Source organism: Struthio camelus, chromosome 23 (assembly GCF_040807025.1).
Source record: "Struthio camelus isolate bStrCam1 chromosome 23, bStrCam1.hap1, whole genome shotgun sequence".
In the NCBI taxonomy this organism is placed as follows: Eukaryota; Metazoa; Chordata; class Aves; order Struthioniformes; family Struthionidae; genus Struthio; species Struthio camelus.
In genome coordinates, this window is record NC_090964.1 from 8,638,753 (window position 1) to 8,777,480 (window position 138,728).

At 53.2% G+C, this 138,728-nt stretch overlaps 3 protein-coding genes and 1 long non-coding RNA gene across 13 annotated transcripts; 2 read left to right on the forward strand and 2 right to left on the reverse strand.

Annotated features, from left to right (window-relative positions):
- Positions 1-5,822: 5,822 nt before the first annotated feature.
- On the reverse strand, positions 5,823-15,475 carry TMEM39B (transmembrane protein 39B). 5 transcript variants are annotated; one of them, XM_068917327.1, is made up of 10 exons: positions 15,330-15,475; positions 13,852-13,953; positions 12,845-13,053; positions 10,685-10,904; positions 10,301-10,384; positions 9,475-9,629; positions 8,248-8,584; positions 7,160-7,347; positions 6,543-6,663; positions 5,823-6,199 (listed from the first exon to the last, which is right to left on the reverse strand). In XM_068917327.1, exons 3-10 carry the CDS (start codon positions 12,970-12,972, stop codon positions 5,963-5,965), a joined length of 1,470 nt encoding a protein of 489 aa, XP_068773428.1. In that variant the 5' UTR covers positions 12,973-13,053; positions 13,852-13,953; positions 15,330-15,475; the 3' UTR covers positions 5,823-5,962. The 5 variants fall into 5 exon arrangements, with proteins under 5 accessions (XP_068773428.1, XP_068773427.1, XP_068773429.1 ...); XM_068917326.1 differs by having other exon boundaries at positions 13,852-13,939; positions 15,330-15,455; XM_068917328.1 differs by having other exon boundaries at positions 13,859-13,939; positions 15,330-15,419.
- Positions 15,476-16,955: 1,480 nt separating this feature from the next.
- KHDRBS1 (KH RNA binding domain containing, signal transduction associated 1) lies at positions 16,956-39,492 on the reverse strand. Of its 3 annotated transcripts, XR_011135965.1 has the most exons (11): positions 39,264-39,471; positions 32,266-32,393; positions 31,573-31,689; positions 30,367-30,513; positions 28,215-28,351; positions 27,029-27,254; positions 26,028-26,095; positions 25,601-25,659; positions 23,591-23,784; positions 20,966-21,027; positions 16,956-19,547 (listed from the first exon to the last, which is right to left on the reverse strand). XR_011135965.1 is itself a non-coding variant. In XM_068917197.1 (10 exons), exons 3-10 carry the CDS (start codon positions 32,311-32,313, stop codon positions 23,687-23,689), a joined length of 900 nt encoding a protein of 299 aa, XP_068773298.1. In that variant the 5' UTR covers positions 32,314-32,393; positions 35,533-35,630; positions 39,264-39,482; the 3' UTR covers positions 23,489-23,686. The 3 variants fall into 3 exon arrangements, 2 of the variants coding, with proteins under 2 accessions (XP_068773298.1, XP_068773297.1); XM_068917197.1 differs by lacking the exons at positions 16,956-19,547; positions 20,966-21,027 and adding an exon at positions 35,533-35,630 and having other exon boundaries at positions 23,489-23,784; positions 39,264-39,482; XM_068917196.1 differs by lacking the exons at positions 16,956-19,547; positions 20,966-21,027 and having other exon boundaries at positions 23,489-23,784; positions 39,264-39,492.
- Positions 39,493-39,978: 486 nt separating this feature from the next.
- PTP4A2 (protein tyrosine phosphatase 4A2) lies at positions 39,979-66,093 on the forward strand. Of its 4 annotated transcripts, none has more exons than XM_068917200.1 (7): positions 39,979-40,149; positions 41,298-41,375; positions 55,078-55,734; positions 57,241-57,333; positions 62,431-62,561; positions 64,578-64,652; positions 65,663-66,093. In XM_068917200.1, exons 3-7 carry the CDS (start codon positions 55,639-55,641, stop codon positions 65,769-65,771), a joined length of 504 nt encoding a protein of 167 aa, XP_068773301.1. In that variant the 5' UTR covers positions 39,979-40,149; positions 41,298-41,375; positions 55,078-55,638; the 3' UTR covers positions 65,772-66,093. The 4 variants fall into 4 exon arrangements, with proteins under 4 accessions (XP_068773301.1, XP_068773300.1, XP_068773302.1 ...); XM_068917199.1 differs by lacking the exon at positions 39,979-40,149 and adding an exon at positions 40,189-40,288; XM_068917201.1 differs by lacking the exon at positions 39,979-40,149 and adding an exon at positions 40,277-40,407.
- Positions 66,094-78,665: 12,572 nt separating this feature from the next.
- LOC104138797 (uncharacterized) lies at positions 78,666-94,029 on the forward strand. The gene is made up of 3 exons (XR_011135966.1): positions 78,666-78,907; positions 89,635-89,744; positions 91,315-94,029. It is a non-coding gene; the product is annotated as an uncharacterized lncRNA (long non-coding RNA).
- Positions 94,030-138,728: the final 44,699 nt, after the last annotated feature.

The following is a 138,728-nucleotide window of genomic DNA, read 5'->3' on the forward strand; positions in this document are numbered from 1 at the left end:
TGGTCTCATCACTGTGGCTTGGGGGGTCCCTGACCCCCCAGGTCCCCATCCCTGGGGCTCAGAGGTCCCTGACCTCCAGCTCCTGGTCCCCCATCACTACGGCTTGCGGTCCCTGACCCCAACGCTGGTGCTGGGGGTCCCTGACCCCCCCAGGTCCCATCACTGGGGCTCGGAGGTCCCTGCCTGCCATCCCCCATCGCCGCTGGGGGTTCCCCATCACTTTGCAGTGGGCTGGTCCCCAGGGGGCTTTGCCTGGCCAATGGGAGGCCAGCGAGGGCCATTACGTCATCGCCGCCATCCCCCATTGGTGGAGCTGCAGGCGGCGCGGGCACGTTGCCTGGCAACCGCCTCCGGCTTGGCCCCAGGACCAGCGCCCGCCGGGCCGGGGGGGCGATGGGGGCGGCGGGGGTGAGCGGGGGCAGCCGGGGGAGGGGGTTCCCTCCATCTCGCCCCAAACCTCGGCGCGAGATGGCGGTGGGCAAACGAACCCCTATTCAGCCTGGCAGGACGGGGTTCCCGGCGGCGGGGGCGTGCGGCCACCCAGGACGGGCTCTTCCGAGGAAAAGAGCCGCTTCCCGTCGACTCTTCCCTGCTGGGAAGCGGCGTTGGATGGTTCCCGGCGGGCGGCGGGAGGCGGTGGCTGTGCATGTGCCCCGGCCGAGCCTCCCGGGGCCGGAGACACCGGGAAATCAGCTGCTCTGGCCACTGGGACGGGACGGGTCGGGTCGGCCGGTGCAGGGCCTGGCCGGTCCCCGCTCGGCGGCCCGGCTCCTTCGGCACAGGTGCAGCCCGAGCCTTAATTGCTCCACGTTGCTGTCCGTAACCTCCGCCCCGCGGGATAGTCGTTACCTGCGGCAAACCTGCACTTGGCATCCGGCCGCTAATCCCTGGGATTAGCGGGGTGCGGGGCGGGTGGCAGATAGAGCCCGGCCGGGACCCCCGGTGGAGCCCGTGGCCGCACTGGGGCTGGTGGGGGCCGCCGGGGTGGCGACGTCCAGCTGGAGTCGGCGCTGGATGGAGCCGGGAGCGTGGGGATAAGGGGGGGGTGATGAGAGGGCTGAGCCTGAGGCCCCACTGCCCCCCCCCCCGATCAGCTGGGGCTGCTCCAGCTGGGGATTCCCACCCCGGGATCTCCCGGCACAACCCCCCCCAACCCGGCCACGCAGGAGCCCGGCCGGCAGGGAAAGCCCCGGCTGTCTCGCAATCGCAGCGTTGGAGGGAAATGAAAGCTGCCCCCGGCCTCCCCTCGCACAGCCTTTCCCAGCCTTTTCTGGGAATCCAGCGCAGCGCCTGGCCCCAGCCCCGGGCGGCCGCCGGTGCCCGGACGATGCCCGGGCGCGTTGCCCACCTCGCTCGGCTGCGCCCTAGAAAAATCCGTAGTGGGGCCAGGCTGAGCGCAGGGGGGCACAAAGGCGGGGAAGGAGCGCGGGAAATGGCCGAAAGCCTCCGTCGCGCACCCGCTGCAAACCCCCTCGGCCAGGGCCGTGGGAGCGAGGGGCCCCGCTGCCCCGCGCCGGACCCCGGCGTCCTTGGGGCCGGGCGCCCCGCGGCTGTGTGCTAACCTCCGGGTCCCCGCTCAATGGGAGGAAGGAAACCCTCATCCTCGGGAAAGTCTGGACGCGCGCAGGTTTCCTCCCGCCGCCCGCGTGCCGGGCCCCGGCAGCGCCCGCCGCCTCGTCCCCCCCCCACCGGCGACACCGGAGGGACCCTGCCCGGGCGCGAGGGGATGGTCGGCGGTCGTGGCCGGGGCTGCACTCGGCCCTGGCGGGTGGTGACACGAGGGTGGGGGACAGAGCGGGGTGCCGCCAGCCCGCCGCGCTGCGAGGGTCCTCGGGGTGCTTCTTGCAGCTTTTCCGCTGCGTTTGCAAGCAGAAGCCTCTCTCCCTTCGGCCGGACGCGCGGCCTTCGTGCTGCAAAGGCGCCCGCCGCCACCTCGGGTGCCGACCCTCGTCTCTCCCGCTCCTCCTTCCTCTTCCTCGCTGCCGTGCCCTTCGCCTCGCCGCGGAGATAAGACGCAGGCGACTCCTCCGCCAGCGGCCTCGCTCTGGGCGGACTTTGCTCTCACGGGCCGGGCGGCGCTGGGCTCGCAGCGCCCGGGCGCGGGCGCCGTTCCCGGGGGGCAGCCGGCAGCCCGTCTCCCCCCCCCCACCGGGTGCTGGCTCCGTGCCGCCGACGGGGTGAAACCTCAGGGAGGAGTTCGGCGACTGGGGCGCGCGGGGAGCGGCCGGGAGCGAGGGCAGAGCCCCCGTCCCGGCCCAGCTCCGGGGCTTTCCCTTTGCTCCCCGCTGGGATTTTCCCGGCCCCAAGGGAACATGTCGGAGCGGGTCGAACGCGGGCCGGCGTTGGGAGAACTGAGCTGCCGCAGCCCCGAGCCCGCGGCCCCCCACGGGCGCCGCAGCGCCCAGACCTGAACGCGGCGTTGCAGGGACCCTGTCCCCCGCCGGCTTTGCTCACCGCCCCCCCCCGCCGCCCCCCCTTCCCGGAGCATCGCCGGCTCGGCGGAGAGGAGCCGGGGCGGGGAGGGGGCTGCAGGGCTCGCGGCGCTTTTAATTACCCTGGAAATAAATCAGCGCTCGGCTGTTGCTGTGGAAACAGCCAGCGGCTCGGCGCTGAGCAGGCAGCGGCCGCCGGCCGCCCCGCGTCGTTCGCCGCCGGGAAGCCGGGGAGGCGGCCGAGGGGCGCCCGGGGGTGCCGGCCCAGGGACGTCACCCTCCTCTCCCGGGGCGGCCGCAGCCCTGCCTGGCGGTGCGGGGCCAGGGGTGCAGCGAGCGGGCAGGTCTCTGCGCCCAGCCGTGCCCCCCGAGCAGGGCCGGCGGGCTGCGAAAGGGCAGCTCTGCACGCGCCGGCCGTGCCCAGCCGCCTGCCTCCCCGGCACAAGGCTCCTCTGGGGAAAAAATACGTCTATTAAATATTTAATCTCTGGGCTAAGACCTTTCTTATTTCATTTGCAATAATCTTGCTGGGACAGATGGTGCTCCAATGGCCTAGATAGTCAGCGGGAGCTCCCCGAGCTGCAGCGGCCACCCCGGGCGTCCGGCCACCCCGGGCACGGCCGGGTGCTCAGCATGGGCCGGGGCTCTGCTCCGCGGGGGCACCGGGAGGGGAGCCTGGGGTGCAGCACAGCCGTGGCGCCCCCTGTCCCCGCACAGGGGGGCCGCGGGGCCCGGCTGTCCCCGAGAACTGGGGCGTTCGGGCGCAGGGAGGAGGAGGAGGGGGGGAAGGAGGAGGAGGAAGCAGGCCACAAAGCGGCCGCGGGGCTGGCACTGCTGCACGGCGAGGCTGGACAACAAGGGGCGTCTGGCGGGTGTGCGGCGCCGGAGCGCGCCGGAGCTCTCCCGAGGCGCCATCTCGCGGCAGCTGGGACGGAGCTGGAACAAAGGCCGGGATGCGGCCACGGCCACATGGACCCAGCCTGGATCCGGCCACGGCTGCACGGACCCAGCCTGGATCCGTCCTCGGCTGCACGGACCCAGCCAGGATCCGTCCTCGGCTGCACGGACCCAGCCTGGATCCGTCCTCGGCTGCACAGACCCAGCCTAGATCCGTCCTCAGCTGCACGGACCCAGCCAGGATCCGGCCACGGCTGCACGGACCCAGCCAGGATCCGTCCTCGGCTGCACGGACCCAGCCAGGATCCGGCCACGGCTGCATGGACCCAGCCTGGATCCGTCCTCGGCTGCACAGACCCAGCCAGGATCCGTCCTCGGCTGCACGGACCCAGCCAGGATCCGGCCACGGCTGCATGGACCCAGCCTAGATCCGTCCTCGGCTGCACAGACCCAGCCAGGATCCGTCCTCGGCTGCACGGACCCAGCCTAGATCCGTCCTCAGCTGCACGGACCCAGCCAGGATCTGGCCACGGCTGCACAGACCCAGCCTAGATCCGTCCTCAGCTGCACGGACCCAGCCAGGATCTGGCCACGGCTGCACAGACCCAGCCTAGATCCGTCCTCAGCTGCACGGACCCAGCCAGGATCCGGCCACGGCTGCATGGACCCAGCCTAGATCCGTCCTCAGCTGCACGGACCCAGCCAGGATCCGGCCACGGCTGCACGGACCCAGCCTAGATCCGTCCTCGGCTGCACGGACCCAGCCAGGATCCGGCCACGGCTGCATGGACCCAGCCTGGATCCGTCCTCAGCTGCACGGACCCAGCCAGGATCCGGCCACGGCTGCATGGACCCAGCCTGGATCCGTCCTCAGCTGCACGGACCCAGCCAGGATCCGGCCACGGCTGCATGGACCCAGCCTGGATCCGTCCTCGGCTGCACGGACCCAGCCTGGATCCGGCCACGGCTGCACGGACCCAGCCTGGATCCGGCTACGGCCTCCATGGCCTGAGTGCTGCTTCTCCCCCCTGCCCCGAAACGCCCCAAGGGTGGCAGAGCCCAGCCCTAGCCTGGCTCCAGCAGGGAATAAGGCGGTTGCTTTTCTTTGGCCCCAAAGGCTGGTGCGGGGCTCTGTATGGTTTTCCCCGGGTATAGCAATTGGGCTAGTAAGTGCTACTGCCTTGTTCTGTAACTGTTTTTTCTTTTTTTCCTCCAGAAAAGCCGCCCGCCTGGCGCCTCCAGCTGATGGGGGCATGGCAGGGCTGCCTGTACAGGTACTTCATAATCTCCTTCCTTTTCTTTTGGCAAGAGGGCTGGCAGGTCCCTCTGCCAGCGGCTGCTAGGGCGGTCCCGCTGCCTGGGCAGGGCGGTAGCGGCAGGGCAGTGTCCCCTCTCTCAGCCCTGAGTCACGCAGAGCTCCTTCCTCCTCCTCCTCCTCCTCGGTGATGTCACCCCTCATTCATCCTCAAGACCACACGATGCCTCAGCCCTGGCCAGACCTGAAGGGCAGGTTGGGCAGGAGAGGCAGCAAGGTGAAAAAAAACCCAACCCACTTCATAAAAGGCAAAGAAGGAGGGGTGTGAGAGCTGTCCTTCCGCGGCAGGTCACTTCATGCCACAGTAGATGCCGGCTGTGAAACATAACGTAACCTGCACGGGTGGTTCAGCAAAGGATGCTCCAAGGTCTCCTCTAAGGGAGAGATTTGTTTTTAGAGATTCTGAGCAAGAGCAGAGGTGCTCCGCTGAGATTAATGGTTTGAGACATCTTTAACTGCTTCTGGGGTGGGATAATTTCTTCAAGCTGTTGCTGAAAGATTTCTCCTGTTGGTCTCTGTCATCGCTGATAAGCATGTGACACCTAAGAGTAAAGTGCACAATAGAAAGTTGTAGCAATGGGCTTATTAAATATATATATATGTGTGTGTGTGTGTTGGCAAGAGCCACAACAATGGCTATTCTCAGCAACCCAGCTCCTCCAACAGTGGGGAAACAAGACTGCTGCTCCACTGTGACTGGGAAGTGGATGAGCATGTAGTGTCCTGCCCCTTCCCTGTGCAAGTCTGGAGTTTTTACCTAGACTGTATCTTAGGGGTCGAGCTCAAATTATTTAGGGTCACTGCTGCCTCCTTTTTGAGTCAAGAGATACAGACCCCACGTGTCAACACTGCCTGGGGACTAAGCTCATCACAACCCCCAAAGCAAGAGGTTGAAGCAGTGCTGGTGCAAGGAGTTTCTTCAGAGTCCCAGCAAGAAGCAGGATCAGGACTCAAAGGCCACTTATAAATGGACTCAAACGGGAAGTTGTGAGCTTTAACATACCTGAAATTTCTCATCTTCCCACTCATTGCCAGCTGGAGCTCTGACTACAGCAAGAGAAACAGTATTTGTACCTCTCAAAACTAAGCACCATTGTTAATAAATTGCTCCTCTCAAATACAAACAGGAGGAGGCCTTCTCGTGGGAGCTTACTAGACAACAAACACACAAACAACTGTTGGGAGTAAAAAAATATGTTTTTTTCCTTTTAATTACATCAGTTATCAAAGAAAAAAAGCAGTGGTAACAAAAATACAAAGCTCTGAGGGTTTCTTGTTTTGTTTGTTTTGTAATAAGCTGAGCATCAGTGCAATTGTTTTAATTTAACTTCTGCTCTGAGTCTCTGCTGGCAGAATATGAGTAGGCTTTGCCCAGCACCAGCCGGTCACGCAGCAGCTTGAAGAAGGCGTAATAATTGCTGAAGAGGATCAGAGCCAGTGAGATAGTCTGGTGCCACTTCTCTGAAGAAATCAGTGAGTAAAGCTGGTAGAAGATGACGGCTCCTTCCAGCAGAATTAGGATGTTGAGGATTCTCAGTGGTTTGCTGAAAAAGAACTGTACAAGAGAGACCACAGTAAGGCACTGAGTGAAGCCAGGCCCTTCGAGAGGCGTTTTCGATAGGACATGGGAAGCAGAAGCCTGTGAATGGCTCTGGACAGACGCCCAGTCTGCATGGGTCAGAGTCACCCTGTTGGCAGCACTGAAGGGAGATTTGGGACTAACATTAAACACTGCACTGAACCCAGCTTGTTCCGCTGCCCTCCGGTATATCCCCCGGGCAGTTCTCATGCTCAGAGAGCCAGCTCTTGCAGACATGGACTCTAAGGTGTTCAAGAAAAGGACTGTAATCCTGCCAAAGTGCTATAACTAAATAGCCAGAAAGAAAACACGATCTTACATGAAAGCGGAAGTGTGAGACATCTGATGGTACAGCCACATTGTAATGACCCACAGCTTTGTACACGTTCTTGCTGTGTTTCACTAACACTCCCTGTGGCCACATGCACTCCTCTGTCCACCTGCAGCAGAAAACAAACAGAGAGGTCTTAATTCTACCTCCGCAGCTGGAGACAAGGGCTAAAGGGGTCTACTGCATTCCTACCATCAAGGAGGATAATGTATGAGCTGCTTCTGGAGTGTTTTCTGTAGTAGTAAGCAGCGGCCATTTGTGAGGGCAGAGTTTGGTCCGCTGAGACATGTAACTAAGGCAGTGACAAACTGCAGCTATCTATGGCCAGAAGCAGCAGGCATCTTGCCAAAAATTGGATCTGCTGGCCGCACTTTGAAGTGGACAGTACAGATAGTGTCTTTATGCTGTCAGATGTGTCAGCTGGCAACTCTGCTTTTATTTCTCTCTCTTTCTTTCTTTTCTTTTGTAAGCAACAAGAGGAAGAAGAGAGATGGCTGGAAAGCTGATTGCCTGGTCCCCATCCAGCCTCTACTCAAGCCAGCTTGCCAGTGGGCACACCAGCTAAGAGAAACCTCCAACCCTAGGGCCAGGAGAGAGATCCTTACTGATGCTGTAGCACGTTGGAGCAGAGGGCTGGATCAACCTTCTGCCAGCAGCCCAGGTGTGCTGCAGCTTTATGGAGCAGGTCACAGTAGCGAGCAGGTAAGAGGTACTGCATCAAAATCACAGACGTGCTGATGGAAACCAGAAGGAAGAGCTCACACGACCAGCGTTTGTCATAGTACTGAGTGTTCTGTGGGGGGGACAAGAAGAATGTGTGACAACGTGTTTGGACAGCCTCACCTAACAAAACCATCAAAACACAAGGCACTCAGATAGGTAAAACGGGGGCTTTTCACATAGCTATTAATCCTGCTTGAAAAAGGAGCGCCCACATAGGGTGGCTGCTGTACAACTCCTGAACGCACCACAGGGAAACACTGAGGCTATCATCCTCCATCACCAAAACTGGGGAGATAGCTCCTCCTGCCCTCATACTCCTAGCTCAGTTGATAATGGGTGGGAACACCAGACCCTCAGGGGAAGGGGATTAGGGCTCATCCTTGAGGTCTGACGGATTTACTGTAAGACATTTGTCTCATTGCACCATGTACTAGGAAACTAAATAAAACGGCTAAGACTCCTAACAAAACCGGTCCTCTTTTGTGTTGCCTCCCTTATTAAAGTCAATCCCCTTCTTGTCCTGGAGCTCTGGCCTCACAGAACATCAGTATGTGAAGGACTAGTCACACTGGAGTTTAATTCCTTCTTTAGCTCCATGGAGAGGTGGGAGGAAGACACTGTTCCCTAATAGATGCATGCATCTATTCTCATGAACGGTCCGAATACAAGCTTTACCAGGACATTGTCCCGTGTTGTCTGGAGCTTAAGCAAAGTTAAACCTAAACGTTTTTGCTTGTTACTTTTTACAAGGCCTCTAAATTGGCTTGACTAATAAAGCTGCCTGCACACACAGACCAGCCCTCTAACTTCTCACACGTTCGGGCTAAACAAGAAGTGAGAAACAGACATCTTTCATAACCCCATGCCCTCCTCTCACAGGGACTCAGAATCCTCCCTAGCCAGTCCCACTCCGGAAGGAGTGGTGTGAAGCACGTGCAGTGCTGCAAAAGCACCAATGGCCCTCACTCACCTTCACAAACCAGACTGGCACAAAGGCCACGTAGTAGGCACTGAGCATGGAGCTCACCAGCACCTCTTTCATCCGCCAGTTAAAGTCCATTTTCAGGTATTCTACCTCATTGCGGATGAGATCCGGGGAGAGGCAGCAGGCATGAGTGGGCATGGCCTCCATGCCGTACATTTGCCGAGTGTGCTGCTTCCAGGTTTCCTTTAAGACAGTCAGGTAGTCTCTGCCCCTGGAGTTCACCTCCCCCGTCTCTCTGGGTCCGATGTTGGCCACCTGGGAGAAGAGACCTGTCTTCCGAAAGTCACAGTTCAACTGAAGGAAGGGAATGTACATGCCAAACCTGGAGCAGCAAAAGTACAGAAAGGTAGTTACTTCCTTACTAGCGTGTGACGCCTTTGCTGGTAGTAGATGTCACCATCTCATATCCCCTCCTAAACGGCACTTGGTACCTATAGAAGCTTTAGAAAAGAACACCTGGAACGCGCCACAAGTTACGCTTCCAAGCGTCCAATTACAGCCTTAACCACACCCCCTTTGATACTGTACGGGCTCTAGAAGGGCACAAAGATGTGTGCGTGATATTCATGTCAGCAACAGGCCAAGCAGGGCTTCCAGTGTCCAGTTTTTCTCCTTCCTCGGTCTCCTTGATCCTTTGCACCTCATCTGTTCACATAAGATCTCTTCACCTCAGCACCTGTCTATTCACTTGTCTATTCATCTGACCTCAATGCATCTACCCAGGACACCTTTAACAGCAGTGGCACCAAGTCTCAGATCTTTATGAGATGCCTCCTCCTGTATCTTCCAGAGGGAAGGGAGCAATTCCACTACTTGAGTGGAAAAAGAACTGGCTTCCTTGGTTAATACAAAGCAGGGAAGGCGTGTGTTTGATCCACTCCACTTGGCAGAGGTACTGAAGGACTAGGGTAAACTGAAGAAATGGGTTCTTTGTGCACAACGAGCAAAGCAGGCAGTCCTTTTCAGAGGTCATGAGCAATCTAAGAACTACAATTAACACTCATATTGAAGCTGAAATGCAGGTACATGGTCAAGGTATGCCCTGCAACCAAGAGGAAATGTGAGATAGCAAGGAGGGAACAGGTTGTTTTAAGTTTTGCTACTGAAAATTTGAGTGCTCATTTACTTTCAAGCTTCATTTCATCTGAGTAACACCACTACACTGAAGCAACATTAGAAATCACACACACAAATGAAAAGGGAGATACTTACGGGTAACACAGGAACAGGAGATTAAGGAAAGAGTAGGTTCTGAAGAGGTGAATTATTGATCGACACAAACTCCAGCCTGTACCAGTGAGAACAGCAAACCGAGTGATCACCAGGAAAATAGAGCGTGGCAGGGATACTTTGCCACTCTGTGAAGCCTGCCGAGAGAGAAGAAGAAGCAGGGCAGAAGGAAGACTAATTCACTCTTCCTCCAGAAAGCAAAGAGGTGAGCAGCCTCAGTCTGAAAAATCAATCCCATATGCATGAAGGAAGAGCTAGTGAAAGGCTTTGTTTGAGTGCCCCCCTAAAGGAGAGGCCTCCTTCATACAGGATTCTTCAAAGCCCAGGGCCAGGGTTGTGGCCTTTTCCCTCAAGCTGGAATAAGGAGAGCTCTCACGTTAAGCTCTGGTAGTTATCTACGTGACCAGTCCACTCTCCAGGACCTGCTCACCACAGAAAGCTTCTGCGGTCAGCAGAAACCGAACGAGATTTGTTACTCCTTGCAGAAAGCTAGAGAGAACAGAAAGCTCAGAGAACAAAAAGAGCCAAATACTGTTCTTTGCAAGGAAGAAAGCAGAACGACTACAGTCTACCTGAGACAGTACTTCAGAAACAAACAAAAGGACAGAGAGAGTCATGACCAATGATTTGAGATACTCATCTCTGTAGACTGTTCCTCTGATCAGAAACCAAATCTAGGTTTCTGACTCGAACATAGCACAAAGTTCTTTAGAAAAGGACACAAGAGTTTGGAACTGCAAAAGGGGCACACAGTTCTGCATCCACTTGAGAGGAAAGAATAGTTCTGAGATCCGCTCGGGGACTTTACCTCCTTCACAATAGCACCAATCAGCCGGCGTGCCAGGACGATTGTTGTCACTGTCAGCACGTTGAAGTCAATAAGATGAAAGTTCTGTAGTGACAAAAAGAAAATGATTCCATTTTCCATCAGGCACCAGAAACCCACAACAGACAGAGAAGCTCCCCAAATTATGCTTTTCTCCTTGGACTCTCTCTTCAAAGATAGGAGGAGAATACCGAGCAGACAGCTAGTGCCCAGCATTTGCCAGATGAGAATCACACGAGCAATCTTCCAGGACCGTGGAGTTGCATGCAGTTTGCACAAAACAGAGATAAAGAACTCTTCATGTTTGCTGACCCAAGAGAGAGTCTCTGAAAGGGGCCAGGACAGCAGCTGTGCTTTGGTGCTTACCAGTGATGTGTGTGAAGGTGGATGGGAGGGTGGGTACCACCACACAGTTTTGTAGATGTTGATGTAGTGGACGAATAAAGCAATGAGGTGACAGAAGAAGAGCTGAAGTTCAAACAGCACGCTCCTCTCCACAGGCAGTTCTGGGATCTTGCAGTGCCGGAGGGGAACGACTGTCTGAGTTGCCAGCGGTGGGCTGGAAAGGCCCGTGCCTGAACCGCTCCTACCAAGAGGAACCAAAAGCCAGCAGTCACTTCCCTGAGATAAACGTAGCACTGTCCTCTAGCCCACATATTCAGATTGCAGAGGTAGGTGGCTCTAATACTGACTGAAAAACCCAAGCTAACCACCATCGTCCATGACTGCCACAAACCAACAGCGTCGGCACCCTGAGGATGTCTAGAACGACTGTTGCAGGCAGATGTGAGCAGGAATTCGCTCAGGGAAAGCAGTACTTGGAACTATGCCAGTTAGCACCAGGTCAACTGTTCTGAGGCAGGTTCAAAAGCCATGGCTGTGTTGTGCTGTCCGATCGGTAACCAGTGGCCTTTCTAATTAATTGTAAGGGTTTAGGCCTCGAGTTGCTATTTACATTTCTAAGAGTGCTTGAACATGAAATATAGAGTAATTAAACACAAGCCCTTTCCCATTCTTCAACTTCTATCCAACTATGGAGGAAAAACAAGTTTAATCAGAGGTGCATATTCCTGTGTGAGCACGCACACAATCCCAGACACCCACCCTTTTAATCAGAGGGAAAGGAATTAATATGCACTAGATATATCTCCCCTGATTTGCAATCTCCAAATAACAATAGGTAAAGGAATCTGGGTGTGGGTTACAAAGGAACTAAAGAGCATTAGGTGCCAAACTCCTACTGAAAGTCCCAAATTAAAACCACAAAAGTCTTGGAGTGTGACTGCAGGAAAACTTCTAGCCCAGGGATGGACCCAGGTGAGTCTATCCATGCTTTTTAACATAAAATACAAGCCTGACAGCCTCAGATAAGACCGTGCACGATGGCTTAGGAACCTGAACTTTCTCTCTGAAATCCTCAGATTGCAAAGTTCACAGGACTGATTCAGCTTCTTGAGCTGAATAAATCTGCCAATAAGCTCTGTTCTTGTACACTGGTCCTCCAGAAAGGGCTTTAAATACAGACACAAGGCCCTTTCTGCTCACAGAGAGACACACAAGATCTAAGAGAGTTTTTGCAAGAGCAGAATTCACAAATTTCCCCCTCAGCAATATCACATAGGTACGCATCCCCTCCATCACTGAAAGCTTCCTGCACATCAAGGCTCCCATAGGCATAAAGAACACACAGCATTTTCAAGCTCCTCAGCTCGAACTGTCGTTTAAGTGATTGGTATCAGATGGTATGGCTACAGGAACAAATTACTTGGAGGTAAGCTGGGGGTGTGGATTTGTACTACATTAGCTACTTTGTGATAAGTACCTTTGTGTACGCTCTCACAGCAAAGTATGTACAAGGTGGATTGCCCCACTCTCAGTGGCCTTGCACTAACTTGTTTGAGTAACCATATCCACATAAATTTCTTGGCCTAGGGCCATAAGCAGGGAGTATGTTAAGACAGATCCAACACTTTCTATGTAGAGAGTTCATAAGGCACCTCCTGCTTACGCAGCTACGTATGCTTGCTGGTGCACTTCTTCTCTTTCCTCCTTTCCACTTCAGAAGCAGAAATGCAACCAACCCTCTACACTAGAATCTGCCAAAGAAATGCAGCCTACACATCACCTGACCTAGCCAAACTCTACCCAGAAACACCTAACCTCACATACGCTTCAGGGCACAGGAGATACAACAACCAGGACTCTGGAGTCAGGCTTTGGATAAGAACTTGTCTCTATTCTTACTTTCCAGGCAACGGTTGGTTTTTCTGAACACTCCCAGAAGTCTGCCGTGGTCAAATTAGGCGCTTCACAGTTGCGGGTAAATTAGAATTACCTCTCCAAATTACGATACGTAGCATGGGTATTGTCACATATGACAAAAGGGATTTCAGCTAGACACCAGGAGTCAACAAATCCCCGAGACAAAAACAGCAGTGTGTGAGATGGAAAGACATAGTCTGGCCTCACACCTGCTTCAAAGACGAGCTGCTGACCCAGCTTAGGTACAAAGAGATTTGGGCTTACCTGGTGCGTGAGCGCACGCTCGTGACAGAGGAACTTGTGGAATGGCCAGAGCCGCCAGCGGCCCCAGGTTCACAGAGAGGATTTCGGCAGTAGGATGTCCGGTTAGGGCCCCGCCTTCCCCCTGCCATAACAACAAAGGGTACGGAGGGCTGTTCCTCAAGGTGGCTTCTCTGCTCTTCACTGCGTGATTATTTATTCAGTCCTTAAAACTGGAAAGAAAAGATTTATAATTATGGCTTATCTGCTTACCACACACCTGCTGACCAGCGAAGACTGGCCAGTCGCACTGTTAGCTTGCAGCAAAAAGCAGAATAATGCAGCTTTGCTCAACTCTTTCCACTGTGAGCTAAGCTAAGCTAAGCTAAGCTACAACTCCTCCTGTATTTGCCAAGGGCTATAGACATGGCCTCAGATAGTTACTGACGCTCCTAAGACATGCGGTGGCTTGTTAAGGTGCTATGAATTGTTTGAGAGTCTAAAGCCTAACGTACGCAGGCTTCGAACAAGCAGGAAGAAGCTCTTCGTGCTTCTCTCCCAACCCAAGGCAATTTACAAGGAATTTAATCTGCATCCCTGCGGTGTTATGCCTATTTCATAGGCAGAGCAATACACTTACAGAGATGTTAAACAATTTGCCCAAAGGAGTCAATAAACTGGGGATATTTTCTAGGTCCCCTTTTGCCCAATTGTGTGCTGGAATCAAAAATTCACAGCTCTTTTAAAGAGCTGCAAAAAGCAAGCAAGTTGGCTCACACCTCCTTTGCTCCTTTACGGTGGGAAAAAACACTGTAGCATTTTTAGGGCATTTGTTGTTGTTGTGTGTATGGCGCAGAGCTCAATGGCACATTAGCCCAAAGTTAGATTTTCCAAGTCTTGCTTGCCACAGTGTAAACAACAACAATAATCCCAAAGTTTTAAAAACTTCTGTGTTCTTATGTATAAGAAATCTGGGTCCTGTTTACATTAGAAGCTATACAGCTTAGAGAAAGACTAGGATGATAGTATACCATTTACTAGAAGTGAATCAGGCCACATCAACTGCTTGAAATTCCTTCGTTTGTTAATTTCCAGTCTGCATCACTTGGCAATTAGCATCTAGAATAAAGAAACTTTGCTAAAGGTTTAAAACTGCCCTCAAACAACTTTTAAAGCTTTCACTAAGCTCCAGAGCCCCCCCAATAAACCGTCATGCTAGTCCTGGACAAGGAGGGGCAGGATGCACCTGGGGCTAAAACCAAGAGAAAAGAAGATACCTCCAGAGATGGGTGCCATCGCACAAGCCAGTGGGGCACAAAGGTGCCTATAGCATAGGGGGAAGGAAGAAATGCAGGGGTTACAGAGCAAATGAAGGGCAGAAACCCAAGTATGTAGCACGGGACAGCAAAGTCCTTGGGAGCCAGGGACATGGAGCAACCGCAAGTGACACCGGGGAACAGGAGGGGCTGTGCACAGGGAACCCCATGAGACAGGACAGGGGGACTGTGTGAGAGGCACCAGGTGGACAGGACACTGCTGGGGAAGGCGAAGGCAGTGGGTTTGGGGCCCAGAGCACCACAGCATGAGAGCCTGAGCAGGAAAAGTCATGGGGCGACATGGGTGTGGGGAGGAGAGCCGGGGAGCAGAGGGGAGCTGCTGGGGAGCACACTTTGGGCCTACAGAGGCTGTAGGGGCTCTAGGAGCTCAGACAGGGGCTCTGAGGGAGCACTGGGAGCTCTGAGGGCATAGACCAGGGTCTACAGGGAAGTAAACAGGGGCCACAGAAGCTCTGGGGCAGGCAGAGGCTATAGGGGACAAATGGGAATTCTGGGGGCACAGGTGAGGACTATGAGAAAGGTATGGGGGCTCTAAGGGAGCAGCAACAGCTGTAAGAGCTCTAGGGGTATAGACTAGTGCTATAATGGAGCAACGGGGGCTATAGGGGCGATAAGGGCTCTGTAGCTGCAGGCCAAGGCTACCTATAGCGGAGCTGTGGGGCCTCTGGATACTGTAGGGGAGCAATGAGAGCCACAGGAGCGCTACGGGGGCTGCAGGAACACAGACCAGTGCTAGAGGGGAGCAAAGGGGGCTCGGGGGACTCTGTAGGAACTGTAAGAATGCTATAGGGGGCTATCAGGAACTGTGGAGATTATAGGGGTGCTATAGGGGCTGCAGGAACGCAGGCCGGAGCTCGAGGGGGGGGAACTTTATCGGGGCTGTAAGGGCAATAGGGGCTCTAGGAGCGCTATAGAGGCTATAGGAGAGCAGCGGAGGCTGTGGCGGGGCCGCAAGGGAGCTGTGGGGCGCGCACCGGGGGCTCGGGGGGGCCGCGGGGCTCCGGGCCAGGCCGCGGGCCGCCCCCTCACAACCGCCGCCGAGGGGGCGGGGCCGGCTGCGCGCAAGCCAGGCGGCCCGCCCCCTCGGCTCTGCCCCCCGCCCCGTTCCCGTCCGCCCTCCCCGGGCCCGGACCCCGGTGCCCCCCGCCGCCGCCGCCGCCGACCCCCCTCACCCATCTCCGGCCGCCGCTCAGCCTGCGCCGCGCACAATATGGCGGGCGGGGCCGGCGGCGCGATGGCGGCCGCGAGCGGACAATCCTCCTGGAGGGTGCGCGCGCGTCGCCGCCGCCGCCCGCCCCGCCCCTCCCAGCGTGACCACACCCCCTTGGGGGCGAGGCCCCGCCCCTCTCCCCGCCCACCCGCTGGAGCAGGCCTCGGAGCCCCCCATCACAGGCTGCTTGGGGCCGGCCTGCACCCCCAACTCCCGGGGAGGGGGGGAAGGGGAGAACGACACACTCGGTCCCCAAACCCACCCCAGGCCTGGGGACCCCCTTGAGGGCCCCCACCCCACTCAGGGCTCACCCCAGGCCCCCACGGCCACCCCACAGCCCAGCCACAGGCCCCCCAGAGCCTTGGGGGGCTCCAGGAGTGACACCCCCATAGCAGCTCAGCCCCTAAATTCCCCCCCCCCCATCTTAGCTACTCACTCCCATCTTTACGTCCCCCCGCAGGTGCAGGCGCCTCTTTGTTACGGCCGGTTCCCTGCACCTCCTGATTTACGATGCCAACAGCTGGTCGCCGGCAAGCCCCGTGCCGGGTGCAGGAAAAATCCTGCCCCTTGGACAAATGCACAAAGAGGCCCAGCCTGCCCTCTTGCCCTGTGGGGGGGAAGTTGTTCCACATCCCTGCGGACACCTCATTTTAAAGCTGAGCCAACCATCTCGTCCCACGCGGTTGTCGATGGCATATCAGCACCCGAAGCACGGGAAAGGAGCCTGGGCGAGTTCAGCCCTTTGAGGTTTGCCCTTGCTGCTTTGGGAAATAAGCCATATGCTGCCGCCCTCTGACCAAGCAGAGAGGGCTTGACAACTTTAATCTGCTTCCACCTGACCAGCCAAAACCCGACCGTCAATGCAGAAGTCTCTGCTAGAGCTCTGTCAAGCTGCTACTCAAGGAAGGGTCTTGGAGGGTCCGTGGCTCCAACCTGTGCAGCCATGGAGATGAGCGCTTCCCCCCTAAACCTGAGCAAGCCCTGGGCACCACGCTCCACCAGCTTACACCTACATGCCCTCCACCAAGAGATCCCGCAGATGTGATCTGAATGCTTCACTGTCTCTACTGCCTTTTACAAAGCAGAGGTTGTCTCTCTCTCTCTCTCTCTCTCTCTCTCTCCAGGATGCATGAAACTCCCCAAGAAAACTTAAATATTTTAGGCATTTATGCAAAATTTGTAAGCTTAAAAGCAGGACAGACTACCTGGCACGGCCTTTACTTTGAATCTCTGCAAAAATGACAAAGTTCGAGACCCACCATAATTTTGAGAGCTCTCTTACCTAATCCACCTCACATGATCCTTAACCACTTAGATTTTTTTTTTCCAGACCTCCTTTTTTCTTTTATATTCTGTTTGACATTGAGTTGAGAAGCTTGTATCAGACATTTATATACTACCAGCATTTTGATGCATCCTTTGAACGTTTTCAAAGACACTGCAAGTCAGTTCTGGTTTAACAGTGAACATTCTCCTCTTTTCACACCCTCCCTTCCATCACCCTTTGGACAGAGATCCCAAGAATTACAGCTTCAGATAAACAGCGACTCTGCAGCAGGAAGAGAAACAGAAAATCTCAACAAAGAAATTCAATGTTAGGCCTTTATTATTATAAGGAATGACTAACCATTTAAAACATCTGTTGAACACTTATTGCTAAATACCAGCCATGCAATAGCTTGCCAGTTTCCTATACAAGTTATTTTAATACTGTGATTCACCTTGATCAATTTTCACCATCTTTACCAAGGACTTGCAGTATTTTCCATTGAATTCCTCAACTTGTGGGTGTTTGACACTTTAGTACAGATGGAAGATTATGTAATCTCGAGAACCACCCCTGCCTAGGCTAGAGGCAAAGCCATTTCTAAAATTGATGAACTTTCACAAGACCAATCTTTCATTTCTTATTGGTTTTGAAACCTTCCTTGTGTAGAACCATCAAAACCAACAGTATCCAGATGCCTGTAGTTTTAACTCAATTTTCCAACTGCAACTATAAAGATAACAAGTGGAACCTACTGATGTCCCATTAAAAAATGAGGTTTGTCCTGTAACACACACAAGCCTTTGATTGTATTTGGCTCTACAGCCAGCAGTAAAAGTAACAGCTTTACCGGGAAACATACTTTCTATTTCAGTACTCAAGCACACTCTTTGCTCTCCAGCTTTTGAAGCAGATGAGGGAGACTCATGAGTGTACTGGAGAACATGGGAAAGCTGGCTATTTCCTATTTCCCATCCACAATAAAGTGAAAGGCATCTTAACTGTGTTACTTTCTCATATCTGAGATCAACTAATTTGAGACTCATCCCACTTTGCAAAGAGGAGCAAAAAGAGAATGGAAACAAACATTTCAGTTGAAACATATGGTAGTAAGGGAAGGCTCAGCTGAGCAGCAACAGTAAATGTTTCTGCTCACAGGAACTGAGCTTCCTGAGCAGAAAAGAGGAACAACATCTACGTTTGGGATGGAAGTTCCCATGGGGGATGACTGGCCTGCAGAAATTCCTCCCCCTCAAAGCTTACAAGCAGGCCATGTGTCCAGCATCTCACCCAAGATGTTATACGTTTATCAGTTAAAGAATATCCCTAAGCCATGTCTTACTCCTAAAAAGCACTCCTAGGTACTTGTTCCTCCCAGCCTAGAGAACAGTTGCGTTAGCAGCACCTCCTGTTCTTCCCTGCATCTCCCAGCAGACAGGTCACAGCTGGTCCCTTCTCCTCTGAGGCCGTTTGGGGGCTCTACCACAGGCTGCAGGAACTGCCCTCTGTCTGAGGGTTCTTTAGGAGAGCAGCAGCATGGGGTGAGGAAAGGAAGACATGCACGTTTAAATTGTTTTTCTTGGCTCTGCTCATGACAGATGCTCTCATACAAATTTAAAAACTCAGTCTGTACAAAAAGAATCATCCGCTTTTACAGCCAAATAGGGAATCCAGCTGTGCTCTTAAGCTGGACCCAACTTACCAAATAAGGAAGTTTACAGAGGGCCAGATCAAGGTAAAAACACTGCTTTCAGTAGGGCTAAGGAATTAAGTTAGAAATAAAAAGATCATAGGTAAGTTATAAAATAAAGCTTTTAACTATTTGCTTTATTCGATAATCTGAACAGCAACTTGAAACCAAGGGTAAGGAATGGGCACAGTACGACAATCTCCTTCCAGGAAAAGCTACAGGGGACCTCTTTGCAAGACCAGCTGGAGCGTTTTCCCTGCAAGCTCAGTTTCATGCTTCTGTTGCTGTCCAAGATGCTGGCCGGGAACCACTACATGTGGTGAGACCTCACAAAGAAAGCGTGAAGTCCAAGTTTGTACCAGCTCCAGGCTAGGCCAGCCTGAGCGTTTATACCAAAGGGCTGGACTAAGTTCTGAAGAAGCAGCGACCATCCAGAAACAAGGGTTAGAGAAGATGACTGCTGAGGCAGGGAAAGCACTGCAGCAGGAGAGAGACGTAGAACGTTTCTAGAGACAAGTTTCTCTTAAAAAGAGTATCGCTGGGAAACACTTCCGCAGACAAGGAGGAAACATGACTGCCATTATCAGGCTGTACAATACCAAGAATAACAGGGCCTCTATCTTGTTTGCAACCTTTACCAAAATCCTAAAAATAATGATAAGATGAGGATTTGTTCCCTGGGGAATCTGGAGATTAAAAATCACTGTGGCGTTTGTTTGCTAACAGCCAGCAGAACATGACATCCAGTGGCTAGGTGTCAGTATGAAAGGGGAAGCTATTTAGGTGACTCAGACTTCTGTCCTTGAAGGAATCCCTATCCCTCACAAATTTTAGTGAGTCCTGTATCACCCCCGGAACGTCTGGCGAATTAGAGCATCTTTGAGAGACCCATCCGATGTTGATGGCTATTTCAGGATCTCAAATTTGCTTTAGCATACCGTAGCTTGAAATCTGAGTGTAGTAATGCTATGAGAGGGAGGAAAATGTTTGATGCAGGACATGTTTTCAAAATATTTTTAGCATACACAGTTATTTTCAATATATTAAGATTTACATTCCTCCGTAACATTAAAATCTTTCACATAACAAGAAACAAATGCAATGCACAAGAAGGCTGTATTACTCCAAAGGTAGTGTCACAAGATCCACTTCTACTGGTAAAAAAACTGCATCATAATAGATGATCTCTATCAAATCTTTTCCACTTGATATAAAAGTTGTGCCTATTAAGAAAGAAATGGGAGAGATTGGTACCACACCATAAACTGATGTTCTAATTACACCGCAAATGAAGATGCATTGGATAAACAAATCACAGAAATCCAGACACGCTATAATTTTCCCTAACATAAAACTACTGATCCAATTTTCAAGTTAAAGTCAAAGAATTGAGGGTAATCTCACTCTGTTGCAACATTTCCACATATTACCATTTTCTTGTGCCTAATACTCTTAAGACAAGAGGCGCTTGTTTAGTTTAGTAGCTTTACAATTCCATATAAAATAAGACCTTCTAGGTCCTATGCCCAAGGCTTTTCATGCTCGTATTTTGAAGCCATTATACTTCTTCAGCAATGTAAGGGCTTATTTTTTTATTCTTTTTATTTATGGAGCTCAGGCTTTCGGTGGTTTCAAGATTTGAGAGAACCTGATTAACCGTCCCCAAAGGAAACGCTTACGGCTGCTGCCTTTGGGCCCGGAGGGGAGACGTGTCCTTGCTGTGTAAGCAAGTCATTCCATTGATGCCTTCAACTGTCACTCCGTGCAAGGCATGCAGATGATCTCCCAAACCAAGGTACCACTTGGTTTGCAAGCATATGCAGGCATTTATTAAGATATTTACTGGAGAACAAGCAAGCCACAGTGGTCACAACAACCGCCAGAGGGAGCCCTGCCACCACAGGTGCTGGCCACCACGGGCACCCAAAAGTGCTGTATTTCATCACCCCTCCTGAGGGTTCAGGGTGTTCGCTTGCTGACACCAGGTGTCCAGCCTCACAGGGCTGCGAGCTAAACATGTCCCAGCCAGACCTGAAGGATCACTGACTGAGCAGTCTCTGACAACGGTATCAAACAAAAAGCCATAAACAAATAGCCAACAGCTAGATTGCATTTCAGAACCCACCAATGTTCAAGCTGCAATGGTGGTGTGGAAGCAGTATACTAGCAAGGTCTAGTTGGACAGCATTTGGTCTTAAATCTGCAGTGTGGGATTTTAATGCTTTATAGACTAGCTAAGGAGTTCCTACTGATCTGTTCCTTGGGCTGCTCTGTTCCTAGAGCATGGGACAACTTCAATGCTACCTTACTGCAGAGGGCACTCACGAAAGCCAGCATCTCAGCCAGGAACCAATTCCAAAAGATCTCCTTAACTACACTTCCCTCTCTCCTTGAATCCACTTAAACCTCCTTCTCCATGGGACCTCAATGGAAGAGCTCTAAGCAGGTGCATACTCAAGCCTCCTCCTCACCGTGACCTCTGCAAGACTGTCAGTAATGTAACTGGCCTTTTGCGAGAGTAATTTATTTGTGGGTATATAAATGGCTTCTACTTAGCAGCTCAGATGGCACCACCCCCACTTCCCACACAGAACATGTTAGCAGCTTGCAGTGAGATGCAAAAATAAACAGACAGGCTTACCCACTTCGTGTTGCCCCTGCTCATCTTCACCCAAGTGATTCATAGTGATGTACTCTTGACTCCTGCAAATTGAAGACATTTGTGAGTTTCCTTAGCGTAGGCACAAATCAAAAAAGAAAAGATTCCTGCATGCAATTACACAGGAAGGAAAACATGCAACTAAGCTGAGCTTTGAACAGGTCACAGTAAATATCAATATTGGGGTCTAAAAAGGGCCATCATTTTACATTTTAAAATAACTGAGCAGAATTTTTTTTGGCAGTAGCAGGACTATCTATATTCGTTGTCATTTTACATCTTTTGATATTTAAGCTTGCCGATTCCTTTTTGCCCACATTACATTACAGTGCATTTTCAAAGGGCACATTATTAAAGTTATTGCTAATTTATGCAGAAGCATGTGTTTTTTAAATGTTTATTTTAAACATTTTTTGCAAATTTTTACATTAAAATTAACATTTGAAGAATTGTTTCAATAAAGTTTATGCAAGTTGCCGTCACAGTTTATGTAAAAGAGAAATGTGCTATTAAAATCAGACATTTATGTTACCTTTTGTTTTTTGCGATGCATGTTAGCTTTACACATCCTGATTCTCCTGCGATAATTTTCCTTTAAAAGGGGGGTATAGGGTGATCTTTTCATCAAGCAAGACATTATGCCCTGAAAGCTGACTCCAAACCATCGTTGAAAATTCAGTTATTTACACTTTAATAACAATCTACAAATACAACTTTTTGTTTTAAAGTATTCCCCTCAATCATGCACTGCCACAAGCAGTTTGGTTCCTAATGTTCTATTTTTCACCCCCGAGCAGTTTTATTCTCTCCCCCTAGAATGCCAGATTTATTTTGCAGATGGGAAATACAAACCATTTTTCATGTTTCTCTAAGAAGCAGTTTCCTTTGAACTATTATATATACATAAATGTGTATATATATCTATGTACATACACACCCTCTCAGAAGGATAAGAGGAGCAACTGCAGCACTCAAGTAGGGACACATTTGTAACTGGCTTTCCAAGTAAAGGCTACCTTAAGTAGGAAGAGCATCATCTTAGCCAAGGGGGCTAGGGGCGACTACATAAAACAGAATGCAAGCTCCCTCTTCCTCCTGGTGGCAGCTAAGCCTTTTTCAGCATTCATTTTGTCATTCTACTTTTAAACCAGCCATTTCAGACTCAATTTGGAGTCTGCAGTCTGGAATACTCTGTGAGGCCACCTGAAATCTGAATCATTAATTCAGTTAAGAACCATAAACACCAGATAGAAGTTAGATTTCTGCGTTAGCCCAGGATCAAACTGCACTCAACAACTTCCAGGGGGTGAAAAACAATTTTTTTTTTTTTTTAAAATTACGCTCATTCAGTGAGCTTGATAATCTTTTTGCAATTCTTACAAAAAAACCCCCACCGTTTTTAGAATGTCTTCATATTTTAAAAAGACAATTAGCTTTAGCATTAATTTAAATTATTTGAAAAAAAGAATAGCTATTTTATTGCTCAACAAAAAAATGACAATTCATCACATTTACTTTGATTAAAAAAGGACTAAACTTTATTGACAAACTGCGGCAGACATTTTGACAAGTTTTAGCTACCTATTTAGGCAGACTTACACATGTAGCATTTAATCTTCAAGAACAGAGTGGGAGGACAGTGTACAAATCCAATTAGGACTTTAACCTATGTACAAAGTGAAATTTTTCCTCATTTTTTCAGCTGCAGTGTCCCTTTTTATGTAAAGCTAGTGTTGAGATACACTTGAACAAGTCAACGGGATTGCTAATATTGACAACTGTGTCAGTTTTAAACTTGCACTGTGTTATCTGCCCCAAACACTATAAAAATGAGAAGACTGTAATTTTACAGAGTCCAGACCTACTCACTTAATACTCTGTTTTCTAATATCAAACACTGGGCAATTGAAGCCACGCTTTAATTTATTCTTCTCTTAAAAGTTCTTCATATAGAACCAAGCTAAGAACCCCTTACACTGGAAAAACTGCTTCCCAAGCATCTCTCAACACTGCATGTTCGGGGCTAGATTTCAAAACCCACATAAGAAAAGTCAATTTTACAAACCTAATTTTTTTTTCTTTTAAGTCAATTAACTTTAAAAAAAATGCTATTTAATTTGTTTGAGGATCCTTTGTATTAAAATTTAAACTTAAGATTCATCAGCAATCTGCTTTTAAGGAAAGTTTGATACCTGTGGTTACTTTTAAACGGTGGCAGCTACTACCGTTACATTATGATTTTAATTCTTAAAAACAGCCCTGAATTTTGAAATGTAGCCTACTTTGGGATTCTGCAACTACAACTTTTATGGGTTGCTTAAAACCAAACTTAAAAGGTTAACAAAACCTTAATTTCATAACTGTTAAGCAAGCATGTCACTTTGGAAACTAACATTTTAACTCAACTTTTTCTTATTAAAAAAGGTACAGTTGTGTTTATCTAAACAACAAAGAAAGAAAAGCAATCTACACACTTAAAAAAAAAATTAAAGTCGGTCCTCTAAGTCTATTTAACTCATTTTAAAATACTACGTACAGAAGCCAGAATGCAGGGTGAGGATGGAGTGGGAGAAAAAGGGCCACGAAGAAAAACAGTTAGACAATTACTTGTCTGGTGTGGGTAAAGCAACAGGAATCCTGGGAGATACAAGAATCAGTAACAACTGTTTGCTCATAACTGATATTTTTCCCTCATGTTTGTGTTTAATAACGTCCGTATGGGTGCTCTCTGTAGGCCCCCTTCACTGGCCTAGCTGGCGGGGCCTTCAGGGAGGGCCTTGTTCCATTCCAGTCATCTTGGCCTGCAGAAAAGAGCAATAATATATCAATGGTCACAGCACATTCTGGGCCGAGATGTACATAAGGGAGCAGCGGCACCGCTTGGTGCCGGTCAGAAGGCCCGGCTCCAACCCTGGAATCAACTTACAGAAGAACATTAAACATTCCTCTGGTTTGTATGGTTTTTGGAAGTCATACTTCAAAGCAGTTTGACACTAAAACGTATCTACAAAATCCCTGAAGTTCCACAAAAATCTCTCTTTTTGAGCACATCTTTTTACAAGTACAGAAAAAGGCAACTTGGACAGCAATCCCCTGGAAGTCTACAGTTCTGACACCCCTACTAAGCTGAGGCTTGGACAAATCTGATGCCTTTCAGGAGTAATTAATTTCAGCAGAGCTGAAGCCAATTCGTGGAGCAGCTTTGGCAGACAGCCGCTGCTAAGATCACAACAGTCCCAGCCCTTTCTGATGGGAGCCAGCAGCATTTTACAATTCCGGAACTCTGACGGTGCGGGGGATATTGCTTACAGGTAGCATTTCTCTCCTTCTAAAATGCCAAGCAAGAAGTCTCATTGGAAAAGATTGCCAACATGACTAAGCTGCTAACACTGCTCTAGGATGGCAGAGGTTCATACCGAACTTTAAGACGTTAGTCTGACTGAACTTTTAGACATTAGTCTGCTTTGCACTGCTCCTTCTTGTTCCTTCCCTTACCAGGAAAATTTACGGCAGTAGATACCATAGCATCTGCTTACCTCTTTCTTGAAACCAGCTGCCCACTGTACTAGCATTAACATGCCGTTGATAGGACAAAGCACTCAAGAGGACAGTCAAAATCCTTCTGCAGAACAACTACTGAAGCAAGTTAAGTTCAAATCCCATTGTTCCTGAGCTAGCTCAAGCCCCGAGTATCCAAGCTCAGCTTTCGTTATGGCTTGTGCTTGCAATATTCCTATGTGCACGTCTGACATTCTCTCCATGGTCACCAGTCTATGGAAGTAAGCGTCCAAACCCCTGAAGACAGCCCAATACACTATTCCCTACCACCATGAAACACATTCCAATTTTCTCAGAACTGTCTCCATCCTTAACTATTTTTCTAAATTTGTTTTCATGAAAGCAAAGACCAAAGGAAATTACTGTGGATAAACAGATTAGCTGTGGTGACTTCATGCCAAATGTACAATGAGCATTTTGGCCTTCATATCCCAGACAACACTGCTCTCCTACCAAGTAGGATACACAAAAGCCTCTTTGTGTGGCAGGACTAACACAGGCAACAAACCAAACCATTTAATAGCCATTTCAACAGAGGCACGAAAGATATCCAAAATTACTGACAGCAGCTGTCTATTCAAATTCATCTTAGACTGGAAAAGCATCCTTGATTAGGCATCTGAAACTGAACCTTGCACAACATAAGCATAGAGCAGAGAAGTGTGCATCCATCCAGCTCAACAAAATATAATCCATGAAAATCAGACTGCAGCAAAAGTAGTGTTGTGGGTGGAAATCCAAAGCTCTTAAAATACTCTAAAGCTACAAGAAAATTAAATGATACTTCTATAGTTGAAGACTGGAACTTAAAAAAGATCATGTTTGTGACCATCAGGCTAGATAAGAACCTAAAAACCACAGAACGCTTTTGGTTGCTTAGATCTGGGTAGTCTGTAGGGTGTAAATATTCTGCCATGAAAACTGCTACAGGATCTTCTGGGTATCAGTAGTTTTTCCTTGGAGCATGGAGTGGCCGTGAATAACGGCTGATCAGCTACAAGCAATACTCAACTTTGTGCAGCCCCTTCCCTGTCAAGACAACAGTATTCCCAGACATACCATAAGCTTCATAGGTTTCCTGTGCCTCCCCGTGTCCATAATCATAGTATTCTGTGTCCCTGGAAGAGTAATTATGCTGGTTATACAGTGTTGAAATAACATTCCTAAACCGACACAACTTGCACAAACACTTGAAAAGCAAAGATGCACAACAGTTCACAGTTCAGCAAGCTGTGAACTTAACATTTGTGAAGCTTAACATTTGTGTTAAGTCTGATCATTGCTTTCATAGAATTGTCAAGAACACTGGGACACTCCCAGAAGCTAATTGCCAGGCACTGCTAGATTCCAGCAGAATAGGCACTTTTCCTGTAGCTCAAACTCTGAAATAAATTTTTCCACTTAAAAGGAAAAAAAAAAAAAAAGGGAAAAAAAAGAGAGTCAGGCATAATTTTCTCAGTAACAGATAGGAGACAAATGAACTCACCCTTGGCCCTGGCTGTAGTAGCCTTCATACCCCTCGTAGCTCTGGTCTGCATATGCGTCATCATAGCCCTGAAACAGACGATTACAAACTGCGTTAATGGAAGGATCAAAGGTTAATTCCTGACCAAGGGTAATGGCAAAACTGAATTTAGGCTACAGCAGTTTTCAGAGGAGCCTGTGAATCCTTATCTGCCACAGAGGAGGGGCTCCATCACAAAACAGAGATAGGCAGCTAAAAACTGCTTTATCTTGTGTCTTTGAAGGAACGAACCACATTAATATTTACAACATGTTTTAAAGTCAGTTACACAACCAAGGTTGCAGTTTGCTTACACTACAAATCCATGTTTAGAGAGGCTTGTAACTGTGTCGTCCAACACATAGATTTACAGATTAACAACAAAACAACTTATTAATTTATGATTGGCCCCACTGGAAAAACTGAAAAGTTTTACTGAGACACAGTATTTTGGGAAGTCTCAATATTTGTGATGATTCCCTCAAATGCTGTTGTGTACCAAAAGCAGTCATCTTGTTATCCCTTTAAAATGCAAAGAGCATTTATGCCAACCATACGATAAGCTTAGTGGGAGGGTGGTGCTTGGTTGTATGACTTGAAACATCATTATATTTATTCACATGTTTAACTTAAGAATTTTAGGGGCAGCAAGGAGCCTTTTGTGCTCCTTGCTCAAAGAATTCTCTTGCAGAAGTTCATTGATGCATTTTTCTACCATGCACAAATACTTATACCAGTGTGCAATCGTGGGCACATTTCGGTTTTATTATAACAACCCCTTACCATGTGTTTACGACAGTAGTAGTTTCCTTCTTTGACAACTAAACAGGCAGCTGAGGTCACCCAGCACAATACCAGTGTTTTCGTTGGCGGTCACTTCTCCACTGCAATCTCACTGTTGTTAGCCCTTATTTCAATAATGTTGAATATCTAATACATGATCAGCTAGCTGAAAAGAAAAAAAAAGGTATACAGTTTCTTACATATTCCTCATAGGTTTCTGGTGCAGGAGGAGGAGGAAGCGGTATTCTCTGAATGCCAGCTGCACGCGCTCTTGGTGCAGGAGCACCCCTTACTGCTGGGGGAGGAGGTACTCCACGGGCTACAGCAGCTCCTCTAGCAATGGCACCCCGCACTGGGGCTCCTCGCACAAGGGCCCCCCGAGGAGGAGGAGGAGGAGGAGGAGGAGGAGGACCAACACCACGCCCCCTGGAAAGGGAGGAAAAAAAAAAAAAAAAAAAAAAGGATTGTGAGGAGCTACTCCTGTACTGCTCGTGTTTTGAATACTGAGGGCAGTATTTACGCTTCTTACACCTACTATAAAATATGATCGTTTGCTAAATACAATTATCATTGACTAAGCCATGATTTCCTTATCAAGAATGAAAGTACAAGAACTGTTAATATTGCTATATTGTAGGATTTTAAAAAAGCTCATCTTGGATTCTACTGTATTAGAGGTATAGACGAGGAAATTAATCTGAATAACAGAGCCTGCCATCAGCCCCTGTTACTGCAGAACTGTGGCCAAATCATTTCTCAAAGTTCATTTTAAACAACCCTCTACCACTAATTAGCAAGGTCAGCCAGAACTCCAGATTCATAAATATCAATGATGAAATGAACAGGGACACTTCCGGGCTAAATATTCAGATAGAAGCAAAGAGTTCTCCCGCCATGAACTATGCAGTGAAGCAAGAACTACAGTAACATAGTTTTATCACCAATTTAGCCCGATGCCTTAACAGCAACAACACAATAATAGCATCCTGTGACTTTCAAAGAAAGGTCAGTTTAAATTGGAAAAGCTTATTTTGCTGAAGACTACCAAAACAAACCCTACACAATTTCATAGGCCAAGCTTGTATTTCACCAGCTATCCATTCTTCCAAATTTTGCAAGGTTACTTTATAAAGCTACTCATTTCTGAAACAAAAAACATAGACATTCATTAAGCTGAATTACATCGCAGAATCACAGAACATACAAAACGCTTGATGCCCGTTTGCTAAAAGCAAGCCTTCAACGCAGAAGGCCAAAAAGCCTTAGCCAAAAGCCAAGGTTCAAGGCTAACAGCTGATGTGCAAGAACAAGTAGCTTAACCTCTTCTCACAGTGCCACTCTGAGCAAGACACAGCATTTCCAGGTCGGTGCTTTTGGGAAAGATACCTTGGAACAGGTGGAGGTGGTGGTGGAGCTGCTCCCCTTCCCCGCACAGGGACTCCTCGACCACGAGTTGGCTCTGGCACACCGTTCAGGTAGGAGAGCTCCAAGAATTGCTCCTGACAGATATCGTCCATCATATCCTGAAAATGAAAGAGAGTCAACTTCAAACAACAACTAACTAGCCAGTCTGTGCTCCCAGAGCTCAAAGGCTACCTACCATGCTGGAATAAAAGTTACCAAATAGTCCTAAGTTGAAATCTACTGGTTTTACTGAAATTTACTTAGCTGGCAGCAACGCACAACTGCCAGCTTCCCCCAAAATGCCCAAGAAGGGCAAACTGCCCTTCCCAGCTGGGAACTGCAGTGGGGCACTGTGAAAAGGCAACCTCACTCACAGGAGTACTGGAGCCATCTGACATTTGGTATCCTAGGGACGTCAGCAAGATTTATTTGCAAATGCTGGAGAGTTCAGAGGCTGTGTCAGGTGAGACGCACCTCACCTCAAGCACCTACAGCTCCCCTTTAGGGGCAGCTGGCTGGCAATGATCCTGTGGAACATCACCGTATGCTGCTGTGCTCCCAGCACGCTGAAGGAGCAGGACAGAACGCGGCCTGATGAAGAGTAAATACCAATTTGCAAATCCAGGCTGTCTTTTCACATTCTTAAGTACACAGCATGTTTCTGCTCCATGCATTATCATCTCCCCAGGGGATCTAGCTTGAGGAATTAGTACAAATCTCTGGTAACCCCGCAGAAGTCATTCTACCCCACCCCTTCCCTAAAGACACACGCAGGCTGGGCCACGCACTACCAGTCTCGTCAGAGGGGATCTTCGTGCTGCTATGGCAACACCACAAAGCAAGAAGTCTCCTACCAGATGTGTCTTCACAGCACTGCTGGCTTCCATAGTGACTTCTCCGTCAATTTTCACAAGTTTAACACATTGTTTGAAGGCAGCAATAGGTAAGATACTTTAAATAGCAAGCTATATGCTTGCTTTAGCAAGCTGAGGTTCTGTACATCCCAGGGGCTCCTTGAAGATGACCTCTCTCCTTCAAAGGTGCTTCACATACCAATCACTCCTCCTCTCTGTGGCAGACTTGCAGAAATCATGCAGTATCCATATGCTTTTCACACTTCCCCACTACCTACTGCTCTTGGGTTCCACCCGCCCCTTATATTTCAGACTGAACATCTGAGCTCTCTAGTTGTAGCTGAGCTCAAAACAAAGGGGTAAGATGCTGGGATATATTCAGTTCTGTACCAGCCAGCTCTTTGACCTATAGAATTACAGGCTGAGCCAGCCAGAAGCAGGGAGCGCTTTGTACTTCTTCCTCATTTTTTTCCCCTAATTTAGTCAGCTAAACCGTATCATTTCAGTAACGCACGAAACGCTCCCTCAAACTCCGCAGTTCTTCAGAGACCATATTCTAGAGCTACTGTGTCATACACTGGTAAAGGCCTTGTAAGCTTGAACAGTAAAAGACATCCCCAAATAGATAGTAAATGTCATCCGTATAAATGCCAAAAAGGTTGCTTCACATTATACACATTCAAAGCAGCAGAAACACTGATTTCATAGATGTGTCCCAGAAATTCACTACTGAGTACTGCTATTGAGTTGCCTGGGCAGCCATCCTCCACTTCCTCTAACCTCCCTCCAGTGCAGAAATGCAAAGACATGTGTATAGTTACAGTTTCTGATCCGATCAATAAAGTTACCTAGCCCGTTTTCTATGCAGTAGTTCCAATTGAGAGGAAGCCATCAAGAAGCCTCCTTCCATGCAAGGCACAGCTAAAAATATTACCCTACTAAAACTGTGACAGGGAGCTAGACAAGCTACCCACCTGCCCCAATGTCCACAGCTACTAATGGGAAAGAAACACACGCTCCTTAAGTGTTCTATACAATAATATTTTGCTTTTAAAGTGTTTTTTTTCCCCCTAATTATCATTATAGGGTTAATATATGCCCTCATGCAAGATTACTGGGGTCACTTTAGGATGCCACACTTACTACTGCAGCACCAAGCTTCCTCAGCTACATCATTCCTGAAACATGAGCCTTACATTGCGCAAATCTTACCAAACCTTACAGCCAGATTCACAAACCATCTACCTCCTTCAGCAAGGAAAGAGCATCAGTATACATACTGGAACAAGGAACTTCTTGACTTCTTCCATGGCATGAGCCATTAGAGCATAAGCTTCACAAGGGGGTCCAAAAACTTCAATGAAGACATGCAAATCCATATTTAGATGAGCATATTTAGGATCCCCACCTTTACGTAGTTCTTCCTCCTGAAACAAAGCAGATTAGAGAGTCCTAAAACTAAATATAAGAGGCAGAGAAATTGGTTTTCTTTTAAATGTTTCCTAAACTTTAACAAGAAAGTGTCTGTAAAAGCTTTTTTGCCAGGCCAGGCCACAGACCAGATTAACACGCTAAGCACGTAGGTATATAGTTTTATAACAAGCAACCTGCAAGTCTACACCTTCCAGCTTCTCATATTTGTTTTTTTGGGTGACCATGATACTTTTGTTAATGCCTTGACATCAGGCACCTTTTCCAGGAGATTAAGCATATGTGTACCTGCAATGTTCTTCCTCTTCTATACCACCTTCCTGCCTGGGGCACTGCTTTACAGTGAAAAGTAAGGTCTAATGCCTCAGACAAGCCTCCTCTTCAGGTCTGCTCTTAGATACCTGCATTCATTCAGTTCACCTTAAGAAGCTAGAAATAAATTAAAAATTCAAAAGCTTCTCGTGCTGCTGAAGTAAAAGCTAAATTAAGTTACAGTTCTGCTGACTGTTTGTGAGCTCAGTTTTAGGAGCAAGAAGGAAGAAAAAAAAACTCTTTCCGTTTCTTCTGCTCAAAAAGCTCCTGGCACTTCATGATTCACTGAAGATTACCAGGAACATATTGCTCTGACATCTTCAGCGAACTACGAAAATCTCAAGACTTCAGAGGGGACAGCTGGGAAAGGGAAATTGTTTTGTTTCTAGAGGGGAAATGTATTACTTTAACAAATGACTTTTAATCAGTTTGAATTAATTTTTACTTTAAAAACTTGTAGTTCACCTTTCATACTACATATCCTCTGCCTTTGGATGCAGAGATATCAAAGATGACTGGTCTCTGTAAGCCATGCTCACAAAGAGAACAGTTATCACACTTCTACCCCAATCAACATTGCTCCTAACACGCACAGGACAATTTAGGAGTGGTGACTTCCTACTGCCTTCACTTTTAAATTTTAATTGTTTCATCTTCTGTAAACTGCTTTAAGAACCTTTACTTTTCACAGCAATGTGAAAGGCATTAATGCATATGCATGTTTTCAAGGGTGATGTCCTTACCTTTGCTTTATCTCGCATTGAACCCTTCCCAAGCACAGATATCTTAGCACCAGTTTCTTCCTGAAGTCTCTTGATAGTGTTGCCTTGAGGTCCCAAAATCTTTCCAACAAAGTTGAACTGTAAAGGGGAAGAAAACAAAAAACCCTTCATTTTCGCTTCAAAGCTCCGCAGCCTTAGCAAAAGCTGTTCTTAATGCTATACTGGATGACAGAAAGTTTAGCCAGGCCATTTTCTCATCACCTCACAAAAATTCAGACCAGAAAACACACAGGAAAATTTAAGTTCCAGAACATTCCTTTCATGGAAAAAAAAAACAAAAACAACCCTCCACTAGAAAAATCAAGCGAAATTAACTTAGGTAAAGCATTTAATTCTAATTTTTATTCTCTAGTCTTTTTTACATGCAGCAAGTCTTAAGAGTTAAACATGGTTTTAACAAATATGAAAGTCTATTCTAATGAAAGATCAAAACGATGCCTCACCATTTAGCTTTATCCCAAGACATTCTAGAAATGTAAAATATTAGAAATAAGATCCTGCAAGCTTGCATAGGAAAAATTCCATAGCGATAGTGGAATGCTGGCGTAACTCCCGATGACACTTTGACAGCTACTATCACTAACAGCCCACCATAAAAATCCTTAGAAAATAAGCAAATCACAGAGATTCAGTAAGCTTTTTTCTGGCTCTCACCTTGGGGTACTGTTTGACAGGTATCAGAACTCGTTCTTTCAGTTTCATATTCTTGTGGGAAAACAAATCCAGGTAGTTCTCTTCCTCGTCCTTCTTTGTTGTTTCACCCTTCTGAATTTTTTCAATTTCTAAACAAGATAAGAATAGGGCTGCTTATATTCCTCAAACAAACAACATTTGTTTGAGCTGGAATCATGACAGGACATACCACCCTCATTCTCTGTGAATATATGAACATTTATAATTGCAGTAATGGAATCTGGATAGACAGACTGCCTTTTTAGTGCTAGCCCAGCTTGCTTCTCCCTCCCTTCAAATCTAGGATTCCAGAAAGCCAAAACCAAGATAATGAACAGCAATAAGACAGAATGGCAGAAAATGCCCTACAAAAAAACTTCAATAGATTAAAGAGGAGGAAACCTTAAGCATAGTTCTGTACATCACTTACACTATGCCTTCCTCTGTCAGTCCCCAACTTCATGGGGACTCCTGTAACCTACAAAGAAATGAGGCCCAAACACACCAACGGTATACAGTCACTTCAACACAGCAGCTATCTGCTAATCAGGAAAGTTTTTACGATTCCAGCTGATGGACTACTTAAAACGTGTAATTTAAGTAGATTAGGAGTGCCAACACACACTGACACTTCTGAAATAAACTATGAATTTCAGTCATGTTGAAAACATTCCTAATAAATAATAGCCAAAATTAGTGTCACTCTTAGAGTCTGGAGTGGTTAATTAAATTGTTATTAACTCTACTGAATTAAACAAATGCACCTTATCATATTTATCACACAAGCAGTTCATAACTGATGGAATTTAAGCTATAAGCTCCAGTTATATTAGCCATAAACTAATATCCGAAATCTTTAACTGGATCCAGACAACGCAAGTGCAAATTTTTGTCGGCCAAACATTCTGATTTTTAACTTCATATTGTGAATTACAGACCCTTGCAAAATCACTGAGGGGGCCTGACTGAATTGAAGCATGATGCAGCCAGAAGGGGAATCTGAAGCAAAGACCAAATAACCTTCTGGAACTAGGTTATTAAGGTAGGCCAATTAGCAACTAGTACACAACACCTTCTCAAATCTGATGAGAAACTAGCGAGATATGGCAGCAGATCAGCATCCCATAACGGAAGACCCAAACGGAGAAGACTGAAGACCATCCTCAAGGAAGATATTTCTAGTATAGGTTCTCAAAGCGAATTAATTACTGCTAGAGGAGCATAAATGTCCTTCCCCTTGAATAAGACAAACACCAAGTCCCCAAGTTTTGCAAAACAATACAGCTCACAGCTGACTGGATTTTCTTTTCCACGGATGTCCAGTCATGTACAGTTTCTATTCAATGGCCAACAGCAAGACAATCAGTTCCCCCACATTTGGGGCTAATATATCACTATACATCCCAAATTATTGATAAACCATTATGTGCTCTTTGATTGAATTGATTGAAAACATGGTCATGCCACGCACAGGCATCACAACCTATTTACAGATGCTTATCAGGCGAGGAGCATGACCCTTCCTTAAATTATGCAATTTCATCAGCAAACCCAAGAACTATAAATATCTCCTCTCTGAGTCGAAAGTGCTCTAAATACAACTTCTCACATCTCCTGGCTGGGGGGGGGGGGGACCTTTCACAAGATTATACACATAACTGGATTAAAGCTGCAAGACAGAAATGAAACTGAAGACTGCTTAGTCATTTACCATGTTTTAAAGAAGACAGCTGCAATATCTTGTTTTTCCTGTGATTTCAGTCCATGTCAGAAACTACATACTTTAGATTAAATTGTCATTGCCATGCTTACAGTTTTGGAAGACTGGCGTATCAGATACTTGACACGTTATCCACCTAATACCGTGTTCATGTAATCCAAACAAATAGGAACAATGGGTTACCATAATATTTCTGACTGGACAGGCAACTACGGCCTAACACTCTGGGAAGCGTGCCTGGCATGTTTGAATGAGGCAGACTGCAAGAAAGTCAAGCAACCAGACGGGCAACCAAAAAGCCTAAGAAAACAGATTGAATGATCGATATTTTAAATGATCAGTTATGGTCAAACTGATGCAAACTAGTTTTAGTTAGAGAACTAAATATAGAACTTGGAGATTACGTTGCAAAATTATGAAAGAAACCTAAGTTTTGTAGTTTACTTGCAACAGCATCTTGGCTCCATTACAAACACGTTAGCATGACTCCTTAATTGAAAAAAAAAAAAAAAAAACTGGATCTAATAGGCTTTAAAAAGGATAGCTTGATTTTTCCTTTAACAAGAAATGATTTTCTGAAGATGCTATGCAAAAGTAAAAACAAGTTCAAGCACCACCAAATTTATAAAATAAGCAAAAGAGCTGTCTGCCTTGGTTAGTTTTACTTACAGGTTTTCAATTTTTACTATAAGCATACATCAGAGAAAAAAATTTGGAAACTAATGATTGCATTGCTGGCCTTAGCACTGGCTAGCCGTAGCTTTAGATCCTCTAATGCAATGAGATTCCTTCTCAAATATTTTGCTTCTGCAAACACAGTAAGTTTCTCAAAATATATTCTGCGTATTAACAAAAAGTACTTTTTGAATGAACATATTAAGAATAAAGGCACCCTCAAACTTTCTTAATACAAAATTAAACTACCTAGAGGCATCTTCTATCTTGCCAAAACACAGAAAGTGATCAGAACGTAAGCCTCTGTAAACCAGTGAATTACTTTTCACATCAACCACACAGCAAGATCCATTCTGCCTCTTGCAACAGTAGCAACATCATCTGGGAATTGTTCTATGAGGACAACAGATCATTAACCATTTGCTGAGAGAAGCATCGGATTCACCATTGCCACGTCTTCAAATGAAATCCAAAAGATACGAGGAGGAAAAAAAACCCTATCCCAGCAGCACAACTCGAAATCCTCCAGCTTTTGTTATTCAGGTCACCGTAGGTGACCTAGCAGTCCCCTTCACACCTTCAGACAAATTCCAAGTCTGCAAAGAGGTGCAAAGGAGGACTAAAAACATGCCGCTTGTGACGTGTCCTACTGATCTGGATTCCAGCGTTATCTGTATGCATTCTGGCATATTAGCTACGCAACACGAAGCAGTACTGAATGAACCGATGAGTGGTAGCAGTTTGTCAGACGACTTACTGATATGAAGAAGCGTACATATACCTTGAGGGATTAAGCATGCCTCATTTCAGTGCTGATTTTTTAAAGCCGTGTCAGAGGTGCAGCAGAAGGTTACCTTCTTGCCACGGGGAATGTCAGCAGTCTGGCAGCATGTGTGGCAGTGGTTTCCAGGACTTCATGTGGGGCAGTGATTGCATTGTCTCAGAAGAAATCCTAAGGGGTAGGTAAAGGGGGTTGGTAACACTGCTGCTTCACAAGGAGGAGGCTCAGCAGCCGTAGTGCTACTCCTGATCTAAGCCCGAGCTTTTCCTTAACAAAGGACATATTACACATTGTCCTGCAGCACACCTGTGCTCTGTAAGCAGAGACACATTCTATTCATTCACAATTCTGATATCAGAAGTATTATCTCAATATTATGATAATACTGATCCCATACCCCCCAAAATTTAATAAGAGGTGGGGGGGGGGCGGGGAAGAAGGGGCATCTAGAAGAAAGCAGAGCTCCATCTCTCCCATGGCACTGCTCCCTAGCTGATTTGATTTCACAGGAGACGAATCAGGGACCCGTTCCTGGATAAATTTGGCCAACAGTGGAAGTGGCAGAATTTGGCAAGTCTAACCCCATCATTTCCCTCCCACTTCCTTCTGGAATACACCCCCCACTCTCCAGCCTGTATATGCTGGGATTCATATGCAGGCAGCTCTGCTTTGGAGCTTTGCTGGGAAGGGCGAGGACTGCCACTGGCACAGGGAGAAGGGGCATGGGGAAGAAAAGAAATACTGCTCAAGCATGGGGTGGGGAGGAAAAAGCCTGGAGGTGAGCTATGAGAAATGGTACAGGCAGTAGAGACTCTTGCGAGAGAAGTGGGAGGAGGTAGAGTCACGGCAGTGACAGGTAGATTAGCATGAGCGTCTAATAACGTTGGCATTTCTTAGCAGGATATACATTTAAAAAATGCAACAGTAAAATGCTATTAGCATATCACTCAGTTTGCAACATCTGGGCACAAGTTTAAGGTGGTAGTTACAGCTCCTTTGGGGGCTAGGACATACACTTGGAAACACAGAAATTTCTCCTCCATTTCAGGACAGCCTTAACCCCATGCTGAGAAAGCCTCAGGACATTCTATCGCTTTGGGTTATATACAGTTTCTCATCACCCCTGTGACCTCAGCCCATCTCTAATCCCACTGTTTGGTTCCTTGGCAAGTTACTCCAGCGAGGCCACTGCCCATCCATCTGACTTTCCCATACAGCCTATGTTTCCACCATCCGTGTTCTTCCTAGGAATACATACAGATTAAATAACTCTGGCACAAGAATCAGCAGAGTCAGCAGGGTATTCTTCTGAGGATTCCTTCAACTTCTCAAGCCGCTCTCTACTGTGCAATGTTTTGATCTAACTCCAATTGCTCAGAGCTTCCTTCCTTCATGGGTTTACTCGAATACCTCGAGTTACCTATTGCTCTGAACTTAGCCCTCACCATCCATCTCCATCCCTCCTCACCACTCTACGTGTCTGGGGAGGTAAAGGGCTGCATTTAACATGAGGACCAATTAGATGCTAGCAATGTAGAGATCCATTAGTGGAGCGGAGATGGGGCTTACACATTTATTTGTAGCACTGGAAGCTCAGAGGTGAAGAGGCCTGCTCTTTTCAAGGAGAGTTCCACCATGAAATGAAGAGAGCTTGCTAAGATTAACACATGAACTTGAAAAAAACATGCCTGGCTAACACTTACATCGGTAGATGTCTCCCATCCTCCCAATGCACATAAGCAGAGAAAATTGCGCCTTTCAAAGCATCAGCATCCCCCCTGCCCCCGCAACAGATGAAGGGCATAAATCAAAGTGAGGGAAAGGGATTTTCTTGTTCCTATGGAAAGGGAAGGCCATGTAGACCCCGAGTCATAAAAGTGAGGAGACATGGATCCTATTCCAAAGGGTAAGAAACCCCAGTTTTCGATTTCTATTCGGGGTGCTGTGCTACAGAACCCTAAAAGGTAGCCACTTTTCTCCCTTTTGATCACACAGCCCATTGTTCAAGAATTAGGATTATGTCACTGCGTTGCCCTTCATCTTGCTCCTAAACAATGCTGATTTCTTTCAGAAAAGCTAAGCAGCACTAGAACCACACAAGTATTTTGGACTACTTTAAAATACTGTTTTTAAACAAGATGTCTTAGTTTCAGTGCAGAACTCCTGCAGGAGTTCCTCCGGAATGCAGCATGAACTTGCATTCTTGAGAAAAGGCTGGCATAGGGATAGGGATACTGCTGCTGTTCCGTGACCAGTCGTTTTGAAAGCCTGTCTGAAAAATCATTTTGATGAAGTCACGCTGCACACACGCATTACAATCTTTGACCCAGACTTAAATTCCAAAGTGAGATTTTTCAGCTGGCTCTTCAACACGACATACTCAAAGGGTGCCACAGCAGTAGAGAAATTCTGAGCAATCCAGGTCAGTTGGGGAACAGCTGGTCATCTGTGCAAAAAGAGGCTCCTAAAACGGTGGCTTTATTTCAGATTCTCTCTCACGAGCCTCCTGCTTAGATCGCCCTAAGTTTGGGCTGCCTAGTGAATGCTCCCAAAGGACAGGAATTTTCAAATAACCAAAGCAAGGCAGAAGCATCTGGAGCTCTTCCAATGATCAATCCTAAGTCTCACAAAGCTGCGCTCTACTATCAGCAATTTTTAAATTGATGAAAAACTCATAAATCCTTGCGACAGCACTCAGTGAATGAAGCTTTGCTAAATGGGATGAGAACGCTGTTCTTTGAGCAGGAATTAGCAAATTCCTTAGGTTTCATTTCACCGCAAGGCATTATCACAGAGCTGTTGAGCATCAGCTGGCTAAAGGGTTTTATTAATAAAAAAAAATTGTGGCAAATCAGACTATAAAACTGATTTATGGAGATCAAGATGCCCATGAGCGATGCCAAGTCACTCATGACATTGACATATCTCAGTTACTTGTACAATGGGAGACAGCAAGTCTTAATAAAGTCTCTAGCACTGCAACGATTACAGCCACATTACATACTTTAAAGACTGTTTAAAAAAAAACATTTAGAAACAGAATGGTAATAACTAGAGAGCTAAGCACTCTGCTCATCTGTAAATCGAATCCGAGTTCATCCTTCTTGTGCTGAGCACATCCCAGCTCTCCACTCCATGCACATTAAGCAGTAAGTGGCAGAAATTGCTTAACTTGTTCCAATTTTTAAGCTAACTACAGTGTCGTGAGGCAGCTGAGTCTACTTGATACAGCCACCAAATGCGGGTGCAGCAGCTGCACTGGAGAGATAGGGAGAAATCAGAGCCGCCAGGCGATTGGACAGTGGTGATGGGGAAGGAGAAGGCTAGTCTGGGCACAGAACAAAGACTGCCATTTCCATTCCCTATTTAGGCTCATCAAAAGCATGAAACAAGCTCTAATACGGATTTCCAGAGTAGAAATGCAAAGAGATCACAAATCACGCCTCGCAGGGGCTCCAGCAGACGCTACCTGGAAAACCCCAGTCTTCACCGTTCTCTCGGGTCCCCTCTTCCCCCAGGGACGAAAAGGGGGAACACGACCGTACCTTGCTTATCAAAAAGAAAGTTCTAGGTTTGTGCTTAATCCAGGCTAAGCACGGAGGAGGGGGAGGGCGCTAAACAGAGATTAAATAATAGAAATATCTCGGTAACCCCCCCACCACCGAGGGAGGCGGGGCGCATCTCACCCGGGGCCGCTCCCCGGGGGCCCTCGGCGCTCGCAGCCCCGGGCAGGGCGGCCAAGAGGGGTCAGCGGCGGCCGGGCCCCCCCCCCCGCCCTGCCCGCCGCCCCCCCGGCCGCGGTACCTGCCGTGAGGAGCTGCATGGCGTGCGTGAAGGACGGGTCGAGGCTGTCCTTCTCGGCCATCAACTCCGGCAGGTATTTGTTCTCGGGCTCCATCTTGACGGCGGCCCCCGGCAGCAGCGGGGTGGGGGCGGCGGCGGGGGCCTGGGCGGCCGAGGCGGCCGCTGTGGCGCTGGGCGGTAGGAGCGGCGGCGGCTGCGCCCCGGTGGCGGCGGCGCCTCGGCCCCCCCCACCTCCTCCTCCTCCTCCTCCGCCGCCACCTCCTCCTCCTCCTCCTCCGCGGGGCGGCCGCCGCGGGGGGGGCGCCCCTTGCCGGGCGCCGCCGGGGCCCGGCCCCCGGCCCAGGCGGGCGGCGGGGTCGTCACGGCGCTGCATGCGGGCGGCGGGGGGCGGCGGCGGGCGCGGAGCGGGCCGAGCGCGGCGCTGCCACACCGTCCGCCGCGGCGCCACGGCCGGAAGTGAGGGGCCGGAAGGACCGCCCCCCCCTTCTGCCGCTCTCTCCCTCCCTCCCTCTCCCTCTCTCTCACTCCCCCCCCCCGCACTTCCCCGCCCCCCCCCACTCCGCCGCAGCTCCCGCGCGACCACCCCGCGCGCCTCTGCGCCTGCGCCGGCACGCAGCCGCGCGCCACCCCCCTCCCCACCCCGCCCCGCCCCGCCGCGCTCCTCACGGCCCGCCCCCTGGGCCGCGCGTGCGCCGCCCGCCGCCCGCGGGAACGAGGCGCGCTCTTGGGACGCATGCGCAGTGCCGGGCCCGCGAAAGCGGAAAGCGACACGTGGGGAGCGACGGCCGCCCCGCTGCCCTGACTGCGCATGCGCAGATGCAGCGGTGTGACATTAGTCACCAGCTGCCGAGAAACTTATCCCGCAGGGGATTCACAGCGCCTGCGTGTATGTGTGTATATGTGTGTGTGTGTGTGGGGGGGGGGAAGGTCTGTGTTGCGCATGCGCAGTGGCTGCCCGCTCGAGAACAAAGCGGCTGGCGCGCATGCGCCCTGTGGCTGTGCGTCTCTGTGGAGATAGGCGTGAGGTGCGAGGCGTGTCGTAGGCCCTGGGGTGGCGGAGGGGCTCCGGCCCGGGCTGCGGCCCGAGAGTGACGGCGGGGCAGTGCCTTGGGCAGCGCAAAGTGCCTGGGCCTCGGTGGGCGTGGTGAGCGGGGCACAGCCTGCTTTGGGAGTTGGGTCCTTGGCCTACCTGCCCCTGCAGCCGTGTGCTGTGGTATGAGGCCTCAGCAGTGCCTGTGTGGGAGCTGAGCCTTCCCCTGCCTGCCTGGGGCCTTGGCAGCACCTGTGTGGGAGCTGAGCCTTCCCCTGCCTGCCCCTGTGGCCCTGTGCTGCAGTATGGGGCCTTGGCAGCACCTGTGTGGGAGCTGAGCTTTCCCCTGCCTGCCCTCATGGCCCTGTGCTGTGGTACGGGGCCTCAGCAGTGCCTGTGTGGGAGCTGAGCCTTCCCCTGCCTGCCCTCATGGCCCTGTGCTGCCGTACGGGGCCTCGGCAGGGCCCATATGGGAGCTGAGCCCCTGGCCTACCCATCCTGGTAGCCCTGTGCTGGGCTTGAAGAGAGTACTTGCCTCCTTCATGGGAGCTGGTTGTTGTCGTGCAGGGCTGGAGAGGGAGTAAAAGCTCTCGTATGAACTAGCATTGTCAGAAGTTTAGAAACTCCAGTTAGAGTTGCTGGGGTGGAGTTAATGAGGAAAGGATTATCTGTACCATCCTGAAACCCAGCAAAGAAGAACTGAACGCTTTTTTTTTCCAGTCAGGATGATCACACGTGTGAAGGCCCCTTGGGTGCAGAGATTCTGTTGCTGTGGTTTTTTGGAGGCAGCTTTTACTTAACTAGCATGCAGGACCTATCTCAGGCGCTGCAACCCCTTAAGTTAGTATCAGATGTGGCTTTTGTTTATTAATAGATTGACATTCATAGCTCAAGAACATAGCAGGAAGACTTACCAGCTTTTACAATTCTTGAAATTACACATCTACTTCAGCCTGTTAAGGAAGCATGGCAAACTCATTTTATCTCTGGCTGTCTTGTGATAGATCACTCTCTGCAGCAGCCTTCTCTGTACGTTGTTGGAGCTGATGTGCGTGGACAGACGTAGCCTCCGACATCATCAGGTAACACAGCCTGAATCTCGTTCTGTCTCTCTTGCCTCCAGGGTGCTGTTTCGGAACAGCTCCACTGAACCTGTGCAACCCTGTCACTTTGTAGTGAATGGCTGTGCAGCTTGTGAACATAAAGCCCTGCCTGTGTAAGGGAGCTGCCGCCACTGACGGCTTTAGAGCAGTGTGGGTCCCTGCCATGTGCAGGTGCAGATCTCGGTGCCTGTTCTGTTCCTTCCTTCTCAGTTCTCTTTCACATATTGTCTCTTTTTCTTCATCCCAGTTGTACATCTTTATGTCATTCTTATAAATTTTCAACAAGATTCTCTTTCCCTGCCTGCCTTCCCTGTCCCATCCAAACACACAGCTGCCAGCTGCTTCGCTTGTAAATGCCATGGGACCTTCCGAGAGCTGGGATGTGTTAGCTCTGCTCCTGGTAAAGGGCTGTCATCACCCCAGGGCTTCCACCTGCTGCCTCAGTCAGGCTCCCAGAGCACGTGTAGCTCACATCTTCCTATGACCAGCCCCTTTGCTATGCTGGTGCTGCTATGGAAGGCAGCTGTCATTAGCTGTTTACATTTGACCCGTTCCTCCAAGAACTTTGGGAGTGAGGGGGAGGAGAAAGGTGCATTTGGCTCCTTTAGAGTTTTAATTTTTAGAGGAAGGTTGCCTGATGGGGCCCTGGACTTGGAATCAGGAGATCTGGGACCAGTTTCCAGCTCTGCTGAGGCTTCCTGAGTGAAGCTGGACACTTTGCGTAACCATTCAGTTCCCCATCTGTAAATTTAAGTTACTTCTACCTTCTTTCTCTTCTACTTGGATTGTCCAAATCTGCTCAGGGTGCCCAGGGGCTGAGACATTCCTTCCTTACAGGGAAGGAGAATGGGGAATAGAACAGAGATGGGTCTAGTTTGGGCCTGAGTGCATGGCCACCCCTGCTCTGTCTTCCGCGTGTCTGTTCTCCTGTGGGTATCTTAGGAGAGCAGCTGATAAAAGCTTATGTGGATGTGATTGCTTCTGCAGTTATTCCCTGCTGCTGAGATGACAGGGTCGTTAATCAGCTAGGTCTTTGAGAGAATGCCTTTGTTTTGCTGCAGAAGAGGAAGAGGCCCGGCGGGCCTGGAGCTCTAGACATTGTGCATTATGCAAATGGGTGTGCGTCACGGAGCCACCGATGTGTGCTCAGGCGAGGGGCCCTGAGGAGGGTTTGCTGCTGGAGCTGAGAACAGAAGAACTCTTGTTCCAGCTCTCGCTGGTGCCACTTCCAGTGCAGCCGCCCACTTGTTCAGCTGGACCAGAGGCAGCAGTGATGCCAGCGGGAATGGGCTGCCTCTCCTGTGTCTGTCCTTTGCTCCAGCATTTTTATCTCAGCTGGCAGGAAAGGAAGTGTTAGTCCCTGGCTCCAAATGAAGGTACTTCTTGTTACAGTGGATTAATAAATGCTAGCTAGCCTCTGAGACGCTAACCCTGCTATTCTTAGGGAGCTTTACGAGCCTCGGTGATTTCCATCCCATGGCTAAATATTTCCGCCTCCTGGGAGATTGGAGCAGTCCCAGGCCCAGCCCTGTGCGATGTCCTGATGCCCTCTAGTGGGGTCTGGCACGCCATTGGGGCAGGCTGCTGCAGGCCCAGGGTCCCCTTGCAGCCACGCTCTATCAACAGGGCACTTTTAGGGGAGAAAACGTCACCCTCTGCTCAGGAAAATCTAGCTTCTTGCCTGGCAACACAGCCCTTCTCTGCGCTCGGCAGTGCATCTTGACTAAGGGGTTCTCTGTGCTGGCCCTGTGTAGCATTTTGTTACCCTGTCTAGGACTGGCGTGTTTTGAATGGTCTTTCTGACTCTCAGCAGGCTGATGACAGGCACAGAAAGTGTTTTCCTGGCAGGATGAGGAAGCCAGGCCTCACCTGGGGAAGGAGGTGCTGAAGCCCTGTTGCACAAACACTGCGCACAGAAGCCATGTACTACTACATGGAGTCACACGCGCACTGATAAAACTGCATGATGTCAGGAAGGGTTAAGCTCAGGGTATGATGCAGCCTGGTGCCGTCTGGTTAGTACCAGACGGGGTGTCACCTTTGGTTACTTAATGCCACGTGGCCGGGACAGGCCCTCGCCAAGTGCAAGGCTTCCTGCTCTGGATGGCTCCAAGCCAGGCGCAGAGCCCAGGCTGTGAGAAGGGTCAGGATCCTGCTCAGACCAAACTCTGAGTCACTGGTATCCGGCGCTCCACCCGCCCGCAGGGAAGCGGATCAATGGGTCATTCATTGATTTTTGTTTCACCGTGTGCAGGGTCAGGGCTGCCCTGGCCATGTGAACCTGCTCCTGGCTCCCGGCTGTGCCGCCCTGCCCCGGGCGCCCCGAGCAAGCTGGGCATCTGCTCGCCTTCCTGGGTCACTTTGTTCTTTCATGTTTCTGCCCTACTCGAGCGGTGCTGCGGTGTCAACGGAGAACACAGACGCCGCCGTCTGGATTGCGCTTCGCAGACAAAATGCAAAGCGGGCACATGCCTGTGGACGTCTGTTGGGCAACCTCACCCCGGGGACGACATCGGCAGCCCCGACCAAAGCCTGGCGACGGGGACACGGCTTCAGATCCTGCCTTTGTCCCGCCGCCCTTAAACGTCCCTAGCAGCACGGGAACGCTCCATTTGAAAAAAGAGACAGAAACGCTTATGTCTCTCCAGGCGATTGTTCTGGGTTGCCCGCAGTCCAGAAACGGTGACGTTTGCAGGGTTTTTGCCATAAGCTCCCCTCCCTCCTACTCTCCCCCCAAAAATAACGAAACGGAGTCGCTCTTCGCTGACCGGCACAAACCCGGCGGCCGCTCCTCCCCGGCGGCAGCTCCCGGCCGCTGCGCGTTGGGTACTTCCGTGCCGCGGCGGCGGAGGCGGCCTGCCGGGCCCCGAGGGGCGGCGGAAGCGGAAGCCGTGGGAACCGCCGGGGGGGGCAACCATTGCGGCTGGGTGGGGGGAGCGGGCTGTACCATTGCGCGGCGGCGGGGGGGGAGGGTGCTGGCGTGGAAGGGCCCGTGCGCACGTGGGGTCGAAGAAGGGAAGCGCGGGGGGGATGCTGCTCGTTGGGGCTCGGGGCGGGGCCGCCCCGGCAGCGCTGTGCGGGGCTCGGCGCCGGGCCGGACCGGAGGGGGCCGGGCGAGCCACCCCCGAGCGCCCCATCCGCTTTCGGGAGAGCTGCAGCCCTGCCCGAGCGGGGGCGCTAGCGTGGGGGAGCGGGTTGTACCAATGAGACCTCAGTCGCGGGGGGGGGGGAAGACTGTTCCAACACCGGCAGGGGCGAGGGAGCGAGTCCTCTGTGCCACGGGGAGGTGAAACTGGCTATTCCGAAGGGAATGGCAGGGCGAGGCGTGCGGAAGGGGCGGCGGGACCGTCCCAGCGCTACTTGTTCCGCCGCCGTGCTGCCCCCCCCTCCCTCCCCAACCCCGCCGTGGCGGCGGCGGGTGGGCGCTTCCGGGCGAGCGGAGCCGGGGCGGGCCGTACCACTGCCGGATGTGGGTGTGAGGCGGGCCGTGCCAATCAGCGCGCGGGCGGGTCGTACCACGGGGCGCGCGGGCGGGGGGAGGGAGGCGGCCTGCGCGCGGCGAGCCGTGTGGCGGCGCGCGGGCTCTCGGGTGTCTCCGCGCGGCCGGGCCGAGCCGAGCCCAGTCACGGGCCCCGCCGCCGCCGAGCCGGGCCCGCCGCCGCCGCTGCTGCCGCCGCCGCCGCCCGCCCTCTCCCTTCCCCCGGCCCGGTGTGTGGGAGGCGCCGGGCCCGCTCGGACGAACGCCGACGCGCTCAATGCCCAGGGTGAGGGGGCCGCGGCGGGGAGGAGTTGGGGGGCGCCGGGTGAGGCCCGAGCCCCCAGCCCGGGGCGGGCCTCGCGGGAGGGGGGGGGTCTGTGGGGTTCCTCCTCTGCCCCCCGGCCTCTGGGGCTGGTTTGAGGGGCGGTCCTTCCTGGCCTGGAGCGTCCCCTTCGGCCTGAGGGGCTGGTTTGGGGGGGTTCTTCTTGGTTCAGGGAGCTCCATTGGCCTGCAGGGCTGATTGAGGGGGGGGTCTTCCTGGCTTTGAGAGGGTTCTTCCTGTTTTGCGGGGTGCTTCCTGGTTTGGGGGTCTTAACTGTTCGCTTTGGGCTGAGGGGCTGGTTTAAGGAGGTCCTTCGTGGTCTAGGGAATTCCCCCCTGGCCTGTGGGGCTGGTTCGGAGGGCCTTTTCTGGTTTGGCAGTTCCCTCTGGCTTGGGTGCCTGGTTTAGGGGTGCCCTTCGTGGTCTTGGATGTTCCCTTTGGTCTGAGGGGCTGGTTCAGGGAGTCCTTTCTGGTGTTGGGGCTGCCCCCTGGCCTTTGGGGCTGGCTTGGTCAATCTTTCCTGGCCTGAGCAGGTTCACCTGGTTCGTGGGGCTTGTTTGGGGGCTCGTCCCTCGCCTGTGAGGCCCCTAACCAGTGTGTATGGGGGAGGGTCTCCTTTTCCTGAGGGGGTTGGACTGGTTTGTGAGATTCCTCCTGGCCTGAGCGTTGGTTTTAGGATAGTAGTGCTTGCCTGTGGAGTTAGGTTGTTTTGTTGGGGGTCTCCTCTCATCCATGAGGCTGGTTTGGAAGGTCCTCCCCTCACCTGGGTGGCTGGGTTGGTTTGTGGCATCCCTCCTGGCCTGTAGAGTTGGTTTGTGGGGGTTCCCTTCCTCACCTGTGGGACTGGGATGAGTGGACCACCAAGGGCTTGTTTAGGGGAGGGAGTCTGGCTTGTACCTGGGCTGGAGGGGGTTTTGAAGAGAGACGCCTTCTGCCAGTAGGGCTGCAATAGTGAGAAGATTGGGAGATCTCAAGGGGGGTTGCTTTGGGGCAATTGGGGTGTCTTGCTTGTATCTGAGATGGGATGGGGGGATTCGGAAGGATTTATTTGGGGGAGGGTCTTACTTCTGTATGTGTGTGGTGGCCTGAGGAGGGTCCCTCATCCCTAGGGATGCGGGAGGAGTTCGCCTGGGGGAGGATGGGAGGCCTGAGGGTTGTCTGTAAGGGATAAAAAGATTTTCTGGGGTCTCGGCAGGAAGGTGGGAAGGGGAAAAGCTGGGACTGATGTTATGGGGATGGTTCTCAGGCTGGGAGGTGGGGCTGGAAAGGAAGGGTGTCCAGGATGTGGTGGTTTTCCTGGGGTTTGAGTGGGGGCAGGGCTGTGATTGCTGAGGCTGGATTGTGTCGATGCAGGGCTGCCCCGTGGGATTTGGAGTTGCCTGGGTTAGAAGCAGGGAGTTTAGGAAGTCTGGCCTGACCAGAGCAGGGGCTAAAGAAAGCACTGGTGTTGCTGAGGGTACTAGTGTAAGCGTGACCTTAGGAAGGCCTGAGACAAGCTTTGGTACGGAGCTGTGCACTTACTAGATGTGGCTGTGGTTTGCCTCTAAGGGAATGCTTTGCTGGGGAAACCTAATTATCGAGAGCTGGAGGTCTGGGATATGAGGCATAGCAGAGGTAGCAAGTTGAGGGATGTTGCAGTACTGGGATTGTCATAGAAGTAGCCTCCACTCTGTTGTGGTGATGATTCCTCGTGGTTCCTTAGTGTGATTAGTCACGATCTCCTTTTTCTCTCCAGGCGGCTGTGTGCTTGTTGCTTTCAATAAGAGAGGAGTAAGGCAGAAGGTTGGCTTTTAAAGGCTACTGTATAAATGGAAACCAGCTTCAAAACCCCCAGAATGAACGAGCCAGGTTCTGACTCAGAACTGCAGTTAGTATTTAAAGAAGAAAAAAAGATAATCCCACCACCAGCAGCAACTAGAAAACTATCTCCTTATGACTCAACATATAGAAATGCTTAGCTTTAATGAACTCAACTGTTGGAAAGAAATGATGTGTCTCAGTTTATGAGTTAAGGTAGGAGTAAATATCTGTCTATGTACAGATGCACAGCCAGGAATATAAGTCGTCTTACAAGACAGGGTTCTTATTGTAACGTTTTTGCATACATCTCTAATAAACATAATGATTGATTTCAGAATTAGTTACCTGTAAATACCCATCTTTCTCTTTCACACAGTAGTACTTAAACATTCTTCCTATATCAGAGCAAAGTTGAACTGTGAACGTAGTCTGTTTCGTCGCTCTTGCTTCTGTACTTTGCCCTGTTGTGGAATGTTGTCTTAGTTAACTGTTGTGAGGCCTCCGAGGGAGGACAGACCGATGCACAGGCCTAGAGAGGACTGGGCCATATGTTGTTCGTGTAAAGGCACATTTCTGCTCTTGATTTAACAAAGGCCATCCACAGCTGAAAACACAGCTCTTTAGATCTTGTAGTGCAGTCAGATAATTTGTGTAAGTGATACAGGTAGTGTAATGTTGCTAATAACTTTAGAGGAGAAAGCATCAGTGAAACACTGCTATTGAAGTAGGAGAGAAGAGCTATACTTGCTATGTCTTGTCTATTGTAATTGGATTAATTTGGAAGTTTATTTGCTTGTGAAAGAGAGTGGAAGGTTTAAAATTGCTCTGTCTAAACATTGAAAAATAGACTCCAATGGCTTGAGAGTCTGGGGTAGAAGTTACTCTCCTTGACACATGTGAATTACAGTGTTAGATCAGCCTGGCATCAATTTAAGGCAGTATCTGGCTGATTTATATCATAAGAGCGTATAAAATACTTTTATAGTGGCCATTGGCTTCAGTGTTATGTTGTGGCTCTTTGAGCTAATTGTGGAGGGGTACAGGAGCCTTAAATCTCTTGATCCCTTTGTGTATTATAGCACTTGAGACATTGGATTGCTGTCTCTATTCAGGTCACTGTTATGTGCACCTTTGTCTTGTTACCCTTTGTTTTTTTACTTTTTATTGCAGAAAGAGAAAACTTTTTTTGGTCTCTTACACCGAGAGTCTTAGCTATTCTTTAAATAGTTGACTGAATTTTAACAATTGAGACTTTGTGGACGTGCAGTGAAATTTATCAGTAAGCTTAAGTTTCAGTGATGAGACTGAATTTAACTGCCACAGGAGCATGGAAAAGAAGCCAACTCTCCACTAAGTCATTTTTCCAGCAGAAGTACATGGCAAATTCAAAGAACTGAGATGAGTAAGATGCAAGTAATTCAACTCTAACTTAATTGAATGACATCCCTGTTGCTGTGTGCTTTGAAATTGCCCTTAAGTCCTGCTTGATTTGTTAATTTTTTTTTTTTTTAGTTACTTCATCTTAAAGTGTGAGAAGAATATTTAGTTTAAGTTGTCAGGGAATATGATTATCAGGACCATATTTTCAAAAACCAGCAGTTGATACAATTTAGGCAAGTCAACATTCTGATTTTAGGAATGAGTTGTTAGTATCACTTACATAATCATAAATATTTTCTAGAGGAACTTCTGATTTTAAAGTATTTAAAGTCTACTGTAATTCTGTGACTTAATACAGGGGGATAATAAGCTTTAAATTTCTTTTTCTTAGAGGGGCCTTTTGAATTTGACTACTCACACAGTTATAGTTTTAGGAACTTTAAATTTTTTTGGCCATGGTATGTAAATGACAATCAAATGTGTCTTCCTTCTGAAGTTTTTTTTTTTTTAACTGAATGATGTGTGAGGAAAGTGCTCAATAATCATAAACATCAGAACAGCACTTTAAATTACAAAGCAGGTTCTATCTCACAGAAAAGGTCTGTAACAAAAAGCACACAGACATATTAAATTTTTTTTGAAAGCGTTAATGGAGTATCTAATCACTTCCCACTGCTGAACTTGCCAAGATGATGATCTCCATGCGTTGATGCCTGTGTTGATTATTAATGGCTTGACCTCACCAAAATTTAGAGAGGGCAGATAACTTTTTTTTTTTTTTTAAAGTACTCAAAAGTGTTTTGATGCAGGATTGGTCTCTCACTGAGTAGTCTTACTGGGTATGTTTGACAATTCTTATTCTTTTCTGATAGTTTCACTTTTAAATTGAGATTTACATTTTTTTTTTTTCTTACTGAGGCAGATTTTTATCTGCTGCTGTTGGTTTTAAGGCCTAGGACAGAGTGGCTAGGTTAATGCAAAAGGAAACGAATGAGTCACCAGCAGAACTTGTCAGCAAACTGGGAGGGAGCTCGAAGGCGGGGGTGGATAGGGTGGAACAGTAGAATTTTTGACCTCACCCCTCTCTAGGCACGTGTCATTCTGAACAAGCTTCTTTCAGAGATTGTTCAAGAATTTTTTCCAAGAATGTTAGTACCAGAGTTTGTTCTCTGTATACAGAGAAAGTATATTTTAGAAAAGATGGTTGCCTCAGTTCTAACTAATGTTGTATGTTTCCACTGTGTTAAAGTTGACTGGTTTTGGAGGCCCTGATGGATTCTTTCACTTGAAGAACACCTTTTGCTCCAGAAGAAGCAGCTCTTCAAGATGTTTTTGACAGTCTATTGATAGAATGTAGCTCATTTAGCAGGGCAGTACAGGAAAAGGAAGTGAAATGTAAGGTACTCAAAACGTCAGGAAAAGTCTAGCTGGGCTGCAGGGTAATGTCAGAATTGTAGTTTTTCTAGGATCAAGTTTTGTCCTGTCCAGTGCACTGTCACACTAATTTCTTATGTATAAAACAAAACACAAGAAGGAGGTTTTTTAGAAGAGGAAAAGGAGAAAAATTCATCAGCTCATTAAGTAACTTCGTTAACATATCAAATGTAGATTTCCAGTTACATGATCAAAATTAGTTGAGGTAATTTCGAAATACTGGTCGTCAAAACACTGAAGTATCCTTTTAATATCGACTGACAAATTAGCAGGCTTTGCTTTGCATCCTGTGCACTGGCTTATTTTGAAAGGTGATCCAAGTGACCTTTCCAAAGGTATCTCTATTTTGCAATCTTTGGAAGCTGCAGCTGTTGCAAGCTGTTCAACTGTCTTGATGCAGCAAAAGAAGCACTTTTAAATGTACGTTTTGAAGGAGATGGTGGAGCTGGGAATACCTTGTGAGGTGGTTACTTATTTCTTAACAAAACCATTTTGCTAACTTGCACAGGACTGATACGGAAGAGTAAGTGATTTGCCCGATTTAAGTATCTAATTTAGAAGCCAATCCAATGATAGGCTAGACAGCCACCGGAGATGAATTTTCTTAGGTGTGTTGGTTTTCTACTTAAGGCAATCACAAGTGAAGTTTCTGTCAAGTCAGGCATCCATTTAACTGTTTTCTCTGAATTAGTTAACTAGCACAAACTAACAAATGTGGGTGAGTAGTCGAAGGCCTGTCCGTTGCTTACCTTTTAAGCATATTCTTGCACGTTGTTGGTATTTTGAATGACATTCTTCTCAGATTGGCCTCATTAGGCTTTATCAAGTGCTCTCAGCATATAAGACTGTGCAAGTGTGAAGGGTGAGGAGCTGATGCAGTTGGTAGTGCTCACAATGCTGTTAGTTGTATAATCGCGGGTGGTAGTGCTCACAATGCTGTTAGTTTTATAATCATCCTCTCCATAGGTGCAGGCACTGTCACAGTTCACTAAACTTTTAGATAGGCATCTTGATTGATGATTAATCCTTGATGATTAAGTTGAACAATATCAGGAACTAATTCTCAAGCATATCTAGTTCTTTTCTAATGCAAGAATTGTTATTACTTGACTTGTTTGTGCTGCTGTCTCTGTTTTTTCTCCTCTCTGGTTTCTAATGGAGTGATTACACGTTACTCGTAATTCTGATGCGTTAGATACCTTTGCTCCCTTTCTGAGGCCAACCACATAAAACGTGTAGTAATTTTTTGGTTTCTCTCCGTGTTCTATCTCACTTTCTAAGTATAAAAAGTTGAAGATTAATTGATTGAAAAATTATTTCTTGTTTCATATTGTACATGCACATAGTTACTACTTATCGTAATCAGTCATGACAAGCGCTCCGTTCTTTTGAGGTTTTTAAATGCAAATTTGCATTGCTAACCCTAACAGGGAGGAAGAAATTTGAAAGTATTTACTTGGGGAGATCAGAAGTTGTAGATAGCAGGGTCTTTCCTGTTTTTCATTTTTATAAGTTAAAACCTTATTTTTCTTATTTAACTTTATGGTGTATAGCAGTTGAAGGTCATAGGAGGAAGGAATATATGTGTCATTAACCAAATTGTTTTAAAAATAGAAGTTTATGTAGCACATAATCCTAAGAGTCTTATCCTTCTGGAAATCATTTTTCATGCTTAAATACAGTGCTTTACGTTTTTAATCACTTCTGAGCTATTAGCTAATTAAACACTCTTGTAATATTCCTGGGAGGAAGGTAAGATGATGTCTGTCATTCCTGTTCTGCAGAGAAGCTGAGCTGCTGAGAGAGGTTTGGCAAGGCTGGACCGTAAGCAGCCACCGAACTGTGGGTAGGACCTGGGAGCTCGTAACTCCCAGTGCCGTACTTGATTTACTGGATCATATTGTCTCCCTGTATCCTTTATTTGTGACTTGGTGAATGGTTTTTACAAAACAGTTTAAAAATAATTAAATAGAAATTAACTCTTTGATTTGCTTGAGGGAAGAGAAGTGTAACCTTAATGACCTCATTTGATGCAGCTCACAGTGTAGACAAATAACACTGGATGAGGCCCTTTCAATCAAATGATCAGTGCCAAAAAGAAAAACATTTGAACGAGTTGTTTAAATCTGACAAATTATTCTTTCCCCTTGAGACTGTGTGCTTTGGTAATGCTGTAAACCTCTGGTACTCTGGATCCAAATTTGGGTCTCCCATACCAGGATCTCTTGTCCACTGCTTTTATTTTAAATGGCTTTGTTAGGTTCTCAGAAGTAAAGAAGTTAGTGTTAGGACTCTTCTTTTGTAATGTAATTCTTCAGGCAGCTATCCAGAAAGTTATCAGGTGACTGAGTATATGTTTAATTGGGGGGTGGGAAAAAACCTATTATTTTTCTGGAAGGTTACTTTCTTGTATAAAGATTTACAGGTGTTGAACACACAGATGCCATAACTTTAGTCATTCTATTCTTGGTACATCATAGCTACAGCAGACTGTAATACATTTTAGCAAATCCTTTGCTTTGAGTTATGGTAGTACATGAGAAGAATTGACAAGTGTAAGGATTTGAATCGATGTGTTTAGATGGAACTCTTCTGTCTGGGGTGAGACTTAATCCTGTAATCATTAAACTGATAAAATATTCTGGAATTCATTTTTGAAATTTGTATTTCAGTCACTCAGAGTAAGAACTGCAATAAGGTTGGGGGAGGTTATTGAAAACATCTTTGTTCTTGCCTCTGGCAACCTAATTAATGTATTTTTTTGGCATTGAAAACTGTTCTTTAAGGAAATAATTGCTGTTCTTTGGGTGATTTTTGACTCTGTGTCAGTGAAAAAGGTAATTTTGTAGTACTTAATTTGACTATTTTAAAGTGAAGATCTCATTAAAATGTTGAGAGCACCAGAAGTTTGGGATGTGAACTTCCAGGCATGTTTTTTTCCCCCCTAATTGTATTCATTTGAGTGTGCCACGCTGACCTTTCATTTGAAGTTACAGGTTTGATTTCTGGATGCTGGTTTGGATTTTATTCAAATACCTTTTTTTTTTTTTTTTAAAGTTTTAAAAATACCTGTTATGGTTTTTTTGGCCTCATGATTTTTACATACCTTATTTCCTTCAGTTTAAGGGTCTGTTCTGATAATGAGTTATTCCAAAGCAGATAATACTATTCTGGCTCAATTTAGCTATTTTTCCACAAAGCAAAGCTGTTTCCCTTCTTTAAAGGTGAACATTTGTCTCCCTGTGCAACTGTGTACATCTAAGGGAGTAGTCAAGCTGATTTTATTTTGACTTCTCAGAATAAGTGATACGTTGCTGGCCTACTTATATTTTCCAGAGAATTTTGCAGAACATGGAGTTTGTATTGTGACATTGCAGGAAATGAAAAATTGAATATTCATTGTCTGCATTTAAATTTCAGTCTACTGTGATGATGTCATACTTTCACAAAGCTTTTACTAGTATCTTCCAAACGAGTTCTGCTTTGAAAATGGTGGTTAAAATCAGCTTAAAAAGAAAGACTTTTCAACCTTTCAACCAACCTGAAAGCCGTGTTGCTTGCTCTAGTATTTCAGCCTTAAATCTCTCCAGTTAAGCTAATTCAGGTTAGCTACCTTTTCGTCTCCCTGAACTTCCTGGCAGAATTACATTGTGGCGTCTTTTATTGATGTTGCTACAAAATCTAGATTTTGAATTCTGTGTATTAAGGTTGGAAGCTGCCACTATCTTAATGCCCCAATTTGCAAACAGAGATCACATTGGGAATGACTAAAAATTATTACTGCCGCATGACCATTTGGTTGCTTTTGAAATGACTAATTTCTAGTGGATGGTATCTCCTCTCCCAAATGTCTGGGCATACGTACAGAGTTGGTGATACAGCGATGTTGGTGAAATTTCTATGCTAGCAAAAGCTCTAATATATTCCAGTTATACTCTTATAAAAGGGTCTCTGCTTGTATGGCTTTTTTTTTTTTTTTCCAGAAAATTAAGCCATACCAACGATATTTTTCTGTATATGGGCTTAAGCCATATACATATAAGCCATATGGGCTTAAGCCTGGGTTAACAGGTATGACTGTACCAACAAACACTTTCACGTATGCACTTGGCTTCATACTTTTGTTTTTCTTCTGTGGCACCTGGTTAAGAGGGAGGAGCAGCAAAAGTGTGTAGAAAGGTTTCCTTGTTCGTGGTTCCGGTGTCTAACTGCCAGGAACAGCAGTTACAAGAAGTCCTGAATCTCTGGGCTAGAGCATGCTCAGTGCAGAAAGAATATTCAGAGTAATAACTCTCAAGTCTCCAGTGAATATTGCGTGTGTGTATATATATAATTTTTTTAATGTTGTCACATCTGGCCTAATTTAAGCAAGTTGTCAGAAATGCAGGCAAAGCCATATTGGAGGCTAGCCTCTGCTCCTTTCCCATCAAATTGAAACCTTTAGGGCAAAATATTTCATTAATTATTTTTGGTAGTGATTGATCTATTAACTTAAAGATTGCATCCCCAAAACCCAGCATGAGGCAGAGAGCTGACAACAGACACTTTAGCTGAAATAATTTAGTGTGACATAAGTAATTAAAGTCTGGATGGGGCAGCATTAGTAACAGCAGCAGCTAGTTCTGCTTAAATAATTCTATATCTTTACTCTTTTGCTTTGCCTTATGGACTTCAGACTTTAGTGAGGTGAATATTAGTTTCTGTTGGACTTGGAATTTTGTGGCTTTCCATTATTCTGCGTGTTTTGAACATCACGCTTTACAAAATATAATTGCGCTATACTTAGTATCCTGTTTACCCTTTGATCATTGTTACCTTGCTTGTAGGGGATGGTAACCAGTAGAAAGGCAGTTTTTTCTGGGTAGTTTTAGTTATACTTTATTTTCATAATTAGTGTAGGAACAGTAGTCGCTTGATTGAAAGATACTGTTTATCTGAAGAATTAGTCTGCTAGTTTCTCTTGCAAAATGTTAATTATGAGCATCGGATGTGTAGTGACTTCTTTAGAACTGTTCACTGTTACTGGGGCTCCAAGTACAATGGCTGACAAAAGTCTAAAATCTTATTTGATCAGAATTCTCCATAAGAAAGGACTGTTGTTTCATACTGCACTAAAAGATGTAATTCCATTTGTATCAACTAGTTTCAAAAGGAATTTTAGTGGTTACCGCTGCAAAATAGTTTTGAAGTTTCAGGAGAGTTGGGATTTGATGTTTCTGGAATTAGAAGCAACAATTCCTCTGACATGATATTTTTCTTCTCTTTAGGTGTTCTGTTGGAATATACGTCGCACATTTATGGCGATTCTGAGTGTGAGGGCAGACTTCTGCCAGGCCCAGCACAGCACCCTGGCTGACAAGTGAGCTGGGTGCAGGGGGTTTTACGTGCCATAATTACTTTGCCTTGAAGACTCCAGATACAGCGAACACTCTCAAATATATGGGATATCTTTTGCATATTGGAAGCATATTCCTTTTACTGACTCTAGCAAAACTAAGCATCAAGAAAACAAAGTGGAGAGAAAATCTGCCCTTATTTTTTTGCCTCACCAGTGCCTAAATGTAGAACAGGCTGCCTAGTCTTGCATGTAGTCAGAATTTTTGGAGTCTGAAGGATACCACCTGCAGTAATTGAGGCCTAAGTGGAAGGCAAGGGGATTCTAAAGCAAACCTACTTTTCCAGAAGTGAAGTCTTTAAGGAACAAACACGGCAAAGCAAGCTCTGATCGATCCCAGGCATTTTAGTGATCTTTTTAATGTTTTCTGCTGTGAAACGTTTCAAAGGTTATTGAATTTTTTTTTTGCCCCTTACACATTTTGTTTGCCATTATGAACCGTCCAGCCCCAGTGGAAATTACCTATGAGAATATGCGTTTCCTGATCACTCACAACCCAACCAATGCAACCCTCAACAAGTTCACAGAGGTAAGGCAGTCAAATGAGGTATCATCCTTCTTTTCTTATATGCTGAAAGTTTCTACGGAAACATTAAACAATCATTCTTCACACCTGTTGTTCGCAAAGCTTTGAATGTATTTTATACGTTACTTGAAACTTAAGGTGCTTTTCTGTAGTATGTTGTTCACATTCTCCCGACAGTATGGGAAGAGAATCCACTGATGACTTTTTTCAAGTCTTCCCTTTCTTTAACTGAGATAGAGGTTCCATTTTAGAACACAAACACACCCCTTGCCATCTTTCTTGTCTGAGCTTCTGAAGGACTGCCTGTTCTAACCATAACTGGTTTCTGATCTTTCTTGGCCCTTAGAGTAGGAGTAAGTGCAATGCTCAAAAACTGTTGTTTAACTTACAGGGATGTTTTCTCAAACTGTTCTCCCAGTCCCAGCCTAGTCAGATATATCAGGTGCTAAAATTTGTCCATTAAAGATGACATCCACCTGGGTCTAATTATGGGAAAAGAGCCAATTACAGTGGGCAGTGTACCATACTGACACTATGAGGTCTTAAATACTGCAAAATTTAGTATCCAGTTCTCTGAAAAAGTAACAGATGGTATTATCAGAGAAATACTAGTACAGCTTATTTCTGCATTCTCGTTTACTCCACATCTGCTATATCTTTGTGCCCTACTCTTATGTCCAGAGGACTTTTATCTTGCATGTGTAGGTCTTTTTCATTCTGATGAGATCCTGTCATCTGATGTTGATGTTTGACTGTGGCTGCTAAGACTTCCATCATTTAGCAACATGCTCTTCACCATGAGTCCACTGAGATATGAATGGTTAATTTTGTGTGAAACTCGCATTCTTTTGCTTTCTATGTTTTTCCCCATTATTACGGATTATCTCTCTCAAGACTCTTCAGGAGTCTTGAGTCTGGAATAGATATTATTATTGCTAATTGTTAAAATTCAAGTGATTCAGTCCAAACACGAGAGGAAATTCTGCTTGCTTTACGAACCTTCAAAGTGAACTGAAACAGCTTTTGTTTGATCTCCTGATTATTTATCTAGCACAATGTGCTACTTATAGTGCATTACAAGGAAGCTAGAGTATGGTGGTGTGTGTGTTCTGTTCCTCCCTGCCTCAAAATGTCAACACTGGCTGAAGCAAACAGTTCCATGCTTCTATTTAAAGAGAAGAAGAAGAAGCTGCATTGAGAGTTTAAGCAGCTCTTTTCATTTTGTTCTTATATGTGTTCAGTTTTTTCCACCCTGGCCTTTCCCTAGAGAAGAATATTTCAGAGGTATTTCACATTTATTCCTGTCATTTGTAACCCTTGTCGTAACGTAGGTCATAAACACTCTTTTCTGAGTTGGCCCTTGCTCCTTCATTGTCTAGTCTCCTTGGAACTGTGGAAAAATTGCAGTACTGCTGACTCAGTATAGTATGTTTAGTTTTGTAGCTATTGAGAAAATTCTTTCATTTCTCACTCTATCAGTGTGCTCACATGTTTTCCTTGTTCTTAAAGGAGCTGAAGAAGTACGGAGTGACAACCTTGGTGCGAGTTTGTGATGCCACTTATGACCAAGCTCCTATTGAAAAAGAAGGAATCCAGGTTCTAGTGAGTTGCCTTTAAAAACTGTCTAAAACTAGAAAAAAATCACTGGTCTACAAATGATGGGGGTGGCCTTAATGTTTTAGGCTCAATAATGCCATGACTTCTTTCAGATTGGCCAAAAGCTGTGTGATTCTTTGCATCAGATAAAGGTGGTTTTGAGAAACTTGCTGTAATTTTGTGAAATTTACTTGCAGATTCATTACTTTGGACCAAGCATTTCAATTGGAATAGGAATTTTTATTCTTGGATTTCTGGATTTATTAAGATATTTTGGCTGCCTTTTAGTGACTGTGTTGATAGTAGTCCGATATGAATTCATAGAACTATCGCCTGTTCAGCCTTGTGGTTCATACAACTTAGTTCAGTTCTTTTCCCTAGATGCAGCACTTCTTGGCTTTACCATTGACCCTCTCAGTGAAGATAAAACTCCCTTTTCTCTTTCAAAAGGCGCCACCTTTTGAGACTATAGCTGGCATGCAGATAGGCTGCTTGCTTTGCATAAAACCAAGGCTTCCCCTGGCTGTCTGTAGTAGAATATCAATAGCCTCATCGCTGCTTGCCTGTAAATGCAGTGTAGCTGTTGCTTCTTCCCTCTTCAGCAGGTGGAATTCCATAACTGCTACTCATAGTTAACCTTATGCAATGGCTGTCTGACTGTATCATCATCCAGCATTGCTTGATGTCTTAGGGGAGGTTTTTTTTAATAGGTGTGTACTCGTGTTAAGCTTGCAGGCAGTATTTTTCCAGGCAATGCTTCTGAATTATTACAGCGTGTCAGATATAATCAGTTTATTTTACTGAGTGACTAATCTCTGTTGTGATGCCAGAAACTGCATCTTGCCTTCTTGTTGCAGGTAGTCAGTCTTCTATTACCTCTAGATTTTTTATTTTTATTTTTTATGGCCCAGTTGGAGGAATACTTTTACAATTTTCCATAAGGAGGAAAACTTTTACTCTGGCATATCTGTGGAGGTTCTACAAATGGATCAGTCAGATTTCTTGGCTCTCAGCCTTGGTAAGCACCTACTCCAGTTGTAGGCAGCCAAGTGTGCTTCAGTGTTGTTGGAAAATCAGTCATTCCAAGGCTTCCAGGCTCCTAGGGCTTTTGCTCTGGAATAGCTGTTTTGTTCAGTCTAGGAGCTGTCCTGGAGCTGGGCATCGTAGTGTTTCCAGGCTCACTGCTATGGAACGTCTAGCTTTAATAGTCCTAAAATTGGGATAGATGAGAAGGATTAAACTTCTGGTGTCTTAGATCTACAGAAGAGAGTGTGAAAGCCCTCAGAGCCCTGGTTTAAGCTGGAGCTTAGAGCGTTTTTGTGTTTCTGTGGTAGAGCAGAGATTTGAATCCTTCCTAGAAGCCGTAGGCCAGGTTCCCATGGCTCCACCTCTGCTGGGGAGCCAAGCTGGGGCCAGCTGACCCTGGCAAGCTGCAAGTGAAACTGACGTTCTTGTCAGTTTCGTGGCCCAATTCCCTAGGCAGCACAGGCGCCCTGGGAGTGCTTTTTGCTTTGGAGCAGGCACTTTGAAATATTTGGGGGATTTTGGTTCTCAAGAAATTTTGAAAATTTGATGTTGGTTAGAATTGAACTGAAACCAGTTTTTGAGGAAGCTTTTCAAATTCTGGAAATGGTGTTTCGGCTGACTCTGCTAAGGACCGTTCTGTTGGAGAGCCTTTCACTTGGAGTAACATCTGCAAGTGTCTTGTGTCTGTACACGTTTGCTTCAGCCAGGCAGCCTGTCTGCGTTCAGTGTGGTTCAGTTGTTCTTAGTATTCTATTGCTGCAGAAGGCAAAACAGTAGAGAGCACAAATTCACTAGGCACCTGTAAAGGGTAACAGAAAACAGGAGGTGACAGAGAAGGTTTGCTGCTAGTGTCATCATTGATCCAGATGACCCCAGTCATGATAGTCATTATATTGTCTTCATAGATTACTGTATTGCAATGACATTTTGGTATTTGAAGTCTAAGTAGTAATCAACATGACCACCCCCTACATAGCTTTTCTTTCCTGTTAATGCATGCTTTTTCAAAAGAGCGTTCTGTCACTGTTCAGAAATGGTATTGAATCACTAGCTGGCTGAGAAAATAACACACCACTATTTAAAGCTAATATTTGCTTGTAAAAATAATGAAGATTAAATACACAGCCTCAGAGAGATTAGTGTCTATTTTAAAACTGTTGAGGTCAAAAGCCTAGTAAAACCCCTGAAACTGAGGACGTTTTAGCAAAGCCTGCTTTCATGCCATGATACAGAATAAGCTACTGGCAGAGCGGGTAGAATGTGGCAGCTAGAGAGTTGCTTTGGCAGATGGCATAGTGAGAAACTAGAGAATTAGATGTACCATGTTTGAAGTAGTAGTAGTGCATACGCATGTTTATCAACAGGGATTAAATCAGGGAGACAGGAGGTGGAGATGGATTTAGTTTGTGTGAGATTCTGCGCAGTTCTCATAGTTACGTTGCTATGAAAGGTCTTGTCTGCATAGGAATGTTGCATCAGAAAAACTGCGGTTAGTTTTCCTTAAAGTATTTTTGCACTGCCTGGTGACCAAAGAGGCTGTAATAGGTTTGTTTGTCTTAAGAATTTAAGACACGTTTCACTAGTCTACTTCTATCAGGTTTTTCATTTACCGTTCATATGTGGATCATTACCAGAATGACCACTGCTTTAATGCTAGCAGGCCGTCAGGAATGCTACGTCAGGAACGTTAGGGATGTGAATTGATTGCGCCTGATATTTATCGTGTAACCATTGACTCTGGTACTTGAAGGTGGGAAACTTTGACACCGGTGGCAACAGACTCCTCACATGCAGGCACTGGCCATTGTGCTGTGAGTGTTTTGCTGCTGTAACTTGAGTTCCATGTGAGCTCTGTGTAGATTTTGAAGAAAGGGATCTTTGTTACCTTAAAGTTCTGTTGCTGCTTCTTGGTCATCTCACTTGTGCATTGCTAATCCTGCTGTCATTGCTGATGGACAAACCCAGAGTTGCTCTTCTGTTGAGCAGGGTTGCTCTAGATAGAGGGAAATAAGAATAACCCTTCCTTGCCTATCATTCTTCTCAGCTCCCTCCTGGGGACTGGCAAAAAAAAGACATTTTCTGTCTGTACAAACTCAGTGCATCATCCTGGTTATTGATGACTGTTTTGGTCTTGGAGCTTAGCAATTTGTTTTCTGTGCTGCCTGACAGGAATTCTGAAGTGGTATTGACAGAACTCATAATCAGGAGAAAAACTGCAAAACTTTGCTACAGTTACTCCTCTAGTCCCAGAATTATTCACATATCACATTCTGGGCAGTTTCCCCATACAGCAGTGTTTTATCAGCCCTGATTTAATATCAGTGGTTTACCAGTAATGGTAAAGTGATGGTCTTTGGGGAAATAAGGACTATCATTAACTCCAACCAGCACAAGCATTGTGCTGACGTGATGATTAACATGTAAACTGAAGTAATGTAGTAACCTTATGTTTTTGGTGTCTGAAGGAAATGATTTGATTTTAATTTAAACCAAGCCACAGAACTGATAAGTAAATTCTGTTCTTTGCAAGTTCGATTCAAAAGCGAGCATGTTGCAATAGGTGGTAATGCCCAATCTCTTGACAGTCCATACACCTTTTCCCGACAGTAGAAGACACTGGTCCTAAATTAATATAGCTAGCAATGTGTGCTTGAGTGAAAAATCTTGTGAAGACTTATATTAGAAAGCGCAAATTTTATCTTACGATCTTGTTTCTATAGCCTTTTATTTTGCTATGTTGTCCCAAATAATTTTAATTTCCATTTCCTTTAAAAAGGAGTTCTCCTGAGATATGGAGATATGGATTTGCACCTTGCAGGAGTGTTTTAACTGCTAAAACATTTAGAAGACGCTTTTGAGCTGAGATCTTATGAACCTCTGCTTGTTCTACAGGAAGTGTCAGGGTAGCAATAAGTGTGTTTCAAAACAGAAAGTCCATTGTTTTTCTCACCTTCATTTCGCTTGTTGGGTTTCTGCAAGCTCTTTTACGTGTCAGAGAATGCTGCTACTTGTTAGCTGTTCTCAAGATACTAACTGAAAGGCATAATTGTAGCCAATGACAAAGAGAGGACTCCTTTCAGAACAGTTTCCTTACCATTTGGAGAGGTTGTTGAATAATATGAAAATCTGGCTATGAATCTCTTTTGTAATATTCATTGTAGTCTACTAATGACAAGTGCTAAATAATTGCTAAATATCATTTTTCACCTTGGATCTAGGAGTGTTCTTTCTACAGCACTTGCTGCTTCTGAGAAGAGTCTAAAACATGTGACATGTTATACTTGGTCTTGAAATATAATTTTAGGACGTATAGTACTCCACTTAGCACAGATCCCAGGAGGGAGCTATGACCTAGAGAAAAGGGGAAGCTTCTCACATGTAATTTTGATTCACAGCCAGGTTGGTGATGCTTAGCGTGGCCTAGATAGTTTAAATATTGGCAACCCCTTATATAGGTGAAATGAAATAATAAATTCTGTTTGGTTGTTGACTTCGCTTTTGCCTAAGTGCTTTTTTTTTTCTTTTTGCTTATGAATGTGTTTTCAACTGGAAAATACCTTGGTAATTTTGACTGTCTTGCTTATTGGATGCCATACGTTGCATCTGGACAAGCTGATCCATTGGAATTGTTCTGAAGTGTCTTTTCCTCTCTGCAGAATCTGCAGTGCAAACAGAATTTTAAAAGGTTGACACAACCACAGGCAAAAATTAGAGTTCTCATCTCTCAAGTATTTAATTGAAATCTCATTTTATTCAAAATATATAAAAATCAATAGACATTTCAAAGGCAATTGTTTTTCTAAAAACTCTATACTACAGTGGAGTTTTATTGAAATTTTATTGAAAAGTCTAATTACTTGGTTGTTAAAAACTCAGTGTTACATTATGATATTGATTTGCAAACTTCTATACAATTAGTAAACTACCCACTAAACTGTTGCTATAATATGTACTTCTTGACTGAATGGAATATTTTTCTTCTAAATATGGTTACCTTGCTGTTGATTATGGATTAAAATCTGTTTGTGGGCATCTGCTTCAGGAAGGTTTTCACCTAATGTGTTTTTTCCTTCAAAGGACTGGCCGTTTGATGATGGAGCACCACCCCCGAATCAGATAGTTGACGACTGGCTAAACCTGTTGAAAAGTAAATTTCGTGAAGAGCCTGGATGCTGTATTGCTGTTCACTGTGTTGCAGGGTTGGGAAGGTTAGTATTCTGCTGTCTTGTTTTTATGCTGGATTTCAGTAAGTTGTTTATGTTCTGGGAGGTAGGTCATGGAAGGTGTTGAGTAAATGCCAATTTCTGTTTCCTCCCAAGTAGGACTTTTAAGTGTCATCAGCAAGTTTGTATCAATAAAGCAAAAGAGATTTACTGCAGTGTGGAAGTCTTTGGTAATTTCATAACTCTGCTCCAGGATGAGATAAAATTTTGGAGTGTTCAAGACACTTCTGTCAATCACAAGTGATACAAGAGGAGGTAGAGGCACTACTAATTGAAAGTGTATTTCTTACTGCTAAGGGAATAAAATCTCTTTGCTTTTTGTCAAATGCAATATACGCGTGCATGGCCTTGGAAATTGTACTGCAGTTCTTAAACATTTCCTCTTATTTTCAACTAGTTATGCTATTTAGCATATGGCCAAAAAAAATGCATTTAGGAAAAAAACACTTCAATTGCTGGCTTTTCTTACTCTAATGTGGCTTCACTTCAGGGGCAAGTAGAGTTAGGCTAGTATTTCTTGCTAACATGCAGACTGTTTTTTTTCTCCCCTTCTCACCATTCAAAGCGTAACTACCTTCTCTATGAAAAACTCCCTTTCAGGATGAAATAAAAAATACATATAAAAAGAGTTAAATGCTACCTTCATACTCAAACGCGATCTTTGGATGTTGTGTTTATACCGTGGACTGGGAAGGAGCGGAGCTTAAGTGCTAGTATTCTTATGATGACTGTGGGACTGTTAATATTCAAAGGTCTGAATGATTAGACAGAAAGGTGAATTAACGCCAAGTCAGGTGTAAGCAGGCTAGTGTGTGTCAAGTTCTTAAGTCTCTTCTAGAGAAGAAGAGGTAGGGGGAAATGGAAAGATAGGGGGGAAAATGGCCAGTGTTTTGAGATGAAAAACTAGCCAGACAAAACCAAGGCAATTAGCATGATTTATTTATTCATTTCTGCCATATTTTTAGCTGAGGATCATCTTCAGGAAGGTGACCACATGTTGTAACTCAAATGATTTTCCTCTCCTGTTTCTTGTGTGGTATCAGGCAATAGCGTACAGAATCTTCCCATCTGGTGTGTATAAACTCGTAATATATATTTATTCCTTACAGAATGACCTTTTTGCTGTTGTTCCCAGGCTCTTTCTGGCAGAAGGAAAAGGAGGAATTTTCCAGATTTTGCTTTAATCTGGAAAATTGTCCACCTGTAGTAGGCAATTAAACCTCAGCTATAGCAAAAAAAAAGTGCTTACTGCTTTTGAGGTTTCAGATTATGTCCTTTGGAAAGCAATTTCTTCTGTTTATGCAGGTGCAGCACGGCAGCGATAGTGTGAGTTGTTTCTCCTAATTCCTGAACTGTTTGTTGTTTAGTTATGATTACAAGTTGTCCAATTGCCTTTACAACTCTGTCAGAGGTGCTGGTGGCAACTGCGTGTGGATGAACGTCAGTCCAGTAGAAAATTAATATGTACTGTGATTTCAGCTCTTTTGAAAAGCTTGCCCTTTACATTTAGGTGATTTCCAAAGTGAGGAGCCCAAAGTAGAAAGTTTTACTTTATTGCCCCTGGGACTCTGATTCCACGTATAGCATACAGCAAAAAAAGGTTAATCTGTAGAAGTCATCTGCTAAATGCCATATAGATCTATCTCATATGCAATTAAACCTACAGTGTCATAGGAAATAAAATGCATTGAAGAGACACTATAGACTTCTTTGAGCAAAGCAAAATTAGGCTAGAGTGAAATGAGAAAGCATAAAAATCCACAAGTACTTTTTCATGGCAAACACCAAGGAGCTGCGCTTGTGTGTGTGTGTGTGTGCTGGAAGCAGAGCTGTCTGCTAAAAGGAATGTTGCATTAGATACTCAGCAGGCAAATGTCTTTTTGTAGATAAGGTTTAAAGAGAAGACACTTAAATACTTGCTTATAGATTAATTTGATGTATTTGGAGGGATTCAATGTTTTGGTTTTCCACATCTTTCTTAAATATTGATTTCTCATTTAGGGCTCCTGTCCTGGTTGCACTTGCTCTCATTGAATGTGGAATGAAATACGAAGATGCAGTTCAGTTTATAAGGCAGTAAGTTATATTTACCAATTTACAAGAAATTTCCTGGTTAATATATTAAACTATTGGACTCTTGTTGATTTTTTTTTTCAAAATTTTCTTTGAATTTTGTTTTTGAACTTTGTTCAAAACTCAAAGCTTTGGAATTCAAAAAAGAATTTACAGGCTAGGGTTGTAAAAATCATGCATGAGTCGGACAAATTGCTCTTCATTCAAGAGAAAATGTAGTGAGGTTGAGCCCCCAAGCAGCAGAGTTTCTACAGCAAGTACCTGCACTTCAGCACTCCTGCAGGTGTTGTGGGTGAGTGTGTTACCTTGGTGGGAAATGTCAGCAGCCACCCAATCTGGAAAATAACAGAACTGGTTATTGGTGAGACTGCAGCCCTCTGTTGTTTTAGTGTTAACACCAGATCTTGAAATGGAGCCCAGCAGGTAAAAGATAATGAATAAGCTTTGCCAAAAACAAATTCATCCTTTCATGGAATCCTTGAGTTACCAGTTGTTTCCATAAACTCCACTGTGTCAACAGTGTGGTTTTCTGGATTTTTTTTTTTGCTTTGTGTGGGTTTTTTGAATTTTTTCCTTTCCTTAAATTTCTTTTTCTCCTCCTAGCTACAATACCTTTCATATTTATGCTACATTCTTTTCTCAGCACCATTTATATATTCTTATTTGACATTCATGGTCTTACTTAGCTAATGTAATAAGTAGCACATGCATCTTCAAGGGAGGGTTGACAGTGAGAACTGATGGTGATGGAAACAAACTCTCCCAATCCAAGAAAATATGCTGAAATTTGCTAGTTGGATTTTGATTTAACATTGGCACATAGGTAACGAACTGCATGTGCTGGTCTGGTTTATCCTTCCTCAAACTGTCAATGGATAAAGGGCCAAGCCAAAATGCCATTGTATGGGTATGGAAAAGCTTTGAAACAAAATAACTAGTCTACTTGAGAAAATAGTTGGTGACTGAAGCAGTACTTTTTCCATTGATATTAGCCTTCATTCTGTTTGTTTTAGGAAAAGGAGGGGAGCTTTCAATTCCAAACAGCTGCTTTACCTTGAGAAATACCGACCTAAGATGCGATTACGCTTCAAAGATGCCAACGGTCACTGCTGTGTTCAATAGAAAGAAATATTATACGAAGGCGGAAGTTTATCATGGCTGTTTTCTGGACTCTTGGCACCTGGAAATGTGAATCTGGAATCAAAACTACGTCATCAAATTAGTGGTGGAGTCAGTGCTCCTCAACCTCTGTCCTAATGGTGGTGATGATTTAAAAAAAAATAAAAATAAAAAAAATAAAATTGAGAAACATTTCAGTGAAGGATTGTTTTCTCCTCAGGCTGCAGCTTGAACATCTGCAAGGAGAAAATCAGTTTCAGAACCTTCTGTATTTTTAACTTTTTAAAAAAAGAAATAAAGTAAATTTTATGTCTAAGGAAAACCAGCAGAGCATTGGCTTGTGCAGAAGCTATTTTCTTGATTTGAGGAAAGTACCCCACAGTTAGGTCCTGATACATTAATTCCTATGGGACTCTCTTAAATGGAGTTGCCTCCCCCCCCCCCCCCTTGCTGAGAGCTCGCAGACAGAAATGAGGAGGAGCTTTTGTTGCTGAATGTGAACAGTCTGACAGCCTTAAGCCCAACCTGGGCATTCTCCTAGAGATTTGGTGATGTTTGTGTTGTATGTCCACATGTTGTTTAGGCTCTGCAGGTATGAGGAACTTCCTGGTGGGCTTTAACAGAAGACTCACTACCTAATATCTTTGTTGAATCCGCTAAAGGCCTTTTCTGATTGGTGAGAGATAGTGTTTTTAACTGTGCGTGTGAATGAATGCATGTGTATGTGGTTTTGTGTGTGTCTAAGTCATATTTCTCCAAAGAATTTGGCTGAAATTTTAATTGTCTTTTTGTTGTTAGATAGAAAATCTATCCTGGCAGAAGACTGATGTTCAAAGTGTCATAGGTGACCAAGGGGGAGTTCAAGCAAAGATTTAAAATAACTTATCTGTCATAAGGAAAGAAAAAAAGGCTTTTTGCTACTGTCCAGATTCTTTGCCTTGCTGAACACAGTAAATCAGGACTTGGAGGAAGGGTCTCATTTGTACTTTGTATGAGGTTAAGATAGCACATACAGAAGTGTGGTCCATGAATATATATACCTGATAGGGGTATTTTCCCAGACTAGCCTTCATGTACAGTTCAGTGTAACCACTGATTGCCTTATTTTTTTTATTAGGCTCTTTTGGAGGGAGAATCTCTGGTTGCACACCAACATGCCTAACATGCATTGGCAGACCATAACTTACAAGGTGGGAAACACGTGCTAGTTCCAGAGCATGAGGGCTGAATGTATGATTTGTGGGCCAGCACCGCGTTCTCTTTGTAGGGCCAGTGATGTGCTCATTGGATTAATCAAGACGAGTCATTTTACAGCCTCTAAGAAGCAGTTTCAGCCAGGCTACTTTACCAAACACAGGTTAACTTAGTGCCCTGCCCCATTAGTGACCTCATATTCTTTCAGTTTGACTCCATGTCTGTAATACTCAGCTACTGAAGGCATTGAATACAGGTTTAAGGTCATACTGTCCTGTGATCTTTTGCTGTGGAGCACCAAAGGCTTTTGTCTGTGCCTGTAGTAGGTGTAGACTGGTACCCATCTCTTACTGATACCTCAGATGCTGGCAATGAAGAAATCCTGTGTAGGCAGTTCACCTGTTCTAGAGTTCTGTTTTTAATTTGTAACTGCACAAACACTTTCAGAAAACAAATAATGGACTTTTATAATTTTATTCCTAGAAGGCATTTATAAATTTAAGCAAAAAATAATGGTACTTGTCAAGCCCCTTGCTTTACAGATATGCCAACAGGCCTATGTGTAGGTTCATGGCTAGAAAACACTGCATTCTGCAAAAGCCAGTCTTGTGCCCTGACTCAAGTTTTATTGTTGTAATAAGTTCGTTCCTCCCTTTAAGATGTGTAACGTTCCTGATTTCTTTAATAGCTAAAGGAAATGCAAGTGTTTGTGATGTCAATGCCTACATTAGGGAAACAACATATCTGATAATGTTTGATTCCATGTGGAAGGTAGATAATGCTGAAAGTATCCGATTCTGGCCTTTACCTTCCCCTCACAAACTATAAACTAATGTTCTAACTGTTCCTGCAACTTAAAGTCGTTGATGTTTTTAATGAAATGAAATACTGGTAGTTAAAGCTGATTTGACAAATGACAGATGTTGGATTGGAGGGGAAGGTGTTGAGCTGGATTAAAAACCAAAACCCAAGCCCTTTTGAAGAACAATAAAAAATATTTTACATGCTATATGTATAACTTTGCATTTTTCCCCCCTAGTTTTACTCTGACTTATAATGTACTATTTGTCCTATACTATGACTCTGCAGCCTTAATTGAGGAAAAAATAGCGGAGGGCACCTGGCTGCAGACCGTCATACAGTGTAGACAAAAATGGGGGGAGCTTAATTATGAGCAATGTCCAGTAGGCACAATATTCAGCACTTGGACATAGTGCAATAAAGTTCTTGCAGTAAAATGTCTCTTCCCTCTGGCTCTTGATGAATTTATTGCAGTTCGTTAATGTTAAGTGCTGTTCTTTAATCTCATCTCTAAAGGCTTTCAGACAAGTCTGTCCATGCCCCTTGTATTACTAATCACCGTTCAGTACTACATGGCTTAAACTTGCTGGTGGGTTTGTAACTATTGGGAAACACAGTTCTACCTTTTGAGAAGAGCAAGTAATGCTGCAGATAGCAACTGTTCTCCTGTGATCAAATTACCTGTTAAAACAAGTAAATATATTTAAAAAAACCAAACAACCAAAAAGTTTCTGGAAACTTTCCCAAAAACTGTAAAAGAGCTATTGCAAAACTTTCTGTTGTGCCCTGAACAAGACTAGACACCATGCCACCTGGCAGTGTTTGGGGATAACAATGAGAGACTTTCTGCAGTCTTGGATCCTAGTCAGTTCCCCTCCATGGGTAGTGGAATGCCACTGGATAGATGCGTATAATTTATTTAAATAATACTAAGGTGTTATTTTCCAGGCTTCATGGATAATGTTTCCAATCAAATTTATTTAAATGCCATCAAAGAAATATTACTTGCAAATCAATATCATATTTCCAATATTTATCAGATTTTCCCACTAGTGTACTAGAACAAGTTTTTGGTCCCTATTGGCAATGAGATAATAAAGCGCTTTGACCGTAAGACTGGAAGCAGTAACTGTGAAGCTTAATCTCCTCTTCCTGTGCGGATGTCTTTGCAGAGTTTTTTTTTTTAACATCAAACTCTTGCTTGATTTTTCAAAGTTTCTACCTTTTGGTTACCATGCACAAAAGTGAAACATCTTGCTAACTAAAAATACCATACACTTAATTGCATATGAGATATTCTTGTATGATATAAGCTTCTTGTCTCTTGTTAATTTTTTTTCACTCCCATCTCAGCAACTTCAAATACTGATACTTCCTTTAACTGGAGATAATACTTATCACATGTGTATTTATATCACTCAAGATACTGCTTTTGAAGTAATTAAGAATGATATGCAGGGTGGAGTGACTCTCCATGGGTAAAGAAACTAGGAATCATGGTATGCATTGCTGCAGTAGCGTGTGTTCTGTTAACTAAATAATTATAAATAATTTAATTTAGTGCTAATACTTGCAAATCAATCCTAGGGATGATTTTAAGAGAGCATTTTAAGGATGTGTTACTTGGGGGATGGGAAGAGTAGCTTTTTGTCAGTAAACAAATTTTGAAGTAAAATGCCAAGGTTTCGATCAAACCTGTTGCCTCTCTGGATTTGTGTGGTGTCTCCGCTCTAGATGAAAACGTTCATGTCCTTGCTGAGGATGGCCTGAGTCACGCTGTCAGTTTGCGATACTGTGCTGTCCACACGTGTTCTCTGACAAAGGCATAAAGGCTGCTGAAGCTAATGTGTTGGAGCACACAGTTATTTGCAACTGAGCTGCATAGTAAGTTACTAAGCTCTGGTAACGGGGTTGCTGTAATCTATCAGGCTGGTAGGTTGACTTGACTGAATGTGCAGATGTAAAGTTGGGGGCCTTAAGGATCCCCCTGACTCTTCTGCAAAAATGGGAATGTCAAGGAATCCTTCCTCAAACTGGATTTACTTTTGATTCGGCCCCGGAAGAGATGTAATAAATAATACTTTTCACAGGTGTATCTAGAATGCTTTTTGTTTCAGGCTGTCCAAGAGCTATATAGGTATCAGTTTCCTTGGTAGTCTTATGTGAAATACTTAAATACCATTTTTGCAAAAACTGAAACAAAGGCATGGAACCAAATCTTAAGAGCTTCCCTTGTTCCAACCCCTTTTTTCATCAGAGTTTTATTGGTGCAGATGTGGAAGGCTTCCTGTGTACGCTCTGGGACAGGATCCACACATCCTGGCCTTCTGCACATGTCTTTTGACCACTGAGCAGATCCCTATTTCAGGGGTGTGGCAGCAGCTACCTTGAGCATGCAAGCACTTTGCACGGTTTGTGCTGTGCCTGGCACGGAGCTTGCCTCTTGAAGAAACAGTTGTGGGTGAAATTTTGAGGCTGCTATTTTGGCAGTGGCTGCAATAGTACTGGCAGGACAGCTAGAATGTGAGGTGGCTATGTCTTTGCCCTTTCTTACAGGACTTAACTCTGTAGATGGAGACAAACGAGGGACACCAAGAGCCAATGCCAGAGGGAAATCCCTGATCCGAACCTGTGGATGGATTAGAAGAGCTCAGGGGCTGAAAAGCAGGTAAGGAATTGCTTTTTCTCTGCCCAGTTAGGGAAACCAAAAGCACTGAGTAATGATGTGACTTCTTTAGGGCTGCACAATGAGTCAACAGAGGGGGCAAAGCTAGTCCCAAAACTTCTGTCTAATAGTGCCTGAGAAGCTGCATTGCTTGGAAACGGGCTGGGGAGACTTGCTGAATGCTGAAGACTGGAGTCCTTTATTGAAACAATTCTCACACTGACAAGCACCCTGAGGGGATGTGCATGCAATGAGTTGGAGGATGTGATGTTGTGAAAGGCCCCCTACTCCCAGCCAGGCAGGGAGGCAGGGGCTACTAACATCTGCAGTATTTTGCAGAGTAGAGAGCACAGCATGAACCCCTGGCTGAAATAATATTCAGAAAGCCCTTGCGTTATCTTTGGCAAGGCCGTGTGTGCAGAGCTTGTGACCTTCCTAGACTACTGTTTTGTTTCTAGTTTTTATTGTCCTTGCTGTTGTTATCCAAAAGGCTGTTGGATCATTAGCTTGCTGGGTGGCACAGTCTTGCTGAGCTGGTTATTCTAATTGATTAGACTTCATGCTTTAGGGTTCCTTTAGCTGTGGATAACTCTACATACAGTCTTAACTCTTGTGCTCCTTTGTTTCTGATGTAAACAATTTTCAATAGTAAAAAGGAAGAGGACATTCTTGCATAGAATATAAATGGCTTTAAGACCCAAACAAGAACTTCCTAGAGAAAAGGGCAACGGAGCCCATCAGTTGGGCTCCGAGCAGGGTTGGGAGAAATGTTTAAACTAGCAGCAGCAGCTTGTTGACTTCTAATCCTTGCTGCTGCTCAGCCCTGCTGCCTGGGGTCCCAGGCTGTCTGGGAGCTTGGGTAGAGAAGCAAAGTGCTAGGAATCCAGACAAGCCTCCTGCTTTGCTGAAAACTATGATGGGATCGATGTGTTCCTGCAGAAAGCTTCAATTCCATCGTTTCAGCATTTAGCAGGAGGGGAGCAGCTGTTCTGCTGGAAAACCTTTGGCTAGTTCTAAGAACGGTACATGCTTTTTGCTTTTGTTACTGGGAGGCAGGAAGAAAATCAGTGGGTCTCCTGCCATCAGATCAGGCGCAGGAGAGAGAAAATGCAGATTTGATAGACTCCCTAGGGATGGAGGGGGCTGGCTGATGCCACTGGGGAATCAGCTGGGAGTGTTTTGTACTGCAGAGCACCTGCTGTGTGACCAGTGTTGGAATAGCTTATTGTGGGGTAGATGTAAGCCATAGATTTCTTTCCATGTCCTTGGACACTGAGAACAAGATGAATGATAGCAAAAATGTTTTCAGGCCAATGGAAAGAAATCTGGAGGAAGAGCCACATAAATGCACAGCTTAATGATATTTAGCCTCTCTCTTCACAACTGCTTCTTTAGCTCCTCCACAATCCTGTCTGGTTACACTGTAAGCTACTTGGGGCAGGGACCTTTCTTTATGGCTTTTGGGGAGTGGTTTTTTTTGGTGTAATTCTGATTTGTATTCGTGACATCTTTGCAAGTGGGATTCAAAGTCAGTCCTGATCTTGCAGCCGTAGAGTTGGGCAAGAAAAGATTCCATTAAAAAAAAAAACGTTGTCAAGGAAACTGCTTTCACAGTACCACTCTGCGCAGCCAATAAGGCACAAAGAAAAGTCTCACCATAGCAGAGCAGAGTACAGCACGGGGTGGGCTCCACAAACGTAATTGAGACAGCAGGAATTCAGTGCTAACTACAAAGCCTTGTTTTGATTACCGTGTGGACTCCATCCCAACCTGCTGTAGTTTTCCTTCTACCTTCATTAATGAGCCAGTCCTGCTTTCCTTTCTGTGAGGCTAGCCAGAAATTTTAAATAGGAGAGGGGTCAGGAGAAAGGTGACAGAAATTACAACAGACTTGCTTTTGGTAGCAGTATTCTTCCTGCAAGCGTAATTACTTAAAGTAAGATGAATGCTCTGCATTTTCAGTTAACTCCTCTCCAGCCTGCATTAAATCCATTACAGGATGCCTTGCATTTGACATTTGCGTCTTTGTCCTTAATGATGACAGTAAATTTAAACACCCCAGGAGGGCTGCAGATAGCTGCCAAGTCTCAGAATACTACTGCTGCTGATAGGACTCCTTTAACATCACCCCACGGGTGAAGCCACTGGAGCTGCTTTTTCTGGGAGTAATGAGAGCTGGTATCTCCCACACACTCGCATCATAGCTGAAAGCTGCGCTCGCAAAAGCTAGATGTGACGCTGATAACCCACGGTTGCTTCCTGGTTACTAGGTAATAGTATCCCAGGTGAATCCTTCATGCCTGCAAAGGTAATTTATCATATGGCTTTCCTGTTTGTGTGCTGCTAAGCTCAATTCAAGCCTTTCATTTATTTCAGGACCTCAGTAAGAAATTAAAGCAGGGTTGCCAAAGGGCAGCAGAATTAAACTGTTTGCCTTTGCTTGGAAATGGCTTTAAATGAATTCTGGTGCCCACAGAATTGAGTCTTCTAGTGAAACCTCGGACTGGAGGCAGTTCTGGCCAGCTGCTATTTTGCAAGCAGCGCTCCCGCTTCTCTTACCTCCCCTGCCCCATAGCTATGTAGTAACTGACACAGCACCAGACCCCCTACAGCTTCCTTAAGCGCAGACATGCATTCAACTCCTCCAGGATTCAATTCTGAGACAGCTCTGCGCTTCTGCCGAGGCACTTCCCTCCAGACCCATATCACTGCTGAAAATCCTGCTTTGGTGCATGGACCTCTGCGATTTATCTGCTGGGGACCTGTCTAACTTGCCCTGTGAATTTTGTCCTCAGATGCTGCAATGCCAACAGGGCAGTGCTGATGCTTCTTTGTGAAACTGGGCTGTTGTCGCTCCTAAACAAAGCAGCTTTCTAAGCCAGGCCTGCAGTGCTGTGAGATGAAATGCCATCTTCTCTCCAGCTCTCATGTTTATGTATATATACTGTATACACTTCTATTATTCCACCTGTTTGATGATAATGGGTGTTTGGGATAGAGCAGCTGCTAAAGTGGCACACAGGGCGGATCAAATCAGCAGGTGACATTTTTCACTGGGTTTATCTTTGAGAACAAGCTGGGTCTGCAATAAACTGGCTGCTCCTTCATTTACTAGAGGACAAAGCTGCCATTATTCAGGGGCAGAAGAAAGAGAAACCCCAGGAGATGAGCTGAGTGCGTGTGTGATATCCCTGTCTGGCTGTGTACAGGCATTAATGCAAGAACTCAAGGTCAGAGGCTACCCAGCTCTGAGAGTCAGAGGGAGAAGGGGCCTCCAGAAGGAAGAATGGTTTATTTCTTTATCTCATAGAATCATGTATCAATTATCCATGGCGTCTAAAAGCCTAGGAAGGGAATAGATTTTCTGCTCCTTAAGAGAGCTTTGCATGCATCGTTCATTTGCTGGGCAGCAGATTCAAACTCTGCCCAGCTCCTATGGTAAGAGTGTAAAAGCAGAGGCATCGTGTAGCCTGTGAAAGGGGAGAACCCAAAGGGCAACAGCTTTTCTGTTAATCTCGGGTGGTCTTTCGGTCTTTCATGAGGCAAATGGTGCTGATAATGTGAATTAAGGAAATCTGCCATGCTGTGTTCTGGAGAGACTGCAGAGAAATTGAAGAAGAAATTGCTGGTCCTGTGTGACAGAGAATCGTGGCTGGGTTCAAAAATCAGATCAGCTCAAAAACAGTGAGATTTAGAAAGCAATTTCATCAAGCTTTTACAATTAGAAACTGCTATCTGCTCCTCTGTGCTGCAGTGTCATACTGTGACACTACCAGCTGTCGGCCTTCTGACACCAAACTGCTGCCCAGCTGCCTTGGAGCTCTTGGGGTTTCCAGTCTGTAGAGCAACGCTGCGTCCTTCGGAGAGGGGGAAGCTCAGATGCTTGCAGAGCAGTGCTCCTGCATCTCCCTCGTGCTGAATCTTGGTAAGCCCTTGCTCACCACAGTCTAACAAACCAGCACGGTGGCAAAATCCATTCCCTGCAAGAGGGCTCAGCCACAGGAGCTTGAATAGAAACAGCATTTCTGCTGAGCAGAGCAGTTGCTGAGCTTTTCATCCCAGTCTTGATTTCTGAGGGAGACCCGTCGTCTGTTGTACTAGCAGGCAGAGGAGAGGATCCTGTGGAATACAAATGGATCTGGGCTTCATCGCAGGCATCCCGCAGCACTGCTTGCCCTTTCCCTTGCACCTGGCAGGGCTCTGCTCACTCAGCAAGTCACTGGGCCAGCCTTCCCCCTGGCAGCGGTGCTTGCTGCCAATACCTCCTTGCTCCAGAAATATGGAGGCTAGAAAAAACTGGCCCTGCCTGGGAGAGGCTCTGTGGCGTACCTGGCAATTCCTGGATCCTGGCCGCTCTGGGATAAGAGGAGGCTGCCTCCACCTCCAGAACAATTTGAATCAGCTCCTTGTTTTGGGGACAAATCATGTTCTGTTGTTCCCTGGCCTCAGCGCTGAATTGATTATAGGAAGCAGTTACTGCAGCATAGAAGAAATGTGTCTTAGCTAGACGGCAACCAGGAGTTTTGTTTTAGTGTCTCTACTCTCTGTGTGTGTGCCTCTTGTCTTGTAGATCAATGCACCAGAAAGCACTCCAGCAGATTTCAGCCTTGCCTCCTTCCCGCACCCTTCCTGCCCCTTCCAGCCCGGCCCTTTGAGCTGTGGAAACATACTCATTTGGAAGCAACTCTTGGAGCAGCCCGAATGAACAGGGAGCTTTTTCTTTCCTCTAAAACACTGGCATTCAGGTGCCAGGCACAAGGTCCTGGCTGGATTCCACTGTAGTTTGTGAGCTGTTATGCTCTTTTCTGCCCTTCTCCTTAAGGGCCTAATTTCAGGTCCAGCTTACAAACTGAAGCCAAGTGGGAGTGATTCAGCTCTGAGACAGAGGATTCAGACAGTCCCCGCACAGTGCTGCAGTGGCTTGCGATGTCCCTGCCTCCTGAAGGCTGCCGTCCAGGCCTCCTCGAGCAGCTGGGCGCTGTGTGCACCTCAGCTCTGCAGGTGAAGCGAGGCAAGAGATGTGTAACCTGCAGACAGGACTGGTTTGTGCTAGCCTGGGTGTCTTTGCTGAGTGTTCACACGGTCTTTCCAGGCAGGGGGGCTGTGGTCTCTTCTGGCAGCAAGGTGGTAATGGTGAGCTGTGAGATGAGGGGAGCAATATCTCAGCCTTTTCTCCAGTGACTCTGGCTGTTTTCACCATCTCCTGTCACCCACTGAGGCCTCACCTTTGGTTTTCTGGTTTCCTGCAAAATGCAGGAGCTGGGTTAGACCATGTTGCTGGTGATCTGAGCTGCGATGAGTGATTCACAGCCGTCCCTTTTCTCATTTTTGAAAGGATGTGAATTATTACCTTTAGCACTTCTGTAAGACCCAAAGTCTGGGACTCCTAATCAGTTTCTCGGGACATTTCTCTCTGCCAAGGCACGCATCGCTGCCTGCACCAACTACGCTTTCCTGGGCTTTTTCCCAGCCCTTCTCTTCCACTGGACTTTCTTCGTCCTCTTTCAGCTTCACTTCTTGCAGTAAGCCTGACGGCTGGTTCAGAGGTCTGGCTGGTCATGCAGCCAGATGAGCTCCCCGTTCTGCCCTTGCTGTCTGACTGCTGGGGCTAATACTGACATTCATCCAGGTAGCAATTTTTGATGATGAGAATGAATGTAACCTCTTAGAGATCAGTCTCATATTGAAAATGCAATAATACAGAAAGTAATTGCTGTTTGAGTCAGCCTTTGAGGGCTTCTGACTGCACTGTTTGCAGGGCTTAATGCAGAAAGGAGTATTGTCCTATTGATAATAGCTCTCTGCTGCTCCAGAACACCAATATCTGATCAATATATGGTAGAAATGGAGCAACATTAAACCTATAGCTTCTCAGGACCTCCCACAAGAAGTGGAAGAAATATATTTGCAGACTTCTAAAGTGATTTCCTGGCTGGAGATTGGCAGGGGCACTTGTCTGCATGGAGCTCTCTGTAACGCTGCCTTCTGAATCCATTCCCATTACCACGTTTCCATCATTATGTCATATCTCCATGCTTCATAAAACTTGTATTATAAACTTGAGTCTCCCTCACGTTTGCTATGTAGCTGAAGCAGAAAACAGATGAGAGTGGTTATCAGAGCTAAAGGCTGAGGGAATTTCTCCCGCTTGCATGGAATCCAGCACTGCCTCTCTAGTGAGAAAAGGGTAATAAAACACCAGGGGTGTCGATTTAATGCATGTTTCGCATTTGGTGCGAGACAAAGAAGGAATTTCAGATGGATGCCTTGGCAGAATTCAGGCAGGAAATGATTCTTATTCCCTTGACAAGGATGTTTCAAGGGCAAACACTTACTGATGCTGAGGACAGTGACCTTTTAAATCTACAGTATAACATCTGAAATATGTGCAGCCCTCGGGCTCCACATAAGTTTCGCACATGGTCTTTGTGGGTCGGACTTCTGCGTCTGGCTCTGCAGCTCCTCGCTCTCTGTGCAGCGACAGTGCTTTGCAGTTGGGCAGCGCTCGCGATGCAGTCAAGAGCTGGTGAGCCCACGGCACGTGTGTGCCGTAAGGAGATGCTCTGCCTGTGGCAAGCTGTGTATGACAAGCTCAGACTGTACTGTCTTTTTGGTAGAGCACCTGCACCCATGTGCTGTGGCAGGGTGGTCCCTCAAACACGAAGCAGCGGCTCATATGCCTGGACAGGCAGGAGCTGGACAGAGGAGTGAGTGGTTGCATGGCCGCTCCTGGGGTGTCCTGTGCCGAGGAGAAGGAAGGTTACAGACCTTCCTGTCCCGTCCCCTGCCGCTAGTTGCATCCAGATGAGCAGCTTGCTTGCTGTTTGTGTTTGCCACCTGGGATTGTGTTCTGGTCTGTTCTGTTTCTGGTTTCTTGTTCTGTTTTTGTCACCTGGCTATGTGAAAGCCACACCGGACTTCAAATGAGCAGAGTTGTTAAAAGAGTCAAAGCTGCTTTTGGTGAAATTGCATGCATGAGGTTTTTTTCCTTCATCTCTACTAGGACATGCGTAAGGTATCTCTGAAGCTGAAATAGCACAGGCTCTGGAGGGCCTTTCCCTGTGTCGGTAGCCTTGCTGGGAACGAGCCTGCTGGGGAGTGACAAGGCAGAGGTAATTCTTAGCAACAGAGGCAGTGAGTTCCTCAGTTGTGGACTAGTCCTTGCAGAAGCTTGCAGAACGCAAACTTTCACTTTTAAAATAGCATTGACTCTTCCTTGTGTTGGAGAGATCATCCCAGGGTGGCCCCAGAGCTGAATGTGCTGCTAGAGGAGAGATTCCAGAGGTCTCCATTTCACTGGGATACTGGCTCTTTCATGGCTTGACCTTTGTAAACCTCCCCTTACAAGCAATGGAAGATGTGCCACAGATCAAAGGTATTTTAACTTGGCTGCCTCTGTCAACCTTAGAGTGTAATTAGAAGTCTAATCCATCCCTTGTATGCTGGGTGACATCCCAGCCTGTCTGAATTCTGCAGCTATATTTTGTGATTACCGGCTATATGGATGCTATTCCCAGTTCGGCTGCAGCCTGGCTTTCCCATCTGCCGCTTGCCTTGTGCAATCTGAACGTAGTCCCAGAGGGGGACAAGGACGTATTTGTCACCTGGCTGAGGATGACAGGTCCAGACCCACCAAGGTCTCTTGCTATCCCTTAGCAGGATGTCCTTGCCAGCTAAGAGAGGTGAGATGGACACAGGGGTGGCAGAGCCCAGCGCGGGTGGTTTCATGGCCTAAAGGGGTATGTTCATGAATAACTTTTCTTCTAGGTTATGGAGGAGTCTGTGGGCTTCGGCTCCTTCGATGTTAGTATTGGATAAGTCTTTAATGTCTTGCTCATCTGAGTTGCTGCCATCTGGTTGAGCACCTGCCTTCGTCTTGCCAAGGAATGAACAGCAAATTCCCGTTGCACCGTGCTCTCCTCTACTGCGGGGATTTATCCCAGCGATGCTTTGAGACACACGGACTGAGTCATCTGAGGGGAACGAAAGGGGATTGCAGGCGCTGACTGTGCGCATGTGGCGAGCGCGGCATGTCGTGCTGCACGCTAACGTGTCCCGGCAGAGTGGCTCTCCTGCTTGGGGCCAGATGGAGCAGCACGTGCTGGGGCCTGCAGAGCAGGGACGGGGAGCTGCGAGCGATGGGCCCTGGCTTAACGAGCTGCTGTGCCAGAGCTGGTCCTGGCAGCACTCGGTGCCTCCTCGCTGCTGGCAGATTCCTCTGCAAAGAGCTTGCAACACTTTGGGGATGAAACCTGAGATTTTTATTACACTCTTCCTGCTTTTCCAGGAAGGGCTCTTTGCCCAAGCGTGTGCTGAGGCAGGGCTCGCTTGGCTGCAGCGAAGTTGAATTTTCACTTCTGGAGATCTTCCTCTTGATTTTGTGAGTAGCTGCCTTCCCTCGTGGTCGCAGTCACAGCGCCTTCGGCTGGAGCCCGCAGCGCCCATCTGCTAACGACTGTTACCTGGCTGCGCGGTGCAGGTTAGCAAGCGTTTCTGGGATTCTCCGGTTCTGGGAGAGAGGAGACCAACTCACCCGTGTTACTCTGCAGCGTTCTGATTTCTGTGTGTTTCTGTTCCCCTGCTGACTTCTAAAACTCTGGTAAAAACACTAGAGCGTCTCCCAAGTCACTTCATTGTATTTCGGAGATTGTACACTGGGGAGTACATCAGCCTGAAAGCGTGATGGGAACAAATCTTGAAGAGCTTTTGATGTAAGGGGAGAGGGGAGAATTGGCCTGCGTGGGAAGGGTCCCTGGCATGGCAACACAGAAAGTTTAAAAGAAAAAAAAAATCTGCAATTTGTTTGGCCGTTTCCTACCCAGTTTTCTCACATTCCTAGAACTGACTCATAAACCTGCTGCTCTGCATTTCTGATATTCAGCCTGAGGGCCTAATTCACGAGGTACTGAACATCTTGTAGCTCTGCAACCTCTCCGTACTGTCGTGGAGCACGTGAACAGGCTCACGAGAAAGCACTCTGCACCTTGCAGGATTAATCCCAGAGAGCTCTGGTCTGTAGGAAAGCTGATTGCCGTTTAATTAACAACAGCTAGCATGTTTGTTAAGTGTCTGGGAAGTGTCCAGATGAGCTTTATTCCAGGATGCAGCTCTCTGTGGTTTACCCCAGGGCCCAGGCGAGCTGTTAATGGGGATTCAGACGTTACCCTGGCTAGATGTGGGCATTAGGCTCCCTCAGTGGTGGCAGAAAATATTGCTTTGAAAGTTGGCCTGGATAATCTGCAAACACAGAGTGAGCTTCAGCAGGGTCAGAAACAAATTTGTGACATTTTGCATGAGCAGTGAGGAAAATAAATTTCATCCAAGGTTTTATTCAACAGAAAAACTGATAATAAACCCTTCTTCCTCCAAACAGTCCATTGCCATGGCAACCGGCATGACATGCCAATATGCAGGGATAGATGCGAAGTGTTATTGCGAAGAATGCATGGCAGCATTAAATGGCTTCATCAAGGCAAAGAATGAATGTAGAAGCAGTGGGGCATATTTATGGGCTCACTCTTGCCGCAGCTCACTCCAGTTAGCAAAGGTTTAGGTTAGCCCAGAAAAGAGGAGGTGAAGGAGGTCTGGGGAATACAGATTCAGATTTAAAGCAGCAAAGCATCGCTGGAGCTGGGCAGGGTTAGATGAGCTCATGTTACGCTAGCGTGGCAAGGGCAGAGTTGCGCTTTCCCTCTGTGGTAGCTGTCACTGTGGATGTCCCGTCCTAATGGAAAAGGGAGAGACCTGCATGCTCTGCATAACCAGATTGCCCACTGCCTTGGTGCGGCAGTCTGCAGGCTGTTATCTCCCATGCTTTATAGCTGAAAGGTTCTTCCAGAATTCAGCAGAAGATGAGACACCTACCAGTAGACCAGTGAGGTTAAAATACCAGATTATAATCTCTGTTCCCTTTCTGTCCAAGGAGGAAGAGGGTCCTTTGGTTCATCAGTCACATGGCATGCAACCTATGTGCTATGGATGTTTTACCTTTTTTTTTTTTCCTATTGCTTGCCTCCTCTTGTTTTTTTCCATCCTCAGGAGCAGCAGACAGTGGTGCTTTGAGGTCAAACCCAGCGCTTTGAAATCTTATCCCCACGAACAGGAGCAATCATCTGGTTTCAGGAAGCCAAAGGGCTTGGGCACTTGTCTGGGATGCGGGTTTAAGTCCCTGCTTTGAATCAGATCCAAACATGAATTGCTGTTGCCGCTGGCTGGCAAAGTGGAGTTCCTGGAGGAGACTGGATCCCTTCGCACGCGCAGTGAAATAGTCACCAGGCAGAGGAGAGACTTGCCTTACAAAGTAGGCAGATGCTCAACGGGCATCTCAGAGATGAGAGATGTACGTTCAGATCCCTCGTCCATCTTTAATGAGCCTGTTTGAAGCACTGGCTACGTGGGATTGCTCACTCTTGTTTTGAGTGTCTGTGCTGTCCTGGTCAGGGAGACTTAGTAGGACCGGCATTAGGAGAAATCAGCACGTCCCTGCAGAAGTGTCGTTTCTTGCCAGACCAGTGCTTTCCAGCAGTTCCCTGATTTGTTACAGAATCCCAACTACCTGGATGGCTTTTTCTCCAGTGTTCCTTCTTGCAGGGGCAAGGCAGCTCACTATAGGGAAAGAAAACAGGGAGAGTTCATTGGGGAAAGGATTTGGGAACAAATTTCTTGTGCGGCTATTCTCCATCCCAGGGAAGGCCTGTCGGGGAAGCAGCAGGAGATGGGAGGATGCCAGCCCAGATCATCTTGGCTCAGCTTGGCTGCCCGCTTGAGCGCTTCGCGTTGGCTTGTATGCTGTGCAGCTGTGGGAGTAGGTGGCTGTGGACTTTAGGACAGAAAATAGAAGTGGAAAGACAGGCAGGTCGAATTCCAGCCTTGCAGGTGGAGATTGTAGATCTCCCGTCTCCCGGGGGCACGCTGATGAATGTGGCAGACTTTCTCGGTCATTATTTCATAGCCTGCAGGCCTCCTTGTGACAGCAATCATCCCTGTGGCTGGTGTCCTTGCCTGGTCACCTGGTTGGGAGAGTGAATCTGTCTGTGCTCCCCAGCATGCGTTAGGGAAAGTGCTTTGCAGAGTAGTTGTTTTATCTCCTGCAGAGGCAGGCACTGTCATGTAGCCAGAGTCAGTAGGGACAGCAGATGGTGACCTGTTTTTTGCCAATGAAAGAATGAGGTTGGAAAGGCACCGTTGAAGTGAGGACACAAGGAAGAGGCTTCCTGGCAGTGGCTTAGATAAACAAGACTTCATTTTAGCTGGCTGCAGTGTGAGATTTGAGACCTGCCTTTTCCTGCCCTTTGAGAGGAAGATGTTATTTGTATATGGGATGGAGAGGAGGTGATGGTTGAAAATGGCGATCTCTGGGGTCCTTGATTTTAACCCATGATGTTATGTTTTCCATGTTTAAAAGATGCACATGGTGGAATGGGAAGAAGTTGTCCATCACATATCTGTTCTGCAGTTGCTGTCCACACTAAGGTCTTCAGAGAAAGGTACCCTCCGCTAGATAGAGTTGTCCCCATTGTCCCCCCACCCCCCCCACCGTTAAGGTTTCATCCCGATCCCCAATAAAGACTTATTCAAAGCAGGAAGGATGAGGGTGTTTTTTTTCCCCTTGTTTTTCTGTGTGCATTTAACTATTGTAAGATGATTCACTGTTATGCATATAAACATATGCTTCGTCTTGAAGTGTTGCTAATTTCTTGGCTTCAGCAGCTTCTTCTGGGAGTTTGGCCACATTTGGTTCATGTCGAGTGAACAAGTGTTGTTAATGCCTAGTGCTTTGTGTGGGGTTCTGCTACGTGGGAATTGCAGGTTGAAGCTTGGTCCCTGCTCAACATTCATCTCTCACCTTAAAGACAGCTTAATCACTGACAATTTTTGCTCTTTCAGAAGGTGCCTGAGGCAGGGCTGGATTGCCCCCAGCAGGGGAATTAGTAAGTCACCTGATATGCAGAGAAGGGAGGTGCTGGATGAGTTATCATATGAGGAATTTGTTGATTTTGAAGCAGTTTGGGTACTTTGTCCCATGCAGTGATGTAACCCACAGGGGAAGGAGCTGGAATGGGAAAGGAAAGGCATTGCTTCATTTTCCAAAGAGAAATACGAAATAAAGAACAGATAAAGCACTCAGAGGGCTGGTAAATGAGCCCTTTGCCTCAAGACCGTTCATCTGAATCTGTCCAAGGGCTGCTGTAGACCAGAGAGGTTAGCGGGTGCTGGCTCCTGTAGGAGGTGAGAGTGATCCCTGTCCAGCACGGAGATGTGCTCACACCTGCAGCCGGGCAGGGGTTTTCAGGCCTGGGGAAGCAGTAAAGAGGGCTGGAACGGGCTGATGTGAAGTGTGAATGCTCAGGGAGATATCACCAGCAAGAGGGTGAGGAGTGTCACCGTAATTAGGGCAGGGGACACAGGGAGGCAAATGAGTCACCCGGAGATTAAGTTAATCTCAGCAGGATTATTATTGTAAGGGAAAATCCTGCGGATGTTGGGTCTCAGCAGCTTCAGAAGTCACCTCGAAAGGGGAACTTTCCAGGGCGCACGGACTTGCAGCTCTTACCTGGGAGAAACACCTCTTGGTTTAATGGGGATTTGGGTGCAAAGCTGTGGCTGGTTTTTGCGATCAAGGAGTTGAAAGCAGTGACTAAATGCCCCAGAAGCTTGGGTGGAGTTGGGTTGCTGGTATCGCTGAATGTGGTGCTGGTGGGGGTTGTCCCATACTGCCGGTGGTCCTTGTCCCTGTGGTTTTCCATCCGATATTTCTCTTTCTCATTAATGCCTGCTGTGACTGCTACGGCACAGGAGTACCAAAACCCTTGCAGCCCATGAGCTTGGGCAGAGGCATGCACGCAGGTGAGCAATGCCCTCCAGATGCAGGACTGGGGACTAGGCAGCCCGGCTGTCCTTCGCTCCCTGCCTCGGGTCACGTTGCACGTTGCAATCCTTTGCGGCAGGCTGCTCGTGGGGATGAGGTTCCTCTTGGGGTTCCCCTTTCTGTTTTTGCAGGATGGCACTGGCAGCAGCCGCCGCCATGGTGGAAGCGAGGCTGCCCCAGGGAACGAGCGTTCCTGGCTCTGCTCCAGGGCACGCAGTGCTCGGAAGCAGCTTCCGTGCCCCTAGTTTTAAGTGCAGCGCGGATGGGATCCTTTGCACAGGGGAATCCCTTTTCCGTGGTGATCGGTCCCCACTGAGGCTGTGCGGGCTGCGGCTGCGTTGGGAGCAGGGGGTTGCTTGCAGGGGAAGCCTGAGCATAAGGATGGGCAATGCTCCAAGGTGAACCAGGGTTTTTTGTCTCGGTAGGACTCCTTGGTGCCTCGGAAGCTGGCCTCTAGTGCAATTCAGAGACTGGTCTTTTGGGCTGAACTATTAACTTTGAGGGTGTGAGATGCTTATCAGTCGGGCAGCAGTATCTGGACACCCAGCCATGTGAAGCAAGTCCGTTGAGATGTGAGAACTGCCCTCAGTTTGTTGGCCATAGCAGGATCCTCAGCTCCTTTTGAGAAGAAGGGCACAATTGGATTACCAAGACCCCCGTGGTCTCTGTGGCAGCGTTGTGCTGCGATAGATTTTGGTGTATGAGTGGACCTTGGAAGAGTGCTACGGTTTAGCTCATTGCTGTTCAACCCCTCTCCCTTTCTCCTGCGAGGCTGTGGATTAGCCGCTGGCGTAGGCTGGGGAAGGTGGATCAGGTGGCCCTGTAACAGTGTGCTGGGCACCGGCGCTGCTCGGGCCGGTGGGGATCGCTGGAGGGTCCCTGCACCGCAGCCGTCGTTTCGGGTCACGACGGAGGTTTGTGAACCGAGATAGACAGCGAAGCCTGCGGTCTCACCGTGAATGATCCCACAAAGACTTGTGTTTTGAGGTTGTGCGAGGGCTGCAGCAAATCACCGAAAGTGTCTACAGGCAGCTCGCGACCTCTGCTCGCTGCTCCCGTCCCTCTGAATTAGCAGGGCCTCGTTAGCACTGCCGCTGCTCTGGCAGCTGAACCTAAACGGCTCTGGCACTCCCTTCCAGAGCGGCGGGATCTCTGTGCCGCGAGGTTGTTACTGCGGCGCTGAGAAAGTGCATCGGGGTTGCTGAACTGTTCAAGTGCTTTTGTGTGCAGAGAGGGCTGACGGGTCGAGCCGAGGGCGCTTTTTTCTTGCTCTTGCAGCTCCAGAGCAGCGTAGAAGTCAGAAAAGAGGATTTCTCTGCTGGCTGGTTATCTCACCAAGGCTCTGAAATGGAGCTCTGCCTCTTGGTTTATTGCCAGTAATAAGGATGCTGTGAGCTGAACGGTTTCTACGGCCGGTGCACAGCGCAGGATGCGGCCCACCCTGCGACTGTCCGACTGTCCCCTGGCTTCTGCAGCAGAAACGGGCACAAAACCTTGCTTTGGAGGTGACTCCTCAACCCCAGCTCGCGCTGAGGCACGGAGCCCCCCGGCTCAGCGGGGCTCCTTGTCCGCCGCGCAGCCGGGACCTCCGTCAGTGAGGGCATCTGAACCGACTCTGACACGCGCCGTTGTAGCAGGCGGTGCGAAGTGGAGTCGTCTCATTTGTTTGGGCAGTAGGAAAACGCTTCCCATGAGGGATCAGTAACAGGAACTGGCTCCTGGGGTGAGCCAGTGCCGCTGGTAGCACTTCTGCACTTAGCAGGGAAGGTTTTACTTTTACCCGGACTGATGGGGAGGTGACCTCCGTTTTATTTATAACTGCAGCCCTGCAATTCCCCAGGAAGCAGACGAGCAGCAGCCCTGTCCTGAAGCACACCGTTCCTTGGCTCACTATAAATAGATTAGACCTTAATCTGAAAAGCCCTGCTTTTATATAGCCCTGCTACTGGGGCAGATTAAGCGACATCAGGGGGAATTTTCCAACCCATGCAGTGGGAGGCGAGCGGGCGGCGAGCTGTTGCTGCTGCCCAGCGCTGGGAGCGCTGCACTAAGCTTGCAGCCGGGCTGCAACCTGGGGCATTCACCCTTGGCGTTTTGCTCTTTTTTGAGTGTAACTGTGATAGGTGGTGTTCTGCAATGCCAGGATGCGCCTCTATCGGGGGGCAACGCGCAACGTGCCTGGCCATCTCCGGAGCGGGGGAAGCGCTCTGCAGTCACGTGTAGCCAGGCTCTCGGACGGTGGCGATGCTGACCTGGAAAGATAGGAAAGGATGCACATCCGCTACAGATAAAAGTCTGCCTTGTGTTTGCCACCGACTGCAACTGCCTCTAAACGCTGTTGTGCAACGTGAGGCTTCCTTTCGTGTGGAATTTTACTTTAGCAACCTTATAATTTAGCAGAGTGATCTTTTTTTTTTTTTTCCTTCTATGCCTTTCCCTAAGCTGTCATCATCCTGTGAGTGCTATGCTGACTTTAAAGAGAGAATCAAATTAATCACGGGTCGGCCTGTTCGTTAGTCATGGCACAGCGTTCTGCTGGAGCCGAGATGCATGAGTGCAAACGAGAAATCAAATAGTTAAGTAACCCAGCATGAGCAGGAATTAAAATAACAAACAAAGAAAGATGGTTTGGTTAACCAGGTGATGGTCTAAGTCCCCTGTTTACGGCAAGTGCACATATTAAATAGCCTTCTTGCGCAATGCCGAGGTCTCTTTGTGCTAGCTTCTGTGCTGCTAATTAGAAAGCAGCCTGGTTTGTGCGGCATGAGCTGGTTGTCTGCATCTCGCAGCTCATGCTTTGGAAATGATTTCAGGCAGAAAACGATTTTCCTCTGCTGTAGCCAGTCCCACATCAACACGAACAAAAGAAAGGTCTGGGGGAGGCGAAGAATAATTTGTAATTGGATGCTGAAACTCAGAAATATCTTCACAAATAGAGCCAAAGAACGCTTTGGCCCCGTGCTCCCACTCAAAGGATGTTCAATGCTCGCCGATTCCTCTTATTACGGGGAAGAGGGGCTGGGGTCTCCGAGTTTTGTCTTTAGTTGTATGGCAGTAAGGATGGAAAGGGCATCTTCTAAGGAAGCTTCAGTGCCTGCATTTGGCAGCTGCCTGAAGAACTAAGTTGGATTAAGGTCACCAACTCTCTGCAGGGGATAGCACAGAGAAGGTAAAGCAGCTTGTGGGTGATAATCGTGGAGAACTTGCTGATGTTTTGTATGAAAGCTGTGTGTAATTACTGAGCAAAGTCTCACGTCTGATGCTGGTTTTCTTAAATGCGCAGGCAGCGCAAACCTTGTTTTGGATGTGATTTCCATGCTGTAGGAGAGAGCCACTTTTGAACAAGCTGTTCTGAAACACAACAAACCTACTCTTGTTTTCTTTAGGGAATCAGCCCACTCCAAGAGGAAGTTATTGTACCTTAAATTCCTGTGGAGCCTCCGGTCGTTCTCCCTGGAGGCTTAGGCAAAACTCAAGCTCCATCTGTGCAATTCCCCAATCCCCAGGCGTGGAGGAGCGCGGTGGGAGCCCCTTTGCTCCTGGCAATGGGAGGGACAGGACAGTGGAGCTGGAAGTGGAGCCCCTGAGCGGGGATCCGAGTTAGGTGGGACCTTGCGGGTCGGGCAAGCCAGCATCGCCAGAAACAGTTATTGCTCCATTTTGTGTCTCAGTGTTTGCGAGTGCCTGTTTTTAATGCGCTTGGCAGGAAAAGCCTTTTGTCAAGTAACGCGTAAGGAAGGTGACGGTGCTACGTGGCAGCCTGGATCGGGGCGCTGGGGGCAGCGAGGCTGTCTGGGCTCAGGGGCCCCTTCAAAGTCTCGGTGGTGAAAGGCAGCAGGTGGCAGGGGGACCCCGGGGTGTCTCTGCTCTTTGCAAGAGTGAGCGCAGCACTGGGGGTCAGGCCCTTCTCCAAACGTCTCCTCCCAGCACATGCCACCCCTGGGTTTTGTTTAAGGAGCCGATGGAAAGTCTGCACCGTGGGCCTGGAACAGCAATATAAACAAGATCAGCTCTGGGTTCCTCTGAGACACAACCACGTTTTTAATGAGCTATTTCATCCCGGCATGGATTTCCTTGGGATAAGAGGAGGTTTAAGGAGGCTACGCTTCCTGCAGACATGCAGGTTTAATGTGTCCTGTGGATAACGTGCGGGGGAGACGGTTGCTCAGCCCCCGTTTTACCCAGAGCTGCATTTAGTGCTGATTTCACTCTGCAAGGGGTTTCTCCCTGGGGCACGAACACGCGCCTGCAGTCCCCTGCGGCAGGTCAGTGCGACGCATCCGTCTCTCTCGCTGCCTTCCAGGCTGGGGAGCCCCGGACTGGATGTCCCTGGGGACGGTCTCATTGCAGCTGAGGGGCCTTTCCCAGGGCCAGAGGGATGCTTCCACCGCATCCTTCCTCCAGCAAGCGAAAGGCTGTGAATTGCTTTGTGGAAGGTGGCCAGGGAAGCCCAGCCGAGGTGCAAATGAGCCCTGCGTGGCGCTGGTGAGGGCGCTGCATTTCCCTGCGGGAGCAGAGTCTCCTCTAGGCGAGCAGCCGGGCGCCCTGCGCAGCGGCCGTGTCCGTGAACGGGGAGATTGTCTGCTCAGGGGTTTGCATCCCACCTCGGTTCACCTCATTGTGCAGCGAGGTCCTCGGCTTGCTTGCCTTTAATGGGAAGGAGAAAACTACAGAAATGATCATACAGGGTGGCCGCAGTTTTTTGCAGCACCTCGAAGGGAGGGTGGCACTAGGGCGCGGGAAGCGCCACCACCCCGAGCGGGGTCCTCTCCCACGGGAGCTCTGCTGCGAGCAGGAGCTCCTCGGGCCAAGAACCGGTTACGGTTGAAATGTGGGCGACTGTCCAAAATGTCGCACAGTTAGGAAATGCCTCCTAGAGTGGCTCAAGGGCTTTTGTGCTTGCCACCAGCTGCGCCACTGCAGACGGGGGAATAGGGACTGCGGCCGACCTCCGCTCCCACGGCGCCGGTAACGCGAGGCTCGGCCTGGGTTGCTGGAGGAGGGCAAAGCCGGTCACAGCATCTAGGCCAAGCCCCAGGGCAGAAACACACGGTTTTTCCTTTGTGCGTCCTGCTTAGAGGGACTGGAAAAGGCTCTCTGCAGCTTGGGTTAAGAGCATTTCATTTTCCAGTGTTTGTTTCTGGTCTGAGAAATGTGAAGTATGTGCCCCGGCCCGCAGGAAGGCCACTTCATAAATGCTAGAAGTACATAATAGAGATTAATAGCAATAACAGTCTCCATATCATGTTGCCTACCTAGGTCTTGAGTAAATCTGAAGGTTATCAAATAAATAATAATGATAATCTTGTGTATTTTTGCTCCTTCAGTTGGAGCAGGCTTTACCCTGTGGATCCAATCAAGGGGCTGTGTTTTCCTAGAGGCCATTTGGGATTATCTGGAGAGCATACGGCCGGCTGAAGCCCGGCTATTCTCTCAAAGGCAATTGCTTTCGCATGCTGAAGAGCAGCAGCATCCTTGGGGAAAGAGCAGTGACTGGACCGTGGGAGGTGACTGGTGCTCCGGGGATAACCGGCCCTGTCTGTCCCCGCTGAGCTGGGAGAGGTGATAACCTGGACTTCCCCATTACCGCACAGGAAACTTGAACCGGGCTGGAGTTTCCAGTATCTGTTGGCAAAACCAACTCTGAGCATCAACCGTATTTGTGAGGGCCTGAGCCTGCTCCGCTCCCAAGCTCTGGCTACTGAATCAATTTGCTGTTGTGGTGCTCATTGGGGCAGTGAAGGGCTTGCAGCATCAGCTGGGAAAAGAAGCAGTAATATCGCTTGCGTTATTGGAAAGGGTGTTATTGGAAATTGTGCTTTGCTCTTGGTCTTTCCAAACAGGCAGAGAGTCCTTCTGCAGACCGCAATGACTGAAAATTGCAGCTCGTCTGCAGCAATAGGGCCTTATTTTTAGCTGCGGTCAGCCTCAAGTCACAGCTGAGCTGGAACGACATGTTTGCATGCAGAATTAGCTGTATCTACTCATTTAAAGTGATTTATATAATTAGTGTTGGTGTGTCACTTGAGAGAAGGAAAACAATATTACCCATCCCGAGTGATGGGCTTATGTAACTCTCTTAATTCTTCTTCCGATATAGCAGGAGAAACCCTCAAAATAGCAACAGCCCTGCAAGCGGTGGCTGCAGCTTTGTGCACAGAGTATTTGTGTCTGCCTGTGAAATGGGCTCTTGCTGCCTGGGAGCAGCAGGGTACCCCGGCGCTGGGGGACCAGAGAGGGTGGACGCGGGAGCACAGCAGCAGAGGTGGATGGCAGCTACGAAAGCGTTACCCTAGCCAGGGAACGCAAGCTAATCCAAGACTACTTCTATTTAACAGGACTTTGGGCAGATCATCCTTGCTTGCTCCTGCAAGGGAAGGTCACGTCTGAGGCAGCGGGAACAACATGCCGAGCTCAGAGTCCATCACGGGCAGGTGGCAGAGGCCAGGTATCGATCGCAGTATGAGATGGAGAGCAATGTCACGGCTGCGCGGCGTGAGAGGCTTTCTGGTCACTCTGCTCTATGCAGCAGCTAAAAAGTAACTATTGACTGTTTCCCCAGGAGGCCAAGAAAATACTGTGCACTTAACAAGGTGGAGTCCATGGCTTGCTGTGAAGGCACCTTATGTACCCATTTGGAAACCGTATACTGTTGGGAGGAAGGGATTTAAATTTTAATTACACCTGGCACAGACACAGGTTGGAGTTTGGGCTTTTAACAGAGGTTTTTAGTTGATGGTTTTAGTGCAGAGACACCGGAGCAGAAATGATTTTGCTGACCTGTGCAAAGGGATGCAGCTCTGAAGGTTTTAACTTCATCACTGAGCATAAAGCATTCTCTTTGCGTATGTTATGTTTGGGGGTTGTTTTTCATTAAAATGTCGATGTGGGTGGAAAAATCCAGATCTTCCCAGGTGCTAGTCTCTGATCCTCAGCATTAGAGGTACCTGCGTTTCTCAGAGGTACCTGTTAGAGGGTAAAAGACTCCAGAAAATGTCAGGCTGAGCCCACGGGTCTTTTAACTGATAGTTACTGCTATGTGGAAACCCTGGGAGAAAAGCAGCTTTGAATCCTTGCTGGCTTCCCGGGTTTGTGCCTCGACTGGTGGACACGGGCAGGCTGGGAGCTGGCTGCACAGTGGGGGTCTCGCATGGCTGGGCAATGTTCAAAACGCGTGATTTTGGAAAAAACCCAACCAGTCCTACTGCTAGCTGTTTGTCAGAGATGCTGGTGAGCTCTGCAGGCTCCGTGGCGCCCCTGCCTCGATTGCGGAGGGTGTTTGATGGTCTGGGGTGGGCTGACTTCTGCTGGGGCGCTCAGAAGGGACCCGAGGGTGAGCGAGACCGTGCGGGACGAGGGTGCCCACCAGGGCACACGTCCGTGGGGTGCAAACACTTGGCGCCCCGATGAGCCGCTTGGGGGAAATCCCCCTCCTCCTCGCCTGCTGTTTACACCCGGTTTTGCAATATGCCTTCTTTCCTCTCCTTCCCCTCCTGATCCCTCGGGGCAGGTCTGAGGTCGGTTACCAATCTGCCACCCTTCGAGCTCAAGGGCACTTGGCTATCGAGATAAGAACTGAAAGGTTGGGCACCCGCAGACGGTGCTGGGTGCTGCCACAGCAGCCGAGCACAGCAGGTCCCGGGGAGCCCCCCAGGCAGACGAGAGCCGTGGCCGCGCTGGGGCACTGCGGTGCTGGTACCCGGCCGAGGGGACCGTGGGGCGGGATGCACAGGCTGCCCAGGGCTCTGCTCCCCATTTCCAGCCTGCTGACACGTGTTTGAGGCCAAAACACGTCTTTCACTGCCGATGCCAAGCTGAACTATTCCCAGCGCACACCAGAGAGCTGTTCTCTGCTCTGAATCACCCAACGCTACCCATTGCCTCCGTCCCCCCCGGGGGGGCTGCGTCCTCCCCTGCCCTCCAGAAGGACCCTGGGTACCACTTTCCCGCGAGCAGGACCCAACACCCATTCGACTTATGCACCAGCTGCTGTTCTCCCTCTTTTTCCCTCTCTGCAGGCAAAACTCTGGCCCCACTGTCATGCCGGACAAAGCAGGGTCATCTTCAGCTTCCTGCATGGGGTGATCAAACGCTCCCAGGGCCCCGGAGCTGGAGGCCCGCGTCCCGCTGATGTGCATGCACTCCGCTTCCTTCCTCCCGCCGGACGCCCCTGCCCGGGTCTGCGGGCCCGTCAGGCTGCTGCCTGCGCGGTGCTCCCTCCTGCCGAGCCCCGGCCCGCGCTCCGCAGAGACTTCCTCGCTGCCTTTTACCGCTCCCCGGAGCTGGAGGCGGCTGGCAGCCTTTTATTCCTGCTGCAGAGGAGGTGAATCTGTGCCTGTTTACAAGGTGTTTCCTGTAATTGCCTTAGAGGTTTGCTGCTGTAAGCATTGAATTTAGAGCCAGGCCGTGCGCGGGGGGGATAGGGAGGTGAGAGAGGGGGCGTGTGGGCCAGGTGGGAGCCAGCTCCGGAGATGGCGAGGATTCGTCTCCTTCCCAAGGATGCCCGGTTGCATTTTAATGCGTGAGAGAAATTCTGCGCCTCCCTGCCTCTGAATTTATCTCACTTCCTTGTACAGGATCCAGATGGCACAGGGCTCGGTGTCCTGCCGTAGTAAACAGAGCCGGCAGTTTGCCGGCACTAGGAAATGCTCCGGCCAGGCGTTAAGCGCTTCTCGGCTACGAGGCGTGGTGCATCGGACCGGTCCTCGTCGCCTTTCTCCGCTGCTCCCTCCGGGGCTGCAGCGGTGATCCCATGGCCGGGCTGCTCTGGGTGGCCAGGTCCCACCGGCCCGAGGGGGACCCGGGCTCGGTCCTGGTCGGCCCCGCGGTGCCGCTGGCCGAGGGCTTTGCAGGGCAGGCGAGGTTCGGACTCCTCTTCGCGGGGAGGTGAGGGCAGGCAGGGCACAGCCAGCACCCGGGACTGGGTGTGAAATCGGTGGGAGCCGGGAGAGCAGGCTGCGGCCTCGGGCCGGAGGCACCGCGCAGGTCTCCGTGGCGCAGCTGGGCTGGGGTCCCTGGTGCCCCGAGCCCGTCTTCGGCCCCTTCCTCCCCTGGCGGGCAGCGCTGCCTGCCTGATGCCCGCGTGGTGCTGGGTCCCTGGGTGGCCTTTAGCACGAGCCGGGGTCCTGCGCCCGCCGCAGGTGCTCCCGCACACCCTGGGGAGATTTGCAGCTCCCCGTCCAGCGGAGGCCAGGAGCGACGGGGAGAGCTGCGTCCAGGCCTCGGCGACGGGGGACTGCGTGACCCCAAGGCCGATGTGACAAGCAGCCCCCAGGGCCCAGTGGCCCGGTGTCACCAGCTCTGGGAACGGCAGCATTTTGCTGCCCTCTAGTGAGGTCTGGCAGCCGGACTCCCTTCGGGGTCCCCGTGGCAGGGACGCGTCCCTTGGGGTCCCCGCGGCAGGGCACGGCCCTGCGGGTTGGTGGCCTTCGGTGAATTTGTGATGGGAGCCGCTGTCCCTGGTCTGCCTCGCCGCATCCCGCTGCAGGCGCGTCGCCGCTGGGATTAGCACAAATCGGCCCAAGCAGCAGCCCGGCTTGTCTGCCCTGGTCACGGCCTCGTGCAATCCTGCCGGCGGGCTGGGACCGCCGGGCCGTGCCCTGGGCCCGCGGGTTTGGTCCCCGAGACCGCCAGCCCCGGCCACCCCTTCCTTTGGGACCTGCCTTTGGATACCGAGCTGCGAGGAGACGGCGCTTACTCTGACTTCTGCCCAAGCAGATGTTGCCACACGCAAATCCAACAAATTAATTAAAAGGAAAATCAAAGCTAGGCACGTTTATAATTAGATAATCCACGAGCCACTAATACAATTAATTATATTAACAGAGCCGCTTGCACCGTGAAACGGGACGCGTCTCCCCCGCAGAAGGCTTGCAGGGCAGCAGAGGGGCAGCGCGCGAGCAAGGCGGCTGCGCGCGGTCGGCGGCTCCGTCCCCGCCTCGGCCGCGCGGCCCGGGAAGCCGGGGGACGCCGGGGCCTCGGCCGGGTGTGCTGAGCTCCCTTCTGCTCATCCCCAGCCTGGTGGGTCTCAGCCCAGGGAGATTTCCCTTCCCCGAGGGATTCTGTCTCCGAGCCCAGGCTCCGTGTTGGCCTCTTGCAGGCGGTTGCTGCGCTCCCCCGAGCAGGGCTGCGCCGGGCTGGGGCCGGGCAGAGCTCCCCGGCGCGGGGAGCAGGGAGCTCTGGCCCGGGAGGAGGATTTCCCTGGCAGCCGCTTCGGGGCTGTGAGCGGCAGAGGGCAGCAGCCGGCTTGGCACAGCCGTGCCCGCCGCAGGCAGCTGCAGGGGTGCTGTGCAGCCGGGCCCTGGCAGGGGGCAGAGCCGGCACCCCGAGGCGCCGGGTTTTGCATTTCCAAAGCCCAGGGTGCTGCTGGCAGCTCCGACAGGCGCTCTCGCTGCCCTCCTCTTCGTTTCTTCCCCTCTTCCACCCAAAGCCGAGCCGTGGCAGAGCTCGCTCAGCCGTCCCCTCCCCACCTTGCCGGCGTGGCTGGGCTGATGCCCGCATCCAGGCCAGCCTGGGGGCAGGGGGGACCAGTTTGCCCAGCTCCGTCCAGTGCAACCTCTCCTCCAGAGACCAATCCGTGCGCGTGGGTGCCGCTCCCTGCCGGAGCCAGGGATTCCCCTCGTCCTCGCCCACCCCTCGGTCTGTGCCTGTCTGCTGCCCCTCTCTGCTTTCCTGAGCCATCAGCCTTGCAAGGATGATTTAAGTAACGAAAAATAAAAACCTGTCTGCTAGAAATCCTGTGCCGGGGCCTGGGCTGCGTGGCCAGCTCGGGCGACCCTGCGGCGCACTGGGGAGGGCAGGCTGCGGGGCGGCAGCTCGGGGGCTGCACCGACGCGGCGGGTCTGGCGCGGGGGCCCGCGCTAGGGCAGGGATGTCAGGTAGCCCCAAGGAGCTGCAAGGCAAGCGGTCCTCGCTGACGTTGCCCGGGGGGGAAACCTTCTGGGCAATGAGAGAGAGTCACAGGCAGTGGCAGGTGCCATCGTCCCCGTCAGCCGCGGCGCTCCTGGCCGGGCCGGGGGCGGAGGTGGCGTTTGCAGCAGACACGCAGGACGGGACCCGGCCGCGCGGAAAGGATCAAAGACCTCCCGTGGAAACGGGATTCACCAAGCGGCATCCGGCTGCAAACGGGAGGCTTAATGCCGGGCGGCGGTGGGGAGGATGCAGCTTGCTAAAAGGCAGATGGATGGAGTGCCGCAGACCAGCGCGTTGCACGGCTGCTGCCAGTCAAAATTAGGGCCGACATTTAGGTCCTGAGATGGGAGGAGACGTTGTTGGGAAACGGCGCAGGGCTCGGGGCGCTCGAGCGAGCGAGTTCGTCTTTGGCAGCGTTGCGAATCCCTCAGCACCTGGGAAGCGCCACCGTGCACGCGCCTGGATGCGTACGCGGTGCGCCTGCACCCGGGCGGGCGCGTGCACCGCTTGAGGAGTAATTGTTCTGTGTTTCCTGACTAGCTTTAAATAAAAGAATAAAGATACGCCCCCCCAAACCTCGCCTTTTGCACCAGACTGCCGGGAGATTTCCGCATGTGGACGTTATAGTCCAAAACACCATAAAAGAGATCCCAAATTACCTAGTGCTCATTTGAAACAATTACAGTTTCTATCTGTGGATATTAAAAAAGATGAATGTTCACTCTAGTTTAAAAACAGCTCCATCCCCCCCCCCTTTTTTTTTTTTTTTAATATAATCGAGTCTTTCGGGGCCCGGCCAGAGCGGCCGCCCCTGCCGGCTGGGGCTGTGCGGCGGCCTGGGGCCAGGCCGTGCAATCCCGAGGGCTTTGCTGAGCTGAGCTCAGCCGGGGCTCCGGGGAGCATCCCTGCTGCGACTCCCCGTTAGGGAGCGTTTGCTCTTCTCGACCTTCCCGGCTCCTCTCCTTGTGGCTTTCACGGGTGGAAAGGAGCCCGGAGGGACCGGCCCTGGGTGCATCCCCCCGTCCCGGCCGGGGCCACCCACGTCGGCCGGCGGCGCGCTCTAATCCCAGGTAATTGGATTTACAGGGAGTGCTGTATCCAATTACAGGATCCTAATTAAAGGACCAAAGTTACAAGTGCGATGCGTCTTGCTTTCAGCAATTATGATTAATTTTGCCAGGATGCAGACGCGGGCGTTGATTACAGGATCCGCGGGCAAACAGGAGCTGCATGCTGATAATTGAGCCATCAGAGAGGAAGCGCGTCCGCGGGCGCGCGGCGGGGACTGGTCGCGGCCCCGGAGCGCGGGGTCCTGCTGCCGCGTCCCCACCGAGAGCGTCGCGGCCGGGGCCTTGCTGCATCTCCCGCTGGTTTGGGAAGCGCTGACGGGGGGTCCTGCCCTACCGTCACTTTTTTATCACCCCTTACGTGTGCTTTGTCCCGGGGGTTTTGCCCCTGGGAGGGAGAGGATGCCCCAAGGGCATGCAACCTGCAACGACCCGAAGCGTGGGGACCGCCAAGCCCGGGCGCCGAATTTCTCTGCTGTTCCCGAGCTTGGTGGCTCCCTTTGCGGCAGCCGGGATGGGGCCCTGCCGGATTTCCCAGCGCGGGGCCCAGTTTGCAGTTTATTTATTGCCTTGCCCGGCTGCCTCGGCTCCGGGCTGGGTTGCATCGGCAGCCGCTGCTGGGAAGGAGGCTTGGGGGAAAACCAGCCACGTGTTGTCGTGCATCGTGACGAACGCTCAGCGGGGAAGCTCCGGTGCGATGCTGCCGAAAGCCAGGTGTCTGCCCCGCAGCACAGATGGGCTTTCTTGGGTTTTCTCCTCTTTTGGGGGGGGGGGGGAAACCCCAAACAAAAAAAACAGAAGAACAAAAAAACCACCCACACCCTAGCCAAAAGTTACAAGGGTTTGAGAAACTCCGGCGTGCTCCTGGGGTGTTGCGATGGCACTGCTCGCTGCGCAGGACTCTCATTTGCAGCGCGCCCTTTCTGCGCTAAGGGGGAGCCCGGGCGCTGCCCGCTCGCAGCGGCGCCCCGGCCGGGAGAGCGCGTCCCCGCCGCCGCGCAGCGCCTTATCGCTCAGCTCGCTGCCTGTTATCTCGTCCCCAGGCAGCCGCCAGTCCCAGGCTCGGGACATTAATCCAGCATGAGCCAGAAGCTTATCCAAACAGGGAATCTTCCGCGGTGATTTTTAAACAAAACTTGATAAATCCTTCATAAAAGCAAAAGGGCTTTCATCTCCAAAGGGCCTGTCTCGGAGCCGATGAGTGATAAACGCTCCGGCGCTGCACATCTTCATTTGCTTCACGTTTCCTCCCTGGGAGCCCGAGCTGAGCACGTTCGCGCTCTGCTCTTCTCGCTCTCACTGTGTTTTTTTCCCCTGCTGTTGCAGTTCAGTGATGCTTGCAGGGAGATCCCGGCCGCGGGGACCCGCTGCGGGACGCCACGCTGGCTGCCCGCACCCCAGGCCAGGGTGCTGTTTTCGGGCCAGGGAGCGTGTCGCTGTGCAGCGCCGGGCCAGGGGCCAGCAGAGGTTGCACGGCCGGGTCCCTGCGCCTGGGGCCCCGCGGTGCTCCCAGGACCTTGCCCTAGGGCCATCTCTTCCTTGGGATCATCCCTTCCCCAGGACCATCCTTTCCCCGGGACCATCCTTTCTCCAGGATCATCCCTTCCTTGGGATCATCCTTTCTCCAGGACCATCCTTTCCCCAGGATCTTCCTTTCCCCGGGACCATCCTTTCCCCAGGACCATCCTTTCCCCAGGACCATCCTTTCCCTGGGACCATCGTTTCCCTGGGACCATCCCTTCCCTGGGACCATCGTTTCCCCAGGACCATCCTTTCCCCAGGGCTCTCCCTTCCCCGTGGCTGTCACCTCCTGCGGCTCTGCCTCCCGCCAGCCTGGCGAGCGGGGACGTCCGCCTGCCTCCCTGCCGGCCGCTCTTCTTGCAGCAGCCCCCCAGCCTCCAGCCTCTGTCCCAGGGCTGCTCTGCTGGTAAATCCTCCCCCTGTGCTGGGCCCGAGGGGCTGCTCTGTGGAGCAGGACCGAAAACCGGGGGTGGCTGGAGGGGCGGCCGCCGACGGCTCGGAGCGCGCGGAGCCGCTTCGCCCGGCGGTTCGCTCCGCCCTGGCACTTGCGACGCTCTGGAAGTGGAGTTGCTCGGTGGGGTTCAGAGCCGCGTTATCGGCCTCTTCATCTCCTCCTTTTGTTCCCAGCCCCTCTCGCTCTTCTTCCCCTCCTTCTTCTTCCTCCCCAGCCCTCCAAGTCCCCCAGCCTCTTTGACGTTCACGCTGGGCTTTGATCTGCCCTGCAAAGCCCCTTCCTCAGGTGGAGCTGACTGCAACGCCTTGGCGGAGACTTATTAACAGAGATGAAGGGCTCCCTTTGATCCTCCTCGGCGCTCCGAAGACCTTTCCCCGCGGCGAGGCTTCAAGCCGAGCTGCCTGCCTTTCATCCGAGCGCCGGCGAAGGCTGCGCCGGGCTGGAGCCGAGGAGCCGCCGCCGCCGCCGCCTTCGGGAGCATCTCCTGGGAGCGCCCGGCCCCGCACAGCGCCGGCGGCCCCCGGGGCGCCGAGCTCCCGCCGCCCCGGCCCGCGTGGAGGGGGCTCAGCTCGCAAAGCGCGCCGGGACGGCGGGAGAGCCGCGGCCCCCCTCCGCGGAGGAGCGGAGCTGCGATGCGCCGGCCGCTGGGGCGGCGCTCGGCGCCGCAGGGACGCAGACATGGCCAGCGGGGACGCGCAGGGACACGGCCACGGCTGGGGGTCCCCGGGCTCTCTGCGAAACGCGCCTGGGGGGAGCGTTGTGCAATGCTGGGGGAAGGGAACGGCAAGGAGAAGGAGAAGATAAAAAACAATCCTGGGGAAGAAAGGAGGGAGGACGAGAAAGGAAAAGAGATGGAAGCAAGGGTAGCTGCCCCCTGGGCAAAGAAAGAGCTTGTTAGACCTTTAAAACGACGTGTCTGAATTTGATAAACTATGAATAATTAATCCTCCCCGCTGCGGATTCGCCTCTCCGCATACTCGCAGCTCAGCGCGCTCCTGCGGGTGCCGGGCTGCTGCTGCGCTGGTCTGATGAGCGGGGAGCCACCAGCCCACGTGGGGCACAGGGGTGCGGGGACGCAGGGGTGCAGGGACGCAGGGGTGCAGGGATGTGGGGACGCAGGGGTGTGGGGACGCAGGGGTGTGGGGACGCAGGGATGCAGGGATGTGGGGACGCAGGGGTGCGGGGACGCAGGGACGCAGGGATGTGGGGACGCAGGGGTGCGGGGACGCAGGGACGCAGGGGTGGGGGGACGCAGGGGTGCGGGGACACAGGGATGCAGGGATGTGGGGATGCAGGGGTGTGGGGACGCAGGGGTGCAGGGACGCAGGGATGCAGGGATGTGGGGACGCAGGGGTGCGGGGACGCAGGGACGCAGGGATGTGGGGATGCAGGGGTGCGGGGACGCAGGGACGCAGGGGTGGGGGGACGCAGGGGTGCGGGGACACAGGGATGCAGGGATGTGGGGATGCAGGGGTGCGGGGACGCAGGGATGCAGGGTTGTGGGGACGCAGGGGTGTGGGGACGCAGGGGTGCATCACCCATTCGCCCACCTGGCGCAGCAGCCTCCAGGGACTTGTATCCCCAGGGCCGTTGGCCGCTCTCGGGAGCCTGCTTTCCCTCAAATGCAAAGGGGAAAAAGCAAGTGAAACAGGCAGGGTGCTCCGCGAGGAGGCCACGTGCCAGCACTCCCTGGGCAAATGTTTGCCCAGGTTGTTGGAAGGAGGTGAATCCTGCTAATCCGCCGCTGGGTGGGCAGCACCGGCCACGTTTGGCCCGAGCTGTGCACGGACCGTGACTCGGTGAGCGGCTGCCCGGCACCCTGTGCACGAAGCGCGCCTGCCCCGGCTGCACCGGAGGAGACGGGGCCGCGGCGAGCCGGCGCCTGGCCGCCGGCGGCAGCAGCCCGAAGCCGCCTGCGCTCCCTCGGCGGCTGCCTCCTCCCCGAGCCGCGTGGCCCATCCGTCCCTCGGCCGCCCCGGACTGCCGAGCCTGCGCCAGGCCCTTAATAAGACGTGATTCACACACTGTGCTTAATTAGCAATTCAGTTAACGGTTTGTAATTCAGGCACGACCCTGATTGCATCCGAATGCTACTTTATTTCTTCACTGCCGCTTGCATTCTGAGCACTAATTATGCCTCTTTGGATGCTAATTGCTTCCCAGCCCTCTGCCGCTGTCTTTCCCGAGCAACGTTTATTTTTCATGCGTCCATGTGTTTAAACTAATAAAAGGTGGGGGGGGGAGCCACGTCGGTCGGAGGCTTTGCCAAGACCCGACGCGCGGGAAGAGGAGGTGGGACATGAATCCCACTGCCTCCGCCGGGGGCCCCGTCGTGGCTTCCCAGGGTGGTGAAACCCACTCAGTGGAGCGGTTGGGCCAGGCTGGGAGCATCCCCAGCGCTGGAGGGACCCTTTGCGTTGAGGGGGTGGCGAGTGGCTGCGGGCAGATGGCGCAAAGTCACCCCGATGCGTGGCAGCACATCGGGGCTGTCGCTGCAGCACAGAGCAAGGGCAGCAGCTGGGGCTCCCAGTTTTTGGCTGCCGGACGCGTGCAGGGATGGGGATGGAGCTACGGGATGGGAGTTTGAACAGACCACCCAGTTGGGAGCTGAGCCCCCTAAACTCATTGCATGTGTGATGAGCAAGCATTCAAAGGCAGCTAACTGTGGAACAAAGCGTGTCCACAGCTGCGAGGCCTGTGCCTCATCCCCTGCAGACCGCTTCGGAGCTGGCTGGGGCGCAGGGAAGGTCTCTGCCAGCGAAGGAAGGGGGCTGCCGGGGGCTGCCGGAGCACGCCGGGCCCTGCAGCGATCCCCTGCGAGGCTCTTGCATCCCTGCGCCCTGCCGGAGCGGAGCGCCCGGCCCCCAGCTCCCAGCCGCTGCCCAGCGGCCGCGGCCCCCGCAGAGCTCGCCCATGCCTGGGGGCAGCGGCAAGGCAGGCGCCAGGGTTTTTTTGGGGCGGGTGATCGAGTCCTGCCGCCCCGGCCCCTGCTGCACCTGAGCAAATCAATCCCGGGAGGGAGCGGAGCCGAGCGGGGGCCCTGCGGTGGGGAGCCATGGCGGGAAGGGCCGAGTCCCACCGGCTTTGCGGCTCCGTGCCTCAGTTTCCCCTCTCCGAGGTTGCCCCCGTGGCCGGGAGGGGGCAGCTCCTGGGCACCCCGTCGTGGGTGAGGGCTTGGGGCCGGCTGCCGCGTGGGTGCCCGCGCGGGGTGGGGGTCCCGGGGCTCCGGCACGTGGTGCGGAGCACTCCTCCCGCCGGCGCCGAGCTGCCGGCGGACCCTCTGCGGGAGCGCGAAGCTGCTGAGCGGGGTTTCGTGAGGCTTCCAGAAGAGCTTCAGAAACCCCGGGTCAGCCTGGCCAACCTTTCCCGGTTTCCTGCCGGCGCCTCGGCTGCGCTTCCCCCCGCCGCCCTCCCCAAGGGGTTTCTGCATCTCTTGCAACCCCCCCCACCCCCCCTGCTATTTGCTGTCTCTCTCTCTTTACATTGCAGGACTTAAAATACGGGGGGGGGGGCTTATTACAGCTCCCGCAGCCGGGGCTGTGCGTGCCGGGGCGGTCTGCCTCCCCGCGGAGCCCGGGACCCCCAAACCCTCCCGGTGCCCAGGGCGCCCCTCGCCGCGGCTGCAGCCCCTGCCCGCGACCTGGGGCTGCTTCTTTGCGCTGGAGGCCGTTGCCAGGGCCCCGGGGCTGCAGAGGTGACCTGCAGAGAGGAGGAGAAACGAGCCTCCCGCTTTCCTCTGCCTATTTATTTATTTATTTATTTATTTATTTGGCCTGTCTTGTTACGGTGGATAAAATAGGCCGGCAAATTTGCGCTTTTTATCTCTCTGGGCTTTATTTATTTATTTATTTATTGCTCGGCTTTGCATTAGCGATTCAGCTCGCGTCTACCTGGATCGCTGGAGAGCGGCGAGAGATGCTTGTCCGCCTCCCAGCGCAGCCCAGCAGCCCGGGCTGCGAAAGGCAGACGCAGCCCTGTGTTTGCAGAGATGCCGCGCAGACCCGAGGTAGCTGAGAGGAGGCTTTTATGGCCCGCCGTAACGACTGTATCACTAATGGGTCTTTAATTATCTCAGCCGCTCTCGTCAACGCCGTTCCGGGGCCGCGAGCCGTGCGTACGGCGGCGACGGCAGAAGCACGCGGGGTGTCGGGCGCTGCCGAACCGGCTCCGCTCGCGCCCCGGTGCCCCCGGCTGCTCCGCCGGCTCGGTGGCCTCACCGTCCCCGTCCGCGTCCCCGTCCCCGTCCCCAGGGAGCGCCCGCAAGCTCCCCACCGCCGCCTGCCACTGGCCAAAGTCACTTGCGTTCAGCCTGGCGTTTCCCGGCTGAGTCTCCGCAGCGCCCGCGCGGGGATGAATCTTCATCGACGGCTGCAGGAAGGCGGCTGAGTGGCAGCTGTCAATCTCCCCGGCGGGCCCACGAGCGGGACGCGGGGTGGCCGTGCCGGCGGCAGCCCCCGGCTCTCAGCCGGAGGCACAGCGCGGTGCTGCACCGGGCTTGCAAAACCAGCCGCCTCCGGGAGCGGAGGCAGGTCCGCGGGTGGCCGGGGAGCGAACCGCGGGCGGGCTGGGGGGGAGCCGGGGCCTTGCGGCGCGCGGCGTCGAGCCGGGAGAGCGGCCGCGCGGAGAGGAGCCGCCCGTCGCGCCGCCGCGGCGGGCGGAGGGTTAAACCGCCGCCGGGGCCGGCGATGCTGCCTGGTGATGAGCGTCTGCATTGCGGGACATTAATGCAAAGCGTTATTACCCGGCTGCTTAGCAGGGCCGCCCGGCCGCGGGGAGGCTGGCCGCCAGGCTGCCCGCAGCCCGGCTCGCTGCGGGGCCGGCCGGCGGGGCGCCCGCCAGGACTCCTGGGCCCCCTGCGCCGGGGCCGCGGCGGGAGGCTGCTGCCGGCGAAACCCCGCGGCCCGGCGTTGCACAGCCCGAGCTGCCGGCTCGCGGCGCGGCCGCGCTTATAAACCTGCGAGGCTCGCGCTCGGGGATAGGCTGCCGCGGTTGCGTTTATTTATTTAAAATATTCGGCAGTCGGCGAGGGAGCAGAAGAATGCGAAACCGTATTTGCATTGGATTCCTGCTGGATGGCCCAGCCACCCCAGCAGCGACTCGCCAATTAAATATCCATCAGTAACATGGAAAACAAACTCACGGATCCCTAACGCGCCGCATTAAAAGTTAATAATACAGCCAGCACCTGCAGCAAGAGAGGCAAATTAAGAGCAGCCCTCGGAGTAACAGAGTAAATGGAGGAGTGAGCAATTAACAGCCGTACAAGTTGCAGAGAAACAGTTACGAGCAGGGGGTGTGCGCACAGGCACGGACAGGCGCACGTCCACGTGCAGGACCGAAACAGCCGGGCCCGGAGCAGGCTGGGATCCGCCTGTTGCCGCGCTGGAAACGTTAACCCCCCCCGGAAACCGGAGGGGCCCGCGGCCTCGGCGCTCGCAGGATCGACACCGGCAGCCCCGGCACCGGCTCCCCTCCCCGCTTGCATCGATTCAACGTATTAAGCTATTAAATTATTTTGCTGTTGCAGACCCGGCTCAAGAAAGGCTGAAGCCATCGGCGGGACTGACCTTGCAGGTGCCCGCTGCTGCCCGAAGGGGAGATGTGGAAGATGCTGCTCGCTGCCGGCGGTGCCGTGCCGGCTGCCGGGCCCTGGAGCCCCTCACCGGGGAAACGGGCCCGTCTGGGGTGGAAAAGGGCGCGGAAAATGCAAGGAAATACAACAGATCCCTGTGACACAAGGGCTGAGCAGCCAGCTATTGCTTATGTTAGATTTGTTTCCCGCGGTAGAAGTTATCTGGAAACTTTATTTGCTTTTAAGCTGGTTACGTGGCGCTCCGAAAGGGGAAGCTGGTGTCTCTGAAGGTGCAGGAGGATCCAGCCGCGCGGGTTTTCAGAAGCGTGAAATGTTTCAGCCGTCACTGTCGAGCGCTGTTGGAAGCGGCCAGGCGGGACGGGGAGCGTCCTCGCCCTGAAACCCCTCCAGAGCTCGGAGCCAAAGCTTCCAACTTCCGGCTTTTTTTCTATTAGAGCCACATTTTTGGAAAGCAAAAAATACCCGTTCTGGAGTATTGTGATCAGAGGGACGTGTAAGACCCCTGACTTTGGGTGAGAAACGGTGACTCTTACATGAGTGTTGGGGGGGGAGGGTTAGACAAAATCGTCCCCGATCGCCCCAGCTTCTCCCGGCCCGCGTAGGCAGCGGGCGCCGCGTCCGCCCCGGGGATCTCCGGGCTGCGGGAGAGATTAACGCTTGTTCATAAACTTAACGAGACGAGCAACACTGGCGGCCACTAATAAAATGAGAGCAATCGCCCATATTTCACTACTGGAACCTGAATTACTGTGCATCACCACCACTTCCCATTCCTGTAAAGCTTTATATCTTCAAAATGCTGTAATATCATTAGCAGCTAATTGATTCTCGCAGCGTCCTGGCGAGATAGAGAAGCAGGGCCCTCGTTCTGCCGCAAGACAAATTGACTCGCCACGAAGCCGAGCCGGTGCCGGCTTCACCTGCCGCGCGGCCGGGGACCTGGATTAGTTTTTTCCCCCCATCTCCCTGGACTTCTGCGCGCGGGGCCGGCGCGGGTCGGCTTTCCCCGCCGGTGCGGCGGGGACGTCCAGCCAACTGGCACCATCCGGGCGTTAAGGTGACGGACGATGGCAGGAGCCAGGCTCGCTTGGATCTCTAGTAGTTGTCTCTCCTCCAGTAACCAGGATTTATGCCAGCGAAACAGGAAGCCGGAGGGAGAGATAAATTAGAATTATTTTTAATAAAATGGAGATCATTTTTAATCACGTTTAAGTTATTTTTCTTTAGCCACCTCATGAGGTGTAGATTTCCCTGAAAAATGGGGAACTTTCATCTCTTGCTGCTTGGAAATTAATTCCTCCCTGACAGCCGTGGTGCTTAATGCAGATAATAACTATTAGTTCTACCCCAGACAGCATCTTCCATTCTGCAGGGCCGGGGCTTTCATTTGTCTCCCTGGATTAGACTAAGTCCTTCGACAGGCAGCGAAGCGCGCGGGAGCAGGGGCGCGGAGGGGAGCGTCGGGTGTTGAGCAGCACCCGCGTGCCCGGTTCCCGCAGGCGGAGGATGCGGCACCTCTGCCTCTCCCTCCGGCCCTGCGCACGGCCGTTTCCAGCGTTTCTGCTCGTCGCTGCTCGCTGTAGCGCCGGCGGCTGCATCGCACGGGGGACGTCCGCGGTCGCCACGGGGTTCGGGTCCCCACACCGGGGCCGGAGCCGGCTCCGTGCTCGGGGCTGGGTTTGGGCGCTCGTGCGGCTCCCGCGGAGCCGGCGGGACGGGAAGGGGGCTCCTGGGCAGCCGGCAACGTGACGGGCAGGCAGGGCCCGGATCCTATTAAGAAAGGGGCTGTAAATATGAAGTTAATGGAGCCTGAGATGCTGCCGTTTCCTCGACGAGTCTCCCTGGCGGAGACGTCAGGGCCTGTTGTTTGCTAATCGGCTCCGGGGATTTACAGCCGGGACGGGGCTCCGGGGAGGATGCTGTGCGGGGAGGGAGCCCTGCTCAGCGCGGAGGGGCCGGGGGTCTGCCCCCAGGAGGGCCAGGTCCTGGGGCAGGTCTCAAACAGGTTAAATGTCCTCGAGGCTGCGGGAAAGCCAACAGCCGGGTGAAGACGCCGGGCAGAGCCCTCGGCCAGCTCCCAGGAGAAGGTGGTGGCAGAGCCGGCTGGTGCCCGGCTAAGCCCGTCGGCCCCGGTCGCTGCAGCTCGGTGCGACTGCAGGACGCCTCCGTTTGGGGCAGATGCAGCAAATCCGTCTCTCGCTGCCCCCGAGCGGGAGCTGCTTCCCTCTGGCTGGAGATGCTCTGGCTGCATCCCTCCGACGGGCCCGATGCCTCCTTGGTGGAAGAGATGGTGGAAGAGGACCCAGCTGGAGGCTCTCCCGCAGGGAGAAGGGTGCACTCGGAAGGTGCCCTCTCCCCGCCGCACCCCGGCGGTTTTGTGCCCTTGCAGAGCATGGGAAAGGGTGGATGGGGGCAGAGCGAAGAGCCCCTTTGGCACCGTTTCTGCTCTGCCCTTGCTGCCCCGGCGTCGGCCTCGCATGTGAGCGGGCGGCGAGCGCCCCGGCCCCTCCGCTTGCGCCGGGCCGGCCCTTCCCGGAGCGCCGCGTGCTTCCCTCCGCGTGGTCACTGACGCCCTCGCGCCTCTTCAGCAGCGACAACCTGCCTCCGTCCCTCTAAGCCCGGGGGGCTACAGAGAGCCCAAGCAAGCCGAAGAAGCCCGCGGTGATTTCTGTGAGAAGAAGGCTTTTTGCTGCGTTGGGCAGGGATCCTCCCCCGGCGTTCCCCTTTCCTGGGGGGATAGCCGGCTCCGTCCTCGCTCCCGGGGCGTTTGGCAAGGTAGCAGCCGAAGCAAATCTGCAGACACGCGAGGGTCCCGAGCAGCCTTCGGGGCTGCGATGGCACCTGCCTCCCTGCCGGAGGTGCTCGGAGCGGGGCGCCGGCTCTCGCCTCCCGGCACGGCCTCCGCACCGGCCACGCTCCCCCCGGCTCGGCCTGGGCAGGTGCCGGCGGTGAACAGGCGGACGCTCCCCCGGCGCAGCCTGAGCCGCGGGCAAGGTCCCCGCGAGCTCCCGGCGTGACTCACCGCGCCGAGCATTAGCGGGGATAATACCCCGCTCCTCTGCGGCGGCGTTTTATCCCTCTGATCCCCCAAAAGCTTATTACTGGCGTCTTCCCCCGGCGGAGGAGCGCAGCCGAGAAAGACCCACGCGAGGAGAGCGGAGCCAAAGAGATCCCGGGGAGCCCTCGGGGCCGTGCTGTGCTCCGACGGCCCGGCCCGGCGTCGCCCGCCGCCGGCGCAGGCTGGCAGGTCGCCTTGCCGCCAGCGCCGTGTCCCAGCGCGTCGTGGGTGGCTGTGCTGCGTATCGACCCGGACCTGGGGCTGAGGTCTTCCCAACTCGCTGCACGGGTGTGAGCCGCAGCGGGCTGCCCCCGCCGCGAGTGAAACGCTGAGATTTGGGCTGCTCGTCCGCGAGTCCTGGAGAGCCCCAGAGCAAGGGCGTAGCGGAGGCTTCGGGAGTCTGATGCTCCGCAAATACGCTGAATCCGAGGGGAAAATCCAGGTTTTGGTCTCTGCCGCCGGCTGGCTGCGGGGCTCCGGGCAGGTCACTGCATCGCGGCCGGATCTGAGCTTCGCGAGGGCGGACGGGGGCCTCGCGCGCCGGGATGCGGCTGGGCAGGGCTGTAATGATCAGCAGAGACTGGAGCATCGGGGCTTCGGCCTTTCTCTGGGCCTCAGTTTGCCTTCAGCAAAATGGGTCAGAACCCCGTTCCCGTGGCGAGCTGCTGCGGAGATGAGGACGATAAGCTGCAAGATTGGCAGGTAATGCGATAACAAGGGTTTTGTGAGCAGCGAGACAGTTCAAAGCTCAATATCCCATTGTTTCTGCTGGTTTCATCCTGCAGACGCGGAAAGACCAGGCTGTTTTTCCGGGGAATGGCCAACCCCTTACCAGTGCCTGTGGTATATTTATTATAATAACAATTACTGCTTTGACGCTGACATGCAGATCACAGGGACTTTAATCCAGGGTTTTTCTTTTTCTTTTTCTTTTTCTTTTTTTTTTGCTGCAATTTCACATTCATTAGCTGGATCATTTACTTACTCAAAACATTGAAAACCACACCAAAACCCTCATTGAAATGCTAGTTTTCATTGCAGGGACATCTTTCTTAAAGGGACAGGAGCCAGCTTGGAGCCCAGCGGGGTGAAGAGCCCCTGGACGGCCCCGCTGCCCCCGGGCTTTAGGGTGCCCCAAGGGCCCCGCTCATTTACATCTGAATTAAGACCCAAAATGAAGATGTGACGATTTGATTTGGTAGCTGGTGCCATCGATCCCTAAATAAAACCGTGGCCGAAGCTGAGCCCGCCAGCGGAGCGCGGGGAGGTGGGCGCCCGCCGTGGCTCGTCGGCGCGATGCGCGAGCCCGCGCGCTCCCTCCGCGGCCCCGCTGCGGCTGCAAAGGTTCTTTTAATCAGGGCTCATTTTATGCATCGTTAATATCAGGCCTGATTATAAGGAATAAAAGTTCAACCGAGGGAAAGATGAAAGGAAGCGGCGGCTGCCCCCTCGCTCAGGGCGGGGGAGCCGCCAGGCGCCGGGGGCACATGCGGGCTCCGTGACGTCGGGCTGCGGGAACGCAGCGGGAACGGGCAGCGCATCCGGGTGCCGGAGCAACCGGATCCGGGGGCTGCGGTCCGGGGAGCCGGCGCGGGGTGCCGGCGTGCCCCTTGCCGCACGCCCGGCAGCGCTGCCCGGCGGAGGGCAGAAAGCGAGGATTATTTACTCTCTTCGTTAATGCAGTTTTATGCATATCATTTGGTAGCATCTCCTGGATCAGAGGTGTTTATTTCACAGGCGCTGGGTCAAACAGGCGTTGAAATCCCCTTCTCTGGGGCTCCCCGGCGAAAGGGGAGCTGGAGCGAAGCCGCCGACTTGTCCTGCTTAACCTCCTCCCGCCAGGGCTCGTCCCCCTCCAGGCTTGCCCGCCTTCTCCATCACCTTATGTACGATACACATACATACATACATACATACATACATATATATATATGTATCCCTTAGACCTTCTGCGGGGTCTCCTGCAGCGCGGCCGGGGCAGGATGGGGCCGCGCAGCTCGCGCCGGCTCCCCGAGACCCGCGGGCGAGTGGGTGCCGGGATGCAGCAGCAGCAGTTGGCCGAGCAAACGGCTCCAGCTCCATGGGGAAAACACCGTTCCTTCCTCCTCTTCCTCTTCTTCCTCTTCTCCTGCTTGCTTTTCTTTTGTGTGTGGGTAGTGCCGTAAATTAGAGCCTCTGTGAAGAAAACAACATCTGTTTGCCCTCCTCAGATGCACAGCTCATAAAAGGAGAAGGAGGAAAAGGTGCCTGTCCGCCCACCCCAAATAGGCTATTTATTTATTTATCCCCCGCCAGGGCTGTTCCCAGGCGCGCCGCGTTCCCGGCCCCTCTCCCCGGCCGTAGCTGCGGCAGCCGATTTTTCCCTTCCCCTCCCTCCCCGCTGGCTCCGGGTGACTCTTGCCGGAGACGGGGGCTGGCGAACCTCTCAGCGGCCGATTTTCCTTCTCTGTTGAGTCGAAAGGGAAAAAAAGCCTCCCCACAAGCGATGGCAATTTTATTACGTATAAAAGGCAGGATATAAAATCTAAATATCATTTAAAAAAGAAAGAAAAAAACCCTTCACTGACAGGGTGTAAATTTATGAGGATTCACCCCAATAAAACTCGACGTAACTCACTCGTTGCGCAGGCCGAAAGCGGCATTCGCCTCCCCGGGGTGTTAAATCTGATGGAGAGCCCTTCGAGCCCGCGCCAGCGTCGCCCCGGCCGAGGCTTTCGTGCCTCGGTTTCCGCAGCGAGACGAGGATTTTGCCCCGAAGCAGAGCCCAGCCGGGGACTCGGCAGGGCGCCTCGGGAGGTCGCGGCTGAGCGGGTTTCTAGGGAAAGCGGCGGCGGCTGGAGGGAAACGGGCGCCTGGCGAACGGGTTCGCTGTTCGCTGGTTTGGATCAAAACAGCGCGGCGTCTTGGTTTCCGTGCTGCCGTCGAGGCTGAGCTGGCGCGGGCAGGGGCGGCCGCAGCGGAAACCTCTGGCCGGCGTCGGCGCGGCACCGGCACCGCGGGAACGGCCCGTGAGGCCGGTCGTGAACCCTAATAAGGGGCGTGTTTAATTAAACGCACCTTTTGCTTTTATTTTCCCCCATCCTCCCTCCTCGCCCTGTTCCCCTTTCCGAAGGAGCAGGCGGTGATGAAACGCTGCTCTTCAAATGCAAGCCGGGAATTTCGGAGTAAGATATAAGAAGCCCAAAGTTCCCCTCTAATATTAACTGTAATGAGATAAACTTAATTGAACATTTTTACGATGTCATACTCATTTCCCTCTTTAATTAGGTCCTTCTTCCCGAACAAAACGAAACCGCACGATGGTGAACTTCCAGGAGCTGTTCATTACGGAGAGCGCTGAAACCTAAAATTAGCGCGAGGGTTTGGAGGCACCAAAGCGGTTCTTCCCCGGCGAGCGGCAGAGCCCGGGCAGGGAGGGATCGAGGGCGAAATCCTGGCGCGGGTCTTCTCTTGGGAAGCCCCACGGGGGGGATGTTGGTCCTGCCCGGGCCCCGAGGTCCCCCGCCACGAGCTGGCTGCAATCGGGGAGGGCGGCCGGCGGCGGAGGTCAGACCTGCCCGAGACCCTGCAGCCGCGCGCGCTGCCTTCCCCGCCGCTGCCGACTCATGATCAGGAATTAATTGCACTTAGCAGCACAAACAACCTAATAAAATTAAAAAAAAAAAAAAAAGAAGACAGAGAGAGAGAGAGAGAGAGAGAGGGAAGGAGAAGGATGAGCTGCTGCTTTGATTTAACGGCCTGGCTGCCGGGGAGCCGCCGGCTGTTCGCGGCAGCGGCTGGCGGGTGCCGGTGCCGCGCGGTGCCGGCTGAGGGCTGGAGCCGTCATGCTCCGCAGCTCCGGGCGGCAGTCGGCCTCCCCGGCTCGTCCCCTCCTGCAAAAATCCAGCGGTTCATCTCATTTCCCGAGCTGCCCAACGCGGTATTTCAGAGGCTCTGCCTAAAAGGGCAGGAGATGGCAGCTGCTGCCGCAGCGGGGAAGGGGCGGCGGGCGAGGAAACGCGGGACTTCGGGGAGCAGCGACACCGTCGCATTCCCTCGTCCGGGAAAAACACGCTGCCGGCGCCCGCCGGGGTCCGCGCCGGCCGCTCTGCCCGGCGGGGGCTCAGCCACGAGGCGCTGCCGGGCCGCGGCGCTGGCTCGGCGCGCACCTCGCCGCCTCCCGGGGCCGAGCGGGCGCTGTGCAGGGCAGAGCACTTAGTGCATTAGCTCCGCGCAGGCAGCGCGGCTGCAATTAATCATTCATACTGCCCTGGGACCCCCGGCGCCGTTCGCGGGGAGTAATTACCCCTCTCGCGCTCCTCTGCCCGGCTCCCGCGCCGCGCCGGCTCCCGCGCCCCCGCCCTGGCCGAAAGCAGAGTTTTGACAAGGTGATCGATGAGGCCCGCAGCGCGGTGGCCGAGCGGGCAGACGCTGCTTCTGCGGCCAGGCAGCGGCAACTGGAGCAGAAAAAGGGGCCTGGAGGAGCGAGGCCACCCTAATGGAGCAGCCGGGCGGCCGGCTGCGGCACGCGGGGGCCGAGGATGGGAAATAAAAGCCCAACCGCGGCTGAGACCCCTCCAGCCCGCTGCTGCTTTTCTTTTTTGTCCTTGCCGGGCGGCAGCGCTGGGCAGCGGGCTGGCTGCGGCCGGGGAGGCGGCGCGGTGCCGGCGCGGGGCAGAGCGGGCAGCGAGGCAGGCGGCGGGGACGGGCGCCCCGAGAAGGGGGCGTCTGCTCAGCCCCGGGCGGCCCCTTTCTCGCCCCGTTTCTGCCCGAGATCGAGGTGGGAGACGATTGATTTTCGGCAGGGCCCCGCTGCCGGGAGGGAAGGCTGGTCTGCTGTCTGCTTCGGCGGACTAAAGCCGTTCCCTGCGGCTCTCCGGGGCCGGGGAAGCCGGAGGTCCGCGCGGCCGGTCCCGGTGGAGCAGCCGCTCCAAGGCTCGGTGGCTGCTCTAAGCCGCGGTGCTGATTGCCGTGCTAAAGCCCATCGGCTGCATCTGCCCTCAGGGCGGCGCCGGGGCTGGATCCGCTGCGGGGCTCGCCGGGGCGCCAGGAGCTGCGCAGAAGGGACGTCCTTTAGCAGAGGCGAGTGGGGTCCGGCAAGCCTGCTGCGCGCCGAGGCGCCAGGCGAGCGCTTCCTGCTGCCGCCGGCGGTTTTTGCCCCAAATGGGAAAATGTTGCAGCTGCAGGGTGCAAACGCTGAACAGGCGCCGTCTCGGTCTGCCAGTTCGGATAGGTTTTGGGGGCTGATGCTGAGCGCTGGCTTTGTGCTGCAGCAGGCATCACCTGGCCTCCCGCTGCCCATGTAAAGCAGATTTTTGCAGGAAGGCTGGGCACAGGTCCCAGCTGGGTGATCTGGTAACGCTCGGATCCAGGAGCAGCCGGGGCGAATGCATCGCTTTGCTGCCTCCTTCCACCCTGGCTCTGGCACCGGAGCTGCTCCAGGGTCAGTCCGTCACGTTTTGCAGCAGGAGTCGCCTCCCCGCTGATGGCCGTGGCTCAGGTTCGCCTTCCTGCAGCTTCACTGCGGCTTGAGGAAGAAAAGCGCCATTTGGGATTTAATGTGCTCCCCGAGCCGTGCAAGGAAGCCCAGGCACACATGCTCGAGGGGTCGCGTGTGCCAGGCCGGGGACAGGAGCCGCGCAGGCCATCGGGTCAAACCATATGGGCCAGGCGCGCAACAGGGACTCGTTCTGCCATCGCTCGTCAGCCTCAGACCAAAACAGCGTTAGATAGAAACACATAGAAAATCTTGGTCCTTAAAAATGCAAATAACAAGTGATGCTGAATGTCCTTGTTTGTCTGTAATTGCAAAATTCTTAGACTCAATCAGCCAAAGATAAACTGTGTTATTTAGGAGCAATTTGAAAGCAGACAAATTGAAAACAATGGGCCAGATTCAGCTTCCAGCTGCTAATGAATGAGCCCAGAATATCCCGGCTGCATCAGCTGGGGCCAGCTGCGGTTTACACCCGTCTGGCGGAGCTCAGAGCAGGGCCCGGCATCGCTGCAAAGCGGGAAGCGTGCCGAAAGCGCGCTCCTGGCACACGGGCGCCCGCCGGGCATCTGGCCCGGCCTCCCATCCCCTCTGCTGCTATCCCGCACCTCGGGGCTTTTTCCCCCGGCTGTAAATAGGGACAGAGCAGTCCCCAGGGAGTTTTTTCCCGGTTTATATCTCAGCGCCCTCGCTAGCCCCCAGCCCGGCCCCGCCGGCCGGCACCTCCGGGCAGCGCAGAGCCGCTCGCCCCTGCTCTTGCCCGCGTGCGTCGCCCCTCGCGGCGTCTCCTGCCTTGGCAGGTTGCTGTGATTTGAGCTGAAAGGCTGCCTTTGCCCGGCCGTTAGGAAACCAGCCTTGCCGGCCATGCCTTTGGGGGTTTGCAGAGGGGCCGGGTGGACGTGGGGGGCCGAGGGCAGGACGGGGGCGCATGGCAATGCAGAACCCAGAGGTCGTTATTTTTGAACAATTGCATTTCCCTTTCTGCGCAGACCTACAAGGATGTAAGCACGATACCCTTTAAACACATGTTTCCCAGCCATCCATCACCACAGCCCGACTTTATTATGCACTACTCTATATGTTATAAATTACATTTTAATGATAAATTACACGCTCCTAATGCAAACTGCAGTCTCCTGTTGTCGTTAAAAACAATAATAGATTTGCAGAAAGTGAAAAGAGGGAAATACATATTTATGAGGTTGGACAGTTTTGGAAAAAGCAATTGTTATCTGAAATATTTGGATTTATGGATTACTTCCTGTTTTTAAAAAGGCTTTTGTGTCTTTCCCCCCTCAAACATCAAGTCATTAGTAGTAAGGAGGGGAGGGAAGCCAGAGCGGTGCACGGGAGCTGGCGCGGCGGCGGGGAGGCCAAGCTGCTGCGCTCCAGCGTGGGCTCTTCTGCTCCTCCCAGCCTGGCTAATCCTTAGCTCTAGCAGTGAGATAACAAAATGCATCATGATAGGGAGAAAATAGGGCTTTTTGCCCTACTCCTAGGGTTTTAGGAGGCCTGCCTTTGCTCCAGGATGCTCACGGGTGGCAGCTGGGATCTTCGGGCACCAGCAAACCCCCTGGGAGGCAGCTCCTGCTCCCGGCCCCGACCGGAGCGGGGGGCTCCTCCGAAGGAGCAGGCCCGTTTGGGGGAGCTGCTCGTTAAAATCTCTGATGTGCAAATGCCTCATGCAATATCCGTGCTGGCGCCCCGGGCCCCGCGCCGCGCTGCGCCTCTGCCGCCTGGCAGCCGGCGGCCGCGGGGACGGACAGCAGCTCGGCAGCAGCGTTCGGAAGGGGCGGGGAGAGCCCCCCCGAGGGGTTAATGTAACCCCGCCGTGGTGCAACGCTGCTGCAATTAGGCTGCCCCGCGCGGTGCCGCGGCTCTGTCAGGCAGCCTCACCGCTGGCAGCTAATGAAGGGGTTGGCGCGAGCTTGGCGCTGCCGGGCAGGGCGCCCGAGCCCGGGGCTGTCATTTGGGAGTCTCGTTTGGATGGGGGATTGGGTGGTTGAGTGCTTGCAGCCCTGCTGTGCAGCGAGGAGGAGTGCGGTGCAAGGAGGAAGAGGGTTTGCTTGGAAAACAAGGGCTCGCATCCTTCCTCCTGCAGGATCTCTGCCCCTCTCTTGCCTTGCCAGGGGTTAGCAGAGCCTTTCTTTGCTACCCGGCAGGCCAGGCCGGGGGGGGACGCGGCCCCAGCTCCTCCTGGGGGCTGTTGGTGGTGGGGGGCCGCACAGCCTGCCCAGAGCAGAGGTGCTGGGGCAGGCGGGGGATCGGGGGGGACGGGGGTTGCAGCCGGGCCCCGTCCTCCGCTCCCGTGGGGAAAACCGCCGCTGCAAGCAGCGCCCTGCGGCGCGGGGCTTCTTGGCCGAAATAACAAGCATACGAAAACGATGGTGTTTGGGTGCTGCGAGCGCCCTGCCGCGCTCCCTTCGAAGGGGGGGGCGACGCGGCCCCGGCAGTCGTCAGCTGCCAAGTCGGCGCTTTTGTCTGCAAATCCATTACTGGAGCAGCTTTCGACTTCGGCAGAGATCGTGTCTCTGGCCTCCAGCAAATGGTTTTTTTCAAGGTGAACATCAGTTTTCCGCAGGAGCTGAAGCTTTCAGGAGCTTTTAAAAGAGCATCCTTTATTTGGCAGCAGCATGGGGAGTCCCTAAGCGAGATCAGGGCTCGGCGGTGCTCACCCCTCCGCTGCGCAGCCTCTCCCGGCCTGAAAAACCTCCTGACGCAACTGGGCCAGGCCAGGAGACAAAGGGCAAAACTGCACTTGCAGGAGAATAACACGAGCCGGGCGGAGGGCCGTGGGTGCTGCGGGCGCCCAGGCCGTGTCGCCCTGCGTCCGGCAGCCCCGGGGGCTGCCCGGAGAGGAGGGAGGTCGTGCACCACCCCGCTTCCGGTGAGGAGAGGGACGGGCGGCGGGTTTTTGGAGAACGACATGATTGAGACGCGCATCTGGCATCACGCCTTAGCAGGGGTTGGGGAGCAGCCAAGGGGACGATGAAAGGGGACGGCAAGGGCAGCGTGACGCTCTCCTTGGATACGCTGCTCGCGTTTGAAGCCTGCTGCCTGCAGACTGTCAGCACGTGGGACGGCGCAAAGGCGAGAATAAACAGAGGAGACGGAGAGCGAGCGCAGAAAGGGGAAACGCGTGACGTCAGGACCGCCCGGGACGGTGCGCGGCGGGCGACGAGCCGCGTGGCTGCGCCCCAGGGCAGGCGAGGGGCTCGTCCCGGTCCCCGTGCCGGCGGGCCTCGAGCGCAGGGCGCGCTGCTGCCCGCGCGCAGGACTGCACGCTCGCTGCGCCCGTGAGCACCCCGGTAGCTGCCGCACGAGGGCCCCAGGGACGCGTGCACGAGCACCCACCCGGCCCGTGCATGAGCTCCCAGCTAATTCACGTATGAGCACCCAAAGACCTGCCGTCGACGCAGGGAAACCCCCGGGGCGGGGGGCAGCTCCGGCCCCTCCGGCCACGTGAGCGCAACTGGAGGAACCGCCGCGCGGAGAGGTGAATCCGAGACCCTTGCCGCCCGCTTTGCGCATCTGGCAAGGGAGAAAGGCAGCCTCTGGCCGGGCTTAAAAGAGGGGGTCATTAAAAGGGCTGCATGTGATAGGAATGCAGCGCTTTTTAGGGAGGAAAGAGCTGCTTTCATGCAGTGAGCAATGCCGGGGTGAGAGAGTCAAGTCCCTAAACAGGACAGGGCGCAGGGCTGCCTGGGGAGGGGGCTCCTGGAGGCCGAAGGCCGAGGTGGGATTGCAGAGGCTACCAGCGCCTTTGCTGCAGCCCGCGAGCTGCAGAGCCCTGAGCAAAGCAGCCGGGCGCCGGAGCAAACCCAGGTCCTGCTGGGGGGCACCGGGCACCGCGGGCAGGAAGGGGCCCCAAGCCCGGCGATTTGGGGATGCCGGGGATGCTGCGGGGACCCCCCACACTCCTGCCTCTTCTCCATGTGTTATCTCGAAGTGCTGGGCCAGGAGCACCTGGGAGAGCAGAGCAAGGACCTCTCCCGTCCCCCCCGACCTCGCAGCAGCGGCTCGGCTCGGCTCCCGCGCGGCGGATGAGCTGCTCCCGCCGGGGCCGTCGCGCCGGGCGCGGGAGCCACAGCCTGCGGATGGAGAGGGGCCGCTACGAGCCGGCGCGGGACGGCAAGCAGGGCGCGCAGAGGGCTGCGGCCGCTCTCGGCGGGGGCCCGTGCGTCTCCGGCGCGAGCCACAGGGCCGCTGCAAGCGGCGGCGGGCCGAGCGCCGGGTGCTCAGCGCCGGCGCGGCCCGAGGGCAGGGTGTGCCGGCGCTCGGCCGCTGCCGGAGCGGGGCAGGCGTGCAAGGAGCTGAGCGGGGCTTCGGACGGGGGCCGTCTGCCCGGAGTTGCGGCTGCAAAGAGCAGCTTCGTGCTCTTGACTCCCCGAGGGGGTTTTCCTCTTTTCCCCGGCGGCTCCCACCTCCGCCGAGGCAGACGCTGCCGACTGGGGCATTAAACTCGAAGAGCTGATTAAGCGCGATGAAAACTGTGCCAGTTGCTCGTCAGGGAGGAGAAGGCGCCGGGGCTGAGGACTGGAGCCGACGTGACGGCTGGGGCCGGCGGGCCGACAGCCCGGGGCGCCCGCCGAGGCGAGCGGGCAGCACGTAGCGCCGAGACACGGGGGAGCCGGAGCAAGCTTCAGCAGGGAGGAGGAGGAGGCCCGAGGCAGGGAAGCGAGGCCCCGGCCAGCGCGAAGGAGAGCCGGAGCCGGCGGGGCCGGGAGCTGGGCTGCGGCGCCCGGCCGGGTGCAGCGGCCGCCCCGCGGGGCCGGCGCGGTGGACTCGCGGCGCCGGAGCAGCCGGGCGCCCGCGCACGGGCTGGCACGCCTGGGCTTCTGCTGCGAAGGAGCGCGCGTTCTTCGGGGAGCATCCGGCCTTCCCTCTCGCTCCCTTGGTTAATTAATTTAATGGCTTTGTGATTGCAAAGAGATTAGCTGGAGCTATCTAATCTATATATAGAGGGGACTATAGATAGCCTATAAAGCTGAGAACAACCCCTGCTCCCCTGAATCAGGGGCTCGTGAAGCGAAGAGGAGGCCTCGCTGGAGCTCTTCGATGGAGCGCCCGGCGGTGGCGCGGCGGGGCTGGAGCGGGCCCGGAGGCGAGCGGCGGCAGGGCGCACCTCCCAGAGCGCTGGTTTGTGCCTGCCGGCGGCCGTACCGGGCGGCGGGCGGCGCCGGGGGTGGGAAGGGAGCGGGCCCCCGCGGCATCCCACCGCATCGCCGGGCCTCGGGCTCCCTCCTGCCCCATCCCGGCAGCCGCAGAGTCGCTCCTCCTCCCTGTGCTCGCTCGCGGGGCTTGGCCCAGCCCGGGGGGCTCCCGGCCCCGGACCCCCCTCGCCAGGCCTCTTCCGTCCCGGCGCTGGGCTGCATCAGAGCGATGCAAAGGGAGGCGCTTTCCCAAGGTTTCCGTTGCCTTGGAAACCTCTTCCCTTCGGCGCCCAGGTGCCCGGTGCCGGCGGCTCCCGTGGCCCGGCTGCCGACGGGCGAGCTGCGCCTCGGCTGCCCGGCTCGCGCTCGCCGCCCGCACCTGGCGCCCGCCGGTAACCTGCAGCCACCACCTTCGCCCCGGCCTGGGTCTGCTCTTCCCGGGCTGGTCCTGCTCCACGGACCCGTGCCGGAGGGGCCGGAGGGGACAGGGGCTGCCCTCGTGCAGGAGGGAGGCGAAGCCGCTGCGGGCTCGGGCTGCGTGTGTGCGTGGGTCGTGCCGTCAGCGCGGGGGGGCGCTGGCAAATCAGCGCGTGGCAATCGCGCTGCGCGTCGCTCAGGCTCTACCCCGCTATCATGTTCGAATCTCCGGAGGCAGCAAGCTGCAGATTGACTTTGACAAACACGGCCCAGAAACTGCGTCTTGGTGGATGCAAATTATTCAGCAGCTCCCGGGGAAAGCGCTCCCTGACGAAGCGCTGGGGGGTACGTACTGTAGCACCCTGTCACATCCCCTGCCAGGAACAGCTGCACCGGGTCCCCGCACCACCACCGCCACCGGCACCCTCCCCGCGAGCGGGCGGCGGGGGCGCATCCTGATGCACGTGCAGGGTGCAGGGTGCAAGGCACAGGGTGCAGGGCAGGGCTGTGCGTCCGTGTGCACGCGTGCGCCAGGCCGGCTGTGGCAGTCGCTCGTCCCAGGAGAGCATCTTGCTCCGCAGGGTTGCTCCGGGCACGAGATTTCGTTGGAGGAACCAATCTGAGCATTATGCAGGCGCTATTTTGAAATTGGCCAGGAGCTGATAACAAAGGAGATGAAGGTCTGGAAGACATCAGCTGGGGTCATTTTACAGAGCTGATTTGCAGGTAGATCTTGCAGAAAAGCCTGTTGTCAGCTGAGGTTGGATTCGCTCTCCTAAGGAAAGCAGCAGCGGAGCTGCTCGCGGCTGAGCGCCTGGGCCAGGACCGCCCTCGGGGCCGGCCCCGCGCAGGTGAGCGGTCCCGGGTGGCGACACGGGAGAGGAGCGCGCAGCAGCCGTGGCCGTGGCTGTGCACGCTTGTGTCAAGCCTGCTGCGCCCCGGCTGCTCCCCGGGACACGGCGCTGGAGGCCTGGCGTGGCCTGGGGACCTGTTTGGAAGCGAATGATGGAGGTTTTGGGATCGTCCCTGCCCGCTCTGGTCCCCTGGCCCAGCTGGGCGTGCTGTGCCGTGCTCCCGGCCCCGCCGAGCCCCGAAGCCCTCACAAACTCCTAGGATCAAACAGGCGAATCTTTCAGATGAGGAAGGGAAACAAATGACAAGGGGAGAAGATGTTTGGAGCCAATCCCTTCTGGAGATGGCATTTAAACAGATGGAAGGAAGGGAGCCGGCAGTGCAGCCGGAGCTGGCTGAGGAGGATGTGATGGAAATGCGAATACGGAGAGGATGCTCCTCCGGCTGCCGTGCGGGGAGCGGTGCCCTCCGGGGTCTTAATAAAACAACCGCCTGTGGCCACTGACCCACAACCAGCTATTTGTATAAGTGCTGTCAGCCCTTCGGAGATGGCAAGCACCGCTTGCAAGGCTCGTTAGCGCCCTAACAGCATTGCCCAGAGCCGGCGGCTTTCGGGGGCCCCGCTCGCCTCGCGGAGCCGCTCCGCGCGGGCTGTCCGGCCGGGAAGCACCGCCGGGAACGGGGAGGGGGGAGAAGAGCTGCTGAATGCCGTTAGTCATTTTGTGAGCTGAGTAATTTCCGTGCTGGGATTATGCCTGCGCGGCTGGGGTGCCTCCGTCCTGCTGTGCCGAGCGGCTCAGCCCCCTCACCGCAAATTGGGTTGCTGCTGGTGCAAAGGTATTTTTGCAGCGAGGGAGGAGGCACCAAGTGCCCGGGCGGTTTGAACCCCTCTCGCTTCGACTCCGCGCTGCGCCGTTGCTGCTGCCTCTTCCCGGGACGACGAAGCGGCTGCGTTAGCGCTGCTGGCTGGAGCACGCACGCGCAGCGCTCCCCCGCTGCGTCCTCCAAACACCAAGCCATATTTTCCTTCCTGGGGTTTTGGCATTAATATTTATCTATCAGTGGCTTATAATTAGGCCTTTCAATGACGCTCCTGTACTTGGTTGAAGTAGATAAATGCAGAAGATCTGTGAGTGGAGAGGCAGCCCCGCTTGGCTGTGTGCTTCGCGTCTCGATCGATAGCAAGGCTTGGGTAAAATTTTCCATGATGCTTCTCCATGTGCCACGCTCCCGCTCGGCTCTTCGTGCTGCCTCGGCGGGAAGGGGCCGCGAATTGGGCTCGTGCTGCAGGCCGCAGCCGAGGCCTCGGGGAGGAATTTCCCCTCGGCGTGTTTTGCTTCGTCTTTTCCCACGCTGGGGCTGGCCGTCCTGCTCCGGCGGGGACAAGCTCTGCAGCCCGCCGCGGAGCTCGGCCCCGGGTGGGCTGGGGAGGAACGGCCGCAGCTCGCCGGCCCCGGGAGCTAACGGGGGCTCCCCATGCACCCCTCTCCCGGCCGCGTCCCCCAGCATCGTCCCTGCAGGGAAACCGCCCCGTCCTGCTCGAGCAGCTCAGCACCGGGGCGGCGGGCACGGCCCGCGCCGCCGCTTTCGGAGGCGCCTTTTCCCGTGCGGCATGCCGGGCCGAGGGCAGCTGCGGCCGCGGCGGGACGCCTGCGGGTTGCTCTCGGCCCTGCCGTCGCTCTCCGTGCTGCTTCCCATCTGCTGCATTATTTCAGCATTTAATTATTTACCGCGGGCTGTGTGGGCGGCTGTACAGAGGCAGTTATTGCTTAATTGAGCTACTTGACTCCAGAGCTGCCAAAATAATAAAAAAAAAAGGAAAAGAATACCCCGTCGGCGGGCAGCCGTTGGGGCGAGGGACGCCTGCCACGTGCCGCTGAAGGTGAGCGGGCTGGTGCGGGGACGCCGGCCCCCGAGGGTGCCGGGGCCTTCGGCGGCGCCGTTCCCCGTGCCTCGCCGGGCTGCGCAGGTCCAGGCTTCGGCCCGTTTGGGGATCTTCCCCGCTGGCCTCGTGTGCGCCAGCTCCCGGCGGTGGCGCATCATGATGCTCCACCGGCTTGAGCAAAATCCAGCCTAAAAGGGGCTGGATTCTCCCGGGCTCTCGGGGCGACCCAGAACTCCTGGGCTCCTCCTACGAGCGCGGGACAGGCGCGTCCGGAGCTCGGCTCTATCCCTGGTCCGGGGAAGGGTCCGGCTCTGCCAGCTGAGCCTGGAAATCAGGACATTTGTAGCACTTCTGCGTTTCTCGGTGGGAATCCGGCCCCGGGCTCTGCCTGTCCCTTCTGTCACTGATTTGCCGTAACCTCCCATCTGTTTCCCGGCCCCGGTTTCCCCACCGCGGAGCCGGGGCCGCCGCGCAGGACCCCGGCCCCTCCAGCTGCTCGCCGGGAGGCTGCATCCGTTGCTAGCGCCGGCGAGCGCCGCGCGCCGCGGATGAAAGCTCGGGGTAATTGATATTATTATCAACTCCAGCAGGATGCAGATTGTCACGGAGAAAACATCTGCCCGCTCCTCTTCGGGGAGCCCGGCGGGAAGGGACAGGAGGCCGCGGCGGCTGTTCGCATCCTCCCCCGCGGCGGGACCGGTGCCGATGGAAGAGCCGTGAAGCCGGCGGCGAAAAGTAAGGGAGACCCGAGCGCGTGCGGCCGGGGGCAGCCCCAGGCGGCAGGGCCAGCGCCCGGGGGCCGGGGCCGGGCTGGGGCAGGCTGAGCGCAGCTGCCGTCCCCCCGCTTTGGGAGCGGGCGGTGGGGACGCGCGGAGCCGGGGAGCGTTCCCGCGCCGCCGGGGCCGCCGCGCGCCTCCTCCCCGGCGAGGCCGGCAGGATGGGTTACCATGGAGCCGGCTCCGATCGATGCGCTGCTCCTGCCCGAGCCCTTTGCCTCTCGCTCGCTTCTCGCCTGGGCTCAAAGGACGGCGTGCAAAGGCTCCGGGGCCAGGCTCCGGCGCCGAGGAGCAGCCCTCTCCCTCGCTCCCGGCTCGAGCCCGGGCGGGCGCTGCGAAGCTCCCCGGCTGGCGGGGCAGGATGAGGCCAGCTGCCCGGGAACGCCGGCACGGGGTTGCAAACGGGGCGGCGCGGGGCAGGCGGCGGTCCCCTCGGCACGGTGCCGACACCGAGCTTCCGGCCTTTTGGGGTGCGCGGGCCGTTGCCGCTCGGCTGGCGCCGGGCCGGTGGCGCGGCCGCGGCTCCTCCACGCCGGCCCTGCCGGGCTCCCACCGGCTCGGGCATCCCCGAAGCCCCGGCTGCCACCAGATGCCTCGCTCTCGTTCCTGGGGCGGCGGGAGAAAGCACATATTTTGGAGATGCCCCTCGCAGCCCTGCTCGTGTGGCGGACATATCGATCTGCACGCCTCGCTCTGCAGCCCTCCTCTCCCCTCTCTGCCTCGCCGCTGGCGAGGGGACGGGGGACGAGGGACAGCAGGACGCCTGGGCCCTTTCTCGCCGAGCTAGGGAGGGGACAGCGGTTCCCATATTTCCACGTTGGGTTTCTCCCGAAGATGGGAGCGGGGACCAGAGCATCGGCGGGCTCTGCCTTGCGGCAGCGTGCCGCGGCCGAGCCGTTCGCCCCCGCGCCGGCAGCGCGGCGAGGACGGGGCTCCGCGGCGCGACGCCTCGGCGTCCCCCGGAGCAGGGGCTCCTGCGCATTGACGGGCACCAGAGCAAAGCTAAACCAACGGCACCGGGCCGGGGCTTTGCAGCGGGTGCTGGGCGCCCTCCTCCTCCTCTTCCTCCTCCTCCGCCGCCGCCGCTCGCCGCTCGGCCCGGCGTCGCCCCGCCGCCTTCCCGGAGAGCGCGGTGGCCGTAGCCCTCTCCCGTGCAGCGCGCCGAGGCGCTGTCAGTCCCTGCCGACGAACCTCCCGCGCTTCCCTTAATCCCCTGCTCTCTGGAGGGAAATAACCTGGGCCTAAGCGCCGGCTGGGAAAGGCGGCCGGCGCTGGCGGAGTTCATTGCTATCTCGTTGCGCTGCACGTCTCCAAACGCAGCCGTTTCCCTGGCCGCGACCGGCGGCGGGGGAAGAGCAACTTCTAGGAACGCAGGGGGAACGATAAAGGGGTAAATAAGTGCATAAAAAGCCCCGGGCTGGCGGTGCCGGGGAGGCCGGAGGGGGCGGTCGCTGGGCTCGCCGGAGGGTCCGGCGCCCCGGCTGCAGCCCTGGGGGGCTGAGCCCCGCGGGTGGCACGTGCCGGGCTGGGTCCTCGGCCCCGGGGCGGTGACAGCTGGCCGGGCCCCGGTGCCGAGGGTCCGGGGCGGCTGCGGGGCGCAGGTGCGGGCGGTCGGGGTTGGCTCCCGGCGAGCCCAGCTGCGCCCCGTTGGGCGAGGAGGAGGATGGCGGGGGCGGAGGAGCTCGGAGCAGCCTCCCTCCGAGGTGGCCCTGGCCCTGCGATCCCTCGGGACTGTGTGCGTGGTCCGTGTGCGGCCCCGGGGTCCGGCGCGTGGCCGTCCTGACCCCCGTGGGAGCCGGAGGCGGATGCTCCTCGGCAAAGGCCGGACCTGGCGGGGGAGCGGGCTGGAGCCGAGGGGCCGGGACGTGCCGGGAGGAGGCAGCGGGATCGCGCCCCCGAGCCGGTGAGTCGTGCGTGCCGGGGACGGGCCAATGCGGAGAGGCGCCGGTCTGCGCCCGCGTCCCCGCACGGGGCTCCGGCGTCGGTCCCCCGCGCGGGACGGGGCCGTGACTGCCCGAAGCCTGCACGGGCACCGCGGGGACGAGCCCGGGGCAGCCGCGGGAGCCTCCCGGGAGCCACAGGGGTGCGGGGAGCGGTGAGGCGCGCGTTTGCCACCGGTTGGGAATCGGCTGCACGTGGAGAAATAAATTCATTAAACCCATCAAATAAAACAGCACAACAGCCCCTATGGGATCCGGGCTAATGCATTCACTGGTTGCATTTAGGTATTAATACCCTGACAGGAGGGCTTTAATTATGAGCCTTTAAGTCTGGCTGCCTCCCGGCGCGGCCGCCCGCCTCCCCCGGAGCCGCTGTCAGCTCTCCGAGAGCATCTCGCCGCCGCGCTGGCGTTTCCTCCTCCGACCGCTCGAGGCCCCGTTCCCGCCTGCCTCGCGCAGCCGTTCTCCGCTGCCGGGACCCGGGGGAGCGAGGACCAAACCGCGGTAGCGTAAAGCGCTCGCGTAAAGGCCCAGCAAAGCAAAGGGAAGCCGTTCCTGCCTGACCCGACGGAGCTGTGGCCCCCCGCGCGCGGCCGGACGCGTAATCGGCGGCGAGGGCTCGCAGCGGAGCGGGGAACGGGGCCGGCGCGCTGTGGTTTTTGATAAGTTGCTGGTAATACCAGACCCTGGGGGAGCTCGCGGGATCTCTCCTTGTTTAAAAAGGAAGCAAGCGCAACGCGTGAATGTGAAAAACCCCGACTGTCTCGATGCAAAACCCAGGGCGGCTTCTGCCAGGCTGGCAAAGCTCGTGACAGCGATGGGCTCCGGGCAGCGTGCGGAGCCGGGATGCCGGGTCGGCGCCTGCACCGAGGACAAGCAGGAGGTTGCGTCCGCTCCGGCCGTGCCCGTGTGTCCGGAGCCGTCCTCGCCGCCGGCCTCTCGCAGGCTTAATAACGCGGTCGTTAGGAGCTCAGCAATGAAAAGGGGACAAATAAGCGAGTGCGGCGCCCAACGTGGGACAAGGGGGACGGAGTGGCGGCCGGCGGGGAGGTGCCGGCGCTGTGCTGGGATCGCGGCCGGTGATCGTTTTTTAATTGCAGCGTAGCTGTATTCGGCCGTAGCCCGGTTAGCCGCGTACCTGCTCCCCGGTGCCGGCCGGGAAGGCGGGAGCGCGAGGGGCCGCTTTGCTGCCCCGATCAGCTCCGCGCGCTTCCCGGTAGCTCTTAATTTATTGGGTCGTTATTTTCAGTACAGTTTGGAGCGCCGCGCCGGTCGGCCAGCCTGGGGCCTTGGGAAAGCCGAAACCCGGCGAGGCCGAGCGGGAGCCGGCGTCTGGCTCCGGTTTCCCCCGGGACGAGGCAGCCCCCGAGCTCGCCCCTGCGCAGGGAGAGCGCCAAGGACGCGCGGCAGCATCGGAGAGAGCGGCCGGGCCGCCGGGTCCCGTTTTCTGCCTCGTTCGCTCAAAGTCTCCTTTTCCTCTTCCTTTTCTTTGGAAACTTTGTGTCCCAGTTAGGCAGAGCCTGGGGAGGGGGGAGCCAGCCTGGGTTTTCTGCCACGTTTTGCAGCCCGCGTGCTTTGCCAGCTGTCGCTCCAGGGAGCGTTTGCTGCGGGTGTTTGATTGAGGGCTGCTTGGAAAGTGGCATCTTTCCGCCTGTAAATCCAACCGGCTGCAAATCACCCATCCCCGCCGACTGTTTTTAGTCCGAGTGCCAGCGTCCCCCTCCCGCGGCCCGCAAGCGCCGGGAGCCGCTGCTGCCGCCCTGCCCTCGATGGGAAGGGAGGAAGGAAAACGAGACCGTTCATATTTTTGCTCTGTCTCCCGTGCGGTTATAAATTGCATGTTTTTTTCCACCTGAAATCTTGTAATATTCAAAACTGGGTGCCTTCTTCAGAGATTGCAACCATGTTCCCATGATTGGAAGTGCCAACGGGAGCGTTTATAAATGCACGGCCCGAGGCGGAGGATGAATTGATTCATTCCGGAGGGTCTATCTGTACAGCGGATCTGCCCAAAAAATAGTTGTCAGGGCTGGTTTGCGAGTGCGTGTATTTTCCCACCAATAAACTTCTACCACAATTACCCCATTTTTTATCTTTACGGCCTTCGATGCTGCAGGAGATATTGGATCCATATTGGAGTAAAAGAGGACATGAAAAAAGCTACTAAAAGTGGAGAGGAAATCTGTCAAGCCGTCGGGTGAAATACGCTATTTTGATTAAGCATTCAGCAGGTAACCCAAACACAATTTACGGCACTTAAACAGCCGCACGCTGGGTTTCATTCGCCTCCGAGAGCCGTCTCCCCCGAAAAGCGCCGGGGCGGCGGACGGGAGCGAGGACGGCGCCGGGTCCCGCGGCGGCGGATGGAGCCCGGCCTCGCGCATCCAGCCCCGAACCAGCCCCTTCCCCGGGACTCGCACCCGGGGCTTTGCTTTCGGGGCGGCCGAGGGAGTTCGGGGCCGAGTTGCTTGCGCCCAGCAAGGGGTCGGGTCAAGAAGTCGCTTAAGATTGCAGCCGGCAGCAGCACGACTGTTGGAGAGCAAGACGAGAGCCAAGGAGACGTCTCTTAGGAGTGGGGGTTTAGCTGCTGGAGTAAACGAAACCCTGGCTCAGGGCAGGACCCGCAAGATGTGGCCGGAGGAAGGATCCCGGCCGCCGGGCAAGGCTGGGTGCAGGTCCCTGGCGCCACAGGGGCACCGGGGTCGGGTTGTGCGCGGTCCCCGGGGCTGCTCCAGGGTGCTGAGCTGAGTCGTGGGGCTTTGCTGAAGTTTTAGCCTTGCCTTGTGCCGCTGCCCCTTCCTGCGGCGTGCCAAGGCTGCCGGGTGAACAGGGCCATTTATCTCGGCCCCTGGGGGCTGTTTTACAGTCCCCGTCCGTCGCCTGCTATGATCGGGTCGTTTGCAATCGCCCGTCCTGCCGCCGCCTCCGTCCCCGCAGGTAATTGCGTGGACATCTCTGCCTGGCCACCGAGTCGGCGCTACGGCAGGTGGCCGCGCTGGGCTGTTTATTATATGTACTAAAAAAAAAAAAAAAAGAAAAAATCGATGGGGAAAGGCTGGGAGAAGTGACAGGCCCATCCGTCACCAGCCGGGAGCCGGCCTGGGACCCGGCGTTTCACGGCCGAGGCCTCTTCAAAGCAAGGCACGGCGGCAGCTCCGCGCGGGGGCCCCTCCGGCGCAGCCGCCCGGCCAGGGGACGGGCGGCAGGAGGGCTCCGTTCAGCGGCGCCGGGGTTTAGGGGTGAGAGACGGCAGTGGGCGAGCTGCAGGACCAGGGGACGAGCTGAGGGCTGGAAACGGATGGGGCAGCACGGCGGGGGGCATCTGTGGCTCCCAGGGCCGCGGATAAGAGGATGCTGCATCCAGTCTCGGAGATGCTCCTTCCCCCACTGCCCTGAAATCTTTTATCCCAGGGCAGCGAATAGCCCCGGGGACGGGCGCCTCCTCCCCGTGCAAGGCAGAGCCTGGGCTCCTTGGCGAAGGAAAGAGGCTTTCTGCCCCCGTTGCAATCTTGACCTGCCGATGGGAAAAACGGGCAGCAGCAGCAGCGGCGCCTCGCGCCCGCCCCGGCCCTGGACCCAAACCGTGGGGAAGGGGAGCCGCGGCCGCTTCGAACGTGTCCTTAGCAGCGGGGCTCTTTGCAGAGCGGCGCGCTGGGGATGGAGAGAGCTCCTTTAGTATTCTCCAGGAGCCCTGTGTTATCCTATAGGTGTTGGGTTGTCATTTAACATCAGTTAATGAGCACTTACAGTGTTATGTAAATTTGCTCTTTGCTATCACCCCGATGAATCAAATAAGATTAGGTGCCTTTTTTTTTTTTTTTCCCTTTCTCTTTTAATCTCAGCACAGGCAATCTTTTCTTTTTCCCCTTTTCCTTTCATTTAGCACCAAAGCAGCAGAGAAATCATACTGAAAGGCTGAATTAAAAATGATCCATGCATATTTCATAGACACATGTTACCCGGGTACTGGTACTGCGGGGGAACGAGCGTTGCTGTGCTGGCAGCACACACGGATTAGCCGTGCAAAAAAAAAAAAAAACCTCCTGCCCTGCCTTTTCCTCGTTATTAGTGTTTTACATCCAGCTACAAGGTGGAAAAACTCTGTTCCGGTCAGCGCTTTGGCACATGCTCAAATTGGCTCTAATAAACAGCAGCGCGGGGCCGCGAATCGCAAAGGGCTTTGTCGAAGGAGGCGAGGAGCCGTTCCCGGGCAGGGAAACGCTGTTCCCGGGCGCTGGTGTCCAGGGCGGGTTGCAGCGGGACCGCGTGTCTGCGCGCCGTCCGTCGTGCGCGCACGTGCAAGCGAAACCTGTAGGCGAACAGGCAAGAGAAAACGCTCTCTGCTTTGTACGCATCCATCGCGTGGAAGTACTTTTCAGTTCCTTTTCTTACTAATTATTCTCGGTATGAGAAAGCAGCTCGGCAGCTCTAAGCCCTGGGAGGAAATGTGTCAGTCATATAATGATTATCTTGATATTTTTCCCCCCTCCCTTCAAATGAAAGTTGGCTAATGGTTCGTTTCGAAAAAAATAATTGCCGCTGATTTCTCCAAATTGCAGAAAATGTATTAATGACACTTTTCAAGACAGAAATAACACAATTTGCATTTAAATGTGCCTAATCTTTGCAAACTCCACTTGGTATTTTCTTGTAGACACATAAAATACTGAGCGTTTCAGCACATCGCTGAAGTACTGTAATTCTGGAGGAGCGCTGAGGAGCGGCGGAGGGAAGCAGGTGCCTCGCAGCCTGGGCCGCTCCGGCTCCTGCCCGTCCCTGCCCTCGCGGCGAGGCTGCTCCGGCCCCCGGGGCTGCAAACTCCAGCCGAGAGGGGAGGTAGATCTGGGTGGTGTCGGCTGAGCCCGGCCCGGAGCTCCGGCGGCGTTCGCAGCCCGGCCCGGGCGGCTTTCGGGGCGATTCCCGCGCTCCGGCTGGAGCGTTTATTCGAGGAGCGGGGCCCGGGGCAGCAGCCTGTGCCGCCGCACCGCTCACTGCTGGACCACACGCCGAGGACGTTTAACTAGTTCCTAGTTCGCTCATCTGTATTGATTTACCGCGCTGCGGAAAGGTGACAACAGCCGGCCTCGCCGAGCTGCCGGGCTTGGAGCAACTCCGCTTCGTTAATAACCTTTCCCCTGATTTTTATTGCTGCCTCATTAGCAGGAGCCCAGGGGGAACCGGGGATGCAGCAAGTGATTCGAGCAGCGGGGCGCACGGGGCCAGCGCTGCTGCCCACCGGCTCCGGGACCGGCGCCCCGGGGACGCACCGGCGGCCGGGGAACGGGGCTGCGCGGGTCGGCCGGCCGGCCAGCCAGCGCTCTCCTCCGGCGCGCGCCACGGTTTAGTTGTGCGTTAGGTAAAAGCGTGCTCGGTTTCACGCGATCAGAGCGGGCTCAGAGCTGCTGAGACCGGACTTGCTCCGGCTTCGGCAGGGCAGAACGGCTGCAAAGGAGTTGAGAGAAAAATTGCCCCAGTAGCTTCAGCAGCAGATCAAGAGTAGTAAAGAAGTGATGACGAATCCTTGGTCTGATCTTGTTCTTCCTGAATCACATTAATTCCCAACTCTTCTGGTGCCCTGGCCCTTTACCGAGTGCTCTGGAAAGGAGATGGGGAAACCGAGGCACGGGATGGCAACATCACCCCAGGGCCGGGGTGATGCCGGAAACCACCTGAGCCGGCCAGTAATGCAGGGTTTCTCCGGCTCCCGAGACGCTTCCTTCCCTCCCACTCCTCCTTTTATGAGGATAAATACATTTATCTGGAGAGGGGAAACGTTTCATTTCACTGGTAGAAAAATAACCATTTCTTTCACGCAAAGAGTAGCCACCGCAGCGTAAATGTTAATGTGCCGGAGAGCTGACACCGCTGCCTGCCGCGGGCGGCTCGCGTGCAGGAGCGTTTCCTGGGGCTCGTTTTCTGGGGGTTTATGGCTCTGCTATAAAAGACAAAACAGCCGCCGCAGAAAAAAAATTGCCGTAGGTCCGAAACGGGTTTGTTTGCTCCGGGGCCGGTTTCGGGTGCTTTGCTGCCCTCGCCGTGCTCTACCGCGGAGGTGCGGCAGCGTCCGTCCCGCGCCGCCCAGGGCTGCAAAGGGAATTAGCTGCGTTCACGCCGGAGCAGGCGGTGGCGGCCGCCGGGCGGAAAGGCCACGCTCGCGGCCGGGATAAGGAGGGCAAGGTGCTGGGGTGCTGCAGAAACCGGAGGGGCGAGGGGCCTGCGGGAGCCCTGCGGAGCCCGCGGGTGCGTTCGCGCCGCCCGCCGCAGCTGGGGACAAACCCGCCGCCCCGCATCCGCCTCGTGGTCTGCGGATGCCTCCGAATTGGGGTGGCAGCTGACGAGGGGAAGCGGGGGCCGTAACTGCGCTGCCCTGGGCTTCGGGGCTGCTGCCCCCCGCCCCGGCCGCTCCCCGGCCCCGGCCCTGCACCCTGGCTGATGGAAATCTCTGCCCCGGCTCTTGCAACGACAAGCTCGACGCTGCCCGAATTTGGCTTTTCTAACGGGGTTTCGGCGGCGCAGGCCAGGCACGCTGCAGGCCTTCGGCAGCGCGGCCCTGCGCAAAGGCTGCCCGGCTTTGGAGACGCGTCGAGCGGGAGGCAGCGGGCAGGACTCCCGGGTCCTCTCCCGCGCTCGGCCGCGGACCGCCGGGTCGCTCTCGCCTCGGCCGCGCCGGCGTCCCCTTCGACGCGGGACGACGCTCTGCGGCTGGCTCCTTCCTCCCGGCGCCTGCTCCTCCCTCCCCGGCGCGGGACGGGGCTGCGCGCGCGGTGCCGGGAGCCCCTGGGTGCGGACGTGCCGCTCAGCCCGCGGCCGGGGGGGCCGAGGCCGGGCCAGCGTCCCCGCCAGCCCCTGCCTGCTCTGGAAGTTATCCTCCCCTCTCCCCTGCCGCTTCCCTTCCCTGCCTTTGAAATTCAAATGTTGCTTTAGCCCTTTCCCCACCCGCTCCAGGAATATCTCCCTTTTCATCTGAAAATAATTAACCAATGAACAAAACTCCTGTGTGAAATTAAAATTCATGCCCGGAGGTGACCTTTGAAGCCCAGAACTCGCTGCTGCTGGGTTGGTTTGGGTTTTTTTTCCCCCCCCTCCTCCCTTGCACTCTCCGCTGCTTCAGAAGGGCTTGTTTACACCTCCTTTTCTCTCTCTTTTTAACCGCATTAAATTTGCGTTGCACCGAAGATGCTCGCCCTCCCTCGCCGCCTCCCGCCGTCCTCTCCCCGCGGGCTCCTGCGGAGAAGCAGCCCTGGGTGATGCCGGGGGCCGGGGAGAGGGTAACGCTCCTTCCAACGGGCGCTCGCCCAAATGGGCTCAAAACCCAGGCAAGCGAGTCTGGGATGCAAGGAAAGAGCGCGGCGTGGCGCAGAGTGAAAAGCAAATCTCCCACCGGCTCTTTCTCCTTCTTCCTTCTCCCGCGCGGGGCCGGACTCGGACCGCCAGCGCCGTGTTACATGGCCGGCCCCGGCAGGAGGGCGAGCGGCGCGGCGGGCCGCCCGGCAGATCGATGAGGATGGGCAATCCCCACCGACGATACACGGCCGGGCTCCGTCCGGCCATCTGGCAGCTCAACGCAGGGCCGAGGTCAGCCGCTGCGGGAGGATAATTGCTTATAATGGTTAACGGCGAGCCTGCGGATGGAGCAGCTCTGCAGCCCGCGTCCCCGGCCGCGTCGGGAAACCGCCGGCGGCTGCGCGCCCCTCGCCCGGGACGCGGGCCCTGGGCTCCCGCGCCCGCCGCTGCCCCCCCCGCCAGCCGGCTTTGCAAAGCCGCCGGGCAGCTTGGCAGCGGCGATAGCGTGCCGAGCGGGTCAGAGCATCTCAGCCCAGAGCCTTCCCGGCGGCAGGGCTGGTGCCAGGGGTCCCCGGCTCGCGTGGGAGCCCATCGGCTGCCCTCCTTGCCCCCCGGGCGCCAGGGGAGCTGCAGATGGGGAGAAACCCCCCGCCCCGCGAGGCAGGCTCTGGCTCTGCAATTAAGCCGAGTCGGGAAAGGTTGCCATGGCACCAGCAACGAAGAAACGGGGCTGCACCTCCGTGGCTGCGCGGGAGCCGGGCGCTGGGAGCAAGCGCCGGGAGCGGCGATGCTCTCGGGGAGCCCAGCTCCCTCCTGCCGGTCCCCGTCCTCTGCCCGGCCGCGGGGGCCGCGCTCACCCGGGGGGGACCCCAAATCCCCCCCAGGCTTGGGCGCCGGGGTCCCGCTGCGCCCGCGGGATGGCGCCTCCTTCCTATCCTCCCCGAAACGGTGCATCTTGCGCCTTCCCGCCGGCCTCGCCGAACGCGGGAGTTCAGTGCGGGCTTCAACAACGGCGCTGAAAGAGCCAATTGAGACTAGGGAGATGAGCAGATGTTCAAATTACACTCATTTGGGCAAATTTCCCCCGTTTAGAAACCCCTCGGATAAATCCATTGTGCACGGAGCTAAAACGCCTTTCACACCCGGTTTAATCTCATTAGCACCAAGTCAGGTAAGAGGCGGCGGCGGTGGCACGGGCGCCCGCGCGGCCGACCGCTTTCCCCCTCTCCTTGCCTGCCGCGAGGCCGGGGGCTCGGCTGGGTGCCGGGGCGAGGTGATGAGCATGACAGGTCTCAGCCCCCGGCCCGAGCAGGGTCCGGCCACGTCCAGGGACGCGGGTTCCCGCGAAGTGCCGCAGCGCCGGGGTTTTCACCGCTCCTCCCCGGGTTCCCCTGGCGAACGGAGTGAGGAAAACCTCTGCTATCAGGCTGGAAATGTTTTGTCTTGATAATTAGCCGGTTGGTTGCCAGCGCGTTCGCGCCGCTCGCTGTGCCGTGCCGTGACTACGCATCGCTCTCGCCTTCTGCCTCCGAGCAGAGGAGCCGCTTTCCCTTGGTGCTCTGACCAGCTCTCCGGGGCTCTTTGGTTTGGATCGGCGCTGGGCACCTCTCGGCGGGATAACCCCGAGACACCCTGGGATGCGGCAGAGCGGGGGCTTCCCGAGGGGCTTGCTGCCGCCCCTGTGTCCGGGGCGTTTCGTGCCCGAAGGCCTGGGCACCCCCGGCACTAGCCCAAAGCGACGGGGATAACGGGGGCTGGTGTTTGGGGCCCAGCTAGGACTGCATTGTCAGTGCTTCTTGCAAATCTGTCCCCCCTTTAAACCACCCGAGCAGCTACAGGTGGGAGAAAACCGCTCCTCTGCGGCGCTCTCTTTACGCGCCCCGTGGAGCTCCTCTTGCACGGGAGAGAGAGGGCCGGCGCTGGAGGGACGCGCGGGGTGCCGGGGCCAACGGCGGCCGGCGAAAGCCGAAGAGCAGGGCCCGGGAAGCGGAAAATTGCACTCCGGGATTTTCCGCAGACCTCCTCCCGGCTAATCCCTGCGGTGTCTGGCACGTGCGCCGAGCTGAAGCCCTGCCAGCTCCTCCCAGATGCTGTGCCCGGGTTCGGCTTGCTTTTTTTTCTGCCTCTGCCCCACATTTTGAGCTTGTTCCTTACCCTTTCTCTGGCCTTGTCCTTCTGTTGCGTTTCTGCTGTGATAAAAATAGCCAAAGAGGTGCTAAAATAGAATTAAGGCACTCGAATATGTAAACGCGATTTGTGCTTGCCCTGTTGCCTACTTAATTTCAGCAAGAAAGTTGCTTTTTTTCCAATCTCATCCCAAGGAGGCTATTTCGGACCAGGGAGCATCAGGGCACAGAGCGGTGCTGGAGGAGGCGCCGGGCTCCCTGCGCTTGTGAGGTCCCCTCGGCGCTGATGAGCCCGGTCCCGGCAGTCCCCATAAGTGCTGGCTTTCGGCGCTCGCAGCCATCACTAACATCAGGCAGCATCGCTAACGTGGGCTCCGGGAGGAGCCGGGCCCGCGCCGCAGCATCGCCCCGGCCTGGGGGCCGCCTGGTCCCTGTCCCGCCTGGAGGATGCTCCGCGGTCCGCAGCTCCCTGGTGGCCCTTTGCCGGGAAGGAGGAGGCTGGGGAGAAATCCGGAGACCAGGCTCAGCCCTGTAGATCATGTTTTGGACCTCTCATAAACTAACAGCTTTACAGCTCGGAGTCAATTCCTCTTTGTTCTGCGAGAGGGGATATTTCAGCAGCGCTGTCACAAATCCCTGGCTGCTACCGCGGCAGCAGAGACGGGGAAGGAATTAAGCACTTTGAGAAGCTGGCAAAGGTCCCTCTGGGAGCCCTTCAGTGACTGCTCCAAATCCATCTTTGTTTTTCCCTCCCATCAGAAACTGCAATATGCGATCGCTGCCTTGCTGGCAATGACGACACCTCCGATTCCCGGCTCCCGCGGCCCCCTGCCCGGGGGCTCCCGCCGGCCGGGGCCCTGCGCTTCCCGCGCTGCCCGCCCCGCGCGCCCTCCTTCCCCGCGCCGCCCCGTCTCGGCGGCGGCAGGTGCTGGGCGGGCTGGATCGGGCAGGCTCCAGGCCGTGGGTGTTCGCTCCGCCAGTCAGCACAGATGCTGTATTTGCTCGCACAACAGCTCTTGTCTTCCCCCTCCAGATTTTGCCCTTAAAAACTAGGGCGCCTCTATTCTGCCCACGCTTCCCAAAACCCGGCTGGCGCGCTGCTCCCGGATGCCGGGGGATCGGGGAGCGGACGTGGCCGCCCTGCAGCCGCGCGGCTGAGCCCGGCTGGATCCGGCCCCCGGGGCTGGGTAAAGCCGACGGTCCCCCAGGATGAGGGCCTCGTCGGAGGCTTTTCCTCCCGCTCCTCTCTCCGTCCCGCGGGCTGGAGCGGGACCGAGCTCCCGGCGCGGCCCCGGCCCCGGCGCCGGCTCCCCGGCCTGCCGCGTGCCCCGCGCCGAAGCCGAAACCGTGGTGGGGAGACGGCGCAATCTGCATTTAAATGGGGATATTTAAAGCCAGAGCCGGGTGGGAAGCAAAGGAATCAATTTCCTAAGTGGGAGGGCGGGCGTGTTATTTTTATATATTATTGGATACGGAGCTTAAATCTGGCCCTGAAAAACGAAGAGGAAGCGAGGTGGGGCAAGGGAGGGAAATCGCGTCCCGGCTTTATCGCTCCGGCTGCTCTCGGGAAAACCGCCCCGTCCCTGCCCCGCGGCCGCCCCCTCCAGCGCGGGGCGCGGGAAGCGGGGCGCCTCGCTCCTGCGGGAGGCGCTGGCAGTCGCAGCGGTGCAAAAGGCCAACGGGCAAAGCGAGGGAAGGGACAACCCGGCGAGTTCGGCCGTTTGCTGCCCGCTGCGTGCGAGGGGCTGCCCTGGGGCCGGGCCACCTCTTTGCAACGCAGGGGCCGTGACCAGCGCAGGAGCATCGCCGGGCATGGCGGGAGAGGGCAGCGGAGCCGGCCGAGCGGCGCGGGGCCCGGCGGAGGCTCTCCCCTTCGCCCGTCTCTCCCTTCCCAGCGAGGGGAGCCCGGCTGAGATGCCGCGGGTGGGACCGGAGGAGGCCGAGACGGCTGTGATCGCGCAGGGGGTGGCGAGCGGGGTGGGCGGCGGGGAAACGAGATCCGCGGCGCGGAGGACCCTGGAAAGCCACGATCTTCCCCATCCACCGGCCGGGGGCCGCGAGCCCGGGCAGAGGACCCGGGGGCCTTGATTCGGTTTCCATCGGGGCCTTTATCACTTCTCCCGTAAAAGCGAGGCGCCTAATCAGCTCCCGGCTCAGTCCGGATTAGCCGTTTCTTGAAGGATTCGCTGAGATTTCCGGCAGAGAGGCGGAGGGGGGAGCGCGAGGCTTGATCAGCCGCCTCCGAGCTTGGGAGCGCAGGCGGATGGCGCCGAGCCGAGAGGCAGGCGGCGAAACCCTCCCGCCGGAGCATCCCGCTTTCCCCGCCGCCCGGCAGGCGGGCCGATGCCCGGCCCCGGCACCCTTCGGCACGGCCGGGACCGGGGGCGCGCAGGTCGCAGGGGGGATCGGCAGCTCTGCCGGCGTCCCGGAGGCTCTCGGCGGGTCGCGCATCAGCAGCGAGGCTCAGCCTGGCGCGCCAGCCGCCGCCGGCCTCGAGCATCGCCGGCCGTGCCCCGTGCACGGCCGTGAGCCGCCGGGGACTCGCGCTCTCCCGGCTCGCGCGCTGTCTTCTGTCCTTAATTAATTAGTGTTGGTAAAGCTCCGTGATCCCGCGCTGAAAGGCGCTTTAAGAAGTGCAAAGTATTATTAATAATAATTTACATAAGCCGCTCTTCTGGCTGCCTTCGGCTGCGGCCGCGAAACCCCACCTGTGGGTGCTGGCGAGCCGGCGGCTGGTCGGTGCTGGCGCTCGGGCGGGTGGGATTTGCCTGGAGGGCTTCGGCGCGGGCAGGAGGGCTGGGGCCGGGCACAAGCGTGTCCCGAGCTGCCCCTCGCTCGCACCCGGCGCGATCGCGCGGGTCCGCGCGGCTGCCGGGAGGAGGCAAACAGCGAGACGCGGCCACGGGGCGGCTGCCCCCGACCCGCTGCCTGCGCGCGCAGCCGGCCTCTCGGCTTTACTGGCAGCCAGGAGCTCGGGCGACGAGGGGCCGCGGCGGCCGGACCGCCCGGGGCTCGGGGCGCCCGCTGGCCCCGGCGTGCTCGTGGCGCTTCCCGCTCCCGGCCGCGGCGGCGGGGTGGTTCGGCGCTGGGCAGGGGCTGCTTTTGTGCTGGTTGCTAATTAAGTGGATCATTCAGAGCCGCTAGTAATGTAGTGTGTTGTCTTATAATAGTTGAGATTCTGTCCCTGCGCCAGCTTCCATTAGCAACAAAACCCACTTATCTTGTTCTTTGCTATCTCTTCCTTTTATATTTTTATCCTTCCCTCTCCCCGCAAGTCTCTCTCTCTCCTCTTTTTTCAGTCCCGGCACTGCAGTAATAATTCTACCAGTCGTCATCTCGGTTGACAAAGCACTGTTGATGTGACAGCTCCGAGCTATGAAATCTCCGTTACCGCTCGATAATTAATTTACTAATTGCGTGCATTGCCTCGCCGTGCAGCTCGGGGCTGGTGGGGCCGGCCGGACCTCGGCGCCGGCGGGGAGCGCAGGGACCCGCGTTGCTGCCGGCCGCGCTGCGCCGCGGGGGGCTTCGCCCCGAGATGAGCCCCCGTCCTGTCCCATCCCATCCCGTCCCGTCCCGACTCTCGGGGCTGTTGGCACATGGATGCAGCTCCCAGCTGGGGAGAAACCGGGCTGGAGAGAGGTGCGAAGGGGCTCGTGCTGGCGCCGAGTGCCGGCGGCGCAGGGGAGGCTCGGCGCTCGCGGGAAAGCTCCCGCGACTTCCACCTCTGCGGCGAGAGATGAAGTTACTTTTATGGCAAAGCCAACGCGAAGTAAATTAAAGCCACGGGGTGGGTCGGAGCAGAAGGGCTCTCGTGCCAAAAAAATCCTCATGCAGCGCCGGGTCCGCTGGGCAGCGGTGGGCGCCCGGGCTCGGCACCGGCGATGGGAGCGCGGGGACAGCGCTAGTCCCAGCCTTGCTCCAGCCTAGCTGCTGCCCCCAGGATCGGAGATTTGGGGCAAAGAGGGGAAGAACGGCCAATACCGCAAAGCTGGGAAGTGTGGGAAGGGGGCCGGCGCGGCGTGGCGGTGCTGTCCAGCCCGGCAAGCTGCAGCCGTCGCTGGCCGTGCTTTAATGCTAATATTCACGAAGGTGTCTGCCTGATGCGCGAGCGCCTGGATCGTCGCGCGTCCCGTCAGAGAGCTGACCGCAAAACTAGTCAGTCACGTAGAAGCAAAAGGCTCTTCCCTGCCCGTCTCCTGGCCGATAAATCTGGGTGAAGGAAGGTTTAAAAAAAAAAAGAAAAAGAAGAAGAAAAAAAGCCCTCTTCCCTGTAACGTTTTATTAAAAGCCGCGGCTGTTGTTCCCAGCGACCCTGCAGCCCGGGAGAAGACGAGGCAGGGAGAAACGGGCAGCGGGAGCGGCGCTGGGGCCGGCCGTGCCGGGCTCCCGCAGGCCGCCGCCGCCGCGGGGAGGTTTGCAAGGACACGCAGCGTTTGTGAAACCCCTCTGAGCATCAGCTCTGCAGCCAGCTGGTTTCTTCCCCCCCTAATAAAAGCCGTGGTCTGCATCTGATTTAACACGGGAAACCTTGATGGAAGGAGCAGGGGGAGGTTTTTCCTCCTGCCAATTATTTTTATAGCTGATTCAGGGGCTCCGGCTGCATGCTGCCTGGCTCCGCGCTCACCCATGCGTTCGTGCTTCGCCGGGGCTCAAATCTCGCTCGCTCACTTTCCTCGTCAGGGAGCTGCGGCTTAGTGAAAGTTGACGTTTTCTGCAGGGGGATTTCTGATGCTGTGAAATGTTGTGATTTTTCCCCATTGCAAGAGTCAAAATGAACAAAGCCTTCCGGAGCTGATGTAAAGAAGTGGCATCTCTCACTTCAACATCGCAAATGTTTCATTTCTGGAGCAAAACGTCGAGTTTTGCATCGTTTTGTTCGTTTTTATTTTTTTCCCCCTCCTTTGACATCTCCAACCCAAAACGATGTGTTTTCATTTGGAGGAAAACTGCCTCCCGGCACGGCGCCCACTCGCTGCCGCCTGGCAGAGCAAGATCCCTGGGACCTTGGCCCCGTGCTCCTTCCTTGGGAGCCACGTTTGGGCTGAACGTTTTGGGACGGAGCGAGGGGGAAAGCTCGGTATTTTCATGCGGGGCTGCATTCCGGCGGGGCCGGCGAGGGGCCCCCGCAGCCCCCCGCGCACCCGCGGCGTCGTTCACCGCGGCGCGAGCAGCGGCGGCGCGGCGGCGGCACCCGCGGCTGCGGCCTCCGCGGGGACGGATGCACACGGGAAGGAGCAATCCTGGCACACGCAGAGGCAGGAGGAAGAGGAGATGGCGCGCTCTCAGCCGGCCTCGGCAGCGTGCGGGGCTCTGGACCAAGGGAAACTGAGGCACAGGTTAACAGCATGCAAGGGAGCAGAGAGGGCGCTGGCCAAAACCCCGTTGGTGCCAGCCAGAGCCGAGCTGTCTCCTGCTGTCAAGAATTGCCTTTGGCACCTCACGCCTAGGGCTTCGGGCTGATGCCCGCTTAGCTGCAAAGGGGCAGGCGGAAGGGAGGCCCTGGGCAGCCCGGCTCTGCCCGCGGGGGCCGGCGGAGCGATGCTCTCCGTGGCAGCTCCCTCCGTGGAGCCGCAGCCGGCGCAAAGGAGCCGCGCTCGCTCGCGCCCCTGCTCCCCGCAGGGCACATCCCGGGAGTCGGCGGTGGTTACAGCGGCGCTGGCGGTGCACGGAGGCGCCGGCCCGGCAGGGCCAGGGCCGCTGTCAGATCCTCCCAGGTGGCCCCGGGCGGCCCCTTAATTGGGGGTTAAGTGCCACGCGCTGGGAGTGGGGCAACCTTGCAGGGCCGCCGGGTCGTTGCTGGGTAAATAAATAATATATTGTCTCCCAAGCTGCGGAGTAGGTTATGTGGTAATTGCTTTTTTGGAGCTGCAATTACCAGGCAATGTGGCGGAACGTGTAATTTCTGTGTATTGACACAGTCTTCCTGCAGGACCCAGCTCCGTCCTTGGCCAAGGGTCAGAGCCCGACGTCCCGCCGAAACCCGGGGCGGGCGATGCCCTCCTTGCGGGCGCCGAAGGGCACTTCCCGTTTCGTGCTCCGCTCCAGGGGATCCTGTGCCGCCTCCCGGGGCAGCTCGGCACGGGCACGTCCTTCCCCTCTCCCTCCGGCCGGCCAGACCAAATCCGCCTTTCTTTAAGGCTCCTTCTGTTTTTCAAGCCCTCCGGGTTCCCTTTTCCCAACTGCCTGCAGCCAGGGCGGGCAACGCTGCGCCTCGGCACGGTGCCCCCGCGCCGGGGAAGCCGCTCGCCTGCAATTCGGGCTTTGCTGGGGAGGGGGTGGCGAGGGTGGGCAGGGGCCGCGGCAAGCCGAGTCAGCGAGCAAATTGGGTAAATGAGCAATGGTTTTTAAGCGTGAAGCTGTGGCTCTCAGCAGCTTTTGAAGCCTTGGGAAATTTGTCTTTTTGGCTCTGCAAGGTGCTCACGGAGGGAGGGAAATGCGTTGCAAGTGGAGAAGCTCTGAGAGAGGAGGGGAAACGTCGTGCGGTTCCAGGCTCGTTCCTCCCGGTGGGAAGAACCGATGAATGCAAGATATCGTATTCCTTGCATCCCTTCGCCTCGCCGTGCCACGTGTGCAAACATGCTTATCTGCCCCTCGTCGCTAGGAACCGGGGCTGAGGTCAGGCCCCGCTGGCGTGCTGGGTGCCCGGCCCCGTCCCGACTGCCAGGGGGGTTAAGTGATTTGGCAACGGCCAAACCCCGGCGGGTGGCAGAGCCTGGACCCCGCTCAGAGCTCCCAGCCGGCCCCGGCTGGGTTTTGTGCCCTGCGGAGGGGCAGGGGGAGGCCGGAGCGGTGGGGGCATCGGTGGGGCTGGGGATGCCGAGCCGAGCACGCGCCGGGGAGCCGGGATGCTCAGTGTGGCGCGTAAAGCGTCGAAAATAGAATTGCTGCCGGTTTATTCATGATAATAAATGGGAGCAAA

Excerpts from the sequence above, each read along its gene's own strand:
- TMEM39B (XM_068917325.1), bottom strand. The coding sequence starts at position 12,972 with ATGGCAGGGGGAAGGCGGGGCCCTAACCGGACATCCTACTGCCGAAAT. Across the intron at positions 6,664-7,159 it reads TCCAACGTGCTACAGCATCA|GTGGACAGAGGAGTGCATGT; the intron begins GTAAGGATCTCT and ends TTTCTGCTGCAG. Across the intron at positions 6,200-6,542 it reads TCTCACACTTCCGCTTTCAT|TTCTTTTTCAGCAAACCACT; the intron begins GTAAGATCGTGT and ends TCTCTTGTACAG.
- KHDRBS1 (XM_068917196.1), bottom strand. The coding sequence starts at position 39,357 with ATGGAGCCCGAGAACAAATACCTGCCGGAGTTGATGGCCGAGAAGGAC. Across the intron at positions 32,394-39,263 it reads CATGCAGCTCCTCACGGCAG|AAATTGAAAAAATTCAGAAG; the intron begins GTACCGCGGCCG and ends TATCTTGTTTAG. Across the intron at positions 27,255-28,214 it reads CCACCTCCACCTGTTCCAAG|GGGGCGTGGTGTTGGTCCTC; the intron begins GTATCTTTCCCA and ends CTCCCTTTCCAG.
- PTP4A2 (XM_068917200.1), top strand. The coding sequence starts at position 55,639 with ATGAACCGTCCAGCCCCAGTGGAAATTACCTATGAGAATATGCGTTTC. Across the intron at positions 55,735-57,240 it reads CCCTCAACAAGTTCACAGAG|GAGCTGAAGAAGTACGGAGT; the intron begins GTAAGGCAGTCA and ends TTGTTCTTAAAG. Across the intron at positions 57,334-62,430 it reads AAGAAGGAATCCAGGTTCTA|GACTGGCCGTTTGATGATGG; the intron begins GTGAGTTGCCTT and ends TTTCCTTCAAAG.